General features: G+C 37.4%; 2 protein-coding genes and 1 pseudogene across 6 annotated transcripts; 1 reads left to right on the plus strand and 2 right to left on the minus strand.

Annotated features, from left to right (window-relative positions):
• Positions 1–18,663: 18,663 nt before the first annotated feature.
• On the minus strand, positions 18,664–55,184 carry SLC39A9 (solute carrier family 39 member 9). 4 transcript variants are annotated; one of them, XM_044664804.1, is made up of 8 exons: positions 55,009–55,184; positions 35,844–35,952; positions 34,293–34,315; positions 31,502–31,703; positions 25,791–25,859; positions 24,678–24,763; positions 23,965–24,099; positions 18,664–19,070 (listed from the first exon to the last, which is right to left on the minus strand). In XM_044664804.1, the coding sequence occupies exons 1-8, from the start codon at positions 55,102–55,104 to the stop codon at positions 18,840–18,842; spliced, it is 951 nt and encodes a 316-aa protein (XP_044520739.1). In that variant the 5' UTR covers positions 55,105–55,184; the 3' UTR covers positions 18,664–18,839. The 4 variants fall into 4 exon arrangements, with proteins under 4 accessions (XP_044520739.1, XP_044520738.1, XP_044520742.1 ...); XM_044664803.1 differs by lacking the exon at positions 34,293–34,315 and having other exon boundaries at positions 31,502–31,699; XM_044664807.1 differs by lacking the exons at positions 31,502–31,703; positions 34,293–34,315.
• An 833-nt stretch (positions 55,185–56,017) lies between these two features.
• On the plus strand, positions 56,018–74,996 carry ERH (ERH mRNA splicing and mitosis factor). Of its 2 annotated transcripts, none has more exons than XM_044664808.1 (4): positions 56,018–56,211; positions 64,047–64,134; positions 67,544–67,664; positions 74,517–74,996. In XM_044664808.1, the coding sequence occupies exons 1-4, from the start codon at positions 56,080–56,082 to the stop codon at positions 74,617–74,619; spliced, it is 444 nt and encodes a 147-aa protein (XP_044520743.1). In that variant the 5' UTR covers positions 56,018–56,079; the 3' UTR covers positions 74,620–74,996. The 2 variants fall into 2 exon arrangements, with proteins under 2 accessions (XP_044520743.1, XP_044520744.1); XM_044664809.1 differs by lacking the exon at positions 56,018–56,211 and adding an exon at positions 56,275–56,363.
• Positions 74,997–106,107: 31,111 nt separating this feature from the next.
• LOC123235783 lies at positions 106,108–106,725 on the minus strand (annotated as a pseudogene).
• Between the last annotated feature and the right edge of the window lie 7,568 nt (positions 106,726–114,293).

Genomic DNA, 114,293 nt, shown 5'->3' on the forward strand with positions numbered 1-114,293 from the left:
TGTGAACTGATCCAGCCATTCTGGCTGGCAATTTGGAATCATGCTCAAAGGGCTATAAAAGAATGCCTGCCCTTTGATCCAGCCATACCATTGTTGGGTTTGTACCCCAAAGAGATCATAGATAAACAGACTTGTACGAAAATATTTATAGCCGCGCTTTTTGTGGTGGCAACAAATTGGAAAAGGAGGGTATGTCCTTCAATTGGGGAATGGCTGAACAAACTGTGGTATATGCGGGTGATGGAATACTATTGTGCTAAAAGGAATAATAAACTGGAGGAGTTCCAGGTGAACTGGTGAGACCTCTGGGAACAGATGCAGAGCGAAAGGAGCAGAGGCAGAAGAACATTGTACACAGAGACTGATATACTATGGTAAAATTGAATGTAATGGACCTCTGTACCAGCAGCAATACAATGACCCAGGACAACTCTGGGGGATTTATGGTAAAGACGCTACCCACATTCAAAGGAAGGACTGCAGGAGAGGAAACATATAAGAAAAACAAATGCTTGAACGCATGGGTCGGGGTGGACATGATTGAGGGTGTGGACTGAAAACTACCACACCAATGCAACTACCAACAATTTGGAAATTTGTCTTGATCAAGGACACATGACAAAACTAGTGGAAATGCTCATCGGCCATGGGTGGGAGGAGTGCGGGGGGGTGAAGGGGAAAGGAGGAGCATGAATCATGTAACCATGTTAAAAATGAATATTAATAAATGTTTGAAAAAAAATTTAACCAGAAAGTACCCACACTGCCCTGATTGTCTATGAATTTTTCTCAAATTTCTTCTCCTCTCTTCTGCTATTTTTATTGATAGTCTCTTGTTTCTTCTTGACATTATCCCTTAAATGCAAAGTTCAAAGGTCTTAGCAAAGACCAGGGAGAAGCTAAGCATCTAGCATGTCTGGCTATTGTCTTGAAAACATGCAGTACAAGACTTTGGGAGGTTAGAGTTAGAAGATCTTAATGGGGTTTTAAGCCACCTCTACTCCAAGACACTACCCTGCCTCTCAGTCCCCTTTATTAAAGCCTGTTTCCTCATCTTTTACTCTGACTTGAAATTTCTATCATAAATCTATCATGAACAAACACATCTTTTTTCTCTATAAAGTTTCAATAAAGATGTTCAGGAAGCTAGGTGACACAATGTATAGAGTACAAGGTCTGAAGTCAGTAAGGCTCATTTTCCTTAGTTCAAAACTGGTCTCAGACACTAGCTGTTGTTATAATCATTAATCAGGGATGAGAAGGATGCCACCTTGACTGACAGGGATGGCAGTTGAGAGTTTGGAATGTTCTCAAGTGCCATGAGCCAGGGCAAACATCAGTTATCCCCTCCCTATATATACCCCTTGACAGCTACAGTGAAGGAAGTCTCTGGACTACCGAGGCTGAAAACTGGAGATAACAGATCTCTGAATTGAAACTTGAGCAAACCTCTATGGTTCAATCTGGGCAGTGGGTGGTTGAATGGTGGAAGGGTGGTTGAAGAAGAAGAGGGTAGGAAAAGCCTGAATCCATTTCCTTGCTAGACTGTGAGAGCAAGTGAACCATCAACACTATTGGTGAGAGAGCTGAGAGAATACAAAGTTCATTAATATCTATCTTCAGCAATAGCCTTCCCTATTCTCTGGCTTGGCTGTGGCCAGCTCTGGCCAGAGATAGAGACAGGGTGAAGACCCCAAGCCTCCACCAGCTTAGTAGCCTCCAGTCCTGATTATCAATTAGTTTAATAGACAATAGAGCAATAGGGTTTCCAATCCCCAATCCTTGACCTTGTTATCCTTTCCCAACCTATAGATAAAACAGTGTTTAATAACAAGTACCTTCCTGAGTGGTCCTTCTATCACAGCCCTTGGGAAAGGAGTTCAAATACACAGTCAGATCCTGATCATTATCCAAAGCTAATCAATAGCCCATTACCAATCTATCCAACTCCAGGTTGGGCCTAGAGAAGTTAACTATCCACCTAACCTCTTAAGAGTCCTTACTTCGGAAGCTGTTAAAGGAATCACTGGCACGTTATCAACCAAATTTGTCAGGGAGAAGGGGATACTTTACAGCAGCAGGTAGAGTGAGAGGAGTAGGTGTTCCTCTCCGCCAACTGCAGTTGAGGAGATCATAGACAGATACACATCACTATCATCATTATCATTATACATATATCTCTAATACCCACATTTCTTTAACACTGTGTGATCCTAAGCAAGTCACTTCACTCTGTTTGCCTCAGTTTTCTCATCTGTAAAAGGAGCTGGAGAAGGAAATGGCAAAGCACTCTAATATCTTTGCCAAGAAAACTCTAAATGGGGCCACAAAGAGTTGGACATGACTAAAATTGTTGAACAACAAATGTAGATTTGTTGTTTGGGTTATGTGTAACTTAGAGTATTTAAAGCAGAGAGAACTTGACCTTTTGAGAATAAAATAAAATGAAATCAGTTAAGTTTCAAGCTAGATTAAGTACTGGTTTTTATAGCAGAGGAAGTAATTGGGAATTAGGTATGATAAGTCGCTGAACCATGGATCCACTTGGTTCCAGAGACCAAGAAATGGGAACATTTTGTAACTTGAAGGAAGGGTTTGGAGATCAATGAAATTTAGACCAGAATAAGACAAAAAGTTCTTAGTGTAACCCAACTCCCAAAGTTTATTGGAAGCAAGGTAACTTAGCTCAATCCAGAGAGAGTTCTAGATCTATCCAGGGGAAATCTCTACTGTAGCTAGTTGGAGATAGGGACATGATGGAGATTGTAGGCTCCTTTCATATCTTCCCAGTCTTTTCCTTCAGAATCCTGAAGGGAGGTTGGCCTCCATCTTCCCTCTGGAAGCCAGAAGCAGTCAAAGAGTCCTGAATTATAACTTGAAGAAGATTGGAGAGCTCTCATCTCTCTTGCTCTTGATAAATCCACTCTGTCCTTCATGGAGATCAGGACATTCATCTCTACCAATGAGGAAAAAATTCCATACCAATGGGTTTAAGGACTGGGATTATATTCTCATTTAGAGAGGTCCTACGTTTTGTGAGGGCTGTTTCCCCATATGTAGCCTAAGTGTGTCATTGTGTGGCTCAAAAAGGAGGTAGAATAGATATCTCTAAGTTCTTCAGGGGGCTAAGTGGTGCAGTAGATAGAGCACTGGCCATGGAATCAAGACAATTCATCTTCACGAGTTCAAATTTGGCTTTAGATTCTTATTAGCTGTGTGATCTTGGACAAGTCACTTAATCTTGTTTTCCTCAGTTCCTCATCTATAAAATGAGCTGGAAATGCAGACCACTCCAATATCTTTGCCAAAAAGCAAAAACCAAAAAAAAGAACCCAAATGGGATCCCAAAGAGTTGAACATGACTGAAAAACAACTCAACAAAGCCTCTTTTCCGCTGATCCTTCTCCAAAGGAGATTTTAATTTCTGCCAGAATCCACTCTGACCAAGATAGAGACTTTGAGAGCAAGTTACTAAGGAAATGTTGGCCTTGGTATATATGTATCAAAAAGACTAGGACCACTCCTTACCATCCTTAAGGAGAGCCGAAGCTTGGCATCTTAACTGCATAGTTGAACATATTGGGAACCTTGAGACTGGAAAAAAAATGTTTTGGTGAAGTCAAATATATAATTTCTAGTATGTGAATACAATTCCATCGGGAATGTGTGTAAATGAAATTAACTCTAGCCCATTCATAGTCAAAAATCTACTTACCTTAGGCATCTAGATTATATCATCCCCACCTCCCTCAAAAGGGGAGTGGAAATAGTTAACCACACGTGACAATAAGTATCAAATTAAGAACAAGGGACTGCCCTTTGGGCAGTCCAAAATCAGTGTAGAGGCTGCCATTGGTTCACTTGAATTAGAGGTAGCCCACAGGAAATGACAAGACGCTATCTCTTTAAAATAAGTGGGTTACAACCTAGTTCAGTTAGTTCAGGAGTGGAAGGAGTTCAGAAGTTCACAAGTTCAAGAGTTCAGGAGTTCGGGCTTTGGACTTGGGGCTGAAGGTGCTCGGTTGAGACCTCAGAATGCTTCTACTCTGAATTGTCACATGGGTAAGTTAGGCTGACTTCCTTGGCCTACCTTGGTGTTTCCAAACTCTGCCTTAAGTAGGCTTATAGCCTCTCTGATTTCTAAAGTCTTGTGGCTTGTAATCTAGTTTAATTAGTCTTTTAAGCCTCTCTCTCTGTCCAGGCCTCTCCAGGCCTGGACTGGCCTCTCCCTCTCTCTATTTACCTACCTTTTACCTTCCTAATTGTAAATAAACTACCTTAAACTGGATGCTGACTTGGGTCTATTTTAATTATGGAATCAATCTGAATGGCTGATTCCTGGTGGCCACATTTTAAATACATATTTATAAAATACCTAAAATTCTCCCTCTTACAAATGACACCATATTTGTTCATATTTGGACAAGAACCGATTAACTTGTGTTTTGGTGCCTCCGGTGAAGGAGGTGATGAAACTACTCAAGCTCAGTCCCTCTCTTAACTGAAGGACAAACTGAGAAATGTCTACTAATGGCCCAAAGTTCAAAAGATCCATGACAGAAACAAAATACATAATGATACTGGACTTAACGTCAAGACCTTCAAACTAGAGGACAGAGTTCTGTTGAGGAACCTTGGCCTTCAGGGGACTCAAAAGTTAATTTACCGATGGAAAGCTAACCCATACACAGTAATTGAGAGTCTGGGCAACTTGCCTTTTTTTCTTTCTTTTTTTTTTTTTTAAAGTTAATTAATTTTTCCAGCTACAGTAGAAACAATTTTTGACAATTGTTTCCTGACATTTTAGGATTTGGATTCTCCCTTCCTCATAGATTATACCAATGTTTTTGTGCAATACATATTTCCATATTGTTCATGCCATGACAGAAGACACATACAATAGCAACTTGCCTGTTTTCAAAATAGCTCCAGAGAACAGAAGGGGTCTGTGGAGATTAAAATTAATGTCCAATAGCTAAGTATTATATTTTATAATTTTATTTATTATTTATTAATAATAACTAAAGTAAGACAGCTATCTAACCCAGCTCGCTCGCAAGAGCAAAAAAAGAGGAAGAAGGAGGAGTTACAGAACTTATAAAACAGTACCATGACTATGCAATCGTGGAGGCACAGGAGAGATTAAAGGGAATTTTGGGAAATACTAAGGGACTTCTGGGGCATGAAGTCCAAAGGTTCAAAATCTCCATTTATACAGGTCTAGTCACCTATTCAGGACCATTCACCCCAATTACTTTTTTTTTTTTAAACCCTTAACTTCTGTGTATTGGCTCCTAGGTGGAAGAGTGGTAAGGGTGGGTAATGGGGGTCAAGTAACTTGCCCAGGGTCACACAGCTGGGAAGTGTCTGAGGCCAAACCCCAATTACTTATTGCCAGAGGCGTCAACTGGACTTTCTAATGGGCAGGTGGGGAGAACTGAGGCACACATTTCTAGGAAAAGAGACTGTCTACCAGTTCCACAAAGACTTTCTGACCCAACAATGGGCACTGAACATGAAGCATCCAGTGAAAGGAACTGTTTATTATTGCAGGGCAGGAGAATGAAACCTTGAGGTCATTCCTTTCTTGCCCTAAACTGTTTCCAAGATTCATTGAGTATGGATTCACTCAGAGCTTGAAAATACTGATAGCTAACCTGGAATGGCTGTGAGCCCAAGTGTGGACAACAGAAGTCTGTACTGATCCTGATGGTCCGCCAATACTAGCTACCAGCTCTGCTATAGAAACCGAGACATCAGCCTGGGATAGAACTAAGCCTTTTACCAGGCTAAGTTAGGATGCTACAAAGAAACCTGAAGATATAGTTACACATGCCTCCAGGCAACAATATTGATTGCCCATGTAAAATGTACCTTGCATGTAATTGCATATTTCCTGCTGAATATGTGAATTATTGTTTGAGTATGCTTATTTTTATTCTGCTGTTATGTTTAATTGACTGTTTTATGTTTATGGAAATGTTTGCTTTAGAGATTATTATGTATATATGTTACAGCTTATAGATAAGTTGTACTTTATATATAGGCCTGTTGATGTTGCAGCTTTGTTAATTAGTTATGCTTATTACTTTTATTTTTTAATTCATTTTTCTAGGCAAACAAGGTTAAGTGACTTGCCCAGGATCACCCAGCTAGTAAGTGTCTGAGGCTGGATTCGAATTCAGATCTTTTAACTCCAAAGCTCAGCACTCTACCCAATGTGTCACCTAGCTGCCCTGCTTACTGCTTTTGATTGAATCCTGTGTTAAGAATATGTACTTTCATTCAAAATGTCCATGTATTATATATCCTGTTATATATGTAGTTTGGTTTGTCGTTGCTGTAATTTCCTCCCAGTGCTATGTTTACTGCATGCACTGTTAATGTGCATTTATCTTGTTTCAATTTCCATGGTACTGAGAGGTTAGTCACTTGGGATGCCAGGAAAATAATCTTTTTTGTTTTTAAGCATGGATGTTTATATTTTTAAAATATTTTTTATTCAAGACCTTTACCTTCTATTAGAATCAGTACTGTGTATTAGTTCTAAGGCAGAACGGTAAGGGCTAGGCAATGGGGATTAAGTGACTTGCCCAGGGTCACACAGCTAGGAAGTGTCTGAGGTCACACAGGTAGGAAGTGTCTGAGGCCAGATTTGAATCCAGGACCTCTTGCCTCTAGGTCTGACTCTCCACTGAGCCACCTGACTGCCCCTGATGTTTGTATTTATACTGTATGGTTATAGGTTTTTGGACTTGACCTAACTGATCTTTGCAAGGGTTTGCAGAGTTTTGACCAGGGGGAGAAACGTAACTCTGGTTGAACTTACTCTTAATGGGTTTTAGGACTGGATTGACTCTAGGCATTCCTAAGGCTAAGGGCAAAGGCTCCTTGAATCAGGTGTGAAAAGGAGGGGGAAGATAGTCTAGTTAATCCACAGCAAAGTGTATATATACTTAAACCCCTGGATCCATTCTTATTGGCCTCATCACCCTGGTACCCAGTCCCAATGGGACCTCCCAATGGAGGTTGGCCATGTAGTACTCCTCGAAGCTTGTCTACTTTCAAACATATTCTTCAGTTCGATTCACCAAACATTTATTCAGCACTGACTATGTTGAAGGCTCTGTGCTTGATCTCTGGGTTTAACTGGTGCTAGAGTTCAGTGACTCGTCATAACTTAAAATCACCCACTCACTTTCTTATCTTTCCCCCTTTGCCACACACTCAAAAATGCATGAATATATTGCCTTGGATTTATTGACAAAAGAAAAGGGTAGTATACTAAAATATCAAGGATAATATAGCTGATAATTGGGAGAAAGAAAACCCCAAGAGTGGTTATAAAGAGTCAGCCACTACTGAAATGACTGAACAACATAAAAGAAAACTATTCAACACAGAATAGTTTGGTTTGGACAAAAGCTTAGCATTTTCTTCTCTCCACTCATCTAAATGCTAGCTCTCCCTCCAGGCTTAAGTTCCCTGAGTTTGGGCCATAGAATTTCATCTGCCTAGAACTTCATACTCTAGACAAGCTGCTCTTGATTTAGCCTGAGAATGATGCCCTTTAGACCAGATTATTCCCATGTATATTTAAGGTTTATACACATGGATTCTCTGGCTCAAACTCATTGCTTCCTTTTTTAAGCTAAAGCAGCAAAGGCTTTAAGAGAGAAACAGAAGGTATTATGCACATGTGGATCAAACAGCTCCCATCTTAACTACTACCCCCTCTAAGACCCTGATGGACAGTCCAGGATTTTTTTTTAAACCCTTAACCTCTTCTTAGAATAGGCAGTTGAGGTTAAGTGACTTGCCTAGGGTCATATAGCTAAGAATTGTCAGAAGCCAAATTTGAACCCAGATCCTCTCCCCTCCAGGCCTGATGCTCTATCCACTGTGCTAATTGGCTGCCCCTCTTAATGCAAAAGTTCTGGGAATAATAGTGCATCTTCCTCAACTACCAGCCCTTCTTCCAGCCTAGCTCCCAGAACTATTATTGAGGGGAGAAATCCTGTGATAAGGGCCTACCACCCACTGACCACTCCTGATGGGAAGGAAAGGCTAAGAGCCCTAGAAGTTATATGCCCCCAGACCCAGTCCTGCTTTTCACTCAGCCCCTAAAGCCACCAGGTATGTAAGAGATTTATCCTGGCAAACTGCTTTTGTGAAAAAAACAAACAAACAAACAAACAGCCCCTTCCTCACCTTTCTTATCAACCACAGCTACTGAAGATCCAGAAAAGGTCTTCACTAGCAAAGTCCTTGGCTTCATCAAATGTTTCAACACCAGAAACTGATGTGATCTTATTAGCAGAAACAACATTAAAGAAGATAAATTATCATCTACTCCCTAAGAACCATAGGACCCAGAAACCTGACTTGTAGCTGATATCTTCTCGATGTGTTACCTCTAATTAAAATCTTAAAGTTCTTTGAACCTGGAACTTGAATTCCTTGAAAGTAGGAACTGTCTCCATTTTTCTATTTGTATCCCTAGTGCTATGCAGATCTTTGCCCATGGTAAGGGATTAATAAATTCCTTTTCAATCATTTATTTATTCATTAATCTTGACTGCTAGCTGAGTTTATATTATAACCACACTCATAAACTGACCTAGTTAGGTTCTTCTTCTCCTTCTCTCTACCAAAGAGAATATGGGGGGAAAAACTCATAAAAGGTTTTATGATTGTGTCCACTTGCCCAGAATAATTCAATGTCAGCTTATCCCCAAAGTTTTCCTCCTTATATAGTGCAACAGAGCACTTGGGGTGGGAGTGGGGGAGCGAAGGAGAGGAGAGGTTGGGCTCTGAAAGTCCTTTTCAGCTTTACAGCATTGCTCTGAAGTCGGTGTCACTGCAGCCCAGAAACTAGCCCTGTCTCAAGCAATACATGTCAGTGGCATCAGCAAAGAATCAATCCAGAAATGGATTCTATTAATTTCTAAGCTATTATCTTACAGTTCAGTGGAGACAGTTTACCCTTCAAATATAGGCCTGGAACCCATCAATAATCTTTTGTAGCCAAGACTGAAATAGAGAAACGTAAAGGAATATAGTTCTGCAACTTCATTGGCTAACCACTTCAGAATAATCAAAATTAATAGCTTCTGTGTCTGCCAGTGCTACTAATCATGGATGAAGGACACTTGCAGGGCAGGGGATGCTCCGAAAGTATAAGTTTATAAAAATCAGCTAATATTTTAATGCTCTCTCATGGATGATGTATGAATAACACCCAGAACCAACTCAGGTTGTATAACACAGGGCTACATTTTAAATGGGAGTCTTTAGTCCTATGGGATTTTTGTTACTTAGTTTTATTCTCTCAACAGGTAGGGGAGAATCTAGTCTGTTCCCTATGCTAGAATCACAGAATGTTAGAATAAGAAGAGACTTTAATGGTAATATAGTTCTTTCACAGGTAAATAATTCCTTTTGTTTTGTTAACAACTTAAACAAAATTAAGCATCTACTATGTAAAAGGCAGTGTACAAGATACAGGGGAAAAGAGAGCAAATGAAAAATACCTGTCTCGAGGAAATTACATTTCACAAGAGAGAATAGAAGATAAGTTAACATATTGTTAGGGTCCAAGTGGATTGCCACCCAAGGAGCACATGGAGACAATGCAATCCAAGCAAAGGGAAGTCTTTATTTCTAGTGCGCGCTAGGGGAACTCGGCAAAGGCGTTCCAAAGCAACATAGTCAGAGTGGAGTTTAAATACATTTTTGAAGCTTTGATCTAGTATCTATGAATAGATTCATGGTTTCAGTTCAGTGCTCAGGAAGGAACAGGACTTTACCCTAGAGAAAAAGGACTCAGTGTTTTGGTCTGGTGCTTAGACTTAAGGAGAACAAGACATTACATATCAGACAGGTATGCAGGTGGGAGTTGGGGTTTAGTTTTAATCATTTACTTTACTTCAATGTTCCCAATTTTAATGAGTCTAATTCTCCTTATTCAAGTCTACAGAACATGATGGTGCCCAAAGGTGGTTGTTGTTCAGTTATTTCAGTCATGTCCAAGTCTTCAAGACCCTCTTTGAGTTTTCCTTGTCAAAGATGGGAGTGGTTTGCTATTTCCTTTTTCAGCTCATTTTACATACATTTGTTATGAGAAAACTGAGCAAACAGAATTAAGTGACTTGCCTGGGATCACATAGCTAATATTAAGTGTCTGAGGCTGGATTAGAACTCAGGTTTTCTTGACTCCAGGCCTAGTACTCTATCCACTGTGCCACCTAGCTGCCCCATACTTCAGATAGTCATGAAAAATAAAAGAAAATCCAAACTCCAGGGAGGCCTTTTACAACATTGCTGACAAATGGCCCCCTGGGCTATGATGGAATGTGTCCAGAGATGCCACTTTTAAAAAACAACCCATTTCATTGTTGGACCGATCAAATTAATAAAAAGTTCTCCCTTGTATTAATTCCAAATCTTCCTCCCTGTAACTTTGGACCATTTCGTTGAGTTTTACAACTGCCTCTACTTCCATCCATGCCCATATGAAAACTATCATTGTCTTGACTGAACTTTCTCCCAAGGAGGTGGTAGAGGAGTCTTCTCTGGAAGTATAGAAGTTAGATCCCCACAATGGCTAAAAAAACTCCAAAACAAAACCCAAGTTTTTAGTTTATCTTAAGGGATTTCAAAATACTTGACCTATAATTAACTAGTTTTAATTGATGCTTATTTGGTATTGTCTCCTCTGGAAATTTCTGACATACTATGGACTAGATCCATACCTTTTGCACGAGTCTTTTTTTTTTCCCACAACCCCTCAATACTCAAACAGGTAACTGACATCTTCCTATTTCTATCACCCAACTTTATCTGTTAGCAAGTTAATTGGCCTTTCATTCTGCTACTGGCTCCAATCACAAAGAGCCCCAGTAGACTTCTGTTAGCATCACAGGAGACTTCAATGCAATGCTTTGAGATGGCACTCTAAGCACAGGATGATTAGAGAATGTTGTTGTTCAGCTGGATCTGACTCTTTTTTTAAAAAAAAAATTTTAAACCCTTAACTTCTGTGTATTGGCTCCTAGGTGGAAGAGTGGTAAGGGTGGGTAATGGGGGTCAAGTGACTCACCCAGGGTCACACAGCTGGGAAGTGTCTGAGGCAGGATTTGAACCTAGGACTTCCGGTCTCTAGGCCTGACTCTATCCATTGAGCTACCCAGCTGCCCCCTATATCTGACTCTTCATGGCTCTGTGCACCATAGCTATCCAAGGAGTTTTCTTTGGCAAGGACCCTGGAGTGTTTTGCCATTTCTTTCTCCAATAGATCCTTCTGTCAGGCAGAGATTAAGTGATTTGCCCAAGGTCACACAACTAGGAAATGTCTGAGCCTAGATTTGAACTCAGATCTTCCTAATTCCGGGCCCAGTGTTAACCACCGAGCCATAGCTGCCTTATTATAGAATAAACTTTTTACATAACCATCCCTTAAAATAGAAGATTCCTACCAATCTTTCCTTCTTTAGGCTAAACATCTCCAGTTCCATCAACTATTCTTCAAATAAAATGGGCAGACTTTTCACTATCTTGGCAAATCTCAAGAATGTTGGGATGACCTATAATTTATTCCACCTAGTGTAGCACCCAGGTGAATATAATGCTCTTATTCACTGTTCTTTAGAAGTTACCATCATAGTAAAATCAGTAGCAGACTTAGAAATGTTATCTGGGTCTCTACTTCCTGGGTTTCTGTTGCTGTATCCAATCTTTCTTATAATCCCAGATAACCTACGGAAGGCTTTTGCCTTTATATTCCCTATCTCTCTCTTCACCTCCTTCTTCAATGATTACCCAAGTGCCAAACACAGTGCTTACTTACGGTAAACGAGGGTGGTACCAGCTCTGAATTCTTTCTTGAAAAGTCTGTAGTTTTCAGTCAGAAGGGTCTCACATTACTGAGCGGGAAGGTATCCATAGGGTACCCTACATATAAAACCAGTAGGGGATCATTCCTACATGGTAAAGGAGAGGGCCATCTGGGCCTTCAGGACTAAGTATATGAAGTGCCCTTGCAGAGCTAGTACCCAGGTTACCCTCAACAGTCACTGATGTTAATGGGGAAAGTCTTCATCTGATATAAGCAAAGGCATAGATTAAATACTTCATAGTCTCTGCCAATTAACTACTTCCAAGACTATTTTCAATCTGGTGTGTCACTTGTAGCATGTCTTTTATAGTCAAACAGAAAGGGCTTATTAAGCACCTATAATGTGCTCACGTGCACTGGGGATACAAAGGTTGAGGGAAAAGTAGAAATCCAATAGGTAAGTCAGATAAAAGGATTTCAGAATTCTTGGAATGCAGAGGGATAAATTTGTGGATGATGGCAAGATCAAGGGTATCTTTGTGTGTGGTTGAAGTGGGATGGAAATGTAGGTCATGATAAGCTGAGAGACTAAATGGCTGGTTGTTTGGTCAATATGTACATTGAAGAGGATTTTGGGGTGGGTTGAGAGGGAATAAGAATGAGGAATCAGATGGTGGAGAATGGGTAATGGGGTTTGGATGATGACCTATATAGGGGTTTAGAATCACTGGACAGTATAGAATATGACCAGGTGTGAGCATGTTAATTTGTTGAATGGAAGGCACTACTCCACTGCCCAGGAGGCTGGAGATCAGGCAGGAGACACCCATAGTACAAGATGGGAGGTCCCATTGTGCTTCCCTCTGAAGACTGAAAGGAGATGGTGCAGGGAAGATAGAAATCTTGTGGTCAGAGGGAGAGTCATACCAGATGGCTCTTCTCTTTACTTCTCATTTCTAATGCAAACTTTCATCAATTTTATCACATCTTACATTTATCTCTTCTCTTTCCAGTCACCACATTGGTTCAGGCCTGGTTCTTATCACTCTCCCTTGGCCTACTGTGGCTTTTAAATGGTCTCCCTAAGCCCAGCCCTCTTCTCAGTACTCGGATGACAGATCTCAATTTGTGCAAGTCTGATCATTCTGTTCCACTCTTGTCCATGTGCTCCCATAATTTGCCACACCAGATTTGTCAAATGTTGGGGGACTTCCTCACTTTTTCTTGAATATTAATTCAAGGACACTAATTCAGGCACGAAGGCTAACCATTAGTTTTTTCTGGCTCCCCCATGACCAACTTGTCTTTTTTCACTCAGACATTTCTTTGAGGATATCTTTACTACATTTCTTCCTCATAATTCCTTGTTTATTATGTATTGCATTCTACTCATACGCCAAGTTTTTTTCTAATGCCCTTTGGGTGATACTTATTTTCATTTCCTCAGTGACTGTCCCATTCCAAGTCTTGTAGGCATATGGTAGTGCCTTCACAAAGTCCTACTCTGTTGCATCATGGCATGAAAGATTCTCTGAGGTTTCAGTTTATGCAAGTGGAACATAAACTCTGGCAAATCCCCCCTTGCAAGAAGAGAGGCTAAAAACTATCCTTGCTAAGTGTGCATACACAGGATCACTGCTGGTCACTTAGTGATAAATTATTTGGCCATGAGATAGCATGAAAAAACAAATCCTTCACAAATCTGCCGAAATCATTTTCCTAAATCACAAATCTGATCATGTCTGTCTTCTCAAGAAAATGCTCAACAGGGGGCAGCTGGGTAGCTCAGTGGATTGAGAACCAGGCCTAGAGATGGGAGGTCCTAGGTTCAAATCTGACCTCAGACACTTCCCAGCTATGTGACCCTGGGGCAAGTCACTTGACCCCCATTGCCTACCCTTACCATTCTTCTGCCTTGGAGCCAATACGCAGTATTGACTCCAAGACAGAAGGTAAGGGTTTTAAAAAAAAAAAAAAAGAAAGAAAATGCTTAATACCTTTCTCCTGTTTCTAGAGTAAAATACAAACTCTTCAGCCTGGCTCCAAACTACCTTTCCAGCCATATTTTATGTAGTTTTCCATTCACTATCCTTCTATATTCCAGGCAAGCCAGACTATTAATTCTTCTCTAAATTTAACAATCCTTCTTCATTCCGAAGCACTCTTCACATCTGCCTGTCAGAATAGACCTTTCAAGGCTTCCTCAATTCCTCCCAATTTATTGCTTTCTTCCCCTCTAATTATCTTGTATTAATTTAAAGGTGTATTCCACTCTAATTCACTCTACACACCCACAGCAGGTGACTTCTTGGAGTAGACTCATTTTTGCCTATTTTGTCTCTGTAGTACAAAGGCTGAAGTGTTTGAACTGAAATGACCTAATGCTTATTTAAATTCAAAAGCTGCTGTCTGGACCCTTCTTTAGGATGTTCAAAGTTTTAGTACTGTCACAAATTCTGTTTCTATTTCTGGGACTCATTGTTTAAAACCCATGTGAGCACATGGCAATTACACTACTTGGCCACTGAATTTTCACTAGGATTTGTCCAAATTCCTTTTGATGTTGTTCTTTACTATTACTTAATAACAGTGGCAAGAAAAAAAACAATCTTAATTTCATTTCTATCTGAAATCCACCGGACCTATGAAGCTCAAATATTTTGAAATCTCCCTTCTACAAGAAGAGTTATCCTGTCTCCCTGACCTATAGTATCCCTATCCTCCTAGTGCTGTTTTCATTCCTTTTCCTGATAGTCACTTGTAGTTCTATGGTCTGGCCCTTAGTACAGAATAATAAATTTACTAGGAAAAGTGAAGAGCCACTCATATTAAGTATTGCACTAATAAAAATTTAATATCATAAAACAAATCAAAAACAGCAACTTTTTTTTTTAAACCATTCACAATTAAAGTGGAAAAAAAGACAAAATTATAAGGCAGCCGTCCATGGAATGATTTCAGGTTTACAAAGGATCCAGAAGAGACATTTAAAATTACTGTTCAAGCCTTTGAATCAGGGGAACAGCAAAGTTTTCCCATAGAAATCCAACTTAATAGAAGATGCTGCCAGAAAAAATAATCAGCCAATCTTCTTGGGTTCAGCACTTGCATTAGGCTGAGTATACCAAAATATTTTATGTTCCCTTTCCACAAATAAAAATTCCTTCCAGATCTCCTGAGGTCAATATCAATGAGCTGAAGGAACAAAGAGAGTAACACCAATGACTTTTGATTCACAGCATCTCTAACTTACTCTTTTTCGGAACAGTGAACATACTGTAACTAGGCACATATTTACCACTGCGTGGAAGATTCCTTTAAGACAAATTCAAAGGGTTCCTCCAATTTAGCAGTTCTCAATAAGTGTCCTAGGTCTCTCAAGAGAGTAGATTTATACACATAGTAAGCAGGAATGTTCTTTGGGGTTTTGTGTTGAGACAGTCATCAAAATCCTGTGCTCAGTATCTAACTACCAACATATAATGTATTTCAGCTGCTTAAGATAGCCTGATGCTGGTGTGTTGTCCTTGCTAATTCTCATCAACTTGAAAAGGAAAAACTAGGCAGCTTATATTTAGACAGCTGGTAGGGGAGGAAATAGTTTTCTCTGTTACCATGAGGAATGGATATTCTAAGCAGCCATTTTTTTCTCCTTTCCCAATGACTGAGAACACAAAAAATGCGGTCAAATGGCTGATGTGGTGAGCACACAGTTGGGGAAAAAGGGGTGAGGGAAAGAAAAAGGAGCATGCAGCCTCTGAAGGTAGTGCCTTTCCGAAGGCCTGGTGTTTCAGTGCAGAACCTCTGGCTACACTAAGACAACCTAGCATGGAAAATAAAATAAAACCAAATGAGCATCAATGGAGCAATACTTTAAAAGAAATGGCAACTGATATATGGCTACCTGAAAATACTTGAGGTGTGATGTAATTTTATTTCAGAGACTCTCTTCTCATTTAAATTGCCAGTCAAGAGAAAATCCTGGATCTGAACAGTCTTCTACCATAGAGGGAGCCAGACTGCAACTAAAATGAATTTCGGCAACTGGTAGTTAAAAAACAATGCTTTTCATTATAAATTGTGTGTCTCTTTGGTAGCCAAAAATACCATCCAAAAATTTCGGCAGCAACTCTTATATTGCCAACAATTTAATATCTATTATAGTATTAAGGCATCCAAATTTAAAGAGGCAGGTCAAAACAAGGGAAAAAGAGAATTGAAATGTATCATTAAGTTAAAATCAATATGGCCTCTTCCCCAGTGCAATGGGTTATATTAGTAAAGTTTTTCCATTTTTAACCAACAAGTCTTGGTTAAACTGCTCTGCTGCATGGAGAAGTGTTTTGGGCCCTACAAATTTATTATGGCTATTTTTATCTGCTGACCTTGTGTAAAGACAAGGAGTTCCTGGGACAGCAAAACAAAAGTCTAGGAAAAACTATACACAATGCTTTTAAGGAGCTAATAAGTCCTAACGGATTTGCCTTTATTAGGGAGGTTGCAGATGAAGGTAGATCTGGAAAACTGTTTAATCCCTGTTAGTGTCCAAGGCCCTGCATAGCAAGATTCTAGCCAAACTCATAAAGATGATGGCAAGGCACTGCTGAAAGGGTCTTTGGCCAGCAGAGTTAGATGGCAAAATTCCCATCTAAACCAAATACCAAAATTGTGCAATTTATTTGACAGCAAAAGTGCAATGTTAGAATTCAAGGCAACCAAGTAATTTTGAAGGGCAAGATGAAGCCCCATATCTATCTTGTCTGGTTAAGAAAATTACATGTTTTCTATCCAATATCTACTGTTTATCTTAAATACAAGTAATGCAATGGGGAGAAAAGTCATTTACTATTTAGCAAAACCATCTCATTTGGTACTACTTTGGTCTGCAGCCAAGCAGGCTCACAAGTCCTTGATTTCTACAGCTAATAATAAAACTAGTAATTAAAGAAATCATATAAAATTTTCATGGGATAAGAAAATCTATCTAATGGAGAAAAATAATCTTGTTACCCCTACATGTTTGGAGTTGGGATAAAAAAAGTAAATCAAAAGTTAAAAATATAATAATACATTTATTTTCTAGTCCCATCAAAGGGTTAATAGGGACTCCAAATATCCATAGCACTGATTTGGGAAATGTCAGGGCTTGAGGGCAGAAACTCACTGAATAAATACTGAGCAGGTTTATAAGTTAAAAAAAAAAAAAAAAAAAGAGGTCCAGCATTTTAACTATTGTGCCAAATCTCTCATAAAAAGGTGAATAATTGAAAGGTCTAGACAATATGCACTGGAAGAAAATTACCTGTTTGGAAAAATAGGAATGGAATAAAATGCTGAGTTCCAACACAAACCAAATAGTGGGTTGTCCTAATATGAACTAAATCCTGTAGAATAAATAAGCATCCCTACCATCAAGCTTGGGGCAGCTGAGTGGCTCAGTGGATTGAGAGCCAGGCCTAGAGACTGGAGGTCCTAGGTTCAAGTCCGGCCTCAGACACTTCCAGCTGTGTGACCTTGGGCAAGTCACTTGACCCCTACTGCCCACCCTTACCACTCCTGGGCCAAGGACGGTCCCTAGCCCGGATGAAAAAAGGAGGAGGGTTGGTCGTGGGGCTAGCAACCCCACCCTGTAAAAACTACAACCTAAAGTAGGGGCAGCTGGGCTAGCTCAGTGGATTGAGAGCCAGGCCTAGAGACGAAAGGTCCTAGGTTCAAGTCTGGGCTCAGACACTTCCCAGCTGGGTGACCCTGAGCGACTGTGTGTCCCATTGCCTACTGGTTGTGGCCCTATGCTCCTAGAATGGAGTCTCAGGATAAAAAAAAAAAAAAAAAAAAAAAAAAAACCATTAAGCTCACTGGGAAGAGTGGGGAGGACAAAAAGGGAATGATGTGTGTAAGGTCTTAAGAGGGAAAAGTTTTATCTCAGAGGCAAGGGTAGGAAAGATCAGGGGACATGATTTCAATAGAAAACGCTTCTCATTTATGATATAACATGACTTTTCCTTACCATAAAAGATGCTTACTTGAAGCATACTTAGCATTCCCCAATATGCACCACTTATTTTACCAGAGGGATTGCTGTTCTGCTAACATCAATACTTTTTAAAAACAAGAAAACCCACAACATGTAATTCAGTTATTCTAACTTAAAAAAAATCTCTCTCCTTAGTATCCATAATTTGTTTAAAGTTTAGTATCCCTTCATTTCTAAAGATGCTCTGCAAATGGAGATGGCCTAAAGCTGTGCTGCTGCTCCATAGGTATATGATGAAGGCTGGGATTCTTCCAGGGGAACTTGAAGAAAAGTATTTTACAAAATGGTTCACATCTTTAGAAGGAAGATGTCCCATATTTCATTTCCTAGGATTTTACCTTTTCCCGCAGAGAAGCAAAAAAAGTATTTAATTCTTTCCTAATCTGTGCCACCTCAGTTGTTTCTTCTCTGTATACTCACTCATCATTTTCCTTCCTCTTTCAACAAACCTAAATTAAATCACCATTCAGCATACAATCCAGGCATTGGACACATATGTCGTTATAAGCACCAATGTCAAAATGGTGAATACCAAGTTAAAAACAAAAATGGGTCCAGAGATCCCTTAAACTTAAAGAGGAGGTTCAGCATGTGTTAACCCAAGTATAAAAGATGTATTTTGAATACTATACTTAGATAACTGTTATTTTAAAGTGAGCATAAAGTTCTCCACTTTACCTTGAAATCTAAATTTCATTTTTCCTGAGAAGGTAATCAAAATTCTAAAAACTCAAAATGTGAAGGGGACTTTAAAAAAGTGAGATAATCAAAGAATTTATATGTAATGTTTTTATGCTAAAAAAACTTTCTAGTACTCTGAGCTTTACATCACAATCCTCAATGGGCTTCTGAAATATTGGTGGAGCTAGGCAAGGTAAGACAAAGAGACTGAGGAACTGAGCAGTTGTAATGTGCTATCCACACATCAGACTTCTGAAAGACCAAGGACAGAGGCTGGAACCAGAACATTTAATGCTGGTGTCCAATTGACAAAATGAGTGGGATGAGGCAACCCCAAACCAGAGCAGCCACCTCCAGGCGGCTGAGTCCTTTTCCTCCAGCGGAGTCAGGCTTGTGACTGTGACCCAAACCTCCTACCTCAGGGAGGACATGCACTGTAGCAACATACAGAAATGTCCCAGCAGAGAAAAGCATGGCCACTCCAGTGGCATTAACCTCTGAAAGGGCTTCTTTGCTGCTCTGTGAAATTTAAAACAAAAAGAAGTTTAAGAATTAAAGCTAGATTTTTGTATGATTAGGGAAAAATCACAGTAAGAAACCAATAATATTCACAATTAGCCCTGGCCAAGGCAGGCAATTGTTACCCCAGTCATATAAAAGTTTCCAAAGCAAGATCTAAAAGCACATGCTGAACCCAGGTTTTTAATTAGTTAAAAAGAACAGGCATAACCACTTAACCTTAAGTTTGCATAAATTTAAAGATGAAAATAGTGACATTTTTTTAGATTTTTAATGCTCCTTTATCAACACAGAAATATTTATTCCACAGTTATCACTGAGAAAAATGTCTCCTAAAAAACTGCAGGATTTTTTTTTTTAATTTAAAGAAATATAGATTTGTAGGCTAGAAGAGACAGCTAGGTGACAGAATAGCGTTACAGTGGATGAAGTGCTGGACCTGAAGTCAGAAAGCCTGGAATGCAAATCTGGTTTCAGATATTTCCTGGCTATGTTACTCTGGGCCAAATATTTAATCTGTTTGACTGTTTCCTCAAATGTAAAATAGGGATCATAATAGTACCTACCTCTCAGAATTGTTGTGAGAATAAAATGAGATAATATTTATAAGGTTTTTTATTTTTATTTTTTTTATTTTAAACCCTTAACTTCTGTGTATTGACTTATAGGTGGAAGAGTGGTAAGGGTAGGCAATGGGGGTCAAGTGACTTGCCCAGGGTCACACAGCTGGGAAGTGTCTGAGGCCGGATTTGAACCTAGGACCTCCCGTCTCTAGGCCTGGCTCTCAATCCACTGAGCTACCCAGCTGCCCCCTTATTTATAAGGTTTTAAATAAACCCTAGCTATTATTATCATGAACAATAATATTAATACCATAAACTGACAGACCACAGAACATAAAGCCCCAGCAATACCTGGCAGATGAGGATTCCCCACCCTTCTCAGCAACATCCAATGAAGTCAAGTAGCTCACTCTTCCTCAGAGACAACCAATAGAGAACTCAAGCTATATCACCCCTGAAGCCCCATAATGCTGTAAGATCTCATGATTTCCCCATCCAGATGGGACTGTCTTGCCAATTCTACTGGCATTGGGTTCTGCCTTGCTGCTTCTTTACTCTATTCCCCACCCTACCTCTTTCTCCATTAAAGTTTTACTGTATTACTGTACTCTGCTCTCATCATCTCTTGGGTCAAACCTCCATCAGTCAGACTGACAAATGGTGCTGAAACCTGGGAACTGGCCAGGTATGACTCATGGGTCAGGCTGGGCCGCCTCTGGTTTCCTGGACCCAGTTCAACCTTGAGACTTTGAGATTCTCGCACTCCTGGCTAGCTCAGCTGATAGTGCATGAGACTCTCTCTCTCTTTCCCTCCCTTTTTAGCTCTCTGAACCTATCTTCTCACTGGGTCTCTGGTCTTCCAAAATCATCACTCAACACTTGTCATGACATCTGCAGGTGAGTCTAACTTCTATCCCCTCTCATACTCAGTGGCTCCGCTTTTTGACTTTTCAGGAAAGTCCATGGCTTCAGCCCCACAAAATCTCAGTGCTCAGAGTCATTCTTGTTCCTGATTCCCCTTCCCCAGGGATGCCTGGGAAAAGGGAAATCACTTTATCATGCCTTTGGGCTAATCCCCCACCTCTCATGGCCCAAAGAGGAGGATGCTTCTCTTGGGGCAGCAGGGACAAGGGGACAGGATTCTTGGACTCACCCACCCCGTCTCTCCCCATTTGTCTCATTTGTACAATGTTCAAGCCTTTTGGACACTCCATATCAAGTCTTCTCTCTTGCCAGTGCCTGTCCTGGCTCCAGTCCCACCTTCTCTCTCTACCTCTGTTCATGCTGTTCCTACAATCTCCCTTCCCCATCTCAGGGGCAGTGGCTCTGTGCCTGTCTCATCTGTCTTCTCTGCCTCTGATCCCTCTTCCTCTGCTCAGGCAGAAACCTCTCTTCAGGAGGAGACTCCCCTGCCTTCTAGCCACTGTTGAGTCTGCCCCTTTCCTTTCAACTGCCTTTCTCTGATTCCTCTCTGTTTTTCCATGATGGATTTGGCTATCTCGAAATTAGAAAGTGCATACAGTTGTCCCTCACTATATCGTGGTTTGGCTGATGGAATGAAAAGTGACCAACCACAGTGCTGTGTTCTGCGTCTTGGGCACTGATTGGCTCAGTGACTGTAGGTTAGTAAGAGTGTAGAAAATGTTTATAGGAAAATGGGAAGGGTTTATAAAGCCTTAAAATATATATAAATAAAATAAATACAACACTGCTACTTTGTGGATTTTCTCTTATTGGCAGGGGTCTCTGGTACGTAACTTCTGCAATAGGTAAGGGATCATTGTTCATGTTGTTCATTTAATTGTGCTGAACTTAGAAAGTTTTCAGGTTCTGACTATAATATTAGAATTCAGTATAGGCTATAGGTATTGTTCTGTGTTCAGCCAAGAGTAAAAAATTTGTTCTGAGACCAGTTAGAAACCAACAAAGCATTTTCTATCATTAATCAAGGTAATATTGGTGGAAATTTAACTCCCTGCAAAATTGTTAACCTTTTTTCTGCACATTTTCCTTTAGCTGTAACTTTTGTTCTGTGTGAGCTGTCACTAGCTCTGCAAAACAAAAGGCTTGTTTGAGTTATAGAATTTCTAAATAATGGAATTGGATCACTGAGAATGCAGAAATCTGTTTATAATGTAGCAATGCTTTCTAACAATTGGTTTTTATGCCAGAATGAGTTATAACTTAAGGAGAAGAGAGGAGAATCAAGTTAACAGCTGTGAAATCATATCTCTTCATTGTGTGTATGTATCCTGGAAAATTTTCAACTCTAAACTGATTTGCCATTTGAGGTAAAAGTTTCTGGGATTGTAACTAATATTATTTGAATTCAGGTATAGTTGTCCGATGGATCACTGATCAGTATGCTGGTAATCCACCAGTCAAGAGAAAAGGTACTCAGATGGAGTATGATCCTGAACTATCCTTAAAAGTCAAGGGGACAATTTTAGCATAGTTGAGATGGGATGCCTTCCAACTAATGTGAATCCTACCTGATTATTGCTGAGTCTGGCTGTGAAGTGCAATTGTTACTGCAAAACTCTAATAAAAAGAATATGGTAAAGAGAAATAAGGAGAAATAAAATATAGCAAAACTATATAAAGAGCATGGTATAGCAGATGATCTCATCCACTAATGTAAAAACTATTTGTTGTCCTTAGATAATAACCATGGCTTTAGCTTTCTTAGTGGTTCCCTCAGGCTTACTTTCTTAAACAAAATGGACTTAACAGTTGAAGTATAGACATTGCTTCCAAATCTCGGGGCTTAGGGAGTAGCACCCTTGTTATCTGGAAAATCCACATAAAACTTTTTGGCTCTTTGCACCAAAGAAGAAATCTGAATTTCCCTCTTTTTATTTTATGGAATATTTATTTAAGTATTTGATCATGGACTATCTATCTATAAGCCAATGTTAAGTAAACATGAGTTTCTAAATTTTTCTGTGTCATCTGCTGTCTTTGGCTTTAATTTCTTATGCTGGGGGGTAGCTGAGTAGCTCAGTGGATTGAAAGCCAGGCCTAGAGATGGGATGTCCTAGGTTCAAATCTGGCCTCAGACACTTCCCAGCTGTGTAACCCTGGGCAAGTCACTTGATCCCCATTGCCTACCCTTACCACTCTTCGGCCTTGGAGCCAATACATAGTATTGACTCCAGGACGGAAGGTAAGGGTTTAAAAAAAAAAATTCTTATGCTGATCCATGATATATCAAAACCTTGATGGGGAAAGGTACCTGTATTTAGTTATTTCCTCTTCTTTCCCCTTTCTTGAAAATAGAACATTTTCTCATGATAACAAATTCTGCCAGTTGCATACAAATATTTCTCCCTTTTTTCCTTCTTCCTCTGCTACTATGAACATTTTTATTTACTATAGAATGCTGCTGTTGGGTTCTTAGCAGTAGGTTAGGCCTTAAAAGGTTTAAAAACCCAATCTGAACTCTGAGAAACTAAAATATGTCCCCTTCTCTTCTCTGACACTAGTGTAAGTCCTCATCACCTCATACCTGGATTATTATAATAGTTTCTGAAGAGGGTCAGCCTTCCTCAAACCTCTCCTAACTGCAATCCATCCTTTATTTAGTGACTAAAATGATTTTCCTAAAGTGCAGTTCTGATGATGATCATCCCCTATACTCAATAAGCTTCAATAGCTTCTTACTGCCTCTAGGAGCAAATACACAATGCTCTGACATTCAAAGACCTCCATAACCTGGGGCTCCCAGCCTACACCACTTTGGTCTTCTTACACCTTACTTCCCCCAACACTGGTATCCAGGCTGTTTTACCAACAAGACCCTCCATCTCTCAGCCCCAGGCATTTTCTCTGGCTGTCTGTCATGCCCAAAAAGCTCTTTTTCTGTATCTCTGCTTCCTCACTTCTCTGGCTGCCTCTCCTAATTCTCTTATTTTTTAGTGCCTTCCTTTTGTTAATTATTTTTTATTTATCCTATATACAGAGTGTTTGTACATATTTGCTTACATCTTTTCTCTCCCATTAGACTGCAAACTTCTTGAGGTCAGGGACTACCTTCTGTCTTTTTCTGTATCCTCAGTGCCAAGTACAGTGTTTGGCACAAAGTCGGCACTTAATGTTTATTGACTAACTAAAGCACTATGTTAATGTGAATTACTATTATTAAAGATTTTATATTTTTAAGTCTGAGTTCTAACTGGGCAATTTAATTGAAAAATTATTCCTTGGGAAATCTGGTACAGTGTAATATATAGTTTCAAGTCCTACTATATAAATAGTTAAGTAAAAAAATTATGCTATTTTAGTGAGAAAACAATTTTATAAAATGAGAAGCAGAAAGGAGATATACTTACCTTACTTAGCCCTAAGTAGGTTACCATGGCCATAACGGGTGCTGCCAGTGCAAAGACCAATAAATGCTTTCTGATTCGGTTCCGTTCCAGTCCAGCATGCATTAAGAAGGAAACCAGGCCAAAGGCAGCTGGTGCCTAGAAGAAAAATTCTACTTACTTACTAGTTCCATTTCTCTGAAGGTTGGCTGAAGTTTTTGCTTGACATTTGACAGAGAAACCCTTCCATCTAACAAGTATAAGCCTTAAGTATAAAGTATTCAAACAATACATAATGTATATTTTATGTTGTAATATACGTATACACACATGTATGTATATATGTATGTATGCACACACACAAATATATAAGTATAAAAATCATCTAGAAAAATCTTAGGAAAACTGGATGATAATGAGTAAATGAAGAAGCCTGATAGGAACGAAGTTATAATACTTTGTTTATCAATTAATTTAAATAAGTCTACTTACTAAGCAAGTTTAGTTACACTGCTATTCAATATTACTAATATAAAAATCAATTAGAAGTTGCTATGATATAGTATAGAATTATAGATTATATATAACATTTTTACAGTTTTCTTACAGTTAATGGCTATTCCTATAAGGTTTATGTCTAACATTGCATTTAATTGCACAAATCAGAGTAATTAATGCTTCTGAGCAAATTTTAAATATAAATTCATTTGATATTAAATCTTATCCTATATGCTTACCTTATGTAGCATTATTGCCACAAATACAATTAGCTGGACACTAGTTTGTGAAGTAGAAGCTGCTGCTCCCAAAGCAACCCCATCCGCTGAATGTTTAAAAATGAAACAGAAAAATATTCTTAAGTCCATAGGTCAGTTCAAGAACTATCTCTCTTTTTTCCTCTGCATGTATGAATGCATCCATGCACGCACGCACGCACACATGCACATAATATATGAAGTGAGTATCTCAAAAGAAGACATTCCTTTTTTCTTCCTCTTCTTTTCAGTTGAGAACTCCAAATTATTTTACCAAAAGAACATCTCACTCATTGATCCTTAAATGTTAAATCAATATATTCTTAACATATATCTTTTTTGGTACATGACCTAAAGTGTACATCAACTGGAATTTGTTTCTACTTTTTCTTTTCTTTTTTTAAAAATCCTTATCTTCAGTCTTAGAAGAATGGTAACGGCTAGCTAGGCAAAGGGGGCTAAGTGACTTGCTCAGGGTCACATAGTTAGGAAGTGTCTGAAGTCAAATTTGAACCCAAGACCTCTCATCTGTAGGCCTGGCTGTCAATCTACTGAGCTACTTGGCTGCCCTCTGTTTCCACTTTTCCAAGAGAAGCCTGCCAAGTCAGAAAGCTCTAGAATGAAGGTTCTGCCACCTGCCAAGAAGGGCTTCATTGCAACTCTCTATTTTAAAAGATTCCCACTCTACTGCTTAAATTATGGTTCTAAGTAATACCAGGAAAAACCTTATGGTTTCCAGTCTGGAGCATCCCTCTATTTAAAAAGAAATAAGTCTCACAGAAACTATCAGGTCCTTTTTTTTTTTTTTTTTTTTAAACAGAAAAGATTCTGATGTAACCTGCTTAAGTGCATGGGAGTTTTGTGCATCATTCTAAGGTAGGCAGGTATGGGACAGGAAGAAAAGGGTGAAGGGAAGGAATTTTAGGTCTTGGTACATGATCTGGATGGATGGTAACCTCTGGTAAACGATATTTTTCTAATGCTTGTACATGAGCAAGAACCAGTCCTTAAAACTAAATATGAATAAAATGAAAACTGAGCCAGTAGTCAATCAATATTCCATTCACATATAGAAGCATGGTGGTTCAATTTTACCTGCAGCATGAACTACAAGGCCCAACGTGGTAGTGATTTTGGAATTGTTGGTTCGTGCTCCTTCTGGATCTGAAATGAAAATTAGAATGACAGGTCTTAAGGAATATGAACTATAAACTGATATAAGACTGATCTGGAGATAGAGGTAATTATTTATGAAAAGAACTAATTATACTCTTTAGTCTTAATATTAGAAGATCTGGTTTAAGTTCAGGTTCCAACCTTAAATAAATGAGTAACCTAAGCAAGGTACTTCATACCTCTTTCAAAAGCTGGATTTTTCCTACTTGTAAAATGGGAATAATAATATTTGCAGAACCTGTCTTACATAGTTACTGTGAAAAAAGCAATCTGTAAACCTAAAGATGCTATTTGTCTTCATGATTCCTTCCCACTGAGACCTCCCCTTTCCACAGAAAAGAAAAATACCTACTGCTCCTTACGACTACTGTCTTATTTCTCATTTGATAACCAAATTCTTCAATTAAATCATCTTAATAAGAGCCTCTAATAATTTTGTTATTCTTTGTTCTCTTTTCTGGAAATAGTGACCAATGACAAAATCACCAACTGTTTAAGTTTGCTCATTTTTCTTGATTGCTTTTCTATGTCTGATACTTCTTTAAAAGACCTCTTTTAGAATCAAATTTTAGAGCTGGAAGGGAACATGGAGGCCATGTAGCTCTAACCCTAAGTTTCTGTGACATTATATTGGCTCTTAACTAATCTATCTCATTTGTTGATTTTGCTTTTTCCTCTAACCCTTAACTATTAGCAATCCTAATCTTTGGCACTTTTCTCTTTTTCCTTTAAGAAGGTTCACTGCTTCAATTTCAATTTCATTTTTAAAAATTTCCTTATCTCTAACCCTTATAGGCCACTTGAATTCCTATTCCATAACTCTAAAAACCCCAAATGATACCTTCTTTCACTTATTTGTCTTGCAGTCATTTCAAACTCATTCAATATATCCCAAACTGATGATCTCTTCCCAAACAGCCCTCTTTCCTAATTTCCCCATTTCTGTCAAAGACATCACATGTTCCTAATTAACCATGCTGAAAATTTTGGGGTCCCTTTTGTAGTAGGTTGTTTGGTAATTAGGTAAGCAATAACAAATTTCTTGATAGATTGGGAATCGGTGTCTAGGAGAGAGGAGTTGAGTGAGTTGGATTTTTTAAAGAGAGTATGGAATCTCAAAGAGAAATGATGGGAAGAGAACTTTTCCAAGGAGCCTTGGGAAAGTCAGCTGAACCAACAGACAGACTCTTTGGGCTGCCCAGATCAAAAAAGGTTGTCCAAGGAGCGTGCTCTGAGAGTTCGAGAAGATCTGGTGAATTTATCTTTTGAAAACATCCTAGCAGACAAGAGAATAGTGGTGTTGCAACACCTCCTTTTTACCAGTGGTGGCAGGAGAGAGCAAAGGCTGAGTGGAGAAATAGTGAAGTTCTAACAAGCTGAAATTTCATCTGAGCAGCAGGAAAGAAATCTGATTTATTCCTCTCTTTTTATTAAGTTTATATTTTAGTATAGGATAGAAAGTTAGTTAATTTTGAGGATTAGATTAGTCAATAAGAGTAGTTTTAAGTTAGGCTTGTGAATTCAAGCAAGAAGAAAGTCTTGTGAGAGAGAGTGGGTGTGGTTGGCTGGCTAGTATTGATTAGATTTAGGGAAATACATTTCCTAAGCCTTTCCAAATTCAATATCTCCAATTTCCCTTTCTTATTATTGTAGGTTTTTATAAAAGATTCATCTCTAGTCAAGACTCTTCAACTACTGGTTCACCCAACTCTCAACCACCAAACCCCAACAACTAATTCTGTTTATAGTCTATTAATAAGCTATTATATATAATATAATAACATAATATAACTGATCTAACCCCCAAAATAACATTTTTCACTAGTCCTTTGAATTCTCATTGGTATTGTGCTCACTGAGATCTGTCATTGTTTTACAACTGGACAATTGAATGTGTGATGAATAAAATTTTTTAAATTTACTTTTTCTCTATTGCATAAAGATATTAAGTATGTTAAAAGCTATAGTGACAGTTAACATAGTTAGCACCTACCATATGCTAGGTAGTGTGCTATATACTTTAATTATTTCATTTGATTCAACAACTGTGGGAAGTTGATAATATTAACCTCATTTTACAGATAAGGAAATTGAGGCAAACCAAGGGTAAGTTCAGAATCACCCAGCTATTAAGTGTCTAAGCCTGGATTTGGATTCAAGACTTCCTGATTGCAGGCCCAGCATTCTATCCAATGTGCCACCTTTCATTACTTCCAAAAATTAGTTTGTTGTAAGTAGATTAGTCAGGTGATTTTGGAACCAATTAAAATTACTAAAGAATGCTCAAATGACATAAGCAGAAATGGAGTTAATATCAAAATGCCATATCAGGAATAGGTTAGGGTCAGTAGTCAAAGATGCCAAAATGTTTATGTCTTAAGAAACAACATAGGAAAAAGCATTTATAAGGCAAAGGGTTATGGTTAAAGCACCATAACTTATAATCAATATTTAAACATTTGATTAAAGCCTGGTGAGTACCTTAAGTCCTGTCAATAAAGCATTAAGGATATAATACTTATTTCAAACAGAAAAGAATCTCCTTGCTATACTCTGCTATAAGTTATTCGAGCTTCAATCTTTATGTTTGTGTCCAGTTTAAATTTAGCAGATAAAAAATAACTTGTTTTAAAACTGAAACCCTTCCCCACCTTTATAAATCTATAGGAAAATTTAATCTTTTTAACTGGCATTGCCAAAACTGTGGAACTGACATATATTAATTTTTTAAATTAAGGAAGCTCTTATGAGGAGGTGAAACCAGGTGATCATGTCCATAAGAATCAGCTGTGCTAGAGTCTATCCTCGTCTGTCACAGGTGTAGGCTGGTCCAAGCTACCACCATATATGGAACACTGAATACAAAGTCGCAAATAAATGTTAGCTAGAGATCACTATATCTGGGCAGCTAGGTGGTATTGTAAATAGAGTGCCAGGCCTGGAGTCAGAAAGCCTCTTCTTCCTGAATTCAAATCCAGCCTCAGACTTATTAGTTGTATGATCCTGGACATGTCATTTGACCTGTCTACCTTAGTTTCCTCATCTATAAAATACATGGAGAAGGAAATATAAACCTCTCTAGTACCTGACAAGAAAATCCCAACTGTGGTCATGAGGGAAGAGTGAGGTATGACTGAAAAACAACTCACTGACAACAAACATTCACTGTATTATGTTTCAGAACCTGAAGAATTAATTGCTCAGGACATTTAAGAATTCAATAGGGAATTCAGGCCAAGAGCAAACTTTAAGTTCTTCTTTGTTCTTCGATAACATCAGTGGGAAGGAAGAGCTTCTAGGTTCTGGGAATCTTTGCAGAGCCCAGAAAAAGACATAAGGAATAGAATTCTATCTCTGAAAACATCAAAAGTGAATTGGTCAGATTATCCAAGGGAGAGTCAGACATTGTCTACAATTTCCCCTCTCCTGTCCCACAAGAAATTTTTTTTTAAAAAATTGGACAAAATTTTATTTAATTAATTTAGAATATTTTCCCATGGTTACAAGATTCATGTTCTTTCCCTCCCCTCCTCCCAACCCCCTCCCATAGCCAATGCATAATTCCATTGGGTTATGCATGTGCCATTGATCAAGACTTATTTCCATAATATTAATATTTGTACTAGGGAGATCACTTAGAGTCAATATCCCCAATCATATCCCCATCAACCCATGTGATCAAGCAGTTGTTTTTCTTCTGTGTTTCTACTCCCATAGTTCTTCCTCTGAACCACAAGAAATTTTTAAAGATCCCAAAGACAGATCTGAGAGAAGGTTACAACTTGTTTTCCTATACATAAGTGCAAAAAGGGCCCATTTGGTGCTCTCTCTCATTCTCTTAATATTAATTATGTGTGTACATATGCATGTATATACACATTTATCTCACCCACATACAGAAATGCATGGAAGCACATGTGTATACACATATGTGTGTGTACACACATACACAGTCTCCCCAATTTGAATATAACCTCCTTGAGAGTCCTACCTTGAAAGCTGGGATTTTTCATTTCTTCATACATATAATTCTAGAGTCTAGCAAAGGGCTTATCACATATTAGATACTTAAAAAATGCATGATAGATGGATAAAATCCATAGGAAAATTTAAAAACTGACCAGTTAGGGATAAGTCCTCTCCTACAGAAAAAGAGAAAGCTGAGAAATCATCTTTGAAATTATTACCCGCTTCCCTTGTAGTTGTTGATCTGCCACAGATTTAGAGATTTATTGTATTCCCCATTTCTAGTCTTTGACATTATAGTGAGCTACAAAAAATATCCTTCAATAAATCTCATTTATATATATATATATATATATATTTTAAAATAAGTTCCTTCCTTTTACCTATCCTAGTGAGGATTCTAACCTACCTCAAAATTACTCATTCACAAAGGCACTACCAAAGACAAGAATAGAAACTGGTACTTTGATTTTAAGGAAACAAATCTTAAGAACCTAAAGAAATAACACCAATTCATTTGTGAAAGAAACAACATACAAAACCCCCCAAAAAATAGGGATGCATACATCATTTAAATCCTTTACATAGGATTAGAGAACAAATGGCCCTTTAAAGAACTTTTTAATTTAAAGTGAAAAAAATTTCAAGGAAGAAGTTATAGGTAACTTAGTAATATAGTCAGTCAGATATCATCTAATAGTTGATGTTTTTCATTTGATGTTAAGGAAAAAGTCATGTTAACAATGTTTTGTTAAATTAACTACAATTTTTAGATATTAAAATTTAGTTTATTTAAAATGTAGAGGATGAGGTAGGACAACAGCAAATGCAATGAGATACAAATCTCTAGATCAGAGTTCTCAACCTTTTATATGCCTTGGGTTCCTCTGTCAGCTTAGTAAAATCCATGGACTCCTCACAATAATATTTTTAAGTGCATAAAATAGGAAATTAGTTATAGGGAAATTCTATCTATCTGTACAAAAACTCAGAACAACTAGGTGATCAATAAATAAAGTGAGGCATTTATTAACAGAATTGAGGAACTACAATTTGGGACAACACACTAAGTGCTTGGGGAAGGAGAGGAGCAAAGGGATTTTTATAGGTTAAGAGTCCTGGGAAATGGAAGGAGGACATATAGTTGGAATACAAAGAACAGATGAATTGCAGGAAAAGAGTGTTGCAGAAGTATCCTTGTGATGATCTCTGTCCAAGAACAAAGATGGTTAAAAACTGCTAGAGAAGAAATTCCCAGGGGTTGAACTAGGCAGGGGGTAGGACAGAAGTGAGGTAGAAGACATGGTTAGAAACTGCTATTCAGAACACGGTAGGGATCAAGAGATTGCTGGGGGTTGACATTAATTATCTGTTTCCCACATTCAGAACACCCTGTTCAAGCTTTTAGAACCACCTCAATAATATCTGACAGTTTTAATGCTATAAAGAGCTGAAAGATCTGTTCTGTCAACATATTCCACACTTCGATAGCTTCCCAATCAGAAAAAGATTTCACTGGACCCTGAAGAAGACAATGATTGTCTTGTAAGGTTTTCTTAGGAATCTACATAAATAGCACAAACCAGAATATTTTGTCATTTATAATTTTCCAACCCAAATTTAGGCATTTAGAAAGTTTCTAAGGCAATCTTTGGGTCTCTTACCTTCTGTAGAGTGCACATGGGAGTTGCCAATCTGGTCCACCAGCAGCATGAAAACAAAGCCTAAGACAAGGGAAACGCCAATATATGCATGTAGTCTTGTGTGATCATGGCTGTGCTCATGTTCATGTACAAGTGGTTTTTCTACTGCTTTGTCTGATGCAATTGCATTCTGTGCCTCACTGGCCTGATGGTGCTTTCCTAATGCAGGACAATCAAAAGTGGGAAGGAAAAGACACAAAAGAAAAATTTTTTATTTTCCTATATTTTTGTTTTTGACCTGTTGCAAACAATAACAACAAAAATCTCATTTATTCCTAATGTTGTAACCTGGCTAAATATAATGTGCTTCAACTAACAAGTGGAGATATTTAAATGTTCAAGTTTCTTCTACTACTGAAATGCAGTTCTGTCTGTCCACAGTATTTCCAAAATTTAGAAGCAAGAAGCAAATTGACAAGGGAGCAAAGAAGCCATCATATTTTCCAACTGGTCTAAAATTATGACTGCTCTGCCAGTGAAGGACAGTATCAATGAATAATTATCAATGACAGCAAAAATGAAAAGCAAATTAATCATTTTCAGTTTTCTGCTTTAAAAGCTGTGACTTTAGGGGAATCATTTAAGTTCTTTACACTGGTTTCCTCATATATAAAATGAAAAGCGACCTCCTACAGCTATTCTAGCTTTAATATTGTGATTTTAAATAATTCCAGGTACCATTCATAAGATGAATATAAGAACAAGAAAGGCAGAGATGGAACATCTTTCTGACCAAATTCGACATTTATTAAGAGCTTACTACATACCGGTTTCTGTGCTAAGTTCTGATATATTATTATATCATCAGTAAATAGGGATAATTTTATCCTCTATCTTCATGCCTTGGATTTCTCTTTTCTTATTGCTAGCATTTCCAGAACTACATCAAGTTACTCCTTAACTTAACTTAATGGAATCTCAGGTTTTAGATAGATGGTTTTTAATGATATTTTTAAAAAAGGTCCCTCTATGACTATACTTTGTAGGGTTTTTTGTGTAAATGGGAGTTATACTTTGTCAAAGGTTTGTTTTTTTTTGACATCTACTGAGTTTTGGCATCATATGGTTTTGAATGTTTTGGTTTTTAATAAGATTTATTATACTGATTGTTTTTCTGGTATTGAGCCATAATGAATGATTTCTTGAATAAACTGCAGTAGTTGATTTAATAGGATTATGTTTAATTTTTTTTAATTGATATTCTTCAATGATACTGGGCTGCTTTCCTTCTGTGTAGTCCTAGGATTACATCTCATAAATGTAGTCTGGTAGGGTACTTTTCTTCTCAATTTTTGAGAAAAACCTATATAGTATAGATATTTATTGTTTCCACCTATCACTTTCTTAAGCTATCTTCCTATATTTTTTCCATTTTAAAGCCAAACAAAACGGGGGGGGGGAGGGGGGAGCCGGGGGTTGGTGTTGACATAGGTTGCTTGTACTTTCTTTTCTCTCATTTCCTTAACCCCTTGCAATTTTGCTTCCATTCTCATCTGCTCTTTTCCAAATTTTTAATTATCTCTTAGTTGTAAAATCTGATGTCCTTTTCTCAATTATCCTTCTTGATTTCTTTGAAGAATATGACACTATTGGACACTCCTTCCTACTGAATGTTCTTTTTTTCTGTGGATTTTAATGACACTGCTCTATTTGGTTCTCTTCTCAGTTTGATTACTTTTCAATTTCTTTTGCTGGATCACTATCCAGGTCTCACTTCCTAATTTTAAGTCCTCCCCAGAGTTCTATTCTTTTTTTCTTTTCTTCTATTCATCTCTCATTGATCTCCTCTACTCCATGGGCTCAATTATCCTTTCTAGGCAGAGTTCCAGATTAAGTCCCCTCCTTAACTGCCTGGTGGTCAATAGAGAAGCACAAGTCAGCCAAAAAGGAACTCCTTAGAACAAAAAGGTTCTATTCTCTTGCCTAATCTCAAATCCTATTACCCAATTGCCCATTAAACAGTTCCAAATGGCTATTCCCCAAGCATCTCAAACTAATCAAATCCAAAACAGAACAGTCTCTTGCTGTTCTCAAGTGCCACCTCCTACATGAAGCCTGTCTGATCCCCCTAATACATCTTCTCTTTCAAAACTACCTTGTATTTACTTTTATGTGCACATACTGTTTCTCCTGATGGCACCTAAGCTACTTGAGAGTAAGGACTATATAATTTTTGCTTCTATATGTCCAGTGTCTATTTTTTTTAATTAAACAACTACTAATTGTTGATCCTCAAATGTTTTGTTATGAGGAACTTTTTACTTTTAACTCATCTGGTGCCTCTTAATCAACCTTGAGGCAAATAAGGAAGGAACAGATGAGTGGGGAATAGAAGGAAACATGCTCCCACAACTTAACTATATTCCATCAGACCCACAACAGAATAGGATGTGAAGCTACTAATATAACAAAATGGCTTTCTATTTTAAAGGCAGAACCTTTTCCTTAATGATTTGACAGGAACTAAATATAAAAAACTGTTAAGTGTCAACAGACTTTTAAAAAGTATAGTGGGGGATTAGCTAGGTGGCTCAGTAGATTGAGAGCCAGGCCTAGAGACGGAAGGTCCTGGGTTCAAATCTGACCTCCAACACTTCCTTAACTTCTATTGCCTTGACCCTTATTGCTCTTCTGCCTTGGAACCAATACACAGTATTGAGTCTAAGTCAGGAAGTAAAGGTTAAAAAAAAGGATAGCAAGAACCAGAAATATATAAAGCTACATTTTAAGAAGAAGGAAGAAAAATATCCAAATGTAGTGAAATTTCAAGAAGATCTGGAAAAGAACAGAGTAAAAGCATTTTGAGTTTTGCAGAAGATTTTACTCTTGTTTTATATGTTTATATGAATATTTCTGTTGATGGTTTCAAAATATATTATTTAAAAAAATTTAAGACATAGCAAAAACATTATAGGAAAATCAATAATAAAATTCACTGTTTTGAGAACAGGGTTATAAAAACACTTGAAAAAGTAAAACTTACTGTGACAGCCTAAACAAATCATTCAATACTTAAGATATGTGGCATTATCCAGATTGTTATTAATGTTATATTTCTGTGATCTTAGCTTCAGATCCAACATAGATTTCGTTTACTTACTTTTTAAAATAAATTTTTATTTCTTCCATTGCTTCTTTGTAATATGTGCCTTTCTATGGTTTCAAATCCAAGTTAGACAATAAACTTGGCAATTTGGAAGTCCAGCTGAAAAGGACTTCTTAAAATTCTATATATATTGAGAATATGTATTTCACTTACAAACATAAGACTATGCTCAAGAATCAAGTAATTCTTTTAGGATTACATTTTACATTAATTAATTTTAGTCTCAGAGAACAGTTAGCATGCTATTCATGAGCTACCAAAATAAGAGCTAATTACCATGATAAAATGTCCAGAGAGGAACCAAATCATAGGTTATAGAAACAGTGGTTAGCATCATCAAAAATTTTTAAATTATATTTTTCTTTTCCAGATTAAATAAAGATACAATTTTAAATAATCATTTTCTGACATTTTGTGATCTGTGTTCTCTCTCCCTCTCTCCCTGAAACAGTAGGCAATATGACATAAATTATACCTGTGCCATTGCGCAATACATATTTCCATGTTCATCATGTGAAAGATGACATGTATCACTTATACAAGAAAAAAAAACTTATGAAGGAAATAAAGTGAAAAATAGCATGCTTCAGTTTGCACTAATTCCATCAATTTCTTACTACTTTTGTTATATTAATTAATATAGTTTCTTCTAAATACTATTCAAAACCTCTAGTGCCCAACTACAAATCATAGGAGCATCTCTTACACAGGATTTAGCTTTCTCTTTTCTTTCTCCAAGTGAGCTCTCCCTTTACTAATAATTATATTAGTAATTAGTAAATGTATTAGATAAACTAATAATTATATTTACTATTTTTTTCTCTAAATCTAAAATCTAAAAAGAGATTTTACCTAAATCTGCGGGACAGAATAAATGACCAAATTCTATAATGAAATTTTCCTTTGGGATCAGGAGTATGGAACCTGCAACTTCCAATGTTACAATGTCTAGAAGTGTAGGGGCACCAAGAGATCAGGTGACTTGTCCTGGGCTCCACAGCCAGGATGTGTCAGAAGAAGAATCTGAATCTGGGATATATTGATCTGATGATGAATCTCTATTCATCATGCCATTCTGCTTCTCTCTATAAATTTAGATGGCATTTACTCTTAATAGTGAGTTTCTAGCCCAAATAGCCGTTATCAGTCAAACAAGCTGAAACACATCAAACAGTGAGACCTTATTTTCTTTCTCACCCTCCAGAATATCTTCATAAAGTGCATGTACTCCTTCAGGTACAATGACAGCTAATGCAGTTCCACAAAGAAGTCCGGCACCCAAAACAGTTATCAGCTTTAGTCGCTCCTAGAACCAAACATGAGTACAATCAGTACATTGTATTAACAATGGGAGAGAAAAGGAGGGAAGAAATGTGAAATATTTGTTATCAAGGCTCTTTCTCAAAGATCCTTGAGGCAGCAAGATGATCCGCTAAAGACCTGGCAAAATCCAGAGATCTGTATTACCTGATCTTGGGCTAATATGGTTTGATTTGTGTATGGCTTAATGGAGAGTCTCATTATTTTACAGTGACACACTGCACTTCGATCTTTTGGTTTAGTTGCCTTATCAATACAATTGAAATATAATTCCAATTATTCCATTATCCAGAACATACCAAATTAGGCCATTAAGAAAATGCTAGATCCCGTCCCCCAACCCCCTTACACACACAAGGGAGGGAGAAAGTGCTCCCACTGGGTGGAAGGGTAGGTGATAAGAGGGGTGTGTGGAGAAGGGGAGGAGGAATGGCCTGAGAGTTCCCTTCCCCTTTAGTTTTGCTATTGGGCTGCTGGGCAGAGAGGTGGGGGGATGTGAAAAAATGTCACCAGGCACAGTGGAGAGGTGTGAAGATGGGATTAATCCTACCCCGCTTATTTGTAGATTCGATCACCAAAAGCATACACACCCCATTTAATCCTCAAGTGGAGGAGGTCCAAGACTCACGTGTGTAAAGATGGGTGACAAATTAGAATCGACTGACTGCCCCATGGGCAGTCCTAAGCAAAGCCTTTGTTGTGATTGGTACATGTAAAATGGGAGGAAGGCACAGGAAGTGACAAAAGGAATGGTCTTTATAAATTGCAAGAACTTCCTGGGACTGCTCTCTCTTCTGCCTTGAACTAGACCTGGAGGAGCTCTGGCTGAGGACCTTAGATTGCTTTATATTTCTCCTTAGAATTATCATGTGGGTGAGTGAAAAAAGGCTGAATCCCTTCCTTAACTTCCCTGGAGGTACTAGCCTCCTTGATTGGGAGGAGGCCTTGTGGCTAAAACCCTTGTTATTTGACCTTTAGGCTCTTCAGTTGGAGCCTCTGGAGCCCTGCTGGAGTAAAGCCAGGGCTTGAATACACAGTCTAGCTCATTAAGCTAGATCTCTTATTCTGCCCTCTTCTCATTTCTCTATTTTTTCACTCTTTCCCTATATTTTATAAACAAATTGCTAAAAAATCATTTGGAATTGGGTAATCAATTCCTGGTGAACACCCTGGGAACAGCTTCACCCAAGTTCCCCTGTCTTTCTGGTAACAAACTCTGGGAGATAGGGAGGGTGGTTGAGTGCCCACAGAGAGTGCTCTGCATGCCACCTCTGGCACCCATGCCATAGGTTAGCCATCATTACCTATAGGATATTCCTTTAAAATAACCTGAAAGATAAATGTAATAATAAAAGCTGATGAAGATAAAGAGGGAGAGATACAAGCATGGGAGAAAATGCATGGAGCTGGGAATTGTCTGTCCTGTTCATGGAAAAGCAAATATGGCCAATGCCACCATAATCAGAGTATGTGGCGAGAAGTGTCTAAAAAAAAAAAAAAAAAAAGGAAGGGCCAAGTTACGAAATATTTAAAAAACCAAATGGAGGGCAGCTGGGTAGCTCAGTGGAGTGAGAGTTGGGCCTAGAGACAAGAGGTCCTAGGTTCAAACCGGCCTCAGTCACTTCCCAGCTGTGTGATCCTGGGCAAGTCACTTGACCCCCATTGCCCACCCTTGCCAATCTTCCACCTATGAGACAATACACCGAAGTACAAGGGTTAAAAAAACAAAAAACAAACAAAACAAAACAAAAAAAACCAAATGGAGAATGTTATATTTGATCCTGGAGGTGATAGGAATGGCTGGGATTTATTTAGCAGGGAGTATGTCAAGGTTAGATTTGTCTTAAAGGAAGATCACTGACAGCCGAGTAGAAGGCAAATGAATGGAATGGGAAAAGACCTGAAGCAGAGAGCCCAATCAGAAAGCAATTACAATATGATGGGGGCCTGTACCAAGCAGAGTTGTGGTGTCAGAGGAAAGAAAGGGGTGTATACCAGAGATATTATGAGCATAGAATTGACAGGTTAGATATAGGAGATGGTAAGGGATAGAGAATGGCATTGAGGTAGCAAGCTGGGTTGACTGAAAGTTGCTTCAAAATTAATAGGGAAGTTAAGAAAAGGGGAAGGATAGAGGGAAAAATTACAAGTTTACATGTTGAGTTTAAAATGTCTATGTAATATTTCAAGATGTCCAGAAGGTAGTTGGAGATATGAGATTTGAGGTCATACTGAAAATCATCAGCATGAAGATAATAATTTAATCCACAGGAGCTGATAAGATCATCAAATAGTATACAGAGAGAAGGCGACTTGGAATAAATTGCTAGGGATAGCCATGGTTAGCAGGCATGACCTATGTGAAGATCCAGCAGAGCAGACTGAGAAGGAACAGTTGGATGGATAGAAGGAAAGCCAAAATAGAGCAGAGCATCACAAAAGACTAGAGAGAAAAGACTATCAAGAAAAGGAAAATGATTGAGTGTCAAAGGCTACAAAGAAGTCAAGAATGTTGTAGATTAAGAAAAGTTCATTAAATTGGGCAATTAAGAGATCCTTGATACCTTTGAAGAGAGCAATTTCATTTGAATGATGAGGTCTAGTCAGATACTGCCTTTCCAGGAGTTTAGCAAGAAAAGGTAGAAGTGGAACATTATGAAAGCTAGTGAGTATGGATGGTTCAAATACTTATTTTTAAAAATAAGGGAGATGTAGATGTGATAGGTAGTAGGGAAGTATTCAATAGAAAGGGAGAAATCAAAAATTAATAATTGATCAAAGTTGATAGAAGGATCAATTTGCTAGAGAAGATGAAATGGGAATAGGATTATTTGTGCATGTAGTTGGGTTGGCCTTGGCAAAGTGAATGGATAAGGATGGAAGAGGTAGAGGCAGAATGTATCTAGGAGAGGAGAGGGAATTCTCAGCAAATAACCTCAATTTTTTTCAGTGAAAAGTTTTTTTTTTTTTTCAGCAAGGTTCTCAGCTGAGAGTTAAGAGAGAGTCACAGATATGAGGAGAGATGAAAAGATTTAGGAAAAATGGCTGTGGTGAACTGATTAGGGAGAGAACTGCATTGTTGTCCAGTTGAGATATATAACAGATTTGTAGTGGATCTAGTCAGCATGGTTTTGTGATTTTCTTCAGCAGCAGGACACAAGTAGGAAGACAAGCAGAGGATGGTAGGAATAATCTAAGGTTGAGGCCTAGCAGGGCAATATCAATGATAGGATAAGGAGCAAGGGACTTGAGAGAAGAGTATAGATTTAAACTGAATCAATAAGGGATAATGGGGAAGGAAGGAGAATAAAGCCAGTGAAGAATAGGGCTAGGAGCTTAAAGGAAGAGGGAGACGTGGAATAATAGATTATGATCAGTTAAAGAAAATTCAGAGTTCACAGAAATGTAACACTTGTGGCCAATGAAAAAATCAACAGGATAAGAAACTTTGTGTATAGCTGAGGTGAAGTAGAGGAATAGGTCAGGGGAAATAATTGGAAAATGGGGAGTTAGGGTGTTTCAGGGAGCATCACTACACATGCTTAAGTCCCTTAGTATTAGGACAGAAGATGGGGAGTTGAGAAAGCCTGAGTCAAACACTGACAAAAGTGTTCTAGAGATAGATAGATAACAGCTACCAGTATTACTTATAGATTGAAGAAGTTAACTAAGTGATGGCAGGAGAGGCAGAGCCTAAAAGCAGGAAATATTCCAACTCTCCTTTCTTTCCTCTCCATGCTTTCTAAGGTATGAGTGAAAGTGCAGCTAGTACTGGAAACAGTAGTCAGCTGTACTATTAGGAGAGAGCCAGGTCTCAGTGAGCACAAGATGGAAGGAATGAGAGGAGAAAAAGTTATGATATAGAGCAGGCATTCTATGGAAGCCTTGACTATAGTCAGGGGTTCAGATTCATTGAGATGGGGAAGGTACAATGAATGGGATGGGAGTGTGCTCCACTTCTAACTAAGGACTTTCTCCACAATAACACAACAACCTGGAAGCTCACTGTGCCCTCATAGCTTTCCCCACTGAAGGTAAGGTATTAAATGTCTGTTTGTATTTGTATTTCAAGGTTTTACCATGGGTAACTGCTTAATAAATGCGAATTCTTCTTTTTTTGGTTGTAGTATAGGGTTCCTATAATAATTCACATTTTTTATAGCACTCTAAGGTTTATAAAGCACAAAATGACCTTCAGAAAAGGTATAACTATTTCCATAAAAATAAAGAAAAAGGTGTAGAGAATTTAAGAGAAGTGTTCAAAGTCAAACAGTAATGGCATAATAATTTGAATATCACAACTAAGATTTGAGTCCAGCTGTTTTAAATCCAACATTCTCACCTACATACACCATCCTGCCACCCAGTCACTGTGGCTGCTTGTCTTTTGTCATGGAAGAAAAGACATTTTTAGCATGATTTTAACTGGTTGGCTATATATACTTTTAAATTGGGAGTTTTCAAAAACATTTATTCAGTAATTAAACACAAAAGTAGAAAATAAACAGTTCTAATATAATTTTTAACTTGAGACCAAACTGTGTCTGTATTTTCTTCTTTAAAATGGAACTAAGTTAGTTACCTGCTTCAGAGTGCTCATAAATGTTAGAAAAATAAGTTTTGATATATGAAAATACTTTCATTTCTCTGGGTAGAATGCATTAAATAAATGAAGATATTTTAATTTAATGCCAAATATAAAAAGTAACATTATTCTAGGTCTATAGATGTATTTCAAGTAATCAAGTTAACCTAAATAATTAAAATCACAGGATAGGAAGCAAGTCTACTGACAAAACAACAAATCTGTTCTTACATTTATATTCACTTCCTAGAAAATAGCAAAAGATAAAGCATAAATTGTTGGGGAAGAAGTCTATCCAGTCAGTGTCTCTAGTGCATTCAATGCTAAAAAGAAAACGGAAATGAAACTTATCTTCTGCTACGATAATTAAGAGGAGATAAGAAGTGATGAGAAGGGACATACTTGAGAGATATTAAGCAGTGTTATATTAGCTACATGAAGTACGTAGGATGTAACTGACTTAGCCAATGCCTCTGAAGTGATCCTAAATGAAATAAGGGTTATAGGTTTCAGTATGGCACTCAAAGACATCTTCCAAGATCTACCAATAACAACCATTTCTGAAATTTGCAATTATTTGCACTTTATTTAAATATATTAATTGATAATTTAAAGTGATTAGTATAATAAAAATAGCTTATACAATTATATGATGCTTAATAGTTGCACAATCTGAATCAGGAAAAAAAAGCAGTGAGGGTCACAGTTCTCAATCAATTTATCAGCAAGTATTTACTGAAAGAAAGGAGGAAGTATTTATAAAACCCTACTATGTGTCAGTGTTTTATATATGTTATCTCAGTTGATACTATTATAATGCTTATTGCTCTCATATGTCTTAATTTAACCTGCATTGCAGTTACATGACTAATGAGACTAGAATTGGTTTGTAAGGTATCAGAGGAAAAAATGTTCACAACTTACTTCAACCTTAAAATGCAAGAGAGACACTATCACCCAAAGATAACTTATGAGTAAATATATGCACTACACACTGATAATTTTCAACTTATGATGAAAGTTTCAGTTTTAATTTTTTTTCGAACACCCCCCAAAATCCCAAAGTTACCTAATACTTGCTTCCAAAGTGAAAGAATTCATTATTCTCTCACTTTAAAAATATGGACCAAATTTCTTTCTAAAACAGTCTCTTGTAAAAAAAATTACATAATTAGCCCAAAGCTCAGACTAGCAGCTAATCAAACTTCAGTAACATTAATTGTCATGATAACAAAGCCATAGCAAGTATTCAATGTTCACTGCAATAAAATTTCACATGCCAGAATTCTAAATGTGAATATCAAAATAGTATAAGCAGAAGGAAACATGAACTGGACACTGGACTGTATCTTACATATAATCTATATTTTAAAAATTATTCAACAAACATTTAGTTCCATGCAAGGCACTATATCTAAATCTATATCTATAATCTATATCTATACACACACATACTACATACTGAGGAAGGTACAAAGATAAATGTTTACTCTCAAGGGGCGTACAACCCCCCCACAAAAACATATATTAAAGGGATATTGGCTGATAAAGCTATATGTTCACATAAGCATGGAAGTGTGGAGAAGGGATCATAGGTCAATCAAGTGGAATACCACTTCATATTTCTGGAGGGTATCTAGGAGGCATTGACATGCAGTGATCAAAAATGTAAAGGTTTAGAAAGCCACATGATAATCAATAAAAAGAATGAAAAGGTTTAGCCTGAAGCAGAGAAGCAAACTATGATTATAATCAAATTTTTGAAAGCTTTTCATTTGGAAAAGTGATTTGATTTCTGGCATCAGAATGCAGAACTTGAACCACTGTGAAGAAACTGAAAGGAAACAGATTTAGGCTTAATATAAGGAAGAAATCCCCAACAATTAATTTAATCCTTTCCCCTCCACCCACTCATTCTAAAACATTTTGACAAATATCAGCTACCCTGGAAGTGAATACTCCACAGTCTTAAAAGTGTTTATTAAGGCAGAGGCTGGATAACTATTTGTTAAAATGTTATAGAAGGATTAATGCTTTGGTTAAGGTTTGAATTCAATAGTCTGTTTTAGAGAGTAGGGTGGTGTCTGTATCTGTGATTCTGTAATTTAGTCTTAGAGAGTATTTAGGAGTGTGAAACAAAATGACTAGCCAATTATTATAAAGCTAGTGTCAAGGGTAAGAGTTCTCCCTAATAACTCCCAAGGCCAGCCTTCCACTATGTTAAAATACTTCTCATGTGATCCTATTGTTAAAAGGTGGATTAATACTGAAACATATTTGAAGACTGAATTGATAAAACTTCTTAAGAGATGTAAGTAAAAGCTAGATTTGCAATTAATAATGGGATGCAGAGATCTGGTACTCTATCCCACTAAAATGTTATTCTAATGCTGTAAGCATCAAGACTGCTTTATCTGAAATAGAACTTAGCAACGAACCCAGAGAAGTTGATTATCTCTATGATCAATTTTTTCCCATTTGTAACATTTTGCATCTGATTACTTAAAGAATTATAGAGTTCTTATAGATCATAGGCCTATAGGAAGAAAAACCATGATATTTTCAGTTAAGTTTTAAAAATGAAGCAGATATCTACTAAGAATATCTTTGTAAAGTCAGTCCTGGAGGGGAGTATTTAAAATTATTTCATAGGTCATGTCAGTATGTAGTTGTTGAAGGATACAATTTGGCTTATTAATAGCCATAATGGGAAGGTTTATTGGTATTAAAATTGAGGCAGACTACCTTCCCCAAATGATAGTTGGGGAAACTGGTATTGTGATTCCATTCGATTTTCTGGTTAACTGAGGTTTAACTTTCTAAAAAACAAAACTCATTTTTTTGTCCCATCAAACCCTTCCCCCTCTTTCCTTACTTTCTTGTTACTTTTTGAGTGTACTACTATCCTCCCAAATACCAAGGATCACAAACTCATTAATTTGACTCCTTTTCTCTTTGTTTGTTGATGTGTCATTTACAATTATTATTAAGTACTTATGTGCCTGGCATTGTGCCAAGTGTTGGGATACAAAGGAAAGCAAAAAAATTTCCTATTCTCCTTAAGTATATGGTTCTCATGGGGTAGGCAATATGTAAACACCTAGGTACATACAAAATATATAGAATACAGGAAAGTAATGTGAAATGGGAAGGCATTAGCAGCTGTGAAGTTCTAGAAGGGCTTCCTGTAAAAGGTAGAGATCTGAATTGATTCCTGAGGGAAACAATGAGGCAGAAGTAAAGGAGCTGAGCGTTCCAGGCATGGGGGACAGAGAAAAGGCATGGAGATGGGTCAGTGTAGTTGGATCACAGAATAAAAGTGGAGGGGAGTAAGGTATAAGAAGGATGGAAAGGCAGGAAGGGACTATGAAGACCTCTAAAATCCTGGAGGTAATCAAGGAGCCACTGGGCTTGAGCAAGAAGGGTGTTGCCAGATCTATGCATTCGAAAAAGCACTAAGGCAGCTGTGGATAGATTCTGAGTGGAAGAGACTGGAAGGCAGGAGACCAGTCATAAGTCTACATAAGGGTTTCAATTAGGAATATGACCATATGAGTGGGTAGAAAAACATGCATACTCCTATGTGAATCATAATCTATGTTAAATAAGAGGAAACAAGATCTGGCAATAGATTGGATATGTTGGGTGAGTGAGAATGAGAAGAGAGATTCAATCTTACATGTGTGTATAAATGCGATATTGCAAATACAAAGCCAACACCTTCTTTCTCTGCTTATATTAAGTCATTAAAATGAGTTTTAAAGAGAACCACAAATTTGAGAATAGTACAAGATAAAAATAGAGCTCTCAAAGTTATAGTTTGTGTTAGAGTAATGAAGATTTGCTAAGAAGAGGCATATAATGAAGAGTTCCATTTGCTTTTATGCTATCTTGTTTTGAGATTTTATAGCTATGTGCTTATTTACTAAGCCAAAGGACTGACCAGGGTTTAATTTTAAAAAAACAGCTTGAACTCAATGTATTAATAAAGACAAGTGTAAAGCTTTGGAAAAATCAAAGTTCCTATTTTATCTTTCACTGTTTGCTCAAAGAAATAATAAATTTTTTAAAAATTGGATGGTTAAACTCAATACAAGTCAGCTTAGATAACTTGTAACCCTAAAACTGGTTTACACAAAACACCTCAATTTTTGCTCATATGATTCTATAGTTGGAAGGAAACTACATTAATTTCCTCCTAAAAACAAAAAGCTATTCTTGTTCTCAAAAGCATCCATGCCACCTCTTTTGTCCAAAGTAATTGATATTCTTGAAACTGTAAGAACTGAAAGGATAAAATACAGTACGGTCCTACTATTTCTCAGTTAGCAATAGTATGAGTCTTCTCTATGGATCTCTTTTAAAGAGACCAATCTCAAGAAAAAGATCAATGTCAAGTCTATAGTAGACCTGTATGTTGAGAACACCAGTAGCAGATAGAGGAGAAAACCTTAACCTTCAAATTGAAGACTGAGACAAGATGCTCCAAAGCTTCAAAATGGAAGAAAAAAAAAATAAAACAAAAACCTGGACATGAGTTAATAGCCTAAGTTAACAATGGTAGTGGACTTAGTTCTGCCTTAGAAGCTTCTTCTTTCCAACTTATTTGGATTAAGAGAGAATCTTTAAAAGGCAATGACAAGTAAATTACTTAAGTGGCTAGTTAGTAGTAATTTCTACCAAATAATTTAAAATTCCAAATAATCCAAAGGCTCTATACATTTAATTTTTTAAAAAAATATTTTATTTACCCCATTACATGTAATAATTTTCAACATGTTTTCTGAAATTATAAGATCCACATTGTCTGTCTCCCTTCCCTCCCACCTCCCTGATAGTAAGCAGTTTGATCTAGGTTATACTTGTATGATCACGCAAAATATATTTCCACATTGATCATTGTTGTGAGAGAATAAAACCAAAGCTCCCAAATAAAAACACAAATAGAAAAAAATAGTATGCAGTAATATGCATGCCCTCAGACTACCTCAGTGTTTTCTCTGGAGTTGGATAGCACTCTTTGTCATAGATCCTTTAGAATTGTCCTGGATTATTATATTGCTGAGAATAGCTAAGTCTTTCACAGTTGATCATCATACAATATTGCTGTCACTGTGTACAATGTTCTCCTGGTTTTGCTTACTTCATTCTGTATTAGTTCATGTAGGTCTTTACAGTTTTTTTCCTGAAATCATCTTGCTCATCATTTCTTATAGCTCAATAGTATTCCATCCCAATCATATATCACAATTTGTCTAGCCATTCTCCTGTTGATGAATATTCCCTTAAAGTCCAATTCTTTGCCACCACAAAAAAGTTGCTCTAAACATTTTTGTACTAATAGGTCTTTTCACCTTTTTTGAGATTTCTTTGGGATACAGACCAGTCCTTTGGTATGACTTGATCAAAAGATATGCAGTTTTATAGCCCTTTGGGCATAGTTCCAAATTGTTCTCCAGAATGGTTGGATCAATTCACAACTACACCAACAACGCATCAGTGTCCCAATTTTCCCCACATTCCCCTCTAATAATTATCACTTTCCTTTACTGTCATATTAGCCAATCTGAGAGGTGTGAGGTAGTACCTCAGAATTGTTTTAATTTGCAAATATTTCTCTGATCAAGAGTGATTTAGAACATTTTTTTCAATGATTAGAGCTTTGGCTTCTTCATCAGAAAACTGCCTATTTATATCCTTTGACCATGTCCAATCAGGGAATGACTTATATTCTTATAAATTTGACCCAGTTCTCTATATATTTGAGAAATGAGGCCTTTATCAGAGAAATTGCAGTAAAATTCCCCTCCCCCCCCAGTTTATTTCCCTTCTAATCTTGGTTACTTTGGTTTTATTTGTAAAATCAAAAATATTCATTTTACATCTCATGTATTCTTTCTCATGGTTTGGTCACAAATTCTTTCTTTATCCATAGATGACAGGTAAGCAATTCCATGCTTCTCTAATTTGCTTATGGTATCACCTTTTATGTCTAAACCATATACCCATTTTGATCTTATATTGGTAAAAGGTATAAGATACTGGTCTACCTAGTTTTGACCATACTGTTTTCTGAAATTTAATCCTTATAATACATATATAAAATAAGGATGAATACAAAAGAGTGGTGGTATGTTCCTCTAAAAATAGTGATGGGCTGGCAGGGTAGATTTTAAAAGCTCTATCTGGAGTCACAAGAATAGGAAAGGGATAGGGACATAAGTGATGTGAACAAGCAGAACTACTTAAAACTTATTTTTTCATCAATTTCTTTATGGAGGAGAAAGACCCTCAAGCTGTAAAGAATTAACATGGTCAATTATATTTGAAAAATATTTATTATGTGCTAAAGGACAGTGCTAAGCAATGGAGATACAAATAAGAAAAAGTCCATTCCTCAAGGAGCTTATAATCTAATTAGGGGAAGACAATTAAAAAAAGGAATATAAAAGGGGGTGTGTGTGACACAAAGTGGGGCTGGGAGAATAATGATGAGTTGAAACCAAACAGAGTCACAGATGGAAAATGAAGTTACCTAGAAAATTTTGAACTCTCTATAAGGGAAGGCTTTGCTTATAGGAAGACAGGTAAAAGATGAGTGAAATTCAGGGCTGATGAGCAAATAGTAAGAAACAGTACAACCACTTCAAACCAGTTCAGATGTCTAAGCCTAGATACTAAATCCTAAGGAGGCATAAGAACTTGTATATGAAAAGGTCTCAATATGTGATATTTCTCCATAAGAAACCGAATAGAGCACTGTGTTAGTTATCAGGCTGCTTACTTCCTGTCTGATTTTATTTATTCTCTACTTCTTTGATTTAGTGTATGATATTGCATTGTCATATGATATGATATTACTTTAATGAGACATACCTTTTTTTACTAGTATGAGAATTGTGTTATTGAGCCTCTAGTTACTGACTTTCAAAGTATTCAGATTACTGCATTTTCCTGCTACTTGCTATACTGTGTCATTGAGAATCCAATTTTTTCCTGTGTTCCAGTCAGTAACTGCAACAAGATTTTTCCAAGATTGAAAGAATTCATGTTTAATATTGGATTTATCACTATTATGAAACAATTCCTCAAGTTTATCTCACCAATCAAGAGAAGTACATTAATGGTCTTTCTGCCTTTTTTTTTTTTTTTAAAACCCTTACCTTCCATCAATACTGTGTATTGGTTCTAAGGTAGAAGAGTGGTAAGGGCTAGGCAATGGGGATTAAGTGATTTGCCCAGAGTCACACAGCTACGAAGTGTCTAAGACCAGGACCCCCCATCTCTAGGACTAGCTCTCAATCCACTGAGCCACCCAGCTGCCCCAGGTCTTTCTGCTTTTTAACCAACCAAGACACTTTTTCTTTGTTGATCAGAAGGAAGTAATTTTTCAATATGCTGATTCTTCTTTGAAACTTTTGCTTCAATATAAGTAGAATACGCTACTATAGCTTAAAATTCTGATGATATCACTTCTTATCATTAATACTATAACTCTTTAAGATAAATTTTTATTGATCTTTTTGTTTTACATTGCCTAAATTTCCTCCTATATTCTCCCTTCCTCTCCCAAATACTAAAGAAAAGATCAATATATTAAAAGAAAAAACTAATATTACATGCAATGTTCCACATTTCCATGAACCACCTTCCCCTCACCCCACAAAGGAGTGGGGAGAAGATATCATTCTTGGACAGCCTCTACCACGGGTTAAAGCTAAAGTAATGGTCATTATACAGTATACTAGTATTTTTAGCTTCTATATTACAGAAAAAGGTTATATAAACTATAGAAATGTAGTTCCATTCCAAAATTCCCATTATGATCATACTTATACTAATGGCTAGAAATGTGAAGCAAAATAAAAGAAACTTAAATTACCTAGCCTCGTTAAGGAATGTCATTCTGCAGAATAGTTTTCTGGAATGTATATCTATCTAAGCACCAATGTTATTTCTAAAATAATTATATATTTCTGTACTTTCTTAAACAAAGTACAATTAACATAGAATTTAACCTTCTGTGAATAATTCTGAGACATAATCATGGATATGGTGATTGTCTCATGGGACCATGGAAATGAGCGTGGCTGTTTGTCCCTATTAAATAGCTCCAGAACTTTTGAAAATCATTTTCTTCCTCTCTTTGTCAACAGATGTCAAATCTCATTATCAGTATACCTGCCTAAGCAGTTATTCTTCCTAAAAAGCTATGACTTTGAGACCAGATAAATCTGGCCCAAGGAACTATTGAATGATTAAGATGCAGGAACTTTATGGTATTTCAGCTATTTTAGACATTCAAAGCCTTTTTTTGCTTTAGGTTGAAAACCAAAAATGTATTTCAGATATTTGAGACAATCACTTAGATCAGTGATTCCCAAAGTGGGCACCACTGCCCCTTGGTGGGTACTGCAGCGATCCAGGGGTGGTGGTGATGGCCACAGGTATATTTGGGGGCAGTGAATAACTATAAGGGGGCGATGATAGTATGTGACAGGGGGCACTAAGTAATATTTTTTCTGGAAAGGGGGCGGTAGGCCAAAAAAGTTTGGGAACCACTGACTTAGATGGTCCCAAATCCACTATTTAGTTCATTCTTTCACCATCTGCCTTGCATATAGTAATGCACTTAATGTTTGTTGTTGTATTGTTTATCAGTGCCCTGTTACAAAAGTTATAATTATTTAAAAACAATCCCTAAAGAGCTTAGGCAGAATAAGGTAGCTTATAAATATGAAAAATGATAAAGGCTGCTATAATAATATATGTTAGTAATTTAATTAAAGCCATGCTGATAGATAAAGTCATTAGACCACGCGCTTGTAAGAATTCAAAACCGCCACCCTCGCCATTACTGTCTCCTGTTTCCTGTCAGGAGTCTGCAGGCCAAGAGAGAGACACTCCCTCCTAACCCAGGAGATTATCCCTGAGTCAAGACGTAGGCCTCCCTACACCCAAAAAACTGGAAACGGAAACCAGTTGGACCACGGGAAATGTAGTTTGATACATTTCCCAAATTTCACTTTTACAGCTAATATGTGATTTTCTATGACTCTGCATTTATATATACTGTATATGAAATAATTTGACATGGGCAACTTATATAATTTTAAAGACAGATTAGGCCAAAAAAGTTTGAATTAAATTGAAAACCTCTTGATACATTTTTGAAGGCAGATTTTAAAGAAAAGGCTACCTCAAATTTCTTCAGTCATTTATTTTTTTTGTCAATACATAGTTACCAAAATTTTTTTTAAAAATAGGTTCATAGATCTCGGTAAAAACATGCAACTAGGAAAGCTACATAACATTTTAAAGTAAGCCATTTATAATAACAACAAACATTTATATAGTGTTCACTATATGCAAGGCATTGGGGCGTAGCACTTTATAATTCTCATCTTACTTGATCCTCACAACAATTCTGGGAGGTGTGTTATATTATTACCCCATTTAAAGATGAAGAAATTGAGACAAACAGCATTTAAATTACTTGCCCAGGGTCACACTGTGAGAAAGTATCTGAGGCTAAATTTGAATTCAGGTCTTCATGACTCCAGATCCAATTCTCTATCCATTGTACAACATTTCAGAAGAGATCGACATTATAGTATCCTAAATTAAAATCAGTAGATACATGCATTTAATAATATTTTATTAGGAAATGACACATGGAAAGATGGTAAAAAAACAACCCACAAAAACCAGGCTTCTAACTTTTACAGTTACTAGTGTTATGTAGGCTTTTGCTAACTTATGTCATGCTAAAACATTAAAAAAAAAACTATAAGTCACTACTGGGTTCGTTTATACTAGGTAATAATGAACTTCAGAACCCTGTAGTTGCATGGTAATGTGGAAACAGAGAATTATCATTAACTGAATCTGAATAATAAGAATGTTGCCAGGATGCTCCAAATCCTTAGTAGGGAGGGCTACATTTATAACATAATTTCTGACTGTTGTACTTATAAATTTTACTCCCTTATATTTTCTCACTAATACTTATCTCCCAAGGTAGAACTTATTTTGCTTACAGGAAAAATGTAAAGAAATCAGAACTAGCATAAATTAAAAACTTATTTTTAATGAGAAAGAGAAAGAGGAGGCAGATAATTCATTTTTGTGACCCAGATTTGGATGGCAGTGTTCTTTTAAACAGAACAGAAAAATGAGTACCAGATAAAGGCCACAAAGGTACAGATTTCAGATAGACTAAAAGAAAAATGACCAATAATCACAACTGATCAAAAGTGGAACAGATTTCATGAAGGGAGAGTTGCTTTTATCATGAGGAGAATTCTTGAAGTAAGAATGCTTTATTAGAAATGTCATAGGATTTCTTTTCAGGTATGGGTCAGAATAGATGACATGAGATCCCTTCAAAATCTAAGATTTTTAAAATTTTGCAATAAAAAGTAAGAGAGAAATACCAAGAACATTCTAGCAGAACTTCCTTGAGAGTAGGGACTGAATTTTTTTAGGTGTTATCAAAAACCTAACACCATTCCTGGAACCTAGGAAGGAGGTATTTAACAAATTCTTGTTTATTGATGGAACATCAAGAGCAACACAGTATGTGAAGGATACAAGAAACTAGCATACAAAGGACAACATCAATGCCACATATGCAACCTTAAAATCCTCTGAAAGGTAGAATGACAACAAGGTAACACTCATATCTGAATAAGTCTTTCCTAATAAAAATTAACTTTCAATTTTTATATTGGCTCCAACTAAGGCTGACTCTTGTCAGTCCATTCTAGTTATGGAAAACATCCCATGCAAAGGTAGTAAAATGGGGCAATACTGTGTGAGGAACAGAAGGAAAGCTAGTTTGGCCTAAAATTGTGTGAAATGGAGTAGTGATAATAATGATTAAATTGGAAATAATTAGCTTGGAAAGGTAGGTTGGAACTTTGGACCCAGTTGTGAAGGGTTTTAAATGTGAGCAAAGGAGATCATATTTGTTATTAAAGAAAACAGTTAGGGAGCCACCAGATTATTGATCAGAGGAGCAACAAGATCAAACTTTGGCAGCTCTATAGACAATAAAGTAGAAATGGGAAGCTTGAACAGATCAATTATAAAGATAATGCAATAGCATGGATGAAAGGTGATAAGGGTGTAAACTAGGGTGGTAGCTGTAAGAAACACTGCGAAAGTAAAATGGATGTGAATTAAAGACTCCAAGTTGATGACTGGGTGACTTGAAAAATGCCCTCAATAGAAATATAGTATAATGGTTAAATTGGGATTTTGACTATATAAGAGAATTATAAAAGTGGTCTCCGATTATTATCCTTTAAGTCAAGAAAACTATTAGCCGCTTTTAACAATTTTGTTTAATTGGAATATTAGTAAAAAGGGGGAAATGTGGAAGGGAAAGAAGTAAGGAGACTGCCTAACCTACACTAAATGCTGATCCGGTGAAATGAAGCACGCTCTGACAGAGTTCCAATCCCCATGTGGGAATCCTAGTCACTCACCAGCAAGCTGGGAAGGATCCAGGCAAGGTCCCAATGCAGAAAAACCCTCATTAGCTAAGCTCACTGAGGCAGCAGTGAATCCAACAAGAAAATCCCTGACTCTAAGAAGTTCCAAATCTGAAAGTCAAAGTCCTGAAGCTGAAAACTCCAGTTGAAAGGCCCAAAGCTCCAAGTCAAAGTCTAAAAGCCCCAAGGAGCCAAAGAAGAAGTCCAAAAGAGAAGATCCAAGGAGCAGAGACTCCAAAGGAGAAGCCTCAAGGAAAAGACTCTTGGACAGGAAGTTTAGGACTTTTTATAGTCCTTTTCCTATGTCATTTCCTGTCCCTTCCCCATTTTATGGGAACCAATCAGAATCTTTCAATTTGCCTAGCACTGTGTGTGTGTGTGGGGAGGGGGCAGTGGCTTCTGGAGTTGTCACCCACTCTAGCAAGTGACTTGAGAACTCTCATACTTAGTGACTGGTAAGGTACTAAGTAGAGGTACTTAAGTTTTTGATTGATTAACTTAAAAGCTGCTGATTGATAGACAATGAGAGTTTGATTCACGCTTTACAAAAGAAATCTCAAACATGGGTAGATGGGGGAAGAGGAGAGCAGATATTCTGCTCTCCAATTGGAGATGTGCCAATACACACAGAGAAAGGGAGTTATCTAAATAGAAATAAATGAAGCTATAGAATCTGATGAGGTTATTGAAAGAATGGGGGCCCAGGACAGATTTTTGGAGGACACCAACAGGTGGGAAATGTATGATAAACCAAGAAAGAGGACTAGGAAGGAGCAGTTAGATAGGTAGGTGAACCAAGGGGGAACTCATGAAAACAAGTCTGTGAAGTTACTATTAGAGCACTAAATCACTGTATAGAGAATTTCAGTAAGTATTTCTCATACACAAATGAATGAACTGTATGATTTTTACTTTTTTGCTCCCTGACTAGATGGAAGTTGTTCCAATGCATTTATTTTAAATTTATAGGATCATTTTTCCAAGGAGAGTAGTTCAATTCTTGAGAGGATGGTCTGCTAATATCTAAAATGTCTAGGCAAGGATTACCTTTGTTTATATTATATTCAGGTGATGTATTCTCCAAATGTATTTACTTTGTTTGTGTGCAATAATAATACAGTAAAGATCATTATAAAATGCCTGGGTCAGGAAAATAATAATACTAGGCCATCATTGGAAAAAGGTGCTCTCAAAATTGTTTCTATTAATTGGAATGACTTAGAAGCAACATCACAAACATGGAACCTAAATATTTACTTTTAATGTTAATAGAATTGAAATGTCTCACTAATTTATATATAAACATTTAAATAAACAATTCAATTAATAATTCATGAAAATATTTAATTTGGGATCACTTTATATTATAGAAAAGAAAATTTTAATGCCTGTTAAAATAAATTATATAACATTTATACTTGTAGGTATAATATCTAAGTACAAGTTTTAGGACAGCCTAAAAGGGCTTTTGTTCTGTTTACTGTGGCCTTTTTACACATTCCCTTCAGTGTTAGACCTTTTTTGTTTCATGGATCCCCTCTGGCAGTCTGATGAAACTTAATGGACTCCTTTTCAAAATATTTTTAAATGGATGAAATATATACTATGTTGCAAAGGAAATAAAATATATTGAGATAGTTTTTAAAATGTGTATTTTTAAAATCCATAGGTCTTTTAAATCTGTCTGTGGACTGCTGGGGGTGGGAGGAGGGTCCTCTGGCTCCCAGATTAAGAACCCTTGCCTTGGACAACCACACTCTGAGATACAATTTTATAATTATAATTTACATTATAATTCTATACATATAATATATAGTCTTTGGCTTAATAGGAGTACTGTGGGAGTACATTTTAGCCTTCTAATAAAAAGAGGTTTTCTACCTGAGTCCATATGGAACCATATAGTTGTCACTCAATTTCAATTCCTAGAAGTTGAGTGGTATGAAGACAGAATGGAAGGAGAATAGCTAGCATCTTTACAGTTCCTCAAAAAGATTAATTTTAATTTTCTCTCACAATTCCTTTGCTCAAGTTATTCTCTTTACATGGAATGCTCTACTCTTCCCATCCAAGAAAGACAAGGTGAAACCTTTCCTCTATAGTCACAAAAAATGAGGGCTTCTAAACCACTTTGTAATACCCTATGTAATACTTTGTAATATATTGCCTTTGTACTGATTGTTTATTCAGTGAGCTCTTATTTCCACACCCAAGCAACATGCTTCTTCAAGGATGGGAGTATGTATTTCACTTTCTATGTCTACAGTGTCTAGCATACAACAGGCACTTCATATTTGCTGCTTTGTCTGTTTTGTATTTATTACTGGCACAGTGCTTCTGCCCAAAGTAAGTCTTTAATAAAAATTTTCAGAATGAAAAAGCTGTCCTAAACTCAAAATCCCATCCACTAAGACCAATCATTAAGGAGCCAATATATTCTTATCTCAGTAGATTTTGCATTTTGTGGCTTATACGTGGCACTTTATGACTTTATGCTTTCTGGATTCTCCTCAGCATGCTTAAGGCCTGAAAAATAAACTTAATTTTTGCCTAAATATCATAATATTACAAAAAAGAATATGTTTCTAAAACAAATGTTTTCCAAATCTATTCTTTGAGTGTCAGTACCCCAGTTCCCTTACCATTTATGTCACATTTAAATAACAGTCCCATTTCTGAGAAAAGCTAGCAATCATTATAAAAATAATTTTTTTTCAAGACAACCAAACGACGGTTTTAACTGGAATAAAACCAATTCGCATTTTAAAGTTTCTGTTATTTTTTTCTCTATGGTTAGGAATTTTAAAGTATCGATGTTTTAGTGTTAAATGCTTCTGGTTATTTTACGTTTGGAGTACGAGGTCTTTAAAGGGTTCTGACATCGTTTGGGGAGCCTGCCCATCGCAATTATACTTTAAATCAGCTATCTTGAAAACTGAGATAATTGAGAATGTCTTACCTCGGAGAAATTAACAGCCAAGGGGATGATTCCAGCCACGTAACATCCCACCAGCATGGCCAGCGACAGAAGACTAATGGAGATGAAATCATCCATTTTTCTTGTCCTTTAGTCACCCCAAAGAACATCAAATCACAATTTACCCCCTTGGGGTTTCAAAAGGTGATTAATTACTTATAAACACTTGTCCTGGCTCCAAAAGAAGAGACTTCGAGAAATCAACTTCTCAGATCTTTTGGCTTCCCACGGACAGCAGGTTTACTTCAGTTATTTCTTCCGCGTCTACTTCTAGGGAGAACTATTGTTTCCTGGTATGAGTACCAGAGAGGGCTTATGACGGCCTTATCTCCTTATCAGCCTTTTATCCACAAGTGACAAGAATAAAATATTTCTGTTGTTCAATTTCTCGTTACAGAAGGGAGAAGTCAATAGTGGGTATGATGATGTGTGAGAGAAGATTTCTTCAATCGTTAAGTCACAGCCCTAAAATTGCTGGGATATGGAACGCGGGGAGGCGGGTGCAATTGGAGTGGGGGGGATACACTGTGTGAAGAGGGAGTAGAGGGCAAGAGAACCTTTCAGTTCTGCAAGCGTCCCGGTCTCTACAGTCCGCCCGTCAGTGACCTCCCCCCTCTCACCCCCGGGGCCCAGAGCAGCCCACCAGCACCGGCCAACTCTCCTTCGTGTCTAGAGGGCTGGGGAACGTAGGCCGCAGTTCTCTAACTGGAACCTCGGGGGAGGATTCAGCAGAAGCGTGTACAGAAACCAGTCTCTGGCCTATACTCAGGGGTCCCCCTGGCTGCCCAGCCTCGGCCGGGATCCTGCACCTCCGCCGCCATTGCAACCATTGCCGCCAAGTGGCACCTCCTCCAGACATTCACTTCCGGATCTCTGCATTTCCCTCCCCACCCCCGCCCTCTCCTCTTATAAACGTCGCTTCCGGGTCACAACCGTCCTCTCCCAGACACAACCTACTTTAGGTCCTCCTCGCCTCAGCCAGCCGCCATCTTTGAGTCGGGCTTGTGGGACTAGATCTCTGTCGCTCCGTGAGCAGCTGATCCTCTGGAATGGATGTCTGATCATAGGAGCCTAATATTCAGCGTTCAGGAGAGAACAAGATCTGCGCTGAAGTCGAAAGGTCCCCCAGCAGTCTTTCCCCCCTCATCAAAGATGGCCAGCCAGGCGTCAACGACTCCTGTGAAGGTATGAGTCTCTAGTCTCCGAGGGGGTGTTCTCGCGTTGCGGCGCCGCCGACTTCCGGTGGCTCTTCTCGCGGGGATTGGCTGTTAGCGGTGTTGCGGCTCAGCTCGTGTGCAGTGGCTGTGGCGGCGGCAGCGGCGGAGCTCGGCACGATGGTGAGAGAGGCCTCGGCGGCCGCCCCGACCCCGAATTCTAACCCAAGCCTGAAGGGGCCGAACCTGAGTCCCCTCCCCAACCCCCCAAGCCTTATGATTCCACCGTTCCCCTGGTTCCACAGACCGGTCCCCAGCACTCCCGTCTCCGCATTGTGGCTTGGCGACCTCCCCCACCCCCTTCGCTACTCACACACCCGCTGGGGAGCGGCCCCGTTCCTGGCGCGGGGCCAGGTTCGGAATCCCCTTCCCTGACTTGGGCGGCCTCGAGACCCGCGGCCGGGGGGGGGGGGGGCGGCCCGGCACGTCCCGGCTCCTGGGAAGCAAGCGAGGCCGCGGGGGGCCCGCTCCGCCCTGGCGGAATTTAGGTGATGCTGGGGATGAGCTTCTTTCCTTATTCTCCACCTCGAGGCAGCAGCGAGGGCTCGAAATACTTTCCCTCCAAATTCTGCGGAGAATGTTAGAAGCAAATGCATTTATTTTGCGGAGCAGACACGGAACCGACCTTCGAGTTATAGTTGCCATTGCCTCTTCCCACGAATGGAGTGCTGCTGCTCCCCTGTTTTGTTTTCTGCTTCTCTTAATCATTTTCCTTAGCTCTATTTCCCCCCCACCTCATCCCCCTCCCTTAAAATTTCCTATATTCCCGCTCTTTTAATTTTATCACCCGCACATCCCCCAAATCAGGGTTAAACATCTAAAGAGATGCATAACTTAAAAGTTTGCAAATCAAGATTGCATTCATTTATGAAGTACTAAATAAGCCTTTTTTATTCTGAATCTTTTGTTTTAAGGTTTGGGGGATCTTGGTATAAGTGTAAATAAATCCTATGTACCCAAGTGCCTTGCAAATTACTTAGTGAGTTGGAGGAAAATACCTTCTCCACACTGGATGAGCTTTCTGATTTTCAATATTCCACTGTTGGTCGAATGTCTTAAATATCTGTTGTGTTAATAGAGCAAACTAATTAAAAAGTAAAGGTGCTTTTGCTCACAACTTGTTCCTGACGGACTAATGTTTAATCATCTTATGTTTATTAGTCGTTTAGAATTTAAAATGGGAAAACGTACTGAAATTGAAATTGAGCTAGTTTCGTTTTGAAAAACATTTGAAGAATTTTGAGAGTTTTTGTTTGTTTGTTTTTTAGTAGAACTATAGGTCTTCGGATTGTTCAACGGAAAAGGCTTTGGGTATGGTATTCAGTAATCATATACCCAAAAATACTTGTGGAGGGATAGGATTACTAGCTGGATTCAAATTTAAGCCTAGACACTTATTGTTTGTAGTCAGGTGATAATGCAATACTGCATTTAATTGCAAAACTTATCTTCGAAGCTTTTTGGAACAATTCTTCCCAGGAAGACTTTATACAGGACATAGTATTTGAGTTGGGTCCTAAAGGATGGTAGGAATTGAAACGTTTGGGGACTAAAATGTTGGTTTTAGACTTTGTCATACTAGATCATATTTGGGAAGGAAAGGTAGAAAAAAATAACTCAGTGCTAGAGTGAATTAGACTTTTGAGAAAAAAATCACTTAGAGTGAAAATAAAAGATTTTCCTAAGTTCTCTATTTAGCCATTTGTTTCCTTAGAAGGAATATAACCGAATTTGAGACTAAGGCAGTTGAATTTAAACTACCTCCAGTAAGCTCTACAAACAGCTTTGGTATGAAAATAAAATAAAAAGTGGTGTGTTTGCATCTTATACTTTTTAAGAAATGAGTATCTTTACTATAAAAATTATAAATTATACTACCAATCTCTCAGCTTAAGTTTGGTGAAGGTTTTAGAATTGGGTAAACCAGTAGTTTGAGTTTTTAGTCAAATAATGGGAAGTAAGAAACCTCATCATAAGGTGCTAGGATGTGATATAGATTGGGTGCTACAAGATTAAGTATTATAGAAGTTCAGATCTTAAGTAGTTTGGGAATTGGTTATCTAATAAGGAAGGTTTCCTGGAATTTGCACTGATCATGGTTTTTTTGTTTTGGTTTGTTTTGGTTTTTTTTTAACCCTTGTACTTCGGTGTATTGTCCCATAGGTGGAAGATTGGTAAGGGTGGGCAATGGGGGTCAAGTGACTTGCCCAGGGTCACACAGCTGGGAAGTGGCTGAGGCCAGATTTGAACCTAGGACCTCCTGTCTCTAGGCCTGACTCTCACTCCACTGAGCTACCCAGCTGCCCCTGATCATGGTTTTTGAAGGAAGAGTAATTTTGTGTGTGTGTGTGTGTGTGTGTGTGTGTGTGTGTGTGTGTGTGTGTGTATTTAAACCCTTATCTTCCGTCTTAGAATCAATACTGTTATTGGTTCTAAAGCAGAAGAGTGGTAAGGGCTAGGCAAAGGGGGTTAAGTGACTTGCCCAGGGTCACAGCTAGGAAGTGTCTGAGGCTAGATTTGAACCCATGTCTCTGGGCCAGGTTCTCCATCCACTGAGCCACCCAGCTGCCCCAGAAGAGTAATGTTTTGTCAGGAGGAGATGGCCAAGTAGCCCAATAACAGGGTGGGGGAGGGGCAGGGAACATATCTACTTTTGGGGAATGAATGGCCTGTTTTATCGAAAATATGAGGAAGTAGTGAAAAGATAGATTGTAGTAATATTATGGCCTGTATTGAATGCTGAGAGAATTGAAAGAATTTATACTTAGACTTTTATTTTAAGCTTAGAGATCATAAATAGCAATCTGAGCTCTGTCAATCAGTGGGCATGATAATCCTATTCACTATATCTAATATGTTGGACAAATCCATATACATGTGTTCTTTTATTGATCTTTTGTTTTTATGTCATCTCATCCCCATCCCACACTGACATTTCCTATATAACAAAAGAAAAAAAAAGTTAGCAAAACAAACATATTGACCATATCTATAGTATAGCACTTATTGAAGTGTAGTTTATGGACTCCTCAGGATCCTTGAAATCATTTCCCTTTTTAAATACTTTTCCAGTTATCTAACTGTTCAAGGCTGTTTTCTTCACCATAATTCAGGCTAAACAACATGTCTCTAGAATCTGAATACAGAAGCTATCAGAGAAGCAGTAGAGGATCCAATTGTCTTTTATTAAATCAGGCATTAAATTTGCAAAAATATGCAAATAATTCCATCCTTAACAATTTTTTAAATATAGGGTTTTTTTTTACTAGTTTTATTAGCATGTAATGTTTGTTTATTTTTTTTTAAACCCTTTACTTCTGTGTATTGACTTATAGGTGGAAGAGTGGTAAGGGTAGGCAATGGGGGTCAAGTGACTTGTCCAGGGTCACACAGCTGGGAAGTGTCTGAGGCCAGATTTGAACCTAGGACCTCCAGTCTCTAGGCCTGGCTCTTAATCCACTGAGCTACCCAGCTGCCCCCCTAATGTTTATTTTTAAATGAATTAAATACTTAAAAATTGATTGGTTTTCATTTCTAATATGGTCTTGATATTAAACAGAAAGACATTATTTGTTCTAAATAATTTTTAAGAATGTAAAGGGGTCCTGGACCAGAAAGTTTAGAATTGTTGGTCCTAAAGCACAGGCAGCATTCCACATCCATAATCCCCTACTACTCCATGGAAGAAGGGCAGTACATTTCCTCTTCTTCAGAACCAAATATTAATAATTCAAATTTCATTTTATCCCTTTGGTTTGTGTATTCTCTTTGTTTTTGAGTATTTTCCTGGTTATGATTACTTCAGCATTCATCAATTCTTAAAAGTCCTAGCTAGTTTCTCTAAATTTCTCTTATCCTTATAGTCCAAAGGAGATGAGTAATTTAATCATGATCACTTCACATAATTAAATTGTTTTCCATCATATTTATATTAATTTACAACTCCACCAACATTATATATGTAATGATGTGTATCATTTCAAAGCCTCTCCAGCATGAACTATGTCTGTCATTTGTTATCTTTGGCACTTTGTTGCATGAGAGATAAAACCTCAAGGTTATTTCCTATTGCCTTTTAATTATTGGTAAATTTGGAGCAATCTTTCATGTTGTTGTTAATAGTTGGCAAGTTGTTTTTTTTTTTAAACCTTTAACTTCCATCTTAGAATCAATACTATATATTGGTTCTAAGGCAGAAAAGTGGTAAGGGCTATAGGCAGTGAGGTATTAAGTGACTTGCCCAGGATCACAGGACTATGAAATGGCCTGAGACTGGATTTGAGCCCAGGATCTCCTGTCTATAGTCCTGGCTCTCAATCTACTTAGCTTACCTAGCTGCTCTCTGCCAGCTGGATTAAGAACTGTTTGACTGCAAACTTTGACCACTTATTTTTTACTGACATTTTAAAATATATTTTAGTCTTAAATTAGTGTTAACTCCTTCTGTTTCTTAAGTATCAGGCATAGAACAGATAAAATTGATGCAAGGTTCTTTTTCTCCTAATAAAATTTGCTATATCGATTTTGTTGTTGCAAAAGCTTTTCTATTTCATGTAATTGAAATTTTTTTTCTTGTTATTGCTATTCCTTGCTTAATATTTTCCCTCTTCAAGATTGTGAAAGTTATACTAACTTTAATCTTTCCCCATTTTTTAATGATGTGATCTTTTATAATTTTATTCTTTAGGTCACAACCCACTTGGAATTTAATTCCAATAAGTTAAAACATAACTTTTTTTGTCTTAAAGATGTATTCATCTAAACCTTTTTTCTTTTTTTTGGCCTAGTTTTCACTTAGAGTCGTGAAAACAGTCTTCCAATACTTTATCTTCTTGTTTATCACTCTACTACTTTATAGACAAGTATGATCCTAGTATCTAAGTCAGAGAGGAGCAAAATAAAGAGAACTATTGCTAGTGTCACTAAAATGTTTAGAAGAAGATAATATATCCGAAAAATTATTTGCTGATAATTTCTATGGATTTATTGCCAGGAAGCAAGTATGGCTAGAACAGCAGTTATTAACCTAATAAATTGTGCTAAAAACTAAACCACAAAACTGTAGCAAAAGATGGTGAAAAATCCTCTGACAACACAAATGACAAAAACTTTTACATGCATAGGCAGAAAAAGACCCATTTTAAAATAGGCTAAAACCCACCAATTACAACCAAAACTTAGCATTATTTGAAATGAGGAGACATTCAGTAGGTACGGGACTAAAACAAAGCAAGTCCTCATTACTATTTTGACATGGTTCTCAAAGTGCTATCAGATGTGAAAAACAATTTGAAATTATAAATGATGGCAAAGAAGGAGCAAAAATTATCCATAATTGTAGACATGATGATTTACTTAAGAAACCTTAGTCAGCCAAGGAACTAATGGAGATAATAAATAAAGTAGAAGGTTAAAAATGAAATTCCCAACAACAAAAATCAACATTTCTATAGAGTAATAAGATCTAGGAGGAAGTAATTAAAAAATAATAATTACAAAGTCCAGGAATTCATCTACCCAGACACACTGAAAACTTATAGAATACTTCAGAGAAACAAAAGATGACTTAAATAATTGGAGAGATTTTCATTGCTCATATTTGGGCTGTAACAACATAAAGAAAAAATGAATAGTGCTTAAATAACAGGTTTAGTGCTATGTCAATCAAACTACTTCGAATGTAAATTGAAAAGGAAAAAACCCTGAATACCATATAATTATAATTATCAAGGTTGACCCTTGAGAATTGAGACACTTCCTTTTCTCTGCAGATGTGGGGAGCTATGGGAGAAGAATATTGCATATCCTGTCAGACATAGTTAATGTGTTGGTAGATCTTACTGGACTGCTTTTTAATTTAATTTTTTTTTAAATCTTAGTTACAAGGGATGACTTGTTGAGTAACGGAGGGAGCGATTTACATTTGGAAATGAAGGTGATGTAAAAACAAAAGATGTCAGTAAAGATAAGATTTTTAAAAAAGTAAATCCCATAGTTTCAGCCAAAGAAATTAGCCAAGTATTAGTTTTAGCAAGATATAAAATAAATCCACAAAAATCATTAGTATTTTATGTAATAATGACAAAAACCAAGAGGAAATGATTCCTATTCCAAATAACTACAAAATATGACATTTGAGAGAATTAAACTACCAAAATACTTAAGACATATAAACACAATAGACAACATTTTATAGACATTAAAAAAACAACTCAATAATTGGAGAATAGGCATTGCTAGAATGTTGGGGCCATGGCAATATAATGTGTTAGTTGAAATTTTAACTTGCAGATTTATTGCTATACCGACCATATTGGCAAATTAGTTAACTTATAGAATTGGAAAAAGAATAGAATTCATTGGTGCAAAAGGTTTAGAATCTTAAGGAAAATAATGACAAAAGTAGTAATGAAAGGTAGGGAAATAGCACTTCCATCCCTCCAACTGTTTTAAAGTAGTGATCATCAAAACTATTGGGTCCTGGTTAAAAAATAGAAAAGTAGATTGATGGAACAGACTAGCTAAATCTGAGCTGCTGCTTGTTCTTAACTCCTGGCAAGGAAGCTCTTTCTACCAATGAAGTTTCAATTCTTCTGCAACTTTACTCTAAGAGTTGCCAAGGAGACTAAGGAAATTAAATGACTTGTCTGATTCACATAGCCAGTATTTGTCAGAATTTGAATTTGAATCCAGGTCTCCTGGCTCTGAGACAGGTTTTCTATTCGCACTATTCTGCCTGTACACTTAAATTAATAAGAGTTTTTATTTTTAGACTTCATCTTAGATAGGAAAAGACATCTTTTCTATCAGCTTACCCATTTGTACTTCAGGCATCTAAAGAACCCTCATAACGGAGTTGGAGGAAATGAGAGGCCATAGAGATTAATAGTCAAATTATCAACAATAAACATCTCCTTTGGGCAGTAAAAGTGCTTTACCAGAAATGTGGTAAAGATAGATAAAGAAAAATATGGTTTTTGGTCTTAAAGAATTTGGTCGGCTTAGGTGGAGTATGATATACACAAATAAGTAATAACAAATGAATAATACATAGGTAGTATAAGGAAAGGCTGGAAAGAAAAGAGAAGATTACAGAAGGCTTTGAATGTTATACAGAAGATTTTGGATTTTATCCAGTAGGCTTGAGGTCAGCAAACTTAATACTCAAGGCCCAAATCTGGTCCCATCTGTTCTTATAGCACCCTCAAACAAGAATGATTTTTACAATTTTTTTATGCAATAGATTTTTATTTAAAAATGTAAACACCTTTATTAGTTTTCATGCAGGCAAAACATGATTTATTGAAAAACTGAAAGATTTTGAGTATAAGGATGATGTATGAAAGGTAGTAGCTTATTTTCCTAAAATGTTAGTCTGTGTGTAGGGGGGAAGATGGATAGGAACTGAGGAAGTTATCAAAGTCATGTAACTCACCAGGTGATTTACTATGACTTGGGTTATGGTGGTAGCAAGAGAATAAAAAGGAAAGAACATACATAAGATGATTCTTTAGGAAGGAAGAGTAACAAAATTTTAGCCTCAGAATACAGAATCTAATTTGGAGGAATGAATGGTGGTTTTTATTTTCTGCCAAGTAATTGTTTCACAAGCCTTTAAAGAGAATCCAAGTCAATATGAAGTGCCTAAATCTTATATACAGTAACATAAATGTTCAGAAAATGAACTGTAACATTTCTTTATATCTTGGTAACAGTTGTTTTAGTTTTGAACACAGGTTTCAGATTATACTTTGATCACTCAGATTTTGCTAAGAAACTATATTGAATCTGCCCTTTTCTTTGCAGTCTCATACCATTTTGTTGGTACAGCCCACCAAGAGGCCAGAAGGCCGAACTTATGCTGATTATGAATCAGTGAATGAATGCATGGAAGGTAAGTTAGATTAGTCATGGTTATTTTTTTCTCCCTGCAAAAATTACTTCATATACATAGGATGAAAAGCCATGATACTGATTTCTTTTAAAAATATTATTAAAATCTTTTATTATTTCATCCTATGTATTCTCTCATCCCTTATAAAAAGAATTTAACATTAAAAAGAAGGGAAGAGGGATGGTATCAACAGAACCAATTAACACATTGGGGGGGAAAATCTGCAATGTTCCCCACTTAAGGATCTGGCATCTATAAAGGGGTTGAGGTTGGGGGGTAGGGTGTCTTCATATCTCTTATTTGGAGTAAGAATTTCTAAGAGTCATAAATGATGTCTTAAAGCAAATAGTATTTTTGTACATTCCGGCTTTATGGAATTCACTACCAGCCAAATGGCCTTTTTTCCTGCAAATAATAATCACAGGCAAAATTATGCTATCTATAGGTAAGAATAGAGAGCACCATATAAAGCCCTATCTATCATCACCCTTTTGATATGCTATGATGACAGCATCATAATGGAAACTAATAATAATATTCATTTTAAAAATTTAATAATCCATTTCATTTAGGTACATACAGGCTAGATTTAGTATGTATTGGAGTTCATTGCCAACATGTCTGTTACATTATAGTTCCTAACTTTTGTCAGCAAATGATATATTTCTCACTTTCTCTCAAAACTGTTAAGACAACAGCATTTTTTAGCCATACGTAGCACCTTAACTCTTTCCCAAAATGCCTGTGATTTGTGGAAAGAGGTTCAGCTTAAAGCTAGTCTTCAGTCTAATAAATTTAGGTACCAGTTGAAATACTCTTGAAGTAGATTATTTGATTAATCACAACCATAAAAGTAAAGTGTATATTAGCAATGCATATACATGTATCACTAGTATTTTATAATTGAACAAATGCTCTTCATTTGTAGCTCTGCACTATTTTATCTTGATTACATTGGCTCTGATACTTTTTCTTTTTTTTTTTTTTTAACCCTTACCTTCTGTTTTAGAATCAATACTAAGTATTGGTTTCAAAAGGCTAGGCAGCAGGTTAAGTGATTTGCCCAGTCACAGTAATCTCATATCTAGGCCTAGCTCTGTTGATGAAACCATTTAGCTGCCCATTCTGATATTCTTCTAATAGGAAAATAAACTTTGCATACATTATAATCTTCAGAAATAAAGCATTACTAAAACTAATTGGTGTTACTGAAATTAATACTTCATTATTGTTCTAAAGATCTATGTATTCATTGATATGAGTGAGTACTAACTCAACTAACAATTCACAATCACTCTGACTTGGGAGATGATCTTTGTAAATCATCCGTGGCCACAATATACCACCCTGTCAGTAGGGTGCTTGGTAGGGCTTAGTATAACCTTTAAGAGCTTGCCATAATAAGGCATTAGAGAAGGATCTTACTTGCTAAAATAGCAGATTGTAGGTTTTGCTTTTTGAGAGCCTCTTGACAATTATGACTTGCTTTTGATGTTTAAATAAGTGATCTATACAGTCAGTTATAACAGGAGTTGACAAACTTCTGGCACCGGCCACCTGTTTTTATAGTACATTATTTGCTAACCCCTGCATGATGGTATTGATAGTCATGAGGATATTAACTTAATTAAGCTTAAGACCTTTGTAAGTGAATAAAATATGATACTTTTCCCAAATTGCCAGAAGTGTTAAATTCATTCAGAAGAATATGGTCTTTTGAGGGCAAGGGAGGATTGCCTTTTGTATATTTATCCCCAAGGCATTTAATAATTGCTTGTTGATTAATTTCGTTATTCCTTTATACTAAAAGAGCCTTAGAAAATAAAAGTTGGGAGTGGGGGAAAGTTATTCCCACATTGTGAGGTTGAGGAAAGTTTTCCTACTTCAAAGGTCTTGTTTTAAATATAAAAAATGAAATTAATATCTGTCAAAAATGAACAATTCCCTAATTCTGCTAAGTCACTTGAGCCTAACTTTTATGGTGATGAATCATTTTATCTCGTTACCATTTAAAAGCAAAACAGAGGGGCAGCTGGGTAGCTCAGTGGATTGAGAGCCAGGCCTAGAGACAGGAGGTCCTAGGTTCAAATCTGGCCTCAGACACTTCCCAGCTGTGTGACCCTGGGCAAGTCACTTGACCCCCATTGCCTACCCTTACCACTCTTCCACCTATAAGTCAATACACAGAAGTTAAGGGTTTAAAATAAAAAAAATAAAAAAAGCAAAACAGAAACCCTTCTTGAAAGCACCACTGTATCTTTTGTTTACCCAGATATTAATCACTGTTTATAGCACACTTAAAAGTTTGCAAAGTATTTGGCCTAGATGCATTATTTCATTTGAGATTGATAGCAGCCCTATAGATTATACAGGAGTTATTATTATCCTTAATTTTACAGACTAGGAAACGGACTCAGAAGGGTTAAGTGGTCACATACCTAGTCACATACTAGGTGTTGGGGTTATTTATTTATGCTCTTTTCTTATGCTGCTGACCCTTTGCAGTAACTATATCTCCAACTCTGCCTTTAGAACCCTCCCTTGTTTCAATTAAGTAAAATCAAACAAAGCAAAGCAAAAAACTATAGTGTTTTACATCTGAAAATGTACTTCCATACTTAAAGTTCATCTCTACTGAGAGGCAGAAGGCTTGTTTTCTCTTTGGTTATCAGAAGTCACAACCTGACATTGTTAAGATTATAAAATCTTACTGTGTTTTCTTTATTATTATGGTCGTTAGTTATATAATTTGTTCTCCCAGTTCTGTCTAATCTGCATTGGTTCACATGAGCCCTCCCAAATTTCTTTTAAGTTTTGATTATCTGAATGAGAAATTCATAATTTCAGTAATATTTCATTACATTATTATATCACAATTTGTTCATTCACTAGACAACTCCTTTGTTTCCATTGTTTTTTAGAAGCAAATTACAAATAGTTCTAGAGTTTTTACACACACACACACACACACACACACACATCCCTCCCTCACATATGATCTTCTGATCTCTTTGGGATATGTGCTGAGCTGTAGTAACTCTGGGTCACAGGATATTTATTTTTGCATTAGATTTGTCTTTAGCAATACAACTTAATGTGACAAATGAGAGAAAAGAAACAATTCTATGTATTCATCATCTGCTTGATCAACTGAATGATGAATCCCTTTTTAGACTCAGGTCCTTTTCTCTGAACTTGTCACTGTGGTAAATAAAGATATTGCATAATTACTAGCAATGTAATTAATTCATGAAAGTAAGGAACATTTGAAACTGATATAAAGCAGAGTGATAAACCCAAAGCCAACCAAAGTAAACTCAAAAATATCCCATCTTCATAAATTTTATATTAGCATATTATGTAGTACTAAACCAGAAATCTGTGTAAGATCTCATTTCTCTCTTTCTAGGAGTTTGTAAAATGTATGAAGAGCATCTGAAGAGAATGAATCCCAACAGTCCCTCCATCACATATGATATCAGTCAGTTGTTTGATTTCATTGATGATCTGGCAGATCTTAGCTGCCTTGTGTAAGTACCAGCTACCAATGTAAATGATTAAAATTTATATTTTTTTCTCTTTTTTTTTCCTTCTCTCTACTCCCAAAAATTACTGATTCAGTTCAGTACTATAATTTTGTACATTATCTCATTCTATACAAGTTCTTTAATTCATTTATTTACCGTTTAAGTAAGGCTCATCATCCCATTTTATACCTTAGAATTAGAGACACTGGAACTTTCTATAGATTTGTCTGATGAATGAGTAAGCAGAGAACTCATATTAAAAGTTAATTTATTCTTCCCATTCTTGTTCATGTATTGTCTTAGGGTTCACTTGGCATTTTTGTTCAAAGGCATTCTGGGTTTTTAAATGAAAATTACATTATTCTTCAATACCATATAAAGAATAGGTCAAAATGCACAAGATCAGGATGAAATTTAAGTAACATTAGCTGTTAAAACCTTTTGCATATACATTTTTGTTTAACATCTAATATAATGACATTAGAAAATATTTGTCTTCTATATTAGTAGTGTTTAATAATCCTACTGTTTATTAGTTTTTTGTCTCATTTCCCACAATTTTTTACATTTTCTCTCTTTTCACTTTGCCCCCAGTGTTAACAATTCTTATTTTCATAATATTGTAAAGTTTTGCAAGGTATTTTTCTTGCCATAACCTGATCTAGTAGTACAAATATCCCATTTTTTATGAATGAAGAAACTGGGAGTTGGTTAAATGACTTTTTCTCAAGACATCTCAAGACACTGGAGTATGATTGGGTGCTCTAACTCTACTACCCTTGTTATCCATTCATATAAATTTAGAAAACTAAGGCCATCCAAGTTAGTATCTCCAGCCCATTTCAGTCATTGCTCAATGTCCATATCATCATTTACTCTTTCTTCACTTTTGTATCATTATTCTTCATTTAGACCAGTGGTTCCCAAACTTTTTTGGCTTACTACCCCCTTTCCAGAAAAAATATTACTTAGCCCCCTGGAAATTAATTTTTTTTAAAAATTTTAACAGCAATTAATAGGAAAGATAAATGTACCTGTGGCCATCACCCCTACCCCCTGGATCACTGCAGCACCCACCAGGGGGTGTGTGGTTCCCACTTTGGGAATCACTGATTTAGACTCTGTCTCTTTAATCCTGTCTTCTAATGTTGACCTTTCCATCTGCTTACAAATAGTCATATCCTTTGAATTCTTGTTCTTTTCCTCATCCACTACTCTGATCTCTTACCCTCTTTTGTTGTTAACTTTCTTGGGGAAGTTATCTATACCAAATGTATCTATTTCATTAGTACCCACTATATTCTCAACTCTGAAATCAATTTCTACCCCTACTTGTTTACTGAACTTGCTTTCTCAAATATCATAGATGACTACTAAATCCATTGGCCTTTTTTTCTTTTTTTCCAGTTATGATGCAGCTGTTCGTACTGCTGATCAGCCTTCTTATCTCCTTTCACTTAATAAGTAGTCATATTTTCCTGGTACCCTCTATTTCTCTAAATGCTCCTCTGATTCCTTTATTGGCTTCTCATCTTCTGATCCTTTTATATTGGTATTCATAATGGTCTGTTCTTGACCTTTCACATTCTTTATATTCTATTTTTTTGGCAATCTTATTTCCATGGCTTCAACCACCAATTCTATGCGGATGTGTTCCTTTACTATCCCAAACCAAGCTTTATCTTTTTCCCTGTGAGTTGTTCTATCTTAACTATTTTTGTCCATGTATCACTATTCACTCTCCCAGGTTCTAAACCTTAGCGCACTGTCTTTAATAACTTCCTTCTTTGTTACATTTCATCCAATTCGCTGATTGCATATCAGTAGCATCTCCTGTATCTCTTCCTTCTCTCTCTCTCTCCCTCTCCATTTCTCTTGATCCTATCCAACTATTTATCAGCTCTTAGTACTATCCACCAGAACCCCTGCAATAGCCTCTTGAGAGGGCTCCTGGCCTTTTTTTCTTTTCCTCCTTCAATCTATACCATTCCCAACATTTTTCTTTTGTATAAATATAGTCGTATTGTTCCTTTTCAAAATGGTTGCGTACTAAGTAATTTCTTTTGACTGGCAATTAGTGTTCTTTGAAATTCTCTGAAATTTGGTTCAATTCCCTTTTCATCTTGAAAATCCAACAAAAATATAACAACTCTGTGTTTTGCTCTGTGCTGTGTGCTTCTTCCTCCCCACCCCCCATTGAAACTTCCTGATTCTTTTATCATCCTCTAGTCAGTAATGATCTGTCCTATCATACTTTGCATGGCCCTTTGTTTTGTATCTGTTTCACCTATATATATATATATATATATATAGTTTGTTATAGTTATTTATGTTTGTCTTATCTCCTTAGTGAGATTATAAACTTCATGATGGCAGAGACATTACCTCAATTAACTTCATATTTCCCATAGAGGTAGAGGTATATCTCCTATATGGTAGATGCTTAATAAATTATCCATTAGTAACTATTAATTTTCATTGCCTTTATTCTTGAAGATTTATCAAACCTGATAGATAACAGTTGTATTGTTTAGTATACAGCTATCTTTATGATTTTCTCCCTACCAAGACATATTGCAGGTTTCTTCATTTAGACAACATTTCTAATGTTGGATGTGAGTGGCAGCTTCATTTTTATAGAGGGGGACAGTGAAGCATTAAATATAAGATGAAATAATCTTTACAAGTGCAATAGTCATCACTGGCTGAAACAAAATTTGAACCTAAGTTTAACTCTTATCTACTGGCAGACTTGGATCATTAAAATTACACAGTGCTCAGTTTGAAGGTTTTGGGTACTTTTTGTATTACTTGTATTTTCGTATTTTGTATTACTGTATTTTCTTAGTTTTTTCACATATCTTAACATTTGTAAGACCTCGCAATACAATAATATTCTATTACATTCATTTACCACAACATATCAATCCATTTCCACTCAGTAGGCATCTATTTTGTCTAATTCTTTGCTACACTAGGTATTTTGGTCTTTATTTCTAACTTGGATCTCCTACTATAATGCTTAGCAATAGGATCTTGAACTCAAAGAATGTTGACATTTTCCTTACTGTCTTTAGCATAACTCCAGATTGCTTTGCAAATAATTATACAAATTCATAACTACTACCAGTTCATATATGTGCCTCTTTTTCCACAGCCCTTCCAACATTTGACTTAATTCTCATTTTTTGCTAATTTGCTGGACATGAGGTAAAAACCTAAGGAGTTGTCTAGATTTACATTTCACCTATTAATAATTAGAAGCAATCTTTGCCTATGGTTATTTGTTGTTGGGGGCGTCGTTGAGGTTTGCTTATATCCTATGGTTCAGGCACTGTGGCTCACTCCAAAGTATGCTATTTCCTCTGTGCTTATTGTATATGGATCATAGGATGAGACTTTAGAGTAACAACAAACTTTAATGTACTTTAGCTTTTTCAAATGAGGCCCAACTTATTTGTTGGGAGGTTATTTATAGACACATATTTTATAACTTTAAATTTTATAATGTATAAGAGGGAGGCACTGTAATAAGATGGGATAGAGGACCAGCTTCTGGCCCTGTGACCACCCTGGACAAGTCAAATTTCTCAGTGTCCCAGATAGTAAAGTAGTAATAGCTAATGCTAATTTCTTAGTTCCTTTTTTTGAGTTACTTCTAATTAGGGATAGCAGTAAAACTAGGTAAGATCAATACAAATTTTACTATTCTGGTTTCATCAGGTTTGGTTAGAAAATTTTTCAAGAGACATTTTGATTATTAATCACCATATAGCTTGCCTTAAATTAGACATTACTATTTTTCAAATGGGAAAATCACATAAGCAATGGCCTTGGTCCTGTATATGTGCACTAAAAGTAGTTTTAGGGATGGTGGGGAAAGTAGTTGTCTTTCTTAATTTTTTTAATTAAAAAAAAAAAACTTTTACCTTCCACCTTAGAATCAATACTATGCATTGGTTTTAAGGCAAAAGAGCAGTAAGGGTTAGGCAGTGGAGGTTAAATGACTTGTCCAGGGTCATACAGCTAGGCAGTATCTGAGTTCAGATTGAATCTAGGACCTCCCATCTCTAGGCTTGGCTCTAAATCCACTGAATCACCTAGCTGAACCCCCCTCCACCTCTTTTTCTTTAATTTGGAGTACAGTCTTTTGAATTAAACCCTGGAACAAGTCCTGTTAATACATTTAGTTGTGACACACTTTAAAAGTTATCTTTTCTTATATAGATGAAATTTTGTGCTAAATATATCCTTGAGCATAACGTTTTGAGTTTATCATGTATAAGGTACTATGCTTTTGGAGGCACAAAAATGAGTAAGAAATAGTTTTTACTTTAACAAAAGATGAAATAAGTAGGATGAGGTATAAAAAATTACTGTTGATTTGGAAAGACTTCATGAAGATAAGTAGTATTTGAGTGAAATATTCAGGAGTGGAAATAACAGATTTTTCAGAAAGGACATGGATGAGGGGAAAGGCAATTAAGCTGGAAGAAACTACATGAAAAGACAAGGAAATGAGATAACAAAGGGCATGTTTAGAGAATGCTTTCATTAGTCAATAAACAGATGTATAAAATACTGATGAGATAATGACTTAATTATATTCTCTGGTAGTACTGGGACACAAGGATTTTCAATTCAAATATATCAGACAGTTGGTAAGCTCTGTGCATGTAAATGTATGTGTTAATTGACTGAAAACTACATATCTATAGGCAGTATTAATTTTTAGACCACCTAAGTAGTTGACACATCTGAAATCACTAAGCAGTTGACTGGAAACTACTTTTGCAAAGAAATATGCTTAAGGCTACTAGGAAAACCGTACCTGACAGGATGAAGGAAAAACATGAGCCACTTGTGTTTACTTGTGGTTGATGTTTTAGATCTTTGAACATCAGCAAAGATTTGTTTAGCTTTGAATATATATAACTTCCTAAGGCAGCTGCCCAATGCTTACGTAAATAAAGCTTTACTAAATGCTTATGACTTTATTTCATTTATTTATTTGTTGCTTTAGAGTAACTCATTTCTGGGGACAAAAACTATAAGGAGAGGGAGTGATAAATGTATTTCCTATCTTCACTGTAGAGTGTATGCTTCTTGAGGGCAGAGACTTTCTCTCATCTTTCAGTGTCTTAGATATAGTAAGTGTTAAATAAATGCTTGTGGGATTCAAAAGTCAAGATTTTGTATCTTCTCCACTGCTTAGCACAGTACATTGCTCATTGTGGGCACCTAAATATTTTAATATATTAGGGAATGTAGAGTAGTGAAAGATGGTGACATCTTAGGGTTTGGTTGTAAGCTTTTGTGAAGATCAGAATAGGGGAGGGAGGGACGACAGACTCAAAGGTATACTTTAGCAAAGTTAAAATGAATGGTTATGTGTAAAGTGGGTTGAAAGTGAGGAAGTTGCAGTTGTCCAGGTGAAAATAATAAGGCTGATGACTCTGAAAAAGGAATAGATGAAAGATTGTGGAGGTAATTTCCACAAGATTGGCAACTTTGGCTGCCAGGAGAGTAAGGGAGGAGTCAAAAGAAGTGACTGGGTGAAAGGTAGTAACTTTTTTAAAAAGTCAGAAGAAAGATAGTTTTGAGGGGGATATTTTCAGTTTTGGACCAGCAAGTATGACATTCACATAGAATTGTCTGCCAGGAAGTTGAAAATGTAGCACCAAGCTTGGGAAAGAAAGTTTGAACCAGAAATAGAAATTTGGAAATCTTATGCATAGAGGTAATAGTTAACTCCACAGTAATTGGAATTTTACAAGAGAAGAAGAGTGGTCAGAGCACTAGAAGGAGAATCTAATTTGTGTAGGTATTATAGAACTTGAAGGATAGCAGCAAATGGGAAAATGTGTTGCTGTAGAATCTCCTGACAGGTTTTTAAAATTATGTTCACATTCTTTCACATCCTGCACTGCTTTTAAGAAAAACTAGATCAACAGCACTTATTAAATGCCTAGAATTTTCTAGGCACTGTGTTAGGCAATGAAGACTTCTTGCCCTAAAGGAGCTTACATCTCTCTTTTGTTTTTCAATATTTCCTTTTCTTAAAATGAGACTAATAAGGTTCATGTGTGTGTGTATATATATAGTACTTGTTCCCCTTATGTGAAAGAACAAAAAAGGATATTTTTTTAAAGAAACAAAAACTGATTGGAAGGTTAAATATGGGGATTTCTCTAAGCACTCAAAGCAAAGTGCACCTCTGCAGATCTATTATATTCCCACCAGATGGTGCACATTGCTTGTAAAATGCTGATTCTTCATTATGTTCATGAATAATCCCTAGTTCCCTGATGCTTGCTTTTCATTCATACTGTGATTCTAAAAATAAATTTGATATTTAACCAGCTAGGTTTCAGTTTTAGGTCAACTTAAATATTTTCCCCAGTTTTTCGAAACTTCCAAGGCTCTAAAGAGGCACCTCAAGTTTTAATAACTTTCTTGTCCCTAAGTAGGACATTACTGCTAATGATAGTTCCTAATTTTCCCTTTTTTTTAAAGATGGATTATAGGTGATTAGTTTTACTATCCTAGGCACTCACTTCTTCACTTTTTTTCATGGCAAATGCTAAAAACTGGTTCTGAAGTTCATTTACACTTTAATAGAAAAACATTTATGTTGTCTATGAAGAACATAATGACCATTTTGGAAAGTGTTCTTAGTACTAAGTATAATTTGTACATAGCTTTCTGCAGCTTATCTCTTTATTATTGTTCAGTTTCACTGAAGGTCTCTGTTGGCCTCCATCAGCCTGACTCTGACCAGCTTTATTTATACTGGGGATGGGAGAGAGGCACACTTTACCCTAGTAACCTTGCTCATCACTTTCTGTTCCCCAGGTATCGAGCAGACACTCAGACATACCAGCCCTACAACAAAGATTGGATCAAAGAGAAGATCTATGTGCTTCTCCGTCGGCAGGCCCAACAAGCTGGCAAATAATCCAAGTGGCAGCCTTTTTGGGATGGGGGGGAGGGCTTGGAAAACAGGTGTGTACAGTGTGCTGTAGTGGGAGCTTTGTATTATAGAAGTCCTGTTTCCATTTTGTTACAATCTAGCCAAGGTCGAATATATTAGAAGATTTTTGTCTTGATCAATCTTGAAGCCCCTGTCCCTCCCTGATTTCTTTTTCTTTTTTACTAAAAAGTAGCTGAAAATTTCTCTTCCGTCAGTTAGCACTTGGTTACAGTTCTTCCAGCTGTTCATATCTGCTTCATAATGTTCACTGTACTTACCCTTCTGTGGGAGGATTTTCCAGAATTTAGTTATGTCCTCAAAACTCAAAGGCTTAGAGAATACAATAAATGCTCTTTAGTTAAGTTTTCTCTGAGTGCATTTTTTTTTTGTCTATGAGTGTGCATTACTGTAAAACAAATTTTACTGGCTATGCCACTAAGAAGGAAAAATAGCACATTGAACTGTGAAAGGAACATATTATTGCTTAGGTTATATCACATTAAGAAGCTTTTACCTCATTTCTCTGGTATACTAAGTACATCACAACTATTATTACCATGTTTATGCCTCCTGCTTGAAATCTCTTGATTCCTAGAGAAGGAGACATGGGACAACAGCCAATCCACATTTTCTGTTTCTTAGCTTTGCTTAAGTAATTTTGACATGAACAAATGTCCTGGCTACACAACTTAGGATTTTTCAGCATTTGAGCGCTAATTAGTTACCTACCATATATAGAAAATGAGATGCAAACTACCAATTAAAAGAATAAATGATAAATTATTATTTTTTTAAATTTAACCTTAGTGTGCCTGACTGTTAATTTCTCTTAATCCACATTTTCTAGTTCTCTAGAACTAGAGTTTTCAAGTTCCCCAGTTTGGAAAAACATCAGAAACTAGGACTTTTCTCTAAATTTGCTACATTCTTTTTTATCTTAATCACAATCAAGTGATAGATAAGGTCTCCTTGACATTGGCAGCTAACAAAATCTTATTGAACATCTTTTGTAGTAGGTCAGGGGTCAGTAGATTTCAGCCTGGGAAGAATGGTTTTTACATTTTAAAATAAAGCTTTATTGTGTTGTGGAGATCAAATGAGATAACTGTAAAGCGCCTAGTGCAGGACCTGGCACATGATAAATACTATACAAATGTTGGCTGCTATTGTCGTCATTTTAAAATTTTTTTTAAAAGACATTCTCAGTGGATTTGGCCTTTGGGCTATAGTTTACCTACCCCTGTATTGGCCGACTTTCTTATGAGTGAATCTGTGTGCCAATGACCCTAGTACCATGGTGGTGAGCCTATGGCACATGTGCCAGAAGGGGGGCAGTCAGAGCCCTCTTTGTGAACATGCACACTTGCCCCAGCACAGAGTTCGCCAGAGTTCATTACTAGTAAGCCATAGTGGCCCGGGCTGCTCCCCTCTCTCTCCACTGCTCCTGAGGACATTTCTCCCATCACCGGCCCTTCTGTCCAGCAGCCCAATGGGAATACTTACTCTCACCTCTGTGTGGGTAAGATGTGAGGGTGGCAGTTTGGGCAACTAAAAAGTTTGCCATCACTGGCCTGGTACTTCATTTACAAAGACCCACGGCCTTGTCATTTTTCTTTGTTAACTTTGAGCAAAGAACCAAAATATGTGAGCCATTAAAGCTTAGCAATAATTCTATAGGAAATGAGTGTGCTAGAGTAGTGCCAAATCCAAGTAGAGCTGGATCACTGCAGGTTGCATTTTGGCTTAGAAAATCACAAATAACATGGGAAGAGCTCAGAAAGCTCTCACATCAGAGGTACTAGTCTTCCCTGAACATCCTATATATGCCCCCCAGTTGTATATATCCAAGGGTATGCACAGTTTTATAGCCTTTCGGGTGTATTATGGAGCAGAGATCTAAAGAGATCTGGAGTGTCAATAGAAACTTGATTCATCAGTAAGGGTGTAATGGTCAAAGCTGTGAGTGGAGTCAAACAAAGAGCAGAAGATTAAGGACAAAATCTTGTTTAAAAGGGAGTGGGAGGATAGTCAGAAAGCATTTTATTAAGTACTTATATGCCTTATTTTTTTTAAATTTGTATCCCTAGCACTTAGTTGGTTACCTAGTAAGTGATTAATAAATAACATTTAAAATTCACTCCTTTGTTTATTCATTCACTTGCTATGTATCAGGCCCTCTCCTCAGGGCCAGGAAATCAAGAAAGACAAAAGGCAGTCACCTCAGGGAGCTTACATTCTAATAGAAGTACATTTTATACAACAGGTATAAAAATAATTATATGTAAGATACATCAGAGTAAAGTTAACCTTAGAAGGGAAGGTTCCAGCAACTTGGGAAATGGAGAGAAGGGAGCATAAGGATAGGAATGGCCTCCTTGCAAAGGTGGGATTGGAGTTTAGTTTTGAAGGATTCTAGGGAAAATAAGAGGGGGAAGGGAGGGATCAGGGTATTCCAAAGATAGAGGATAAACCAAACAAAGACAAGGAGATGGAGTGTATCATATTAAGGGAAAGGCAAGTAGGCAAGTGTAGTTGAGTTATAAAGTTCATGGAAGAAAGAAAAAAAATCTGGGAAAACTGGGAAAGCACCATATTCATTCAATCAGTCAATCACATTAAGTACCTATTATATGACAGGCGCTATTCTAACTATCGAAGTACATATTACATAATATATTTTAAAAGGATATGTGACCTTAAGATTAAAGGTTATGCTACTAAAAATGGGAAAAGAAACATAATAGACTTCCCACAGCTATAAGTAGTTGTATTTTTTCCACTTAAAATTCTTACCTTCCATCTTCGAATTAATACTTTTTATTAGTTCCAAGGCAGAAGAGCAGTAAGGGCTAAGCAATGGAGGTTAAGGGACTTACGCAGAGTTACACAGCTAGGAATATCTGAGGCCTCATTTGAACCCAAGACCTTCCATCGACAGACCTGGACCTCTCTCCACTGAGTCACCTAGCTGTTCCCTTAGGAGATGTATTCTTAACCAAACAAAAGATAAAATAGATAACTTTGATTACATGGAACAGAAAAGCTTCCATACAGGCAAAATGAACACACACAATATAAGAAGGGAAGTTGTTAAATGGGAAAACTTTTTTGGTATCGAGAGTTTTTCACTCAGATCAGGTTTTGGCATGCAAGACTTATAGGCAATAACTATATATGACTAATTGCCCAATAGATAAGTGGTTAATGAACAAAGAGTTCTCAAAAGAATTTCAGAGTATTCACAACCATATGAAAGAATGCTATGAATCACTAATAACAGGAGAAATTCAAATCACTGAAGTTTAGTCTCACACCCTATGGATTGGCAAAGATGACAAAAAATGGCAATATTCATTGTTGGAGGGGGCTTGATAGGCACACCAATACATTATTGGTGGAACTGAAATGAACACCTTTTTGGAAATAAATTTCAAATTATGCAAATAAAATGATTAAAATATTCATGTCCTTTGAACTAAAGATTCCAGCAGATGCCTATCAATGAGGGAATATCTAAATTGTAGTACATGAATGTAATAGGATATTTCTGTGCTCTAAGAAGTGATGTGTTTGACGAATACTGAAGTAAACAGCTATGAAAATAACATACACAGTAAGTACTACATTAATGCAACTGGAAAGAACCAGAAATTCACCAAAAAATCAAGTGAAAACAAGCAAATTTTGTAATTTGCTTGACTCAATTGAAGAGATATGAAAGGATTCCTGTAAATGTACCCCTTTGTGGAGGTGGGAGATTCACAGGTTTTACACATTGTACATGTTTTTGGATTTTTTTCAATGTATTGGTCAATTGTGCTGATTTTATTTCCTCTTTAAAGAATACTCTTTATTATTTGAGAGAGATATCTGGGAGGGGATATAGGAGGGATACTGGGGATAACTATTATGATGTATAAAAAACAGAATACATTAATGAAAACTATTTTTTTAGTTTCAGAGGGCTCCAAAAGGGCTTTTCTTTATGTGGGTGATATCTACTAATATTTACCATTTTAGAAATTAAAACTGATATAATTTATTTAAAAAATAATAAACCTTAAGAGGTTTACTTTATTTATATACAAATTTATTTAACACAGCTTATGTAAATGATAGTTTTATGAAAAATAACTTTTAAAAACAAAAATAGTGAGAAAGGTAACATTGTTTTACATATTTTTGAAAATCTGTTTAATGTCTTGCTTAATGGAAAAAATTGGATCTTCATATCTATTTTTGCATTCAATCTATTGTGATATATTGTTTTGGCTGAAGTATATGAAAAAAACCGGCCTTACACAATAAATACTTGGAAAAGTGATATTTTAATAGGCAAACAGCACTTTAGTATTATTATGAAAATTGTTTTGACTTTGCAGACCTTTCAGGGGAAAGAGTCCAAGGACCATTGTCAATTCTTTCCTATTTTGTACAGTTATTTACAGGTTTTTTTCCCCCATTAGACTGTGAGCTCTTCAAGGGCTGGGATTATCTTTGATTTTTCTTTGTATTGCTAGATCTTAGCACAGTAAGTAACGAAGTATGGTCATGATAAATGTTTATTGACTGACTATGAGAACTGTTGCCCTATATAAAATCACTGGTCCAGTCTACACTCTTTTAAAAAGAAACTAAATTTTATTTTATTTTCAAAGTTGAACTTTTTTTATTTCCTTCTTCTTTCCTCTGCCCCTCCCTTTCCACCGAAAAACAAGAAGAAAAAGATTAAGAAAATTCCTGCTACAACTATGCATAGTTAAGCAAAACAAAATGTCATGTTGGCCATGTCTAAAAAACTGACAAAACAGGCACTCTGAATGTATTGGCTCTTTGTCAGGAGGTGAGTAGCATGTTTCATCATTAATCCTTAGGAATTGTGCTTGATTCTGATGTTATCAGACTTCCCAAATTGTTTGGTTTTTTAAAAATATATTTTGTCTTAATCAATTAAGATCTACCTTCTCACTGTCCCACTCTGTCCCCCAAAGAAAGCCCAAGAAAAACAACCTCTTATAAATAGATATAGTCAATTAAAACATTAAGTATGTCCTAAAAAATATTTGTCTCTTTTTGTATTCTGAGTCCTTCATTTTTCTGTCAAGAGATAGGTAGCAAGTTTCATTGTCAGGTCTTCTGGCATCTTGGTTGGTCATTATGCTGATATTATTGGCCAAGTAAGTGATTTTGTGATAAGGAGTTCCACCATATCCATATGCCATTAACTAGTTTATTCATTCTCCAATTTATTGGTACCTCCCCCAGATTCTCATTCTTTGCCACTCAAAAAGATAATAAATATTTTTGTATATCCTTAGAATGTGGTTTGCTTAGAACTAATCCCTCCTTTAATTTACTCACCTTCTAATTCCCCTTTCTCCCTTCTTTTTTTCCCATTGAAAAAAGTTGAGTCAAATGTATTCATTAACAGAGAGCCAGGCTTACAGATGGGAAGTCCTAGGTTCAAATCTGAGAGCCAGGCCTACAGATGGGAGGTCCTAGGTTCAAATCTGACCTCAGACATTTCCCAGCTGTGTGACCCTCGGCAAGTCACTTGACCCCCCATTGCCTAGCCCTTACCACTTGTCTGCTTTGGAGCCAATACACAGTATTGACTCCAAGACGGAAGGTAAAGGTTTAAAAAAAAATGATATATAATTGCTAATATATATATATATATTTTAATGCATTATTTTTTTTTTCAAAATTTTAGGTCCCCAATGCTTTCTATCCCCTCTCCTCCCCACTGAGAAAGCAAGTGATATGATATCAAATATACATGTGAAATCATGCAGAACATATTTCCATATTAGCCATGTTGCAAAAAAAAACCAAGAAAAAATAAAGTGAAAAAATTATGCTTCCATCTGCACTCAGACTTCATCAGTTCTTTCTTTGGAGATGCATAGTATTTTTCATCATGAGTCCTTCAGAATTGTGTTGAATTGATTGTATTGATGAAAGTAGTTAAGTCTTTCACAATTGATCATAGTTACAATATCACTGATACTGTGTTCGACGTTCTCCTGGTTCTACTCTCTTCACTTTGCATCAGTTCATTTAAGTCTTCCCAAGTTTTTCTGAAACCATCCCCATACAATGGGCTATCACAATCATATATCATAGCTTGTTTAGTTGTTCCTCAATTGATGGACATCTCTCACACTCTTTCAGTTCTTTGCCACCACAAAAAGAGCTGCTATGAATATTTTTGTACAGGTAGGTTCTTTCCCTCTATATCTCTTTGGGATACAGACATAGTAGTGGTATTTCTGGGTCAAAGGGTATGCACAGTTTTATAGTATTTTGAATGTAGTTCTAAATAGTTCTCCAGAAGGGTTGGATGAGTTCAAAATTTCACCAACAGTGTGTGTGTCCCAATTTTTCCATATCGTCTCCAACATTTGCTATTTTCCTTTTCTATCATATTAGCCAGTCAGAGTATAAGGTGGGACTCCAGAGTTATTTTAATTTCTCTAATAGAGAATGATTTAAAGCATTTTTTCAGATAGCTTTGATTTCTTCATTTGAAAACTATCTATTCATATACTTTGACCCTCTTGTTCAAGAATATAAAAGTAATTTCCTTTGATAATGTCTTGTAATATGATGTCTAGGCTTTTTTTTTTTTATTGTAACTTTCAGGTAATCCAATAATTCTTAGATTATCTTTTCTGGATCTATTTTTCAGGTCATTTTTTTCAATGAGATATTTCATCTTTTCTTCTATTTTTTCATTCTTTTGACTTTGTTTTATTGTTTCTTGGTGTCTCATGAAGTCATTAGCTTCTATTTGTCCAATTCTAATTTTTTAGGAATGATTTTCTTCTGTGAGCTTTTGAACCTCCTTTTCTGTTTTGCCAATTCTACTTTTTTAAAAAACTATTTTCTTCATTGGATTTTTATGTCCCTTTTCCCTTTTGGCCAGTTCTGCCTTTTAGGCTATTTTTTAATTTTTGCATTACTTTCATTTCTCTTCCCCATTTTTCTTCTTATTCAATTTTTGAACTCCTTTTTGAGATTTTGCAGAGCCTCAGACCAATTCCCATTTTTCTTTGAAGTTTTACATGTGGCTGCTTTGATCTCTCTTTTCCCTCTGAGTCTATGCCTTGCTTTTTTTAAATCGCCATAAAAATTTACTATGGTGGATATTTTTATTTTTGCTGTTTGCTCATTTTCCCAGCCTTTTTTTTGTTTTGTTTTCTTGTTTACTTTTATCTTAAAGGTGGACTCTGTTTTCAGGGCATAGACTGCACTCTCTTAAACTTCAGTTTTTCCTTGCTGCTACTTTCAGTTCTAGTTCTGGGTTTCTGCAAATTTCAATTCTTCCAAGATAGTATGATAGCCTGTGGGGTGAGTGCTCTGAAAGCCACTTCCCACTGCTGATGCAGTCTCCTCCAGGGACTGCTGATGGCTTGCAGGACTCAGGGCACTGTGAAATACCTTGTGCTGGGGCTCAGGACCTTCCCTCTGGTCTTACACAGGCCAGGTGCACTGAGCATTGCCCTGCCCTGGGATTTGGGCAGGGTTCTTGGCCTCCCTTAGACTAGAACCCACCAGGCATGGACTGCCTTATGCTAGTGTTGTGCTGCAGTTCCGGTCTTCACCACCAGTTCGGGTAGAGGTTCAGGGTCTCATTCTGGGCCTTCATCCCAGAGTATTGTCGACTGCTCTGCAATGGAACTTGGGGCTTCATCACAGATATGGACTCTGGGCTTCCCCTTTGGCTTGAACAGGCCAGGATCCATGGCCTACTTTGTGCTAGGGCTTGGGGCCTCACTACAGGCTTGTGCAAGGGTCTAGAACAAGGGTTGGCAACCTTTTTGGCCGTGAGAGCCATAAATACCACATTTTTTAAAATGTAGTTTTGTGAGAGCCATACAGTGCTCAAAGTGCGCACTCCTGCAACAGCACCTGAAAAAAAAATGACTTTATGGCTCCTGCAGAAAGAGCCATATCTGGCCCTCAAAAGAGTCAGATATGGCTCGAGAGCCATACGTTACCGACCCCTGATGCAGAACCTCAAGGGGTGGAGTGCTCTGCTGTTGTCTTAGGCAGGGTCTTGGGGTCTCGAAGTTAGTTTGGAACCCGGAGCAATAGGTGGGAGTGGGCAGCTTGGACTCCTTGGTGAATGACTTTGCTTTTGGCTCTCCTCTCACCTTTGTGAAATAGATCCTCTCTCTGTCTACCTTTCAAGTTGTTTTCTGCAGGAAAATTACTTACTTCCTCCCCTTATTGGTTCTGTCACTCCAGTATTCATTTTGAGGCACTATTTTAAGGCTGGTTTGAGAGGATTCTCAAGGTACTTCCAGTTTTCCCTGCTGTAACTCCACCATCTTGGCTCCACTCCACTCCTTCTATCTGTTGTGAGGAGGATTACTTAGTTATTATTTAGGAGATCTAGCAGGAAGGGCTTGAGAATTCCAAATGGAATGGGGAAGCAGGAAGTGTGGTCTCTCTCTCTGAGACAGACTCCATTGTGGTTGGGACAAAGTTGTAACTGACCCTGAGAGACCTCAGAGGAAGTGGAGTTTGTACCCTGATTCCCTGGGATCCTGAAAGAAGACTGACATCTACTTGTGGGAGATTTTGGTACAGACTATTAATCCCAACCTGAGTTGCTGGTTAACTTGGGCTGGGTTAGCTCCCAGAATCTACCACCTGAAAGAGTACACAGGACTCTGCTGTGAGGATACCCACTTCAGTCCCGCTATTCTCTGGGCCCTGTTTTGCTTAGGTCTCAGTTGAGTGTAGATAAGTCTGACCCTGTGGTTTGCCCTTAGTCTGGAAGTGTAGAAACCCCGATTCCCATCCTTTAGACCATAGTTCCCTTAATTAAATTTGTTATAAACTCTTGTCATTTGCTTGCTAGTTTCCACAGGCCCTTGTCTAGATGGTGCAGGGAGACAGTTAGGCCTAACTGTCACTTTTGTCACCAGACATTTCCTTAACAGTCTCCCTAACTTGTTTGGTCCCCCCTACTGTCCATTCCTGTGAGTATTCAATTGGGATTAAGTGACTTGCCCAGGATCATACAACTTGAAAGAACCCAGGTCCTCCTGACTCCAGGTCTGGCACTCTATCTAATGTGCTATGTAGCTGCCCATTATCCTACTACTTCCATACAATATTTGCATTTATAGGGAGGCAGCCTGCTGTAGAAGATAGAGTCATGATTTTAGAATCTGGAAGACTCCAGAACAAGTCTTGCCTCTGACACCTAGGATGTGTCACCCTAGACAGGTTATATAATGTCTTGGTGTTCCAAGCAATACTTAAGACTTTGACTTGCTGGGAAGGTGCTGACCTGTATTGATAGATTAACAAAATCACAGACCTATATCTGTCCTAAGAAAATAATTAAGATATATTGCCTTCCCTATTCCTGTTTCTGGAAATTCATTCCACCAAGTGCCAGAAAAGACATTTTCCAATTAGTCTGTCTGGTGCCTAAAGCCCCACAAGACCACGAGCTCAGAATTGGAAGTACAACAGCTTTAATTCTCCTTTATTTTGACTTGTCCACACTTCAGGTTCACAAATGCACTGTCCCTCTAACACAATATGCTGGAGTGCTGAGTTATGTCAAACATGTTTTTAGAATGCATTGTCCTCTAAGGTGGCCCCAATTATTTCACCCATTTCATTCTGGTCAAATAACAATGCAAATAAGTTACCCACTCTATCTATTGCTGCAGATAGGTGTCCTGAATGCCATTTGCAATGCCACATAAAGAAATCTTGCATATTACGGAGGGGTTGTTTTTCCAAACAGAATTGTATGGGTTGCTGATTGTGGCAGTGATTGCTTCAGTTTTAGAAAGCAGATTCTTTTTCACATATTAATGGACCTATGGTCATGTTGGCTTTTTCAAAGCATTTCATTTACATATCTTAATTGTCTCTGGGGGAAAGTCTATCTACTCAGTCCTTTGAGTTCACCACTATAGAATTCGATGAACAACTGTGCTATACTCTTATTTAATTTCTACATAATCCCAGTTTTTTTAAATTTTTTAATCATTTATTAATATTCATTTTTAACATGGTTACATGATTCATGCTCCTACTTTCCCCTCTCCCCCGCCCCGCACTCCCCCCACCCATGGCCAATGCACATTTCCATTGGTTTTATCATGTGTCCTTGTTCAAGACCTATTTCCAAATTGTTGTTAGTTGCATTGGTGTGGTATTTTCGAGTCTACATCCCTAATCATGTCCTCCTCAGCCCATGTGTTCAAGCATTTGTTTTTCATATGTTTCCTCTCCTGCAGTTCTTCCTCTGAATGTGGGTAGCGTCTTTACAATAAATCCCTCAGAGCTGTCCTGTGTCATTGTATTGCTGCTGGTACAGAAGTCCATTACATTCGATTTTACCACAGTATATCAGTCTCTGTGTACAATGTTCTTCTGGCTCTGCTCCTTTCGCTCTGCATCAGTTCCTGGAGGTCTCTCCAGTTCACCTGGAACTCCTCTAGTTTATTATTCCTTTTAGCACAATAGTATTCCATCACCAGCATATACCACAGTTTGTTCAGCCATTCCCTAATTAAAGGACATTCTCTCCTTTTCCAGTTCTTTGTCACCACAAAAAGCACAGTTATAAATATTTTCGTACAAGTCTGTTTATCTATGATCTCTTTGGGGTGCAAACTCAACAATGCTATGGCTGGATCAAAGGGCCGGCATTCTTTTATAGCCCTTTGAGCATAGTTCCAAATTGCCAGCCAGAATGGCTGGATCAGTTCACAGCTCCACCAGCAATGCATTAATGTCCCAATTTTGCCACATCCCCTCCAGCATTCATTACTCTCCCCTCCTTTCATTTTAGCCATTCTGCTAGGTGTGAGGTGATACCTCAGAGTTGTTTTGATAATCCCAGTTTTTTAAAAATGTTTCACTACCAGGGCAGCTGGGTAGCTCAGTGGATTGAGAGTCAGGCCTAGAGACAGGAGGTCCTAGGTTCAAATCCAGCCTCAGCCACTTCCCAGCTGTGTGACCCTGGGCAAGTCACTTGACCCCCATTGCCCACCCTTACCACTCTTCCACCTATGAGACAATACACCGAAAGTTAAGGGTTTAAAAACAAAACGAAACAAAAAAAAAATGTTTCACTACCATTCAGAATAACTAGATAAATATGCCCTATTCTCTCATCACAGTTGTCCTCTCTGAAAAACTGAGCTGGGACATGTTTGAATCACCAAGGAAAGCTTTTTTCCTGTGCTTTTTATTTCACAACCAAGAAAGGAAAAGCATAGAAACAGAAATGGGCCAGATGTGTCAGAAATGCATTTAGCAAGCCCTATTGCCTGTCAGATTCTGCAACAATCCAAAACAGATAATGTTCATTTCCACGGGATCTGCATTTCTGACACATACTAATGATCTTCAGCATAGGATGAAAACATAGAAATGCAAACTCAGTTCTGAATTTTAATAACTTAAGTTGTCTCAATGTCCTTCCCAACTGCTTTTGACCTGGCACAGTCTCATGAAGCAAAAGAGATATTTCTCACTTTTTAGTGGCTTTGCAAAGCTGTCCAAAATATTATCAGTTCTCCCCTCAGAGCAGACATCCTCACAGGGCAAGATTACACATATTTTGGAATGCATAGTTCCAGGACTTTCAGGTGACCATAATCATTTTTACTCATTCCATTCTGGTCAGTAACTATCTAAATAAATTGCCATCTCTATCTGAATTGTTCCTGAAAGTATCCTGAGAATTCATGACAGAGTTAGGCAAGGTTGGAGTTTTCATAAAGACTCAATGGATTGATTCTTGGCAGCTGTTTTTGTCATTCTTCCTCTGCACAATGAAAATTTTTTCCCAGCTCTTCAAGGACTATCAGTTCCCAAGATAGGAGTAATCTTTGCTTATTTGCATAATTAAGTCTTTATGGAATCAATAGATTTTCAAGTGACCGTGCCTGGTTAGTCACAGGGCTAAGATGATGAAGTAAGTAGTAGGGAGCATAAAAAAAAAAAAAAAAAAAAAAAGCCTTATTATTTTTTTTTAGAAAGTTAAATGACCGTCTGGCCTTTGTTTGGACAAGTTAACTTGTCAATGGCCAAGTGTTATATTGAATCTCTGGGAGCTTGAAGTTCACTTTTGATTGACAGATAAGTCAGTTGGATAGAATGTTCCCAGAGAGGAATGCGGGACTCAGGAGAGAGGGCAGTTGAGAACCCTGGCAGAAGTTCTGGGCTTTTTTCCTGTTCTGAGGCTAGAGATCAGTGTGGATCCTGGTCTTTGGGGGATAGAGAGTTGCAAATACTACCCTGCAAGCTCCTCCTGTATTTCCTGTATCATTATCAATCTGTACTTGACCACCATCTCTGTGTCTACTGCCCCTAGATATTAGGAGTTTCATCATCTTGGCTATCTAGGCCTCCCAGGGCCCGGGAGGGATCCGGGAAGTGGGCAGGAGATGAAGAAGAGGGTGGAAAGGGTGGATATATCTCAACTGATAAAGCTTAAGATCTGCAGAAGAAGAAGCTGAAGATTTCCCAGCAGTTTACCTACTCTGGTTTAGCCCTGGCCAGGCCGGACCAGAGGGAAGCTATCATCTTGATTCCTTCATTTGCCTGCAGTTAGAGATTCATTAGTAGCAATTTAAAGTAGGGTCTCCTAATACCTCAATCCCTCACCATTATCCTTCTTACCAAATATATTTAAAGTTTAAAGTACCTTCCTGAATTGGGTTCTAAAGCTGATTTTGGGAAGGGAGTCATGCAGTCAGATTATCAACGTTATCCCAGCTGAAGAGCCCAATAATTAATAACAATTAACCCAGGTGGGTCCTGCGTGGGCAACTGTTATAAAGGAGAAATACCATCTTATCATCTCTCTGTACATCGTCTTCATATACATCAAATAGAGTTAGTGACCTCCTTTATATAACACGTTAACTTTCATGGTGGCTGGTTGCACCTCTAACCTGGCCAGTCATCTTGGAAATACAGTAAATGTTACTCATTACAGGGAAAAAATAATAATGGATGTTTACATAGTGCTTTAAATTTTGCAAAGCTCTTTATACAGATTACTAAATTTGAATCTCAACTACTCTGTGAAGTAATCAATAAAGATATTATTCCCATTTTATAGATTAGAGAACAGTCCCAGAATGGTTAAGGGTGTCCATAGTTACACAGCTAAGTAAGCTTCAAAGACAATATTTGCACTCATGCTTTCTTGTCTTTAGGCCCAGCATTCTATCCACTCTATGATTTTACTTATCAATGAAATTGTGATAAAAGAACATCTTTTCCTAATATTGGAAAAACAAATGGGAAAACATTGTCTATTGATTGTGAGCAGGACAGAATATTAACAGATTTCAGGAGTTAAAATAGGTCATTTTGAGGGAATGGTCTAGTCCAGCTAGAGGCAGCTAAAACCTGAAAACATGAACTTGAATCCAAACTCAGATACTTACTAGATATGTGACCCTGGACAAGCCGCTTAATCTTGCTTGCCTCAGTTTCCTCATCTGTAAAATGAGGAAATGGCAAACCACACCTAGAGTCGGACATAACTGAAACAATTAAACAACAAATCTGGTCTAGAGACTATCCTTTCTTCCCTCTCCATCATGGTTATTGTCCAGTCTCTTCTCTCTTTATTAAATTTTGTGAAGAGGGCCATTTAATTTGTGGTGCCTCTCAGTCCAGGAGTTTCTTTACAATGCACTGATTGATCGCTTCTGGGCCTTTTGGCTAAGTTCAAATGTAGTACAATGCACTGGTAGAAAACAGTGAACAAGTTAGCTTCTTGGAGTGCATTGTGAGCTAGATTATCTCCAATACCTGACAAGGAATTCTGATGGCCATCCATTACCATTCTCTTTTCTCATTCTTCTGGTGAAGGAAATCTGGATCATTGGTAATGGATGAAAGAAATATTGAAGAGAAAAGGCAAGAAGTGTCGGCTTTCAGAGAAGCAATGGTATTTAACTTTAAAACTGTTTCATTACAGATAAAGTAGAAATTTGCAATTTGCATGTAAATATACTAAAGATTCCTATTTTGTAAATTTAGATCTAGCCCTGAACAAAAACCTTATGAAGAGGTCCCCTCTCACCACAGGCAATCCTGACTTTTCCTATAGTAATTGTCAGTTTACAATAAACAATTCTTTGCTTTATTTTTTTTAACCCAGTTTTTAGGGCAGTTTTCTAATAAAATTAGTTTCACCATTGTATCTTTGCTGATATAGCATTCTGGGTCTCTCACACTGTTCACCCAAACACAAATTTGATATGGACTTGCAAATGTTAGGGCTGTGATGTATAAAGAAGACTTATTTGCCTATGTGAGAATCTAAATGTCATTGACCAATTTTGAAACAACAGTACCATTTGACATCCACCTTGCCAACCATTTTTTAAGATCAAGAACTCTCAGAGATAAGTGAAAACAAGAGCTTCTATTCACTTAACAACCTTGGGCCGGTCTTGCCTGACTAATGCTGGCATTTCAACTATTTGTGTGCCTGTATAAGATTTCCAGTGAATAAATGAATGAAAAAAACCACTTATTAATAACTTAACTATTTGCCAACAGCTATGCTAAGTTCTGGGAATAAAAATACAAAAGTAAGTCAGTCCCTGTCCCCTTGAGGAACCTGAATTCTAATAGTAGAAGACAGCTTTCATGGACATAGACAGCTTTTCCTATGGGAGAGCTAGAGTCAGAAAGGCAGAAGGAGAGCAGCAGAGGTTACACATGCATAATGGCCTAGTTTGGAGAGAAGATGCCTGATTCTGGAAGATAAAATGAAATTATATCTGCAATAAAATAATATTTGCAAGATAAAATGAAAAGTCAGCTATGAAGCCCATAGTCCCATTCATATGCCATTCTTGGACTAGTTGGATGAAGATAGACCTAGAAACTATCCCAGGGCTAGGCCATAAAATGTAGGCCCAGGGCCTGGGACTATGTAAAATAACATATTTTAACCTGTACAGGGTCACACAGCTCTGATCACTTCTTACCTGGGCTATTGCAATTGCATTCTATTACAACTTCAAGCCTTCTTCTCTCCAATCCATCCAGTTAACTCTGGGATCAAATATTTTGTTACTATTGTTTAGTTGTTTTAGTTGGGTCAGACCTTTTTTTAGAGTTTTCTTGGCAGAGATATTGGAGTAGTTTTCCATTTCCTTTTCTAGCTCATTTTACAGTTAGGAAATTGAGGCAAACAGAGTTAAAGAACTTGTCCAGGATCACATGGGTAGGAAGTGTCTGAAGTTGAATTTGAACTCATAAAGAATAAGCCTTTCTGATTTGAAGGCCTGGCACTCTATGCATTGCACCACCTAGTTTCCCAGGATCAAATATAAAATTCTCTATTTGCCATTTAAGGCTTGTCCCATGTTGACCTCTTCTGACTTTTTAGTTTTCTCACCCACTACTCTCCTCCCCACATTCCAAAAGGCAATCACACCGGGCCTCATTGCTTTTTCACTTAAAGCACACTTCAGCCCATCTCAGGGGCCTTTGCCCTGAGTGTCCATCATGCTTAGAGCATATTTTCTTTTCACTTCTCAGAATTCTTGGTTTCCTTCAGACTTCAGTTTTCCCCCTAAACTTTTATCTTCTGTCTTAGAATTAATACTATGCATTGGTTCCAAGGCAGAAGAGCAGTAAGGGGTAGATAATAGAAGTTAAGTGACTTGTCCAGGGTCACTGAGGACACAAATCTGAGTTTTAAGTATTACCTGCTATAGAAAGCCTTTCCTGAGCCCCCAAACTACCTGGTAGTGACCATTTATATAGTGCTTACTGTGTGCTAAGCACCATACTATCTCATTTGATCCCCACAACAACCTTGTGAGGTAAGTGCTTTTTTTTTACCTCCATGTTACATATGAGGAAACTGAGGCAGACAGAGGTTAAGTGACTTGCCTAGGATCATACAGCTAGTAAATGTCTGAAGCCACATTTGAACTCAAGTCTTCCTGAGTCCAGATCTGGTGCTCTTTCCATTGTGCCTCCTAGCATATTTATGTTACAATTATATTTTATGCATGCATGTACATATATACATTTATATGTATATATATATGTAGTACAATGTAAAAAGGAATTCTTTATTCCTTTTTTAATTTACCATAGAGATGTGTAGGGATTAACCAGCCCACAGTGACAGGAAGTAGGAACTGAGGAGTCCCTTGCTGGGCCAGTGTCAGTTGGTCAGGTCTGTCAGTTGCTGACAGTTAAGGCAGGCAGTTGCAGGAAGTTGGCTCCTGGGCATGAGTTGGTCTTTGGGGATTGGCTGCTGGGGGTGTGGGTTGGTGGTTAGTTGGTGGTTGGTGTTTAGTTGCTGGAATATAAAGGTGGGCCTGAGCTTACTGAGAGGGTTTTTGGCTTTAGCCTTTAGAGGGTTTTTGGCTTTTGGTTTGGACTATTAGGGGTTTTTCCCCCCTTCCTTGAACTTTTTGGAAGGTGGCTGGTTGTTGACAGAACTTATTGGGGTTGGATTAAATACTGGTTGGGTTGGTTTTGATTGGGCTGGATTGGGTTGGAACTTTGTGGGGTGGTTGTTATTAGCAGTAGTTATAGGAAATTTTAGGTAGTAATTATAGGCAGTTATAGGTAGACTAGTATAGACATTTGGAAATTTTCTTTCTTTACCTCTTTTCTATATTTCTCTCCTTTACTATATTCATTTTACTATATTCTTTTACTATCTTTATTTTAATTAAACTAAATTGTTAATTGTTAAAAGTTGCTAGAAGTTTTCTTTTCTCTGGTTTAAAGGGATAATATTAATTTACAACTCTACTATATTCTCATTAAAACTTAAGTTATTAAAAACTGCTCTCTTATTTTGTCAAAACCCCTATTTTAACCCTTACGACACATAAGTACATGTTATGTCCCCATTGGAATATAAACTCCCTAAAGGCAGTGGCAGTTAGTAAGTTCCTCAAAAGCAAAGATGGTCTTATTTTTTGGCTTATGTCCCCAGAAATGAGCACACAGTAGCCCAAGTCCATGTCAGGCTAGTTGATTGATTAATCAAATTAATAAAAATTAAATAAATTTGTGGCAACTATGTGGCTCAGTGGATTGAGAGCCAGGCCTAGAGATGGGAGGTACTGGGTTCAAATCTGGATTCGGACACTTCCCATCTGTGTGATCCTGTACAAGCCACTTTAACCCCATTGCCTAGTCTTTACTGCTCTTCTGCCTTAGAACCAATATATAGTATTGAATCCAAGATGGAAGATAAGGGTTTAGAAAAAAAATTAAAGGAATCTCTTTCTTCTTCTTCTTCTTCTTCTTCTTCTTCTTCTTCTTCTTCTTCTTCTTCTTCTTCTTCTTCTTCTTCTTCTTCTTCTTCTTCTTCTTCTTCTTCTTCTTCTTCTTCTTCTTCTTCTTCTTCTTCTTCTTCTTCTTCTTCTTCTTCTTCTTCTTCTTCTTCTTCTTCTTCTTCTTCTTCTTCTTCTTCTTCTTCTTCTTCTTCTTCTTCTTCTTCTTCTTCTTCTTCTTCTTCTTCTTCTTCTTCTTCTTCTTCTTCTTCTTCTTCTTCTTCTTCTTCTTCTTCTTCTTCTTCTTCTTCTTCTTCTTCTTCTTCTTCTTCTTCTTCTTCTTCTTCTTCTTCTTCTTCTTCTTCTTCTTCTTCTTCTTCTTCTTCTTCTTCTTCTTCTTCTTCTTCTTCTTCTTCTTCTTCTTCTTCTTCTTCTTCTTCTTCTTCTTCTTCTTCTTCTTCTTCTTCTTCTTCTTCTTCTTCTTCTTCTTCTTCTTCTTCTTCTTCTTCTTCTTCTTCTTCTTCTTCTTCTTCTTCTTNCCTTCTCCTCCTCCTCCTCCCAATGTAGAAATTCCCACAGCCAATGCAGACCAGCCCCTGTTCTACAGAACTGGAGAATGTAAGGGTCTTACCTTGGGTCACACAACCAGTGAGTGTCAAAGGCAGACTCAAGACTTCTTCTGGACTCCAAGGCTGATTCTCTATCAGCTCTGTCTCAGTTGCCTCTTAAAACTGTGACTGTTCCTGTTGTTTAAAAGAAGATGTCCAGGTAAAAACCTAGGACAGTTACAGCCTCCTCTCCTAGGTTCTTTATTTCACTTGGACCACATTTCTGAAGTTAATCACTCTCCTTTGGGCTTCACTAACCCTCTAAAAAAAATAAGGTTGATAATACTGAATTCTGACAAATCTGCTTAAAGGATTTGACAACAAAGAACAAGAACGGATTCTAGTAAAGTGCTCAGCAATTAAAAAAAAAAAGCTATTGATTTGGCATTCTGAGATCACCCAACATTGAATCATCATGGCTAAGCTCATTCTGGCTTTCCCCTGAATTCTCTTGGGAGAATTTCAGCCTGATACAGTCCTGCCCTGAAAGTCTGTACAACATTTGAATTCTCAAGTATAGTATTTAGACATGCATAGTAATTCCTCTGTGGGCCATGACAGAATATAACCTACCCTATTTTTTCTAACTTTCCATTCCAGGTTTGGATGTTATATAATTGGCTCCCTACTGGCTCTGACTTAAGGCAGAACTCTGCCAATGTGTTTGATTGGGCACACCATTAGCAAAAACATTTTTATAGTAGGTACACTCAAATGTATGTTTATTTATGTAAATATTAATTATGTATATTATAAGATTTATTAAAAATGAAAATTATAAAAGTATAAAATAAAGATAAAATATTTGATCTTAGATTCAATGAAGAGCCATGGAGTTCATTGAGTTGGGAAATGTTCCTACATTTTTCTTTTAAACCCTTACTAAGTATTGGTTCCAAGGCAGAAGAGTTGTAAGGGCTAGGTAATGAGGGTTAAGTTTCCACACAGCTGGAAAGTGTCTGAGGCCAGAGTTGAACCTAGGACCTCCTGTCTCTAGGTCTGGCTCTCAATCCACTGAGCTACCGAGCTTCCCCCTATTCCTACATTTTCAAAGAGGACCAATGACTTCATGGGATGATGTCTTGATTTGCTCATGAATTGGATTTAAGTGAGATAGAGTTGCTCAACGTCATTAGGCTTACTGTCTATTCCAGAGTCATCAAAGTCTAGTGGCAAGACAAAAGTCAAGACAACTGGTGATGGCCCAGGATGGGGTGACTGACTTTAGTGTTTCTTGTGTTTGACCAAGCTATAGGTCTCCATAGCAGCAGCTTTCATGGCCACTGGAACAAAGTTGTTGTCATCAGCTCATTCTACTGAAAGAAGTCTTCACATGCTTGGGGTAAATATTGACACCCACCACCCCCAAGAGTCATTGATGGAGTTGAGGCATGTCAGCAGTTTCTCTCAACCTGGGTTATCCTATCTGCAGAGATGGTTTTTCTAGGTGAGAGTTGGGTTTTCAGGACTGCTCATCCATCTTTGGTGGACAAATAACAGCTAAAAATTGTGCAATAAGATCACATTGACAACTGTGTGAAAGATGGTTTGGAGGAGGGAAAGATTTGAGTCAGAGAAACCAATTAAAAGTCTCTTGCAATAGTCCAGGAGAAAGATGGTGAGGGCCTTGAACTAAAATGGTGGCTGCGTGAGTGAAGAGAAGCTGACAGATATGAAAGATGTCAGGCAATCTGTCAAAAATCATTCATTAAGCACTTTTGCAAAGTGCTGGTGATACAAAGAAGGGCAAAAAAAAAGTTCTGAGAGCAGAGGAAGTGGACACAAGAATTGTATATTATTTGAATTCTCACTGTGTATTTCCATTGGCTTCAAACCAGTAGTCATATTATAATATTGGAAAGTTCACATTTGAATACATATGCCTCATGGGATTAATTTTTTCTGTGTTAGTCTAGACCTAGCTGCCCTATTTGGGTGGAAACATTTACTTTACCTAATTTTCCCCAATGGCCTTTTCTCGAATGGCCACATTTCTACATCTTCATATGCAGGGTAATACTGTGATGGAGCCATAAGACACTTTGGGTCCACTGAGGAAAAGCAGCAAAAAAGGCAGGTCTGGAATCCTGTTCTGAGATCTTTTGGCAAGGCCTGATTTCTAAGCAGTAACTACTGGCCTTTTGTTAGGAGCCAAGGTTAGTTTCAAGGTAGAAGCTAACATATTCCTCAAGTGGACTTGAACTGTCTGGCCTAACTCCTCTGACATGCAAAACCTTGAGTTATAGCTACAAGGCTCAGCTCTGTTTTAGGCAAGAGACCTTTAAGCTGTATCTTCATGGACACATGTATGCTAGGACTAAAGACCCTTTGTATTTTGTGATTTTGTGATAGCCAAATCACACCTGAGATCTCCTTGCTGTTTGGTAGCCCACAACTCATGACAACCATGTCGTAATGTCTATAATTCCTGATTGGCTTTCAATGATGTAATGCTTCTTTAGTAACTAGAACAGTATCTTATATATATATTGGACCTGTATGCTCAAAAAAGAGGAATTCGTGATCCCATTCATAGTCCCCTCAATCCATCCATATGGACCTCTTTGCTCCCTTCTCTCCCCTCTCCCCTGACAGCCAGTCTCTGGAAAGAACTGGCTCTTATCAGTGCTGTACTAAGTTCTTTGACTTGTCCTCTATTACCAAAGAGCTTCCATTCTTTTTTTTTAAATTTGAAAATTGTTATTTAATTAATTAATTTAGAATATTTTTCCATGGTTACATGATTCATGTTCTTTCCCTCCTCTCCTCCCACCCCCTCCATAGCCAATGAACAATTCCATTGGGTTTTACATGTGTGTTGATCAAGACCTATTTCCATATCATTAATATTTATATTAAGGTGATTGTTTAGAGTCTATATCCCCATCTACCCATGTGATCAAGTAGTTGTTTTTCTTCTGTGTTTCTACTTCCACAGTTCTTTCTCTGGATGTGAATAGTGTTCTTTCTCATCCCTCAGAATTGTCCTGGATTATTGCATTGCTGCTAGTAGAGAAGTCTGTTACATTCTATTGTGTCACAGTGTATCTGTCACTGTGTATAAGGTTCTCCTGGTTCTGCTCCTTTCACTCTGCATCAATTCCTGGAGGTCTTTTCAGTTCACATAGAATTCCTTCAGTTCATTATTTCTTTTAGCACAATAGTATTACATCATCAACAGATACCACAATTTGTTCAGCCATTCCCCAATTGAAGGGCATCCCCTAATTTTCCAATTTTTTGCTACCACAAAGAGTTTGGCTATAAATATTTTTGTACAAGTCTTTTTCCTTATTATCTCTTTGGGGTATAAACTCCGCAGTGGTATGGCTGGATCAAAAGAGCCTCCATTCTTATATGCAGTTGCAGGAACCTTCTATCCCCAATCATCCACTTTGCTCATGTTCCCACCCAAGTTCAACCCTGGTCAGTCCATCTGCTTGCTAGACTGGCAGGCTCCTTTTTAGAGGTGGGACCTCCTATATGCCCAATGGTTTTCTTTATAGGTGACTGAACAGCAAGTTGGAAATGGATGTTCCTAGCCTTGGCAGCTTTAGTATAAGCTTGAGAAGCCTAAGTACTGATTGCCCAGATTGGGCATTCTGCAATACCCTTCTTGGAGCAGATCTTGGCTGGTCAGAAGTTTGAGTTCTCAAATGGGTTGTTGCTCAGTTATACCTAAGCTAAAAGTGAAATGTCAATTCACTAATCCCATATATGTCGCAGGAGTCTTTATCTCCTGGGAAAGCATAATAGGAATCATGGATCATGTTTTAAATACATGTCAAGCTGAAGCAGGAAGAAGGGAGACTTCCAACTTTTGTCTTTCTCATTCTAAAATTTATATTGGAGACCATTTGTTATCCATGCTGCCCCACAAAGAGTTTTTGTTTACAATTCATGACAGATCTATGTTACTTCTATTTTGATTTCTATATCTCCCATGTAGTTTTTTTTTAACCCTTTCCTTCCATCTTGGAGTCAATACTGTGTATTGGCTCCAAGGCAGAAGAGTGGTAAGGGTAGGCAATGGGGGTCAAGTGACTTGCCCAGGGTCACACAGCTGGGAAGTGTCTGAGGCCAGATTTGAACCTAGGACCTTCCGTCTCTAGGCCTGGTTCTCAATCCACTGAGCTACCCAGCTGCCCCCTCCCATGTAGTTTTTATGTTTAATATTAGGGGAGTAGAGCCAGTTAACATTTAGGGAGTTATCTTTTTTAATCTGAGGTGCCCAATAATAGGGATATAGGATTTTTATTCAAATATTTGGCAAAGTACTTTTAATTCATTGTGATTGCACAAGACCAGGGTTAAAACAGCTTCTATGTCTAAGCAAAGAAAATTGTCTATGTATTGGCCTGCATGGTCGGGGGTGGGAAAAGGGATAATTGACTACAGTTGTAGTTATTGTGGTTACTTGGGGCTGGAACACTAATGGCTGTGGTAGAAATATATGTTCCATGGTTATTATATGTCATTGTATATGTATCTGTATAGTATACAATCTTAATGTGTACACACCATTATGATTGCAGTTGCAAAAGTGTCCCTTAAGACAAGTTTTAGACCAGTGTGTAAATGGAATTAACTCTAGCCCATTCATAGTCGAAAATCTACTCATCCTAGGCATAGAAATGATGTCACCCTCACCTTCCTTAGTGGGGAGGGGAGACGAGTTACCCACACGTGACAACAAGTAACAAATCAAGAATAAGGGACTGCCCTTTGGGCAGTCCAAATCAATGTAGAGACTGCCATTTGTCCATTTGAATTAGAGGTGGACCCACAGGAATTGATGAAAGACACTATCTCTTTAAGTATGTTAGTTACTTCCTGTTGAGGCAGTTCCCCCTTCAAACTCGGTGCTGAAAGGAGCTCCTGAGACCACAGAACGCTTACACTCTGTATCCTCACATGGGTAAGTTAGGCTGACTTCCTTGGCCTACCTAGGCCTCTTCTAAACTCTGCCTAAGCAGGCACCAGCCTATCTGGCTGTTAGGCCTTATGGCTTGCAGCTTCATTTATTTAGCCTTATAACCTTCTCTCTCATCTAGGCCTGACCAGGTCTGGACTAGCCTCTCCCTTTCTCTTTATTCCTATACTTTTACCTTCCTGATTGTAAATAAACTTATCTCAACCAACACTGACTTGGGTCTAATTTAATTATGGAATCAATCTGAACTGTTTATTCCTGGTGGCCACGTTTTATATATATATCTATAAAATACCTTAAATTTCCCTCCTACATTTTGGCTGACCACGTCAGTCTCAAACTTCCTCAATCTTCCTGAATTTTCTTGAATTCTTCTTTACCTTATAACTATCCCTTAAGTCAGCCTTCTCAAACACGCTTTGGAGCTTCTGTCGATACAAAGCTGCTAGACAGGTGAGCTAAAAAAACCAGGACCCTGGAAATTCAGCTAAGAGGCTGTTTGTTTTAAGGAACGAAATAAGCCTATTAGGAGGCCTTGGCCACACCTGGGAAGGACTGCTTGGTTCTCCTAGCCAGGCCAGAAGCACACCTGAATAAGGTTTAAAAGCAGCCTAATAGAAGCAGGAGGCACTAGACTTAGCATATTAGTAGATTTTTAGGGAGAGTAATTTTTTTTAGGCTACAAATAGGCTTTAACTTGGTTCTATTTTATTTCAAAACTGTATTTCTAGTTTCAAACTCTTTAGAAAAAGCAAAAGCCTGGTGGGGCCAGCTAGAATTTTTTTTCTCCCAGAGTAGAAGGCACATAATTTTTAAAGAAAAGAGATCTTACAACTGAAAAGAACCTCCCAGAACCAAACTTAGCCTTTGAAAGACACTCCCAACTGCCTCAGGAAAAAAGCCCAGTCTACCCTCAAAGAGCTTTATCTTTAGTACTCAGCCTCAGGCTATAGCCTTTGTCCTTGGCTAGGCAGGAACAAAAGGAAGTCTTAACCCAAAACAATACAACTATAGCCCAACCCTTAGTAAAAGGAAGACCTTACCCACTAGTGACGTCTACTGACTAGAGTAGGAATGTGGTGGTTTCAAACCATTACTGATACAGTAAATACCAGACTTCAGACTTTAAAACACCTGATCCAGTATGTAATAATGACTATTGTGTCTTTTTTTTTTTGGAAGAGCAGTCCCAGATAATACTTTTCAAGGGCTGTTTCTTGCACTATATGTAGGTGTGATAGTAAGTGTGATAATACTGATTGTAGGCAGAATAGTTTATCTTTACCTCTCCAAAAAGAAACTACCAGAGAAGCTGGATGATACTAACTCAGAGAGATTGAGTAAAATAGAGAAGAAAATGGAGAATATGGAGGAGGGCCAAGAGCAACTGCTGGCTTATATAAAAAACCGTGCTAAGCATTTAAAAAAGAGGAAACCATTAAAAAAGAAATTCCAACAAAAGAGGGAATTATTCCTCCATAGTTCCTTATTCGAAGACTCCTCCTATGAAACCTCTCCTGACACACCCTCTCCTCAACCCGTTCCCTACCCACAACCCGTATCACCCCATCCCCAACCCCTACTGCCCCCTCCCCAACCCGTACTACCCCATCCTCAGCCCGTCCCTCCCCCTCCTCCTCAACCTGTCCAACCCACCCCTCAGCCCCTCCTACAGACAGTCCCAGCTACTGCTAATGCTGCAGAACCTACCCTCTCTGCCACTCAAGATAATGCAGCTCTATTTCCATATAATGGCCATATAATGATGACTTGTAGGAATTTCTTAAGGTTTTTCAAAAATAATACCCAGCCAACAGATAACTATAGAAATAACAACAGAAACAGGAATAGCAATAATAATAATGATGATTCCAGGAATAGCAATTTTAGGCATGATAGAAATGCTAAAAATAAACCTCAAGATGATGATAACTCATACCAAATGACCCCACAACAGTATATCTTAAGTGGAGCTTGCCCCCAAACTAATCAGGGTGCTAATGCCCCTGGGGGGGGGCCCATGGAGCCCAAGCATCTTTATGAAGGTGCGTGGGGGGTGGGGAAGTCTTTGTAATCAGAAAGGGAAACCTTTGACTTTCCCGACCATGATGTTCTAATGCCTATTATCCCCATACATTGCCCCCCAAATAGTAAAGAACCTCATGTAACCCTAAAGGTGGGAAAGTCATATTATGATTGTTTGCTGGACACTGGAGCTTCAAGCTCAGTACTGGTGAGCAAGCCAGATGTAAACTGTAATTCTATTGGCTCTCTAAACATAGTAGGGGTATCAGGAACACCTCAAAAGGTCCCAAAACTTTCTCCTTGTATGGTAAGCCTTGGACCTTTATCAATCAAACACTCCTTTCTTTTAATGCCTGGATCCCCCACAAATTTACTGGGAAGGGATCTATTATGTAAACTTAAAGCCACAATAATTTGCAATCCAGATGGTTCTATGTCACTGGAATTGCCAGAGGACTCTTTAAACTTACTCCCTGTACTTCTTTCAGAAGAGCAGGAAGTAAAGGAGCCTCCCACTTTTGAAATCCCAGATGATATCCCAGAGTCTCTATGGGCCACATCTTCTAACAAGAGGAGGGCCAGCTCCCTCCATTCCTCAGTACCCTTTATCAAAAGAAGCCATTGAGGGAATAACCCCAGTGATAAATTCACTAATTGAGCAAGGAATAATAATCCCGTGCAAGTCAGAATATAATACACCTATTTTACCTGTCAAGAAGCCAAAATTAGGCCCAGATGGAAAACCCCAATATAGATTTGTTCAAGATTTAAGGGCTATAAACAATCATGTTATAAAGAGACACCCTGTGGTTTCAAACCCAAACACAATTATTTCTTCTATTCCCAGCACAGCCACTTACTTTACGGTCGTGGACCTGTGCTCAGCTTTTTTCTCAATTCCTATTCATGAGGATTCCAGACATATATTTGCCTTTACCTGGAATAATTCTCAGTGGGCATGGCAGCGCCTCCCACAGGGATATTGTGAAAGCTCATCTATTTTTGCACAGATTTTGAGCCAAGATACAGAAAATATAATATTTAAAAATAGTAAATTGATTAAATATGTAGATGACTTACTCCTGGCTTCACCTGATGCTGAAACATGCCAGGAAGATAGTAAACATCTTCTTTTAGAATTACATAAAAGAGGACATAAGATAGCAAAAGGAAAAGTTCAGTGGTGTCTCCCCAGAGTAGAATATTTGGGGTTCATCTTGACAGCTGGTGCACGATATATATCCCCTAAGCGCATTGAAAATATTCAAAAATTGAGCAATCCTACCACTAAAAAACACTTAAGAGCAATCCTAGGAGCAACAGGCTTCTGCAGACAATGGATTCCTTGCTATGGGGAAATTATTAAACCCCTTATAGCATTAACAAAAGATTCAGTCCCTGAACCACTCAAATTAGAGCCAGAGCACAAGTTAGCTCTATCGAATTTAAAACAAGCTATTCTGTCTGCTCCTGCTCTAGGCATCCCAGATTATAACAAGCCATTTACTTTAAATGTACATGAGCATAGAGGAGTAGCTTCAGGTGTTTTAACCCAAACTTTGGGACCATACCAGCGTCCAATTGCTTATTATTCAGCTCAGCTAGACCCTATAGCTGCAGGTGCACCGCCATGTCTTAGAGATGTAGCTGCCACAGCTCTGTTAGTGACAAAAACTGTTGATCTAGTATTGGGATGCCCATTAACAATTATGTGCCCACATGAAGTGGAAGCACTACTGCTAAGACATAGAACACAGGCATTTTCTGATCAAAGAATTACAAGGTACGAAATAACCTTGCTAAATAATGAAAATATTACTTTAAAACATTGTACAACTCTTAATCCAGCCACCTTGCTTCCTGATTTACCAGTTTCAGAAGAACCTTTACATAATTGTGAAACACTAGTGTCCATGGCTGAAAAGCCTTGAGACAATCTCCTGGACACTCCTTTAGAGAATCCTGATCTAGTTTTATTTACTGATGGTTCTTCATTTATGAGGGATGGCATACGCTACACTGGAGCTGCTGTAGTCACAGAATTTAACACCGTATGGTCAGCTTCACTACCCTCAAATCTAAGTGCTCAAGCCGCAGAACTCATAGCTCTAAAACATGCATGTATAATTGCCAAAGATAAAAAGGCTACAATTTATACGGATTCTCGATATGCATTTGGAATATGTCATGCAGTGGGTATGTTATGGCTCCAGAGAGGATTTTTAACCTCAGCTGGTAAATCTATAGCTAATGCAAAAATTATTAATGAAGTTCTTTCTGCTCTCCAACTACCCAAAGCCCTACCTGTAGTTCACTGCTCTGCTCATACAGGTGGCACTGACCCTGTCTCTAAGGGAAATAATCAGGCAGATACTGCTGCAAAGCTAGCAGCTATAAAAGGGCCTAAATTAATTTTAACATTAACAACCACTGGCGGCCACGTTTTATATATATCTATAAAATACCTTAAATTTCCCTCTTACACCAGTCAATTTACTCTGGGGAAAGGCAAAAAAAGTTCACATTCCATTATTTGTAAAGTTACTTGCTGTTAGCTTTCATTGTTTTTGCTATACTCATTTTATTCATATCCAAATGATTTGGGCAACCTAACAACAAATACAAGTAAATATGCAATAAAAATGACTTATAATGACTTAATAATGTCATTGTGTATCAAGAACAGCATTAAAATAAAAAACCCATGTATTTAACTTTGTTTAGGTTTTTTGCTTTTGTGTTTTTTAAAAATACTTGTCTTGGGGGCAGCTGGGTAGCTCAGTGGAGTGAGAGTCAGGCCTAGAGACAGGAGGTCCTAGGTTCAAACTCGGCCTCAGCCACTTCCCAGCTGTGTGACCCTGGGCAAGTCACTTGACCCGCATTGCCCACCCTTACCACTCTTCCACCTATAAGACAATACACCAAAATTAAGGGTTAAAAAAAAAATACTTGTCTAAATACATGTGCCATGAAAATAGTTAATAGGGAAATAACTTGAGATAATGGCTAGTCTTATGAAATTTTCATGAACAAGCATAATTGTTACGGACATATATTGATATAAATGAAATAAAAGTTTTATAAATGGAAAAAATGAGTCCTTATGAGTCTTTAATGTTTTAAACATTTCTTTTGTGATAGAGAAATTAATAGCTGTTCTGGGCCTGATATTTAATATTTTGTACATTAAGCAACTTTTCTAGAAGGAACTCTATTAGTATCTTTTTATGAGATCTTAGATATATGCCAAACTTTAAGTGTATTTTTCTGGAATAATTCCAGGTGTGTGCATGATGAACCAGAAAATATAAGAAAAGGCTAATTTCCTCTTTTGGGGGTCAGGCTCTCCTTGAACTGAACCTAGTTGAGTGTTACAGACCTTGACTACAAGAGGCTAACTCCCACAAGGACACAGAAAACAGCTTTTAAAATCTAATTGCTCTCAGTGGCCCAGTATGCTCAGAAGAGGGAAAGGGGCAGTTGGGTAGCTCAGTGGATTGAGAGTCAGGCCTAGAGTCGGGAGTAGGTTCAAATCTGGACTCAGACACTTCCCAGTTGTATGACCCTGGGCAAGTCACTTGACCCCCATTGCCCACCCTTACCACTCTTCCACCTAGGAGCCAATACACAGAAGTTAAGGATTTAAAAAAAAAAAAGAAGAGGGAAAGAGAGAAAGACTAAAACTGTCTTCTTTTAAGGCTGCTTAGTCAACTTTTTTGGTACAACTCCCTTCACCTCAATGTGGGGATCAACCTGGAGTTATTGGTTGCTCATGTTCTTCCCCAAAAGGATAGACTACATTTGACCAAAAGTGACCTAAGCACATAGGCAGGGACTAGGTGTATAAGGGCAACAACTGTGTTTCATGTGCACAACATAATGGCATGCAAAGGTGACCTATACCCTTTTAATGATGATAAATTATTCTGAAAGTCCCCAGAATTGAGCATTATGCAGGCTAGAAACCATATTCAGTTCAATAAAAAAAAAAAATCTTTACCTTCTGTCTTAGAATTGATACTAAGTATCAGTTCCAATGCAGAACAACAGTATGGAGTAGGCTTTTGGGGTTAAGTGACTTGCCTAGGTCCCATAGCAAAAATGTATCTGAATCCAGATTTGAACCCAGGTCTTCTCTGCTAGTTAGCTATCAATTAGATTCAAAGTTTAGGTAAGATGAGGACCTTGTCTTTAAGGAGTTTAAGTGTCAAGTCAATAAGTTTTTTTTTGTTGTTTTTTTTTTACATTTTTAAACCCTTAACTTCTGTGTATTGGCTCCTTGGTGGAAGAGTGGTAAGGGTGGGCAATGGGGGTCAAGTGACTTGCCCAGGGTCACACAGCTGGGAAGTGGCTGAGGCCGGATTTGAACCTAGGACCTCCTGTCTCTAGGCCTGACTCTCAATCCACTGAGCTACCCAGCTGCCCCTCGACAAGTTTTTATTAAACGTTTACTCTGTGCCAGGCATTGTGCTAAGCACTTGGATCCAAATACAAGCAAAAAGAAAGACCCTTGGCATACAAATACAAATAGAAAAACAATCCTTGCCTTCATAGAGTTTATATTCTAATGAGGAAAGTCAATAAATAAAAGGAACCTGAAAAGTGTGTGTATAGAGATTAAATTAAAAAGAGGGAGAAGTAAAGAGAGAGAGAGTGAGAGACACAGAAGGAGAAAAACAGAAGCAGAGAGGAAAAGAGAGTGACAAAAAGACAGATACAGAGACAGAAAGAGATAGAAGAGCCTGTTGGGAGCATGATAGAGAGGAGTGGCTCCTGGAGAGAAATAAAAACATGGCAGACACCCAGGAGCAGAGAGTACTTTCAGAAGGAGAAACCCAGGGCTAGAATGAACTTCCAAAGTGAGGAAGTTTCTATGGAATGATAGAGAAAATGTGGAGAATTAGGGGTAGAGTCTGGAATAGATCAGACTTCTTAGTAGGCTATTAGGAGGGGAATTATGCATGTGTGAATTAGTCTGTTACAGTACAATGTATATGAAAAGCACACCAAAAAGGTAAGAAAACATTTTCTGTGAGATCTGAGAAGGGGCAATTTGTTGGGGAAAGGTCAATTAACAAATTGACTTTTTCCAATTTTCAGGGGAGGATGAAATCTCAGGATTGTTTCGTTTTGCATTTCTCTTATTATTCATAATTTGAAGCATTCTTTAATGTGGTTGTGAATACTTTGCAATTCTTTTCAGAATTGTTTGTTTATATCCTTTGACCACTTATCTATTGGGAAATGACTATTGGTCTTACATATATTTATTGTTTATATAACTTGGATACCAAACCTTTATCAGAGAAATATAATATGAAATCTTTTCCCCATTCAGTCACTTCCCTTATTAATCTTGTATTAATTTTGTCTATGCAGAAAGTTTTTCATTTCATGAAGTCAAAATTCTTTATCTTATCTTTTATAATTGCTTCTATTTCTTTTTTGGTTTGGTTAAGAATACATCTACTCAGGGAGAGTTAGGTGGCTCAGTGCATAGAGATCCAGGGTTAAAAATGGGAGGGTTGTGGGTTAAAATTTTGCCTCAGATACTTCCTAGCTGTGTGACCCTGGGCAAGTCACACAATCCCCATTGTCTAATTCTTATAACTCTTTTGCCTTGGAATTAATACATATTATTGATTCTAAGAGAGAAAGCAAGGGTTAAAAAAAAAAAGAATCTATTTACTCCTAGCTATGAGAAGTATATAATCTATTTCTCTTATAAATTTTTGTGATCTGATCATTAATATTAGAGGTTATGTATCCATTTAGAATGTACTGTGGAAGAGTCTGTGGAAGATATACTGTGGTACAATAATGGACTTCTCTATCAGCAGCAATGCAATAATTCAGAACAATTCTGAGGGACTTATGAGAAAGAATGCTATCCAAATTCAGAGGAAGAACTGTGGGAGTAGAAACAGAAGAAAAATAATTGCTTGAACACATGGGTTGAGGGAGATATGATTTGGGATGCAGACTCCAAATGACCACCCCAGTGCAACTCTCAATAATATGGAAATAGGTCTTGATCAATGATACATGTAAAGCCCAATGGAATTGTGCGTCAGCTATGGGGAGGGTGGTGGTGGGGTTTGTGGGGGAGGGAAAGAACATGTATCATGTAACCATGGAAAAAGATTCTAAAAAAAAATTAAAAAATAAAGCCTAAATAAAAACAAACAAACAAATAAATAAATGAAATACAATGTACTGTGGAATATGATATCAGATACTGATCTAAGTCTAATTTCTGTCACTCTGCTTTCCAGTTTTCCCAGAAGATTTTTATCAAGTAAGGAGTTTTTTCCTAATTGATCTACGATTTCCATTTTATCAAACATTGGGTTATCAAATTCTGTTGTTTCTGATTCTCTCTTGCCTATTATGTTCTACTATCAGCTACATATGTGGAATGGTTCATTGGGGAGACCTGACATGTTAATCTCCTAGAAACCCCAAATGAGGAGATTTTTTTTTATTTCCTAAACTTAAAAAGTCCTTAATACCGTATTCATTTATTTCAGGGTTTTCAGTTTTCTCATGGAGAAAAAAAAATTAATTCAGCCATAACTCAACCTTATATTTTGCCCACCTGTTACTTCTACAACACAATCTTGGATAGTAAAATCTGGTGTACGTTGTCTTAATTTCTATTGCATGGGGAGGGAGAGATCATCAAGAAAATCTTTAACCATTATGTGGAAAGCCTTGAGAATCCATGCTTTCCCCTCAAGGTTCAATTATTATCTTTTATCCACTCCTCAATCCTTTTAATTATCTGATCTAAATTACTCTCTAGTTCTTCTGGTACATTGCTGGGCAGCCAGTGTACTATTTCAGGCTTGTAGGAGGCCATGGCTTATTCATAAAGAATTTGGAAAATTTCACACTGAACATTGTCCTGTAGTTTCTTTACACTGTATCCCCTCTTTTCAAGTCTTGTATAAAATACAGAATTATCTGTTTGAAGCACAAAAACTATATGAAACCATTGTTCAGGGAAGAAGTCACAGCCATGGTAATCAACGATAACTCCACCACCTTTCATTTTATTTTCTAGCTCATCAACTACTCTGTCTTCATCCAAAATGGGACATTCATATTCTTCATCAAAGCCATCATATAGCTGTCCTTCTCTTGCTAAATCACCCACATTAACGTATTTCAGAATTGTTCTTGATGCAAGTTCTTTACCGAGTGTGGTCTTTCCAACCCCTGGTGTACCCATGAGCAGGATGTTGGGCAGCCTCATGGTCGCGGTGGTGCTGGCTCCGCCCCGGCCGCCTGCTCCCCAAATGAGGAGATTTTAACATGCTGGTCTCCCAAAGAATCAAAGGGGGGATTGTGTGAGGAAAGTTCTATCGCCTTCCCCTTTCTGGGTAACACAGCTCACTTGAGTCTACATGAGTCTGCATGAGTTTGCATCACCTACTGTAGATCATGGGACTGTGGTCTCTTCTCTTGATCAAAAGATTGAGATTGACCTGGAAGGGAGTGGAGGGGATGAGTTTAAAAGGTTTGAGACAAGGAAGGATGGGGTCTCTTTCTGTGGTGACTTGCCAAGAGGAAGGTGTCTAAGGGAGCCATGTTGAGACCATCTATGTGGCTAGCTAGAATAGGCTTTTCTAACTACCTGTCTTTACCTTTCCAAGTAAATCCTATTAAACTTTATGAAAAATAAGGACCAGAGTCTTAAGTTTATTTCTTACTTATCTATCCCCTCTATTTTTAAACCAGTATCAGATGGCTTTGATGACTGCTACTTTATAATATAGTCTGGGTTCTAGAAGTGCTATCTTACCTTAGTCCCCACCTTTTTTCATCATTTCCCTTGATTTTCTAGGTCTTTTGTTTTTTTCAGATAAATTTTATTACTTTAACAGTTTCTATAAAGTGTCCTCTTGATAATATGATTGTTATAGTATTAAAAATATAAATGACGGGGCATCTGGGTAGCTCAGTGGATTGAGAGTCAGGCCTAGAGATGGGAGGTCCTAGGTTCAAATCCGGCCTCAGACACTTCCCAGCTGTGTGACCGTGGGCAAGTCACTTGACCCCCATTGCCCACCCTTACCACTCTTCCACCTAGGAGCCAATACACAGAAGTTAAGGGTTTAAAAAAAAAGAAAAAAATATAAATGAATTATGTTAGTATTTTCATTTTTATTCTATTGGGATGGCCTAGCCAGGAGCATTGAATAATCTTCCAGTTAAACATATTCTTTATTTCTTTAAGGAGAATTTTGAAATTGAATCTATTTAAGTTTTTTGTATGTTTTGGTATGTCAATTCCCATATAGATAATTTATGCATTTTGTAGTTATTTGGAATGGAATTTCCTTTTTTATCACTGTTTCTCAAATTTTGTTATTATTACATAAAAATGCACTTGATTTTTAAGGGTTTACTTTGTAGCCCATAACTTTGCTGATGCTGTTAATTGTCTCAGTTATTATCTATCCAGATTACCTAGTGTTTTCCAAATATATCATCTTATCATTAGCATACAGGGATAGTTTTTTTTTCCTTCTTTTGTTTTATTGTTGTTGTTAACATTTCTACAACTATATCAAATATTGGAGAAACTAGATATTTTTGCTTTACCCCTATATTTATTGGAAAAAGTTCTCATGTATCTTCATTGTTCATGATGCTTGATTTTGACTTTAGATAGATTTTTTTTAATAGTATTAAAAGGTCCTTGATCCCTATACTCTGTAGGGATTTTATTTATTTATTTATTTATTGGCATGAATGAGTGCTGTAATTCAGTGCTTTTTCTCCATTGATTGAGATAATTATGTGGTTTGAAATGTTTTGTTTTTTTAATATGACCGTGTTGATTGTTTTCCTAATGTTGAACCATCCTTACATCTCTGTTATATATTTCATTTGATCATTTGATCCATTATGATTTCCTGGATAAATCATTATAGTCTATTTAACAAGGTTTTGTTGAAAATTTTTGATATATCACCATTCATTAATGATATTGGCCCTATAGTTTTCCTTCTATGTTTTATCTTTCCATAGTTTGGGTATTAAAATTATATTTGTCCTATTAATGGGTTCTGGAAAGGTGCTTTCTTTCTCCATTTTTGAGAATAATTCATTAAGTATAGACACTAATTGTTCTCTAAAAACTTGATAGAATTCTCCATTAGGACCAGGAGGTTTTTTCTTTCTTTAATAGTTCCTTTACAGTTACTTTAATTTCCTTTTCTGAAATTGGGTTATTAAAGATTTTTATCTGGTCTACTGGTTTGGACATTTTACATTTTACATTTTTCTTTTTCTTTTTTTTTTTTTAAACCCTTACTTTCAGTCTTATAGTCAGTGCTGTGTATTGGCTCCAAGGCAGAAGAGTGGTAAGGGTAGGCAATGGGGGTCAAGTGACTTGCCCACGGTCACACAGCTGGGAAGTGTCTGAGGCCAGATTTGAACCTAGGACCTCCCGTCTCTAGGCCTGACTCTCAATCCACTGAGCTACCCAGCTGCCCCCTCATTTTACATTTTTAAGGTAGTTTATTTCTATTGTTCTCAGTTTTGTTAGCTTATAACTATTCAATATGTTCTGATTATTTTTTCTTTTTTTGTTATGATTTTACTTTGCTCATTTGCTATTTTATTGATTTGATTTTCTGCCCTCTTTTTAATCAGATTAGCTAAAGATTTATCAATTTTATTAGTCTTTTTAAAGAAACAGATTTTAGTTTCACTGACCAATTCTATGGGTTCCATTTATTTATTTATTTTGAAGCATTTTTCCATGGTTACATGATTCATGTTCTTTCTCTCCCTTTTTTCTTTCCTCTTCCAGAGCCAACAAGCAATTCCACTGGATTATACATGTATTATTATTCAATACCTATTTCCATATTATTTATTTTTGTAATAGAGTAATCTTTTAAAAACCAGAACCCCACATGCTATATCTATATGAACAATTGATAAATCATATATTTTCTTCTATGTTTCTATTCCTACAATTCTTTCTCTTGATGTGGATAGCATTCTTTCTCATAAGTCCCTCAGGATTGTCCTTTATTGTTGCATTGCTATTAGTAGCAAAGTTGATTACATTTGATCATCCCATAATGTTTCACTTTCTGGGTACAATGTTCTCCTAGTTCTGTTCATTTCACTCTGTATCAGTTCAGAGAGGTTCTTCCAGTTCATGTAGAAATCCTCCAGTTCATCATTCTTTACAGCACAATAGTATTCTGCCACCATCATATACCATAATTTGTTTAGCCATTACCCAATTGGACACCCCTTCATTTTCCAATTTTTTTTTGCCATCACAAAGAGCACAGCTATGAATATTTTTGTACAAACATTTTTCCTTATTATTTCTTTGAGTTATAACGCCAGTAGTGGTATTGCTGGATCAAAGGGCATACATTCTTTTAAAGCCCTTTGGGAATAATTCCAAATTGCCTTCCAGAATGGTTGGATCAATTCACAGCTCCACCCACAATGAATTAGTGTCTATGAGATTTTTAAAAAGCTCTTCTTTTGTTCCTGTTTTAGGTTTGTTTAATTGTTGGCTTTCTAATTTTTTAATTGCACATTCAGTTCATTAATCCTCTCCTTTTCTATTTTGTTAATGTATATTTTTTGTAGTGATATGATTTTTTCCCTTAAAGACTACTTTTGCTATATCCTTTAAATTTTTGTATATTGTTTCATCATTCTCGTTTTATTTCACATAATTAATTGTTTTTATGATTTGTTCTTTGACCTATTCATTGTTCAGGATTTCATTGTTAAGGCTCCATTTGGGACTATATCTTTTGTTTGTGATCCCTGAACCAATGTTTATTTTTATTGAATATTGGTCTGTAAAGGATGTATTTACTATTTCTGCCTTTTTATACTTGTTTGCAATATATGGAGTGAATTTTTATAAAAGTTCTATGTGGTATTGAGAAATACATATATTCTTTTGCAATGCCACTTAGATGACACCATAAGTCTTTAAGCTCTAGTTTCTCCAATAATTTATTCAGTTTTATATTTTTATTTATCTTTCTGTTAGACTTATCCAGAATTGAGAGAAGGATATCAAAATCCCCTGTCACTACTGTGTTACTATTTATGTATTCTTGTAGTTAAATTAAGATTATCTTTATGGATCTGGGTGCTAAAGCTTTTAGAGTATATACATTTGTTTCTGATATTAATTTGTTGTCTGTGGTTCCTTTCAGCAAATTATAGATTCTTGTTTATCTCTTTTTATTTTATTTTTTTGAGTGTTTGTTTTTGTTTAGTCAAATCACATGATTGCAGCTCCTGCTTTTTTAGAATTCACTTGAGGTATACAATTTTTTTCCGTCTTCTGTTTTATTTTGTGAATTCTTTTTTATATCCTTTTTATTTGTAAGCAACAGATTGAAGGGTTTTGTTTTCTTATCTGCTCTGTCAATCTTTTATTTTTTATTGGATTATTTAACCCAGTTACATTTAAAGTTAAGAAAAATAAGTTTAGGCTTGAGACTTCCCGTTAAGATGGCGGCAGAGTAAGGAGCAGCTGCTCGATCTCTCCTGACCGAACCACACAGGACCCCTCAAGGGGAAATAAAAACGAGTCCAGAGGAACGAAGGAACCCCACAACAGGGCGCAGCATTGAAGGTACGCAGAATCGGGGCATTTCCACACTTTAAAGGGGTGAAACGGCTCTCACTAAAACACGAGAGGAAGAAGCCCCTCCCCCACCCCCCACACCGCACAAGCGGGTAAACAGGACTGGGGCAACCAGATAATCACTGGCAGCCCCTGAGCCCATACCTGTGCGCTGCAAGACGAGGGACCCCAGGTGGCTGGGACTCTCCCTGAGCGCCCACGTGGGTGAAGGCACCGCCTCCGGCCAGGACAAAGGCCCCTAAAACGCAGCCTTTCCCAAGCACTGAAGGCATCGCCTCAGGGGCGAATAAAGATCTCCAGCCCTGGGACTTTCACTACCTTCTGCGGGGGTGAAAGCAGGGCCCTAAGAGCAGCAGCGCAGGCAAAGGCAGTGCCCTAGGCTTGAATAAGGATCTCCAGCCCAGGCTTGGACCTCCAGTGAGGACCCGGTGCAGACCTGAGCGTGGCTGTGGAAGCAGCCCCAAAGACTGCTGAAGGAACCTCGGGCAGAGGGGCAGACCGGGAACTACCAGGAGGCCTGACCCCGAGGACAAGGAGACCGGAGGCCCCCCCCCCCCCCTCAAGCTTGCAAGGCCCAGGCAGACCCGGAGTGCAAAGACAAAGCGGAAAAGGGGCGGGGCTAACAATGGCCAGCAATAAGGAAGTCCAGAAGAAAGACTATCAAGAGAAATTCTGGAACACTGGACAACTTCTACACAGAGAAAATCTAGACAACAGAGGAGGGAAAACAAAAATCCAAACCTCCCCCCAAAAATGAAAGCTGGTCACAAGTTATGGAAGAGTTTAAAAATGAAATGCTAAGGAAGATGGAAGAAGTCTGGCAAGAAAATAACAGTTTAAAAGGCAGAATTTCGCAATTGGAAAGTGAGACAAGACAACTGAAGACCAAAAATGACCAGATTGAAAAGGAAAACCAAAACATTAGAGCCGAAAACCAGTCCTTAAAGGCTAGAATCGAGCATTTAGAAACCAATGATCTCTCAAGACAACAAGAACAAATAAAACAAAGTCAAAAGACTGATAAAATAGAAGACAACATGAAATATCTCAATGAGAGAGTGACAGACCAAGAAAAACGGTCTAGAAGAGATAACTTGAGAATCATTGGTATTCCAGAAAAGGCAGAAATTAATAAAAACATGGACTCCATACTCAAAGAAATTATTCAGCAAAATTGCCCTGAAGTTCTACAACAAGAGGGCAATATAGACATTGAAAGGATCCATAGAACACCCTCTAAACTGGACCCAGAAAAGTCAACACCCAGAAATATAATAGCGAAATTGAAGAACTTTCGAGTCAAAGAAAAAATCTTACAAGAAGCCAGAAAGAGACAATTCAAATATCAAGGAGCACCAATAAGGATCACACAGGATCTGGCAGCCTCAACACTAAAAGAACGCAAGGCTTGGAATAGAATATTCAGAAAGGCAAGAGAGCTGGGCCTTCAGCCACGAATCAACTACCCAGCGAAACTAACCATATACTTTCAGGGGAAAGTATGGGCATTCAACAAAATTGAAGAATTCCAAGTTTTTGCACAAAAGAGACCGGGACTAATTGGAAAGTTTGACACTCAACCACAGATATCAAGAGAAAGATGAAAAGGTAAATAAGAAACAGAGGGAAAAGAAAAAAAACTCATAGTCTTTTAAGCTTGACTCTTTAAGGGCATAAATAAGATCTAATTATCTGTATTACTAGGTGGAGAAATGCTATGTATAATTCTCTGTAGTGAACTCTATACACTATTATAATATCCACTATTATAGCAACCAGAAGAATAATTCATAGGGAGAGGACAGGATACTAAATGGTCTAAGATGACATGGGGGGTGGGAAAGAGGGGAGGAATAGTAGGGGACACCAAGAAAAATCCGAGTAAATAAGAAAAATAAGATATTCTATTACACACAAAGAGGGCATGGGAAGGGGAGGGGATAAATACTACCATAAGAAGAAGAGGAAGAGAGCATTAAGAGGTAATAATCAAACCTTACTCTCAGTATAATCAACCCGGAGAAGGAAGAGTAGCTTTATTATCCATCTGGATAAAAAACTCCATCTAACCCTACTGAGAAAGTCAGAAGGGATAAACCAAAGGGAGCAGGGGAGTGGGGAGGCCAAAAAGGGAGGGAAGAAGAAGGGGGAGGGAATTCATTCGGTCTTTAAATAAACAAAAAGAAGGGAACAACAAGGGAGGGGACAGAAAGGGAAGTCAATCAAGGGAGGGGATAAGGGATACTGGCTGAAAGCAAACCACTGGTGTAAAAGAAAATAGTGCAATAAGAAGGAGTGGGTCTAGGGTAGGATACAAAAAATGTCAGTGAATACACAACTAACAATTGTAACTCTGAATGTGAACGGGATGAACTCACTCATAAAACGGAAGCAAATAGCAGAGTGGTTCAGAAACCAAAATCCTACCATAGGTTGTCTACAAGAAACACATATGAGGCGGGTAGACACACACAAGTTCAAGGTTAAGGGTATGAGCAAAATCTTTTGGGCATCAAATGAGAAAAAGAAGGCAGGAGTGGCTATCATGATCTCTGACAAAGCCAAAGTAAAAATAGATATGATTAAAAAAGACAGGGAAGGCCATTACATCCTGATTAAAGGCAGTATAAACAATGAGGAAATAACACTGCTCAATATATATGCACCAAGTGGTATAGCATCCAAATTCATAAAGGAGAAACTGGCAGAGCTCAAGAAGGAAATAGATAGTAAAACCATAATAGTGGGAGATCTAAATATTCCTCTTTCAGATCTAGATAAATCAAACCAAAAAATAAATAAGAAAGAGGTAAGAGAGATGAATGAAGTCCTAGAAAGATTAGATCTAATTGATATGTGGAGAAAAATAAATAGGGACAAAAAGGAATACACCTTCTTTTCAGCTGCACATGGTACATTTACAAAGATTGACCATGTAATAGGGCATAGAATCATGGCAAACAAATGCAAAAGAGCAGATATAAAAAATGTAACCTTCTCAGATCATAAAGCGATAAAAATAATAATCAGTAAGGGCACCTGGACAGGCAAGTCAAAAACCAATTGGAAATTAAACAATATGATTCTTCAAAACCAAATTGTCAAAGAAGAAATCATAGAAACAATCAACAATTTCATTGAAGAGAATGACAATGATGAGACATCCTACCAAA

This window comes from Gracilinanus agilis, chromosome 2 (genome assembly GCF_016433145.1).
Source record: "Gracilinanus agilis isolate LMUSP501 chromosome 2, AgileGrace, whole genome shotgun sequence".
Classification (NCBI taxonomy): Eukaryota; Metazoa; Chordata; class Mammalia; order Didelphimorphia; family Didelphidae; genus Gracilinanus; species Gracilinanus agilis.

Coding starts and splice junctions, on each gene's coding strand:
- SLC39A9 (XM_044664804.1), bottom strand. CDS start 55,104: ATGGATGATTTCATCTCCATTAGTCTTCTGTCGCTGGCCATGCTGGTG. Junction 31,704..34,292: donor TTCTTGAAATTTCACTACAT/TTGGATATTTTT, acceptor GATTGTCCTGCA/TTAGGAAAGCACCATCAGGC. Junction 25,860..31,501: donor CCATGTGCACTCTACAGAAG/GTAAGAGACCCA, acceptor TTTTCATTTCAG/ATCCAGAAGGAGCACGAACC.
- ERH (XM_044664808.1), top strand. CDS start 56,080: ATGTCTGATCATAGGAGCCTAATATTCAGCGTTCAGGAGAGAACAAGA. Junction 56,212..64,046: donor CGTCAACGACTCCTGTGAAG/GTATGAGTCTCT, acceptor TTTTCTTTGCAG/TCTCATACCATTTTGTTGGT. Junction 67,665..74,516: donor GCAGATCTTAGCTGCCTTGT/GTAAGTACCAGC, acceptor TCTGTTCCCCAG/GTATCGAGCAGACACTCAGA.